General features: G+C 37.9%; 1 protein-coding gene across 1 annotated transcript; it reads left to right on the top strand.

Moving 5' to 3' along the window:
- The first annotated feature begins 24,064 nt into the window (after positions 1-24,064).
- Positions 24,065-129,322, top strand: udt (protein undicht). The gene is made up of 11 exons (XM_067150940.2): positions 24,065-24,195; positions 24,589-24,825; positions 35,873-36,030; positions 36,167-36,314; positions 36,530-36,739; positions 49,015-49,231; positions 61,046-61,200; positions 61,284-61,523; positions 100,340-100,446; positions 116,957-117,098; positions 128,588-129,322. Exons 1-11 carry the CDS (start codon positions 24,108-24,110, stop codon positions 128,761-128,763), a joined length of 1,878 nt encoding a protein of 625 aa, XP_067007041.1. The 5' UTR covers positions 24,065-24,107; the 3' UTR covers positions 128,764-129,322.
- The last annotated feature ends 14,857 nt before the right edge of the window (positions 129,323-144,179 follow it).

Here is a 144,179-nt window from a genome sequence, read left to right as displayed (position 1 = left end):
TTAGAAGGGGAGAGGAAATTGGGTAGAGAAATAGACAAGTCACAAATTGGAAGGGAACTGGAAGTTGGCATTACAATATTGGATGGGGAGATAACAAGGCAGGAGGTAATTACAGTATTAAAAAATGCTAGACCCAAGGCTGCAGGAGGTGTGAATGGTATTTCCAATAGTGTATGGAAAGAGGTAGGGGCAAATGAACCGATGTTGAGATGGATTGTGAAATTCTTTAATAGGTTGCTGGAAACGGGGAAATTTCCTAGAGAATGTAGGAAGGGGGTATTATGCCCTATTTATAAAAATAAAGGAGCTAGTAGTGATCCAAACAACTATCGAGGAATTACACTCCTAGACTCGCTGTCAAAGGTGTACACAGGGGTTTTGGCGAATAGGATAACAAATTGGGCGGAACAGTACGGTAGGATATTTGAGTTCCAAAATGGATTTAGGAAAGGATGTAATACAGTTGATAATGTTTGGATTCTGGACACTTTGATTACAAAGTATGTGAGGATAGCAGGGCGTAAATTATTTATAGCAGCGATTGACTTAGAAAAAGCCTTTGATACGGTCAGTAGGGAGGCGCTATTTTTGAGATTAGGGGAGGTTGGAATGTCGAAAAAATGAGGGTGGCAATTGAAACTATTTATGAGGAAGTGTTTGTGATGATTAAATTACAGGATGGAAGGTTGAGTAAGTGTTTTGAATCGAAAAGTGGGGTGAGACAGGGATGTAAGCTATCCCCGATATTATTTATATTATTTATAAACAATATTTTAGAGGGTCATGGTGGAGACGCATGGCAATGCCCTTGGGTAGGGAAAATGGAGGTTCCGGGGTTGCTATTCGCGGATGACCTATTGATTTTGGCTTTGACGGCAAATGGGTTGCAAAAAGGGTTGGACAAGGTAGTTGAATATACTAGGAAATGGTCTCTCAGAGTAAATGTAAGAAAGACTCAGATAATGGTGTGTAGGAAAAGGGGTGGGAGAAAGAATAAGGAAGTCTGGAGGCTGGAGCAGGAAGAAATTAAACCAGGGGGAAAATTGAGTACCTAGGTGTAATAATTAGTAAGAATGCTTCTTGGAAAAATCAGTGTAAGAAGGCAAAACTTAAAGGAAGGGGAGCGTTTGCGGTAGTAGGAGTATTAGAAAAGAAATTTCCAGACGTTAAGTACAAAATTCAGAAAACGGTGTTTAAATCACTGGTAATGGGCAAAATGCTATTTGGGGTTGAAGTATGGGGAAGGAGGAAGACAGGAGTGAACTAAACCAGGTGGTGGCGAAATTTAGCAAGATCATGATGGACCTACCGAATTGTACAGCTAATGCCGGGGCCAGATTAGTCTGTAAAGAATCGATAGAGGTTGAAATAGCTAAGAGGGTGTTCAAGTACTGGATTAGATTGGAGGAAGGGAAGGGTGGGGCGTTAGTACAAGAAAGGTTTAATTTTCAGAAAGGTATGACGAATGAAGGTTACTGGGTGAATAAGTGCAAAAAATGGTTACAAAAGTTTGGATTGGGGGTATATGGAGAGGTCTGGGGGGATGGTAGGAATAAATGGGTATGGGAAAGGATAAAGGGAAGACTATTAGATATTGAAAGACAGAGCTTAATAGGGGAATGTAGAGAGAGAGTCTCTTTATCAGTATTAAATAAATTGGTGGAAGTAATAAACCCGAAAACGGAGTTTGAGGGTAGAAGGGATAAGAGAGGTTTGTATTGGTGGCTATTGGGTGTTTCGAGGAATAGGGGGTGGGTAGGTAGTGAGAATAGGGATAGATGTGTGTTATGTGGAGAGAAGTGGGAGGACCTGCATATTTTTAATCAATGCCGACCTTTGGCGGAGATAAAGATCAAACTACTAAGTAAGAAGGAGCTGCATATGGTAGGGGAAAGCTATAAGATAAAATCTTGGTTATGTAGAGAGTGGGAGAAAGGAACGAATATAGCGAAATTCTTAAATGTGGCCAGAGCTATATTTATAAAGAAATTGAGGGAGTAACAGGGGTTGTGCAGATAATGTGGTTCGTGCTGAGGGAGAAAGTGGGAAGGCATTCTGCTCAGAGGAATGGATATCCGCCATGAGCAAATGCGGGAAGGGTATCATGGTAATCATGATATCAGAAGAGGGGGCTGTAGTGTTAGGGGAAAGGGGGAGAACACCTTGCCCTGTGGAAAGGTGATCCGCCTGGTGCAAAGGGAAAGCCTGAGAAAATTAGGTAAGAGTTGAGAAAAGGGGAGGTTGAGTAGGTTTGAGGGTAGTGTAAAGCTTAGGTGGAAGTAAAAAAAATAAAAAAAAAAATAAAAAAAAAGAGCGAGTTGACTGAGTGAACTAATGGACTTGGAATGGAGTACTGTCTGTTGGTGTGTAAATGAGGAGTGAAAAAATGGATTGTTTAAGTGTATTTGTGTGAGGAGGGAGTATAAAGAAGGTATATGTGATAGAATTGTGATAGATTAAGTGGGAATGTAGTTAAGGAGAAAATGTTGGCAGTATGGAAATTATGGAAGTAGGTCATAAAAAATTTTAAAAAAATTAAATGGTGCAGATGCCTTGATGAGGGGTGTAAAAGTGAGGGATTCTTGATGTTTATGTATTAAGTTTAATAGGATGAAAGTAATGGGATCTAACAGTTTGATGTAATTGAGGTGTTGTAGACTGAGAAGACGGAGTGAACTAATGGATTTGGAATGGAAATTGCTTGTTTGTGTGTAAGTGAAATGTTAAAAAAGGTCAAATTGTTTTAAGTGCGATATAAAATGATTGTTAGTTGATGTTTAAGTCTGAAGCTTAATAAGGTGAGTCGGTTTGATATATGAAGTGTGGTGCGGTAGGTGGAGAAGACTGAGTGAACTAATGGACTTCGAATGAAAAAAGTTTGTCTGTGTAAAAAGAAAGTGTTAATTGTTTTAGGTGCGTTGATGAGGGATTTTAAATGGTTGTTAGCTGATGTTTAAGTCTTAAGTTTTATAAGGTGAGATGTAGATAGCGGGAGTAGTGCGTGAGAGGTGAGGGTGACGTATCAAGGGAAGAGGGAGGGGTGGGGAACTTGACCCCACTCCAAAGAAGTTAGACTTGAGCATGTCTGCACGGAAATGAAAAGGATAGGGAAGGTAGTGTGCTGACAATGGACAAGAGTATGTGTGACGTACATAGCGGAAGTGTGTTGCAGACCACCTGTTGGGTCTGGTTTCAGCCAGGGTGGCTTGTAACACATGATAAGGAAAGGAACACAGTGTTTGTCAGCGAGGGTCGGTGAGATACGATACCAGTTCTCACGTGGCAAGGCTGGTGGCTGCTGTAGACGGGTTGGTGGGCGTGGGTTCCATGCCAGGGCTGTTGCAGCGACCAGCCTAATTATTTTTTTATTATTATTATTTTTAGGTGGTAGTCAGGGGTTGGGCTTTGGGTAGTTAGTAGTGCGGTATCGTCCTGCATGTGTGCTGGCTATCCGCGTACGTGTGGGATGATACTGAGTAGATGTAGAGGTAGTAAATGTAGTTAAGTAGTTTTAAGAGAGATGTAGTTGCTATTATTGCTTGTTTTCCTTTGTTTCGCTCTGTCTGTCTTTATTGCCTGTAAGCCGATGGTGTACACTAGGGTGGGCAATAAAGATATGTATGTATGTATGTACTAAACCAACAGCGCAAATCATTCGGGCTACAGAACCTTTAATAATATTTGGAGCTGTTAGTCGATTAGGAGAGCCATCGTTTAGGATAACTAGTTTTTTGCGGTAATTTCTTCTACAGTATGTTCCTCCCTTTTGCGCAACTGGATATGTTCCCCCAAATAAGATTGTGGGCATTAAAATACAAGCTATTGTCGTGTTTTTGAAATGTGCGAAAAGAAGATGTCTCATTGAGTATAATAGCTTTTACTCACTGTGTGCAGTATATTGTAATCACATACGAATTTTTAATTTGAACTGCGATGGATTGAGTTCCTGGTATAATAAAATTTAAGAAAATTTCCTAAAAATAGATGTCTTGTTTTATTAGAATGCAAGTTTCTCCGCATATGTTTGCATCATGCCGTATCGAAGAAAAACTATTCATATGAAAATGATGATTCAGCCAAGTTTCACTCAGTGAATGTGAATGGGGAGCGAAAGAATTTAAAAAATCACTAATACATTTTTCTTGTTCAGAAAACCCCAACAGTTCCATTGCAATAACCGCGTGTTTTACTTTGAGATAGCGGCATTAACCAATAAAATATGAACCTCGTCATTTAAGGACTTTAAGAGGTGTTTCCATTGAACGTCTTGACCCATTTGATCCATTGATCATTCAAATTTCTTAGAAACGATTTGACATTTGTCATTTGAATGAACATTTTACTATAATTTATCGCCTCCGCAGAGAAGGTGGATACTGAAGTTTATGCACCCTGGTATGAGGTTTGTCTCTGTTGACTGGGCCTCCATAAGGTAGATGCAGCCTCGTTGGTACTATCATTTATCAATCTTACTACTGGAGTTCCAGTATTTTCTTTAACTACCTTCGGATTACTTAAAATATTACGATTCGTTGTCCTGTCATAACCTGGTTTGATGGGTGGGTTGGGGGTTTACAAACCATCATACTATATTCCGCTTTCGGGGAGAGGTTTCTTCTGATTGTTGTGAATTTCAATTTGCTAACGGGGGAAGTGTTGAGGCATCATGAGTGGATCGGTCACGGTCCCTAACAAATGTATATTTCTAAATATGATTTGTTTTCAATACTCAAAATTTGTTCGATTCCTTTTTGTTGTTTTTGATTTCTATCTCGTTCAGCTCCCTCTGGATGATTTCCCGCACAATTGGCGCATTTAAGGAGTTGTTTATTACATTCTTCTGTAATGTGATTGAGGGAACATTTACCACACCTAGGTTCCCTTGAGCGACAGTTGGTAGGTGTATGGCTATACTGCGGACAGCGTTTACATAATAATGGTGAAATAATAAATTCTTGGACCCATAAAATGACATTAAAGATGGAAACATTTTTGGGAGATGTTGGCTTTCAAAGATGACATTCACAGCACCTGAAGGGATATATTCAGTTTAGCCATCTTTCGATGATTATCTGTGGAGTGGTTGGGCTATCACCAGAGTCCTGCAGAGAGGCCCAGCCCATGTGCTGCTTCGGCAGTAGGCTGCAATGGGCTTTGAAAGGCTCGAACATAAGAAGACCGTGACGTCATCGCACGGGCCGGTCTGGGCAGCGCTCTGTCATTCGTACGCGGTGAGCCAAGGACAGCGCTGTGGTAGTACTATGGACTGACTGCTTCAATGTGTATCGTGTACTGCGTGTCAGCGGAGTGCGTTGCATTACGGTCGAGTGGAGCCGATCAAATTTGCTGTGGTTTTCAGTTTGACTTCTCCGTCTATCCTATCCTGTTATCGAAAATGAATGTGGACTGTAGTACTAAACGAAAAGAAACTATGGAAGAAAACGTGAAGTAAAAAGAAAGAAGAAACAAACGAACTAAAAACCGCACAATACAAGACTTCTGAACCGGATCCAAAACTTAAAAGTCGTATTTGGTTGGTTTTCAAGCCTTCAGTTGACGGTGATGGGCATGACGTTAATTTTGTGTGCTGTACGATCTGCAGTGAACTTTATGTACACACCAAGAGTTACCCGCGGATTCTCACGTTGATTTCGTAATTTTATAAAATTAAACGTTCCTCGGTACTGTACTAAGACATTATATGAAAATCCCTAAAGTATAAAACCTCAATGACCGGGCGAGTTGGCCGTGCGGTTAGAGGCGCGCGGCTGCGAGCTTGAATCCGGAAGATAGTGGTTTCGAATCCCACTGTCGGCAGCCCTGAAGATGGTTTTCCGTGGTTTCCCATTTTCACACCTTGCGAATGCTGGGGCTGTACCTTAATTAATGCCACAGCCACTTCCTTCCAACTCCTTGGCCTTTCCTATCCCATCGTCGCCACAAAACCTACCTGTGTCGGTGCGACGTAAAGCCACTAGCAAGACACTCACTGAAAAATTGAGTTTCATTTACCCCAGAATCTCTTTGTAAACCAAGTGTGTGGTATTGCCTTTTGTGGCTGAGATGACCGTGCGACATAGAACTGTACACGTGAGAAATTTCATCTCTCAAGTAAAAAAATGTTTCTTTATTTTGAAAGGAGATTACAAATACATATTTCTGCATCTGTAACATCTTCAGGTTTTGAGATATAAGTATCCGCATAAAAAGAATTCAACCCCTTTATCAGCCCTTCCTCTACCACCACCTTCGTGGATTTTTCGGAAACAAAAAAAAAACAGTGTCATGTTCCTTCATTTTTAAAGAACATTCCAAGTATTAAGTTCCATGTCTGTAATATGTAAAGTTTTTGACATATACCGGTACTCATTTTAAAAATTCACCTGCTTTTTCAATTCTTTTCATTCCCTTAAATTGTTTTCTCGAAAACAAAAACGCGTGTATATTGATAAAGGAGCTGCAAAATACCAGTTATCACGACTGTAACATATTCAATTCTTTCTATATTTGTATCCTCACGAAAAGATATCAACACCTATTTCAACGCCCCCCCTCCATCTCTGAAGTGAATTGTATTTTTGAAGGTGATTTCAAATACCCGTTTTCACGTCTGCAACATCTTTAGGTTTTATGGATATTAGTATCTTCATACAAATAATTCAACTAATATATCAGTCATTTCATACCCCCTTGGGGGGATTTTTCAAAACCAAAATAATACGTATGTCTTTCTTTTTAAAGGAGACCCTAAATATCAATTTTTACGTCTGCAACAACTTCAGTTTTTGAGATATCAGTACCCTAATAAAATTAATTCAACCCCATTTTCAGTCCATTTTACCTCCCCCGCAACGTTAACCGGTTTTCAAATACAAAAGAATACCAGTTTTTATTTCTAAAATATTAAAAACATAAATTTTCACATCTGTAACGTGTTAAGTGTTTGAGATGTACTGTAGATATGCTCATCTTCATTCACCCCAGCCCCCATTTCAGTCCTCCCCTCCCCCACTCAAAAGTCTTTTCTGAAAACAAAGTAATACATGTCTCTTGATTTTTGAAAGTGATTAAAAATACCACTTCACGTCTATAACATGTTAAGATTTCGAGGTATATTGTGCACAGGGATTATGTGTACAAATTTTGGTTGGCACGTATGCCCAAATATACACGCATAATCTCGCTGCTGTAGAATCCTGGAGCTGGCATTGCAATGGTTACGGCAGTTCATTTCCATATCCGATTCCGAGAGCAGGGATAATGTGGCGCCAATATATCCATAACGGTCGGTTTTAGGGCCTTAAAACATGGTTTTCGGGCTCGTGGGGCTTACCGAGATTTGTTCTTTGGGTCAAGGAACTTAAAATGGGCTTAGTCTCGTCCTTGCACGACAAATTCGATATTTTACCTATATTAGCCTATTATTTTTATATCTCCCCCGTCGCCCCCACCACAAATTGTTTTAAAAATAAAATACAGCCCATGTCTCTCAGGGATAATGTATATATACATTAGTAAAAGAATTTTTAGAATCGGTCCAGTAGTTTCTGAGATTACCCTCCAGATATACACAAACTAACACAATTCGCGCGCTCTATTTGTTATATTAGTATAGATTAAAGGAGTCAGACTGATTTTGTCTTTTTATGATTAGTAAAAAACTTACGATGAACGAGGTGTGTTTGAATGACGAGTGTTCTAATGTTTCCGTGTCATCAGACTCCACGACTATGCTACAACCTGCCAAAGTAATGAAGTTTTCTTCTTGGACTGACGTTCATGATGGCTCCTATTTCAACAGATGAGCTGGAAAGATATTTAAAGCAAAATTGTGGAATGGAAGAAGAGAGATATAGCGTCCTATTGGAGAACAAATGTACAAAACTATTCAAAATTTCACCAGATTGCTAAGAATGTGAGATGTATGCAAGCATCAAGTTCAGCTTCAGAGTGAGATTTCAGCTCAGCGAGTTTCATTCTCTTCTACAACCAGACAAATGTTGATGCTCTTCTTTTCATTCACAGTAATTCCATTCCACCGCCATTAAAAATGACCATTAATCTACGCACACTAAGTAAAAGAAATTATTATTATTATTATTATTATTATTATTATTATTATTATTATTATTATTATTATTATTATTATTATTATTATTATTATTATTATTATTATTATTATTATTATTATTATTATTATTATTATTATTATTATTATTATTATTATTATTATTGTTCCGAGGTATCTGTGGAACAGCAGAGGTGAAAGAAAGTGCGGGCTGGAATGGGTCTAACTCCAAGTCCGAAAGATGAATTTAAAAGTTAAATAAAGGTTATATTTTCAATAGACAACAAGACTTAACAAAAGTTTACATAGAATTTGAAAACTTAACAAGTCAACAACAAGCCAAAATCAGGTACAAAGAAAACACACTATTTAGGGGGTTACTACAAGATCTGGGCTTCGATCCCCAAGTATAATTCCTGAGCACTCGGCTCACAATCACAAAATTCCAAAGGGCAGAAAACACTTAATTACATGGAGCATTAGCTCCCGACTATACATCTCAAGCCTCGCTAAGGCAATTTTACCACAACACCATAAAGAGCTGACCCGCTCTCGACCTTTCAAGCCTATTTAAGGGGCCATAAACTAACTTTACACTAACTGCCCTCAAGGCACACTTACAGTGAAACAGGGGTATCTTGTACCCAACCTACAGGGCCTTCGCATGAAGAAAAATAAAAAAACAATAGGTTAAGTTACTGGCCCAAGGTACGGAGAGGACAGGAGGCGTGAACTTGCACTCCTAAATACACATTTTAAAACCTAAGTGGCGCTAGGCCGATCACACAGGGGCTAATCCCAATCTATGGAGGTGACTAGTATACAAGATAAATTTAACACATCAAGAAGGAAGAGAAAAACGGTTATGAAAACATAGTCACCTCAAATTCAAAATGAAGAGGAGCTCGAGTGGGTGAAGCACTCTCTATCCCCGAATTAAAGTTCAAGAAAACTTACGTTTACCAGGAAAAGGGTTTACATGTTTAATAGGTTACATATTAAAGGTTTCGAACCTTCCCTGAGAGTTAGACTGCTGAGCTAGCAAGAAATAAAGATGCTAAAAGGCCATTACCTTGTTGAAGATCTGCTGTCTGTAGAACGAGGCGCTTCCCGCCCCCTGCTACATATTCACACATTGAGTTAGATGTTATACTAGTGGCCCGCAGACATGAAAATCAGCAGTTATTATACCCTCGTGAAAAATTCGAGACCTTTCAAGAATGAGTAGACAAACCCCCTCAACTTTATTGGATAGCTTAGAGCTACATATCCATATCGAAGAAGACATACATGATTGGCCGAGAATTAATTAAAGAAATTCGGGATTGGCTAAATTCGAAACAGGGGGATAGAAAGGATTAATGTTGCCAACCCACAAAACACAGAAAAAATTTTAGTAAAGACAAAACAAAATTTCTTCAATATGGTACATTCCTTTACACCAGAGTGCGTTATCATAGTTTTTGGTAGAGACATCTGTTAGAGAATGTCCACACTTCTTGATCCATGAAAAACAAAAGCAAATCAAAAACACTCAGTGACATCTTCTGATAAACCGTAGAATTATTTCAGTTGTAAAGTTTAGAGCTTCTCCTGTAGAGGAGTTTCAATTGGCGCAAGATTTGAACTTGCGTCGTAGAGGTGTACCGCCCGGTACAATTATTATTATTATTATTATTATTATTATTATTATTATTATTATTATTATTATTATTATTATTATTATTATTATTATTATTATTATTATTATTATTATTATTATTATTATTATTATTATTATTATTATTATTATTACAGTGCGGGAGAAACCTCTACCGTTTAATTTCCAAATGCGCATTAGCCTACTTTAAAATATGTTATTAGCATACGGGAATTCGTATAGTTAATGATCCGAATAAGTAGTGTGACGTTTCGTTGTGCACGGCGCACATGTTATTGTGGAGAAGTACTCAAGGTTATTCTACTGAGCCCGCACAGTGCGGTGGACTGCGGTGGGCTGTATGAGCCCAGTGCCGTGGCCAGTACGCTGACGTGTCAGAAGAGAACCGCACTGAACATAGAGTTAATAAATGATGCACTAGAGGTAGCATTGGCGCTGCAGTCGCGTGCTAAGTTGAACAAGTGCGTTGATTGGCAAACGCTGGATTGTTTGGCACTGTCATTACTGGAGCTTCCCGATAAATTGAAGTTGATACTTCGCTGAAGAAAATAGCCAGTCTCCTGTGGTGGCAGTCTTATGGCTGCATAGGGAGGTTCATAAAGGGCAGTGACGTATCATTTCACAGGTATGTTTCCTTGAACCTCATTTCCGTGCAAATAAAATAATACTTTGTGCGCCACTTCTTGTCATGTGAATTGGCTTACTTGAGCTGTCTTCGCGACTGATTCCCCTGTCGGCGCGAATGAGGTCGTTTGAATCTTTCCTTGAAAACTGAAATTAATGTTTTAGGAAATATAAGGGATGACATTTTCCTTTCACTGAATGGCCATGCCTTTGAAAGCGAATGTCCAGAAAAATCATGTCATATTACCGAGCAAGTAGCTGCAGGCTTCAGGTCACATAGCTGTCAGCTTGCATTAAAGATATAGTATGTTTGAACCCCACTGTTGGCAGCAAATATCGGGCTGTAACATAATTAAAGCCACAGTCGTTTCCTTCCCACTCCTAGGCCTTTCCTGTCCCATAGTCGCCTAGACCTATGTGTTTCGGTGCGATGTAAAGCAAATTGGTACAAAAAAGAAAATAAGAAAAGATATGCTTGATGGCCTGGAATAGTGCTCCGTTTTTTTCACTTTCTGTGTGTATTTATAGTAGGCCTATTAAAAGCTACTGAATATATTTTCTACATATATAGTTTGTTCCATTCCCTTCGTACAATACGTGTAGCAGTCCCCAGTCATACCTTACCAGATTTTAAAATTTAGAGACTAGATGTGCAAGACCGTGTGAACATCTGAGTGCTTTATTTTCGTCAATATTATTCCCTTAAATGTCATATAGGACTATATACAAGCATAATAAATAATTATTGACCGAGCAAGTTGGCCGTGCGGTTAGGGCCACGCTACTCTAAGCTTAATTTCGGGAAATAGTGGGTTCAAACCCCACTGTCGGCATCCCCGAAGATGGTTTTCCGTGGTTTCCTATTTTCACACCAGGAAAATGCTGGGGACGTACATTAATTAAGTCCACGGTCGCTTCCTGCCCACTCCTAGTCCTTTCCTATCCCATCCTCGCAATAAGGCCTAGCTGTGTCGGTGCGATGTAAAGCAAATTGTAAAAAAATATTGTTTTTTCAGTTCTCTTCAATCATATAATTTACCACTCTCCCTTTCCATTAACGACAATAATTTTACAAGTTAAAATCTTAAAGCAAATCATGCATTTCAGGAACAGCTAAATAAAAACTCCATAATAGGCTGAAAGCACAACCGAGTGTCATATTTCCACATGTAGTCGCGTTTAGAAAACATCGACAACAATAACAACAATAATAATAATAATAATAATAATAATAATAATAATAATAATAATAATAATAATAATAATAATAATGGCTTTACGTCCTACTAACTACGTACTTGATTTTCGGAGAAGCTGAAGTGCCGGAATTTTTTCCAACGGGACTTCATTCACGTGCCGGTAAAGCTGGCTACAAGAGGCTGACATATTTGAGCACCTTAAATTGTCACCTGTCTGAGCCAGGCTCAAAAAGCCAAAGTCGTAACTGTCTACTTTACCGCAAAATATCTCCATCGCATTTAGGCCTAAAAACTCACTCACCCGCTTCGTACGTGAGAGGACATTTTAGGTCGTTTGGGCAGAATTATAGCAAAGTCCTGGTCATTTGCACAAAAGATAGCGAAATATACGTGCCCTCCTTCTAAGCGTATGTTGTTAAAAGACTTAATATGAACGGTAAATAAATTTTGTAATACTTAACTGCACCTGAACACTGTCCTCTTTTACCACGCACTTCTCCTGTATTTATGCTTTTAGGGCTTACTTTTTTACTGGAGAGAAGCATCGCAAGTATACTGTAGTATCTGAGAATGTTTAGATGTAAGAATTTTAAACCTTATCTATATTCACGCAGTTTTAATAGTCACCTATTTACATTGATGAGTACAGCGCAGTGAGCTTTTTGAAAAACAAGTGCGATTTCAACATGCTCCGCTAGCTACAGTGATTCTCTCGTAGACGGTGGCACCAGTGCTACCTCTAGTGTATTACTAACTCTACGGTACTGAACGGGCTGGGCTGCCGGAGCCCGTGGGTTTGAAGTGCTGCGCGGTGGGTCTGGCTGCAGGACTCTGGCTATCACAACAGGGAGATTGTAAATGAGTAAGGATCCCTGATTCTGAAAGAATAGAATATACACCCCCACCACCACCACGTACTACTCCTACTCTATGAATATTCGAGGGCGGAATAAACGCTTTCATGTTTTTATCCACAAGGATTTGATGAGTAAGAAGTGCGTTTGCAGCCTTACTAGACAGAAAGGTAATCTGTCTCTTGTTTCTACCCTTTCTATGGATGGCCTTTACATCACCATAGAAGAACCGGCCCAGAGTCATAGAATGAAGTTGTCCTATTTTTTGGTAGAGTCGTTCGATTCTACCTTTACAATGTAGGGACCAAATGAGTATAGAATATTTATGTAATGGAACTTGTTGACTTTGATCCGTGTTACGTACGTGATATTGTGTAATCTCGGTCTGAGAATCAACAAATACGCTATAGAAAATACGTACACTTTGCGAGATATCGCAAGACATTGATTGCCCGCGCGCTTGGCGCGACGACCTTAATGCTTGAGTGTAGTAGTAATACCGATCAGCTTATGCAGTGTAAAATTTTGTTCTTGGATTTTGCGTTAAGAAGTAGATTTTCGTGAAAATTTGATTTATCCGGTGACAAAGGTTTTGGGTGTTACCATCACACAAACACTGAACCGTATTTGGTAAGGTTTGCCCTGTTTTTGTCTGCAAAATCTTTGAACATGTTCAACTATAGAAACCTTTGTTCCGCTTTCCTCGAGACATAGCATTGTAAGTAAATACCAATATTGTACAATATTAGTGTACACGTCACGTTAGGTTTAACAATAGTTGTCAAGTTTTCTTATCTTAGATTAATTGCATGAAGAAAATTAAAACCAAATACATAAAATATAAATTCTTCTTTCGGGTGCGAGCTGTTCCGCACATGTGGATTTGGCCCTATTTTACGGCCAAATGTCCTATCTTACGCCTACCCTATATTGAGGGATGTAATCGCTAGACCTCGGATTTTAGGGAAAAGCCTATTTTGTTCTTGAAGGCAGAACGTAAAATGGAGCAGTATTTGCACGTTTCATGTATTTATAATGTTAGAAACGGTGGTTCTATAGTACCTGCACCAGTGCCTGCACCGATATTATTCCAGTAGCTTTTAGAAAGTAGGTGCAGGCCGGAAGATGGACATCACAGCACAAGGTTAAGATCAACACTTCAATTTATTAAAAATGTTTGACTAATTTGCTTTACTTCATACTTCTCCCTTTCTTTAAAGCATTATGAATGCACACACCCATTAATACAATCATGTTACATAATAATTTACCATGGGTTAACACATAAACGCACAGCATGCGATAGAGGGACCATGACTCATAAAATGAAATTTCTCAAATCCAGTAACTCGTCCAGAGGGAGGGTTCACCGATATTTACAACATGGGAAGGAGTACCAGAAAATTCTAAAAGATTGTAATATGCGAAAATAGTTTCCAAACCTAGCATACACTTACGATGGAGTACATGACATTCATAGAAATACCGCAAGAAGCGGAAAGTTTCCAAGTCCACAAGAGGGCATTCCAAGAGAGAATTTTTTTCACAAGGCCCTGGTACATTACGAATGCCCTAAGAGTAATGATTTACTCAGTCTCTCAGCCGACTCAAGCGGCTTAAAAAGAGAATACGAGAGTTAACGTCGTTGCCTACGCAATATTACAAGGCCTTGAAATGTACTCATGGAAACGGGTGGCATCCCAGTTCACAATTGAGCCGCTAGGGTCGCGTACTTGCTCCCTTGTGTTCGTATGGCTGTATATGTCAATAAGTAAATTACATCCTAAATAAAAAGAACTGAATGTTTTTTCGAGTATTTACAGTACTTTATTTATAGAACGGTTCTGCATTGGCTTGCATATGTCACTGAAGTTTCAAAACTTTCCTTTTGAGAGGCTTCTTATCAAGTTTCAAAACTCTCTTCTACTTGAGTGGTTCGGTGCAATGTTGTCTTATAGATGTCTCAGAAATTTTCATAGTAGAAAAAGATGTGGTTTGTCGTCTTTACACTTTCTGCACTTAATTTCACTGATGAACATGTCTTTAAAAAAATGTGCACCTTTTCGTAACTCTCTTCGGTGCAAGTACTGCGTAGCGGAGGTGACAAATTCCGTTGTTCACTGCAGAAGTGCCACAGGCGATGATTTTTGGTATCTGAGGGCTCCTCGATCTTGAAAACGAATAAGACACAGTGTTAGACTTTGAGTAGCTGGAGAAGAGATTTGTTCTAAGCAGCCTTTACAGTCTGTTTGTTCTTTTGCCACACGAACCATAATGTCATTTTATTCCGCTTGGCGTCTCAGGTAGCTGAAGAAGAGCTTGATGCCATCGCTTGTTAGGTTCCTCGTCAATGCATAATGCAAATGTATACTTATGAGGTATTTTACGCCGGCCACAGTGGATTGGGTAGTCAAGATCTATGCCTGATATATTTCCCTCATGGAACTTTTTACTATATCTGAATGCATTTGAATTTTCTTATTATACGACAGGAAATCATTAATTAACAAACTGAGGCGTTCATCTTCAGTACTAAAAGATGCTCGCTCATGGAACTTTTTACTATATCTGAATGCATTTGAATTTTCTTATTATATGACAGGAAATCATTAATTAACGAACTGAGGCGTTCATCTTCAGTACTAAAAGATGCTCGTTTGTTCTCATTTGTGCAATATGTCCCATGTGAGGTATTGCAGACTTTATGTGCATCGAACAATTTCATAAAATGCTCCATAAATCAAATGGTTTATTTCAACCTGTATTTACTGCTCTCGGGACAAACCACCTCCATACTTTTCAAACCAGAGATTGTTTCAGGGAAAAATACAATATTTTTAGCTGTTGCTGCATTATTTTCTCCTAATTTTGTTGGGCAAATTACTATTCTGGTTGGTTTCCTAATTTAAGATTTCTGAGTTTGAAGAGGCCTCTCAAATGATTGCCGGTCACTGTAGCATTGTTTACAAAAAAACTCCAGTGACAAATTTTGGAATCGCCCGATTGTTATGACGTAACTCGGATCAAAACTTAGGAACAGAGGCCTAATTTCATCAGCTTGAAGTCTTATCTCATGCGTAGGTAATACTTCCTCTGTATAATGTTTCGAACATTGAACATTCACTGGACGTTTGTGAAACGAAATTCCACTACCTTTAATTTCTCGTGAATAAACTCTAACTCTAACTGGGAATGCTTAACATCAGACGAATACATAACACATTCACAGCCAACTCAGTTAATAAACACCTTTAAAGGTGCGAACCCGATAGACAGGGGGCAAGAAAGCGATCCTAGCTGCCCGACATTGAACTTCAGTGTGACAACTTCGATAGCGGTTTACGGGCTCTATTTCCAGGCCTTGTATTATAACGTAGGCAACGGTTAACGTTAACCATTCAACTTTAAAAGGCCCAGGAGGCATTTCAATTTTCAGTACAAATTCAATGGGGCCAGTAAGCCTTTAGTGGCCAATAACAACAACCAGCCCATACATCTTGTGAGTAGATATCAGAGTAACATCGAAATTTGATAATGAATGTACATTAATGCTTAAAAATACAAGGTTTTAAAGAGCCCTTTAAAAAACCAGAAAACGCCCTTAAATTAGTTTACATAAAAGTAACCTTAATCCTCCCATGATCCCTTATTCACTCTATCAGACTTAGCATCTTACCTCCATGTCCCTTAGTCATGAGATCGTGCCTCGAGAGGGATCCAGTCCACACAATAAGGCGTAAAGTGTCAAGTCCAAGTATCACGTCGATAAGACGCAGAATACCCTTGCCAAAGCCAGGACAAGAGATATACGCCGAGCTCCGAAACTCTCATTGGTAGCCAAGGAGAGGCGCGGAGTGTTGCCAAGGGACATAGAGATAAGTGGCACGGCTGCCAGCCTTAGCTAAAGGAAGTACTCCAGAGCGGGTAGTCAGGTCTCTTTTACCCTGGAGCCATAACTTGGGAGAAAGGAGAATATCATTTATTATTAATCAGCTAAATGATATAAACCTAAAAAACGTCAAGACCTTATAAATGGACTTAGTTTAAGTGTAGTGGTACACAGCAGCATGCAAGCATGTATATAAGATAGCACAAAAAAGAAAGGGGGAGGGAAATTCACGGTACAGTGCCTAAGAGTGCCTTACTTGACGTTAGAACCTATATTTGCCTATATTGCTACAATTTCTATTTAATCCCTAAATCGGTTAACATGCTTTTAATATGTGTTTTTGGGTATTTAGCCCGAAGTCTGGTTTGATTCTCCACATGTCCACCTACAGCTGTCATAGATAGCCTTGGTGTGAGTGAAGAGGCGTACTAGGGAAATGAGGAGTAAGGTAGTTTACCGTTTCTTTCCTCACTGAGCTAGAAATTGCTACTATATATCAGTCTTACCGAGCCCACTGAAATGCATACACAAACCTACCCTAAGGGCAATATTTTCACACCATTCATACCAGGGACTTGCTGCATAAGGAACGGTGTTACTAGAATCGCTCATTCCTCGGTTACTTTCATATTGTAAAAGCCATGGATGAGACTGAGACAGGTCAAAGAAATTAACAAATTTATTCTAGCCCATATCAGACATAGTGCACTGTAAACATTACACCCCGCCAGCAAAGGCGTGCTTTTATTATATTTCAAGAAAATACAATATTTTCTGACTCCTTTTCAGCATCTTAAACAAAATCTTATAATCGGAAAGCTGTAAACCACACAGCCCTGAAATCCTTAAGAAACTCTCGCAGCGAACACTTCTGTAGTCTGTCACGAGGCTAGAGACAGTATCCTGGAATAAAAACTCCATTTCATTTTGTGAGAACATTTCGGTAATCATCTTGTTTCTGTGTGTGGATTATGCCGAATGTATCCGATTCCAAGTCGTCCTTAATTAAAAAGTTACACGAGTTTCCCCGTTTCACATCGGATAATAAAATTATAGGCTATACTGTGACATTTGCAACAAAGAGGTGAGTGAAACTAGTTTTATATTTCCCCCTAACGAGTTATTAATAATTTAGCAAAATAAACATTAAATCTGAGAGCCTTTTTTAGACAGGTAAATCACATTTTAGCACCTAAAATTCCGAAGTCTAAGTAATCATTATTGCACGTTTCTTTGATGGTTGGAAGTGTAGTGTATTGTCTGAATATGAAGAGAAAGTTTTGGAACAATCACAAACACCCAGTCCCCGAACCAGAAGAATTAATTAGACGCGATTAAAATCTCCGATCCCGCCGGGAATAGAATCTGTGACCTTCTGAAGAGAAGGCCTCAACGCTGACCATTCAGCCAAGCATTCGGACGAAACGAAATCATTTTTGAGTTTCATTATTTCTATCAGTTTAACATTTAACTTTAGTAGTAGAACAGCGCAAACATAATTATCTGGTTTATTATTACTATCAATTTTAACATGAAACGTGTGTAGTTTCAATCTTACCACCTGACTTTTAAGGTCGAACCGCCAGTAGCACCACTGTCAATTTGACTCGCAGTTTAGTGCGGGAGAATGCGGAAGTGTCCAGTATTGTCTATAGTGTATTTGGAATCAATATTTTGATCGTTCATTATGAAGTCTGCATTATTGGAATTATTTCCATTATCGGGAGGTCTCCCTAAATTTCCTCTTCCATTATCTATAGAAATGTGATTACCGTACACTAAACGATAGCCGAACCAACTACAAAATTACAAACACAAACACAAAACACTCTACTTATCTACAGACGTAAAAACCAAATGCCGCTGAATCAGTGACCAGGTAGACGTGTGTGCACTGCACAACAGCCGAACACCGAATGATGCTCACATCATCATCTGAAAACTTAGGAACTTGTCGTGATGAGGATGAAATGTTGATGAAGACGCCACATACACCCAGCCCCCGTACCAGTTTACAGCGGTTAAAATTCCCGACCCCGCCGGGAATCGAACCCGGGAACACTGAACGATGGCCAGCTCGCTAACCATATAGCCACAGAGCCAGGCGTGATGACAAAATTATACCTGAAAGGGAAACTCATTGTGTCCTATTTCACCACCACACACATCAGGTGTAAACGTAGCAGTTAAGCTGCAATAATGTTGTTTGTAAGGCCGGTCTCCACTGATTAACATTTAACACCAACATGTTAAACTTAACATGTTACAATTGACATGTATATTGTGATTGTGTCTTCCACTTGACTTTGCATATTAACTCAGAATGTTGAGGTCAACACATTTAATATGTTGGCGTGTTTTCCGCTCCAAGTGGAAAACATGTCTAGTGAATCCGTTGTTCGTGAGATTTTGGCACAGCTTCGGCAGTAGAGAAATTATATGGGTTAGCTAAGCCGGCACTGCAGTTGGGGATATTTCATGCTTTCGTACAGCGTTGCCAACTTTAGGACTTTAGTACTGGATCTAGTACTTCTTGTACATGTTTAGTACGTTAGTTCTTTCTATGGAAATCTAGTACCTTTTACGGATGTAGAGTAGAAGATCTTCCACTGTAGCAGATAAACAAGAAAGAAATTGATAAGAAATTTAAAAGCCAAGTGCCTATCTTTTCATGCTGAATTCTGCGAAGTGCGAACAGTTTTTTAAGAGGATGGTTTTTGTGACCCTATTCTAAGAAATCTGTCCATGTCGAAACAAGAAAATTGCAATAGAGGTGGCAGTTTCTTCAGTATAATCCCATTAGCTATATATTTCCCTAATGTAGTTACAGAAAGTGTTTATGATGTTAGACACGAAATAGTGGCTGGCTAAATCCACAGAAATATAGAAGCTCTTCAGTTTGTCGAACATACAAGCTCAATATAAATATTACACTATAATATACCTGTAAAAATACACACCATTAAACAATATTTATATTGAGCTTGTGTTTCATTTAACTGAGTCGACACTGGAAGGTTCCTTCTTAAGAAAGAGGTCCACAGAATCGCTGAAAGAAAACTAAGGCTTTATGACTTTTGGAATTTGCTTCTGAAATGAAAAATCCTACACGACTACCTCTTTCCAAATGTGACGAATTTTGTTAAGGCAGTGCTCTGTTTAAAACATTTTCTGCTGCAACAGAAAGGTTTTTCTCTGCTGTTACTAAAAATAAGACCAAACTGAGAAACAAACTCGAATCCTGTATGTTGAATGGGCTCCTTCTAACAAAGAAAAACCTACAACCTGTTTTCCAGTCAGTGACCAGGTCAGGGAAAAATGAATGAAGACCCCATCTTGCGGTGAGGATAGGAATTGTGCCACCTGTCCAGGCCTGTCGCACTCCTCTGTGGCAATTATTAATGACTGACAGATGAAATAAAATGATAGTTGAGAGTTTTCCAGGAATTAAAGATGACAGGGAAACCGGAGAAATACCTGTCCCGCCTCGGCTTTTTCCAGCACAAATCTCACATGGAGTGACCGGGATTTGAACTACGGAACCCAGCAGTGAGAAGCCGACGCAGTGCGACCTGAGCTACGGAGGCTACTACTTCTAACAAAGGAGTAACTAAAACATTCGCCTGCCCAAAATTTTAGCATTTCAAAACAGTTCATTGCTTTGGCAATGTCTTGCAAGGATTAAGAGAAGAGTAAAATGTGAAATGCATGTGGATATATTCTAAAAGACAGCCAACTTTTGGATAGTGTGTAAAGACAAATGGCGCGTGTGCATGTGTGCTTGTGTTTGTGCGTGGGTGGGGGATGAATGTTGAACTGAAATGCGTGAGAATATTCGTAGTGTTCATATTCTAAACATAAATAAATAACTATCAACTGGTTGTCGGATCGATTCCAGAAGGCATATTATAAACGTCATTAGGTTACGGTTTAATCATGCCCTTACGGCCCAATATAAATTTTGGTTCCATTTGACGCAGGAGCCAAACTGTTTGTGTGGTTCTAGTGATGGAGATGCGAATCACCTACTCTTTCAGTGTCCTATATATGTGGCTCCTCGTGGGAAGCTTATTAGTAGTGCAACGCGACTTAAGCAGGTTCTTCCAACCAGTGTTTCTTGTTTGCCATGTAATCCTTCTGCTGATATAATTAAAGTTCTAAATACGTTTTTGGATGAAGCAAATATTGTGTTATAAAATCCTCTGTGGTGTCTATTGGATCGTATTCAAGTACTTCTGATTCCATTGGGGTGGTTCATCATATTTTTGGAGTGACCAGTGTCAGTGACATAGTGGAAAATAGTGGTGTGAGTCCCTTCATAATGAAGACTTTTAATGGATTGCAGTGTTCATTTGTATCAGTGTTATTCAACAATTAAGGGATTGGAGTTTAGGTGAAGTTACTCTGATAAAAAGCCCCAAAATTATCACAAACAACAACAGCAACAACAACAACAACAGCAACAAAAACAAAAACAACTGGTTGTAGCTTGGAACAGGATCTGTTAGGATGGTGGTAATTGAAACATTGGTGCTAGTCTGATTATTACAAATTTCTCATATAATAAATGTGTATTTTTGCTAAATGTGATTTGTTTTTTATACTGCCTTTATGAATAATCCTACTCCATTGTAAAAATTATTGTTGTTATTAGTGGAATACTGTGTAGGAGGGATACTGACTGGAGGGTGATTGGGGATTTAAATGAGACTATGGAGTGGATATGTGGGAAACTGGAAGTGAAATTTCTAGATCCTAATGGGTGGGTAGGGGATAGGGATCTGCGCTCAGATGGCCTTCACTTAATCCGCAGTGGTACGTATAAGTCAGGAAATTTGTTTGGAAAGGTAATTGGGAGTTACATTCAGGGAAACGGGGCGGGCTAGTGAGCGGTGATAAGGGAACAGGAAACAGGGAACAGAGAACTGGAAATCAAGTAGGGATGACATAAAATTGTTAGTGTTGAACTGTAGAAGTATTGTAAAGAAAGGAATAGTATTAAGTAATTTAATATATATATATATATATATTTACCAGATATTGTAATAGGGGTTGAATCATGGTTGAGACATGATATAATAGATGCAGAAATTTTCTCACGGAACTGGAGTTTGTTTCGTAGAGATAGGATAGGAATTGCGGGAGGAGGAGTATTCATTCTGGTGAAAGAAGAATTTGTAAGCTACGAAAAAGATGAAGATGAGACACGTGAAATTCTAGGTGTAAGACTTATTTCTAAAGATAATAGGCAACTTGATATATTTGGAGTGTACAGACCGGGAAAGGGTAGCATTGACACGGATTCAGAATTATAAGATAATCAGCTATGTAGGAAACAACATGCAAAAAAATGTGATTGTAGCGGGAGATCTGAATTTACCAAATGTCAATTGGGAAGGAAATGCGAACGACATGAAGCATGACCAACAAATGGCAAATAAGTTAATATGGGAAGGACAACTGATTCAAAAATCGATGGAACCAACCGGAGGGAAAAATATACTGGATATTGTGCTGATAATACCAGATGTGCTCTATAGAGAAACTGAAGCAATAGATTGTATTAGTGATCATGAAGCTGTTTTTGTCTTAGTTAAAAATAAATGTGATAGAAAGGAAGGTCTGAAAAGTGGGATAAAGAGGATAAATAGTTGATAAAGAAGGCATGAGGAAGTTTCTAAAAAGTAATTATGGTCGGTGGAAAACGGTAAATAAAAATGTGAACAGACTCTGGGATGGGTTTAAAGCAATTGTTGAGGAATGTGAAAAGAGGTTTGTACCTTTAAGGGTGGTAAGGAATGGAAAAGACCCACCTTGTTATAATAGAGAAATAAAGAGACTAAGAAGGAGGTGCAGACTGGAAAGAAATAAAGTTAGAAATGGCTGTGGAAGAAACGAGAATATGAAGGAACTTACTAGAAAATTGAATCTAGCAAAGAAGGCAGCTAAGAATAACATGATGGCAAGCATAATTGGCTGTCATACAAATTTTGGTGAAAAATGGAAGGGTATGTATAGGTACTTTACGGCAGAAACAGGTTCCAAGGAGGACATTCCAGGAATTATTAATGAGCAAGGGGAGTGTGTATGTGAGGATCTTCAAAAGGCAGAAGTATTCAGTCAGCAGTACCGGTATGTAAAGATTGTTGGTTACAAGGATAATGTTCAGATAGAGGAGGAGACCAAGGCTAAATAAATATTAAAATTTACATATGATAAAAATGACATTTACCATAAGACATAAAAGTTGAATCCTAGAAAAGCAGCTGGAAATGATAAGATTTCTGGAGATATACTAAAGACAATGGGTTGGGATATAGTACCATATCTGAAGTACTTGTACTTATTTGATTTTTGTTTGGTCGGAGGAGCTATACCAGATGAATGGAGAGTTGCTATAGTAGCCCCTGTGTATAAAGGAAAGGGTGATAGATATAAAGCTGAAAATTACAGGCCAGTATGTTTGACATGCGTTGTATGTAAGCTTTGGGAAGGCATTCTTTCTGATTATATTAGACATGTTTGTGAAATTAACAACTGGTTCGATTGAAGGCAGTTCGGTTTTAGGAAAGGTTATTCCACTGAATTTCAGCTTGTAGGATTCCAGCAAGATATAGCAGATATCTTGGATTCTGGAGGTCAAATGGACTGTATCGCGATTGACCTGTCTAAAGCATTTGATAGGGTGAGTCATGGGAGGCTACTGGCAAAAATGAGTGCAATTGGACTAGACAAATCTTTGTATTAAGTTATCAGATTCTTATTCGTTGTTAGCGAAGAAACTATGAATATAATATGCCTCAGTTTTTCAGTTCCATTTTCTTCAATCTTTATTGCACTTAGGTATTGTAGGTATATAACATAAATGAGGTTAAGATTGTTTCTGTAACGAACCTCAAGGTTGAGTATAAGCCCCTGCTGTATGTAATATTTGTGTGACGTTACATGGTATAATTAACACTCGTCATAAAATTTAGTCATTTTATTCTGAAACCTACATTTAAGTACGGTACTCTAAGCAACTGGCATCCCTGGAGACACTACACGGGTAATTACATTCCGTTTGTTATTGCACATCATGTTAACAACCTCTTCCCTATGCTTTATTAAAACTTTAAATTTATAAAGGTGAATGTTTTTTCCCCCACTTCGAATGTCCTGAATCTTCCGAAAAAATACTGCTCGACCTAGTCATCATATCACCTACAGTATTTCCGTACTGGTCGCCCGCATCAAAGAGTGACAGTGCCGATAATCATATGCTCGTGCTACCTGTGACAGAATCACCGATAAAAGTCACAGATATTTTTGTGTCACAGATACGCCTGTCACCGATATTTTGAAATATCGGTTAAGCTTATATCTAGGCGTGGAATGAATTTAGTAGACGAAAAGTTTTTGAGTTTCGTTTATAAAAGTAGGAAAGATCACAATTTGAAGATAAAGTTGGAATTCAAGAGGACAAATTGGGGCAAATATTCATTTATAGGAAGGGGAGTTAGGGATTTGAATAACTTACCAAGGGAGATATTCAATAAATTTCCAGTGTCTTTGAAATCAATTAGGAAAAGGCTAGTAAAGCAACATATAGGGAATCTGCCACCTGGGCGACTGCCCTAAATGCAGATCAGTATTGATTGATTGATTGATTCAAATTAGTACTCTTTCCCATAATCTAGTACCTTTTTAGGGGAGAATTTCGTTCGAAACTTTTTTGCCCGATGGTAACCCTGCTTCCGTATAATTCGAATGACAGTCATGGGTGGAGCTTTTTGTTGTTGTTGCTTGTAGATGTTATGTTTGCAATTTTTTAATGTGTACAGTTACGATGACTTCAAGAAACAACGTGCTCTTCATCTTCATTCTTTTTGTTACTCTCTGCTGTGTAGAATTGGTCTTTTGTAAGTAGAATATATTGCTACTCAGGAGAAGAATTTCGTGTATCACTAGAAGGTTATCTAATGACAATTTTTGGAGTAAAACTTTTCCTTACTATTCACTTTCCTCAGATTTTTGTTTTCTTGATAAATTAGAATGTGTTTTGTAGATGATCATCTGATAATACTAAGAATTGGTAGGCCTATTAGTTGGTTTTCATGTAACCATCGTATATTCGTCGGAGGAAAAGTTTTCCTTGAATTCTGAGCCGTTAACCTCGCAGTGTTTAAAATCATTTATATTTCTTCTTTATATTTGGTAAGAGGTGAATGGTTGAAATCCACTTGTAGTCCTAAATTGTTTAAGTTTCTCTCAGCCACCCATGTTCAGTTATAAATCTGTCTTTTAATTTTCAGCTGATGTAGAATCATCATGCACCATTCCAACGAAAATACGAGGTTCGTGGTTCTCCTGGGAAAATGGCCGGAATACATTAACAGAAATAGATGCTACAAGAATGTCGAGTAAAGGTTATTGTGTAGCGATGAAAGAAGAACTTTATGTTAACTACACATTTGTATTTAAACAAGAACAGTGCTACAATTGTGTGAAGTTTTTAGTGAGGACGGTTAATGTATTAGAAAAAATTGAATGTAAGTATTGTCCTTTAATAATCTATGATAATTATTTGACTTGACTACCCTCTGTTTTAGTTTGCAGTTATTGCAAAGATCCCCCCTTGCCCCCTCCCCAACAGTCTGTCAGCATATTGGTGGGCAGTGTTTTATCATGACTGGTGACATTTAACTTTGTGTGCTCAAAATTTTCTGTTGGTTATTCAGTGTCTAGAGGGGATAAATACCGCTCCTTTCAATGTGGCTGATGATTAGGCTACTCTTGTTGTAATTATATATCTTCCCTAATTATAGGATTGTCTGTATAAATTCATTAACCAAGCTCAATTGCTGCAGTCGCTTAAGTGCGGCCAGTATCCAGTATCCGGGAGATAGTGGGTTCGAACTCCACTGTCGACAGCCCTGAAGATGGTTTTCCGTAGTTTTGTATTTTCACACCAGGCAAATGCTGGGGCGTACCTTAATTAAGGCCACGGCCACTTCCTTCCCAGTCCTAGCCCTTTACTGTCCCATCGTTGCCATAAGACCTATCTGTGTCAGTGCGATGTAAAGCAAAAAGAAAAGAAAAAAAGAGCAAAAATTTTAAAAAAAGAAAAGAAAGAAATTCAGTATACACAACATTAGTTTCATAGCATCATAAGGACTTTATATATTACAAATCTTACGTGGAATACTTTGGAGGGGAAAGATGTGTTCACTGCGGCAGCCAAGAACCTACCCGCTGGCCCCCAGAAGTACTCTTACTTTTATAACCTGATACAATTTATCACGTGCCATTGTTCATTGCTTAACTACACAGCAGCATTTCCATTGGGTGAGAGACAGTCGGATATGACGCCACTCCCAGGAAGAAGTAAAATGAATTCCGTTACCAACCCGCGCACAATAAATACACAACTGCTCGATCGTAGTCCAATGGCTTTGTCACTAGTCGGACCTAACCAATCCAAACCAGTAGCTTTGTCACTAGCTACTATCACCATGCTAACAGCCGTAGCTGTGTTGAAACACCGGATCCCGTGAGATCTCCTAGGTTAAGCAACATTGGACGTGGTCAAGATTTGGATGGGTTGCCACACGCTGTTGGTAGGGGGGTAAGGGAATGGAGGTGCAGAAAGGAACTGACCGCCCTACAGTACCGGTACGTAAACTGGGGTCATACACATCTGCCAGGTTCGGACCTGCCTTTGGTCAGAATACACCCTTACCTTACCTTACCTTTACTATCACCATCCGAAATGCTAGAGGTCTAAAGCTGCTTTGCAGCCCTGGGGCCTATTCCACAAAAGTATGGTCTTGTACATTTCAAGTTACTAGTGTGGGTTCTTGTAATGTATGGAGTTGTACATTTCTGTTCCACAAAAGATTGATAGTCTCTTGTATATTACTAGTGAATTGTTACAAGTTTTACAAGTGACAACATATCAGTAAACATACGTCATAGAATGAATCAGCTGTTTATCTCATATTCGATTCGTTGAAGTAGGTTATGCTTGCCTCATTTATCTTAATATCGTATTTTAAGTTAAGTATGTAGCAAAGATTCAAAGAACTCTAATATTTCTGTGAAGTTCTCAGTGCTGCAATGTTATTTTTCAGTTTATTTCTTTGATGATAGGAAATTACTCCATTATTATCACCCATTCTGTTCTTCCACGATTCTCGCAATGTTCCACGATAGTCTGACATACCCGCCTTGGTCTGTCATTTGGAATCAGATGCCGCTAATAACTACATTCGGCCGCCAAACTTAATTGTTACAAAATTGCACACTCTGCATGAATTGTTAAAATGGTGTCAAGGAAAGGAAGTTATTCACTTTGAAGGAAATAGAAAGAAGGAAAGATATTCATTTCGGTGCATTCAGCGAGAGTCTGAAAAAGCAAGACAAAATAAAGAGTTGGATAAAAATATTTGATTTGGAAAAGCTCATGGAGCTTTTGAGGGGAAAAGTTGGATTAATGATTGGAATTACTTGGAATTAATGATTCCAGGAATATCCTTCTTGGAACATGTTTGTTCAGTATTTTCAGGTCAACGAACAATTTGAGGAAATTTTATATAATTTATTTCAGCCACCACAGAATGTATTGACCTACAGACCGAAGATTTTGCCATCCCGTGCATATGTACAATACCATGGTACTGACCACCATTTCCTAGTCAAAGCAGTGTTAGTAGTTTAGCAGAGAGTGATTTATTTCAGTTATTAAGATGTTTCAACCTATGCCCAATATCCATCAAAAGTTCTTCCACTTGTATTGTGCTTAACCTAAAACGCTCATTGTATTCAAATAGTGTTAAACTGGAAGTTTATTGTTTCCCTATACAGACGGTAGTTTTCATTTTCATTACCATCACTATCACTACTGCTAGACCACATATTTATCAAAATGTATCTGGGCCGATGACCTCGATGTTAGGCCCCTTTAAACAACAAGCAACAAGCAAAATGTATCTGAAATAAGTATATTTAAATAGCACTAGTACATTTATATATTATTGTCCTTTCACTGATAGAGAATACTTCCCAATTCACTAGTAAGTTACAAGTACTAGTACTTTTGTGGAACATACCTATAAAGGCCTGTTTTCACATGTAGGACTGTGCTGCGACTGTGCTTCGACCGTGCTGTGTCGTCCGCAATCGCCAAACAGTATAAACCATTCCATTTGCATTGAACAGCAGTTGAGTATTTTCACATGTAGGACTGTGTCCCTACCGTGTTGGTACCGTGCTGTCATGGATCGCCAAGCAGAGCGAACGGCCCACACAGTCGTCGCCTGGTCTCAGCACAGTACCACATGTGAAAATTAGAAACGGTCGCCCTAGTGTCGCCAAGCCGGACTTCCGTCTTATTTCGGTGGTAATCGGAAGCACTCGGTCGTACGTGATCCAATGACCAACGAGCACAGAATAACATAGAGTGCGCAATGCGCTGTCTGAGTACTGTGTTCGTTGGTTTAGATACATTGTGTGATAGTTTGCAGTAGTAGGTGTGGCGCAGTTGTCTTCCTTAAAGATGGACGAACAAGTGATAAGTTTAGTTCAATAACATGAATGCCTTTATACTTATTCTTCTTTTGTTGTAAAACAATGTACGCTGCGCAGGCAATAACTACGTCTTCTTCGTTCGGATCCATGTCTCCAACCTGTGAGCACAAATGCAATGAACAAGGACCACATGACCACAGCACAGTCGCAGCACAGTCCTACATGTGAAAAGACGGAGTAGGCGACACCGCTGTAGCACGGTCGAAGCACAGCTGAAGCACAGTCCTACATGTGAAAACAGGCCTTAAAAATTCACTGATAATTTTTAAGTATGGAGTAGTAAAGTACAACTGTAGAAAATTATTTTGTGGAACAGAAACTCTGGTATTCATACTAGTTACTAGAGAATTTACTTGTAATGTACAAGACCATACTTTTGTGGAATAGGCCCCTGGGGGCTTGCGCCCCCAGGCCCCCTTTGCTTGATCCAGACCAATGGCTTTGTCACTAGCTAGACCTAACGAATCCAGACCAATGGCTTTGTCACTAGCTAGACCTAACGAATCCAGACCAATGGCTTTGTCACTAACCAGACCTAACGAATCCAGACCGATGGCTTTGTCACTAGCCAGACCTAACCAAGAGATTCGTAAATTCAAAAGTACCGCTGCTGCTTAGGACTAGTTCTTTAGATGAACAGTTGGCAGCCCTGTCCACCGCATGATCACGACCATCGCAAGAAGTGAGCGAGAGACAAACAAATTACAGACTATGAATCTCATTGTTGAATCCGTATGGACAGTTGTACAAAACTATTGTAATCCTACTAGTCAATACTAACTATTTTTACGTCCAATTAAGACGAAAGTTCACACACTTTCGTCTTGATATAAATATGTTTATGTGTGAACTTTCATCTTTGTTGGAGGTAAAAAATATGTAGTATTGACTAGGAGGATTAAAATCATTTTGTAAGAAAGAAACAAATGACAGTGCAATCGCGCCTAGATGCGTGTGCTGAAAAATTGTTGTAGGTGCTGAACTTTTGCTGGATTGCCACTAGGACAAGGTATACTTCATTTTTCAGTACACAACTTACCATCACTGTTTAACAGGTTATAAAAAAAAATCTGTGAAATAAATCTTATCAGCATGGCCCATCAAAAAAACCACTGTTGTCAACAGGTTAGGCCTTGATCCATTGCAAAACATTGTTACACAGTGGTTTGATTAAAATTTGCTTAGGTTGCATTGAATAGTGACACGAAAGTTTTTTACTGTCAGTGAGAAAATTACTAAAGAGTGACTGGTTAGGTTACTGTTAGTTACAAGTTAATCTCGCATAAGGAATTACTATATATGATAAAGTACACGACTCGTCCTCGCAATTGCACTCCAGTGAGGTCGGGTTTGCATGGTGTGTTTAAAAAAAAAAAAAAATTGTTCGTGGCGTTGACCTCTAGAGATCTTTTGCCATTACTTGCACCATATGATGTGAACCTGTGTGTAATTGGAATTGCGGAAGTGTAGAGTGTTGAATGTGAGGAAAGGAACGTTAAGGACAACACAAACACCCAGTCCTCATGCAAGGGATATTAATCATTTACAACTAAAAACCCCTGACCCAGCCAGGAATCGAACCTGGGGCTGCCGGTTGACAGGCAGACGTGTTGCCCCCTACACCGCAGGTCCGGACTCTCATGGGGTGTTGGTACCCTCTCAAAGCTGGGAGCTGTAGGGTGGGTAGCAGTATAATTTTACTATCTGCTATGCAGACTTAATAACATTATAAGAGAAGGTTGAATTCTTTTTAGAGGAGGGATGTATTCATTACGATAGCTAGGCACACACCAGCTTATCCCCAGAGGTACATTTACTTTTATGATATAATCAAATAAATATAGCATACGCCATTCTCCATTACTTGATTAGCTATTAGCAATTGTCATTGACTGACATAATCGGTCGGATATGACATCATTCCCAGCAATCAAGAGAAATACATTCTGTTACGAACCCGTGCAAAATGAAAAGCCAACTAAATACAACCTGTAAAGGAAACAATGTAGAATACTGTACCCGACCACCTACAATGAACCATATCATATGGTTTAACACAGGACAACAATATTTACTTAGTACACGCTAGGGGCCCAACAGCCACTTTGCGGCCCTTACCTGGGAGCTTACACCCCCAGGCTCTCTTTGCTTGACCTTAGTCCAATGGTTTTGTCACTAGCTAGACCTAAACAATCCAGACAAATGGTCTTGTCACTAGGTGCATCTAACAATGTAGACTAATCATCTTGTCCCTAGTTCGTAAGTTGCATCCGGGAGATAGTAGGTTCGAATCCCACTATCGGCAGCCCTGAAGATGGTTTTCCGTGGTTTCCCATTTTCACACCAGGCAAATGCTGGGGCTGTACCTTAATTAAGGCCACGGCCGCTTCCTTCCAACTCCTAGGCCTTTCCCATCCCATCGTCGCCATAAGACCTATCTGTGTCGGTGCGACGTAAAGCCCCTAGCAAAAAAAAATGTAAGTTGCACTGCGCTATCTCGTCGTCTGCAAGAAATGAGCAAATGACTGTCCTACTGCACTTAGATCCTGTGCTGCAAGCAGTTACTGCCGGGAATAATGTTGCATAGCATAAGGTGAAACTTTGCCTGGGTAGCGAGGAAACAGGCAGCGATGGATGACAGGGATGTGAATGAGAGAGTGGAACTGTCACAGTCTCCATTCCTCTTCCCATGTAAAGTAACTTATGATTTGTGAAAAAAAAGTAAAAATTAGTTCTGGTGACAAGATTTTTCTAACATTATAAGTAAGTGGTAATTAATGAAATCTTACTCAGAATGCATTTCAGAGGAGAGATGTGTTTATAGCGATGTCCAGGGACCCACCATCCTGCCCCAAGAAATACATTTACTTTTACAACCTAATGAAGAGTCATTTTCATAAAGTGGCACGTGATCTCATTCCTGTCAATTATGATATTCATAATCCGTCACCTACCCCAGCACAATAAAAGCGCAAGGAAACCTGCGGCTCTAACCTGGGGGCTTATGCCTCCAGACACCCTTTGCTTGTCCCTATATCACAGGTCTTGTCCAGATCCTATCCTCCACGAACCTACTACGCTGGCGTAGCAGGGGGAGAGGTGATAATCCCAGGTGGCGGATAAGGGGGTCCTAGCCGGCTTGCAGGTGGGCTTGAGCGAAATAACTCTCAGACCAAACGCACATCCCCCTGTGGGTAGAGGATGCAGGCAAAGAATACACCCACGGTATCCCCTGCCTGTCGTAAGGGGCGACCAAGGGATGATCGAATTAGAACCACGAGACTACTTGTAATTAGTACCACCACGCGGGGAACACCATGGGTTGCCTTTACTTGCGCGTCGTACCACAATGTTAGGTACACAATTGGTTTGTAATTAGTAGCGACAGTGTGTGAATCAGGGCGAGTTTTACAGTACCTGTGATTAGTACCACTATATGAGCGACACCATGGGTGAGTGACACCATGCGTCTGCCTTGCCTATGATTAGTACCCACTATGTGAGGAACACCACGGGATAGTATGAGTCACTGTGATTAGTACACCTGTGTGAGGAACCCCATAGGTTTGCGTTGCCTGTAAATGGTGCCGCAATGTGAGAAACGCCATAGGTCTGCGTATTACATTACCTGTGAGTAGTACCATAATGTGTGGAATACCGTGAGTCTACACTAATTTGTTTAGTACTGCAACATGACAAATACCATGGTTCTACTTTCCTAGCGATAAGTACCACTATGAGGGGCTGATGACCTGGATTTTGGACCCCTTTAGACTACAAGCATCATCGATTCAGGATTGTGCTTTAGAAGTAGTTCCTTGGTCACTATTGTTTAACGCTAGTTTCTGGGAATGTGGGGCATTGCGGGTCGGATCCACTGATTGTTTTAAATTCATATCCATCCATTCATTCTGTGTCATCACGTTTTGAATTCTGGTCAGTGGACTTTTAAATTGTCATTACATTTCATCTCATTTTGTACCATTAGGGGCCGAAGACCTAGATGTTAGGTCCCTTTAAACAACAAGCATCATCATCAGATCCTATCCTAACCGTCCGTGCGGCAAGAACCATTCCAGACCAGTGTTGTAACAATAATCACCACCACCATCCATCGAAGCACCACTCACTCGATAGTTCCTAAGTAGAGAGGTTGGCAGCATTGAGCACTGCTTGACAACATCCTTTCTGAGAAGGCCGTGAGCGTGTAAACAAACGACAGTCGTTCCGTGCGTGTGAAAGTGTTGTCTCCAGAGCTAAAGTATTGATTGAAAAGAAAATCACCAGAATTAGCTTTCTTGGTAATGTGTACTCTGTAGGATATCAGGAGAAATAGTGGGGGCAAATGACATCAGGGATTCAACATTGTCAATATCCCACTTTGCTAATAAAAAATAGCAACATGTTGCTATCATCACATAATTCCTTTATTACCAAACTATCCTGCTGCCATCAGCCTATGTAGATAATTGAAAATGTGTTAAATAACAATTTATATGAAATATAATTAATTCAGTTTATTTTTATGCATATTGCTACCAACTGTGGTTGGATGTGGTTAACACTTTTAAAAATCGGTGTGTATTTCCATTATTGGTTTGTGCTGTCCTGGCTAATGACAAAAAAATTGGTCTAATGCATTTGGGGTGTTTAGCAAGAAGCCTCTCAAGGGGGGGGGGGTTCGATTTCTTTTCATCCATTGGCCTATGCGCCCATCCCGGGTAGTGAAAAATAATGGGGGTGTATATCCTTCATTGGTTCGTGCACGTACTGGCTAGTGAAAAAACTATTGGTCTAATGTGTCAGGAGTGCATAGCAAGAAGCCTCTCGAAAGGAACGAGTCCCCCGCATAGTGGGGTCTCTGTTACGTTTCAGGCATTGGTGGCATTGATGCATCTGACATTTCAGCTGTTTTCTTAGGATCTATTAGCAAGCGGAAGTTGGCTGTTATGTCTAACTGTGTTCAGTTATGGGAACGACACCATGTTGCTAAAATGCACCCAATGGTGGTCTATGTTGAGGACAGGGTTGGGGGTAATGGTGGAAGATTTATCTCTCTGTAGTTATAAATTTTCTTCTGGGGGCAGGATGATGGACTTCCGACATTAGCGATGAACATACCTCTCCTCAGATGATACGGATTTTGGAATTATGAATTTACTCATTCAGGACAAATATTTCAAGTTTCCTATGGGAATCAATATCTAGGCTGTATAATCTGATGGCCTAGCAGGCATCAATTTTTGTAAATGAGACAAAGTCTCTCATAGTGTATTAGCACTGCCGGTGGCTCCAAGTAGCCTACGCAGTGGCCTCTACTGTATGCACTAGCCATATGTCTTGGTAGGTGTGCTAGTTATCAATTGATGAACCCAAATTCTCAACTGGCACAAAACGCTAGCAACCAAGAAAGTGTTACCTGGAAAATTTACAATGTCTGTACCGGTATTATATTGGAATTTATATCTCTCCTCTACAAGCATTTTAAGGTAACATTTATATATTTAATCTCATGACGTTAATGTGTTATATGCCTTAGGATTCTATCATACGTGTTTGCTTGCCTTTAAATGACAAGAAATTTGATTTTTGTCTGTATTGACAATAGTAGGTACAGTATTGATGTTTATTAGAAGAGGAGTCCACTTGCCTTTAAATGTTAAGGAGTAGAATAATCACAAGTCTTCAGTGAATAGTGCAATGTACATGCAAGATTTGCCGCCGTTCCTCCACTTACCACCCTTAAGTTCTTCAGTTTCAGCTGGTACCAAATTTGACATGCGACAAGTAGCAGTTTGCCTCGTAAAGTCATTGGCAGCAAGCAGAGGAGCAAGGACATGTTTGTTTGGTTCAGACAAGTGTAATGTTGTTTTCATTTTGACAAATTTGGTTCCCTATGGGAATCAACACCTATATCAACTGAAGAACTTGACGGTTAAAAATGGCTCGCATGGTCAGACGGGATTAAGAGGAGAAATTCCGATTTATATGAAAGGTCTTATAACTATAGCAGTGTAAATAAGGATTTAAGGAAAGGAGAAGTTTCAAGTACAGAGCAGAGAGCATTTTAAATTTTAGTATATAGTGACTAAATAGTTTTTTTTTAACGATTTCAAGATTTATGTATAATTTTTTTTTAATGACTCTATTGTACAAATGTATCAAGTCCAAGGATTTTGTTTGATGTTTTTGCTCCACTGAAGAAGAGAGCAGTAGCTCTCAAAACGTACAGTAGATAATTATTATAATAGAATGTAAAGTATTGACAAGGCGTAAAAGTGTTTCATAGAAATTGACTTTGATGGGTATGAAGCTCACAGTGGAATGGAGTGGTGTAGAGCAAGTCCACCTCATTATATAGTGCAGGCTGTGGTCCACCATGGTGGGGGTCTCTGATTGGTTATTCTCTGGCCAATGGTAATGCAGGCTATGGTGCACTGCTCACCTATTGGTCCGCCATGCAGGAGGGGCGCTCACTAATTGGTTGTTCTTCAGCCAGTGATTGAAGCCCTAAGGAACCCAACGCTGGGTCGAACTACCGTTGTGGAGACAGGCAACTGATCACCCATTGCTTTTTCTAGCCTGCTGCTGCCATCGTGTCCTCCAGGATTTAAAGCTTTCAGGACAGGAAACCAGGCTTTGTTGACCTATTCAGATTCCTCCTTACAGTTGAAGCTGTTGATGTGCTTCAGGATTTTAATGGCTTCCTTTTGTAGCCGGCATGATAAGATACGTAGTTGACAGTACTTTGGTGTTGCTGTTCTGTATGTTGTGACCTGCTAACAGGGAGCGTTCAGCAACTGATGACCTTTCTGTTTATCCCAGCTGGCTATGTCTGTTGTGCTCCTTCAGCCAGGTGGTCAGGCTGCATTTCGTAGTTCCTGTGTACACCTGGCCACAGGAGCACAGGAGTTTTAAGAAACCTGCTGCGGAGAGAAGATGGCGCTTGTCTTTAGCTGACCATAGCAGTGCCTATATTTTCTTAGTTGGCCTATAAACTTGCTATTCTATCAGGTTTGTTCCCTATTTGCCATATTGGAAAGACATTTGATAGAATAGGGAGGCTACTAGAGTCCCATGGGGGTAAACAATCATATATATGCCAACAAAGAATATCTAGGAACAGCTGAAGGCAAGCGCCATCCTCTCTCCACAGCAGGTGTCTACAAGATCCCATTCAGCTGCGGCCAGGTGTGCATAGGAAGTATGAAACGCAGCACCGCCATCCTACTGAAGGAGCACAACAGGCACAGCTGGCTGGGACAAGTATATAGGTCATCAATTGCTGCTAACAGGCCTTGACATACAGTATAGCAACACCAGAGTACTGTCAACTACTGTGTATTATTACGTCCAGTTACAAAGGGAAATCCTGAAGCACACCAACAGCTTCAACTGTAAGGAGGAAACTGAATGGGTCAACAAAGCCTGGTTTCCATTCCTGAAAGCTTTAAATGGTGGAGGACACAATGGCCTCAGCAGGCCAGAAAAAGCAGCGGGTGATCAGTTGCTTGTCTCCGCGAAGGCAGGTCGGGCTCCTTTATGCTTCAATTATTGGCCGAAGTACAGCTAATCAGCGACCGCCCCTCCAGTATGGCAGACCAATAGACGAGTAACACACCGTAGCCAGCACTATCATTGGCCAAAGAACAGCCAATCAGCAACTGCCTCCACCAAGGCGGACCGCAGCCTTCACTATATAATGAGGTGGAATTGTGAGCTTCGCAGTCATCGACGTCAGTTGTAACCCTTGAAAATGTTATACGCAGTCTTTAGTGATATGTCGGCAGCATCATATGCTCCTGGACTAAGGCCTACAAACCCGGAAAATGCAAACATGATTTAAAGTAATTACTGTTATCCATTGAAGCTGTTATAGCAATATTTTGAAAGCTACAGTAACAGGTACTGCCCACAAATTATGTGAATAAATGAGAAAGAAATCTACTTTATAGGTTGTAACCCTTTGCTTGTGCTAATACATATGGGGTAATGAACTCTCTGTTCCAGCTAGCTGCGTTAATTTGCCTGCAACAGATGAACCAACAGTAGAAAGAGTATGTCGTGGTCTACGGGCGGAGCAGCAACTCGTCACTCTTTTTTCGGAAAACCCTGTTCCAGTCAACTGTCGGTCCAGTTTGGAAGGAGTTTGGCAGTTTGCTTATCAGGTAACATGAATTTCGAAGTGCTTCATCCACTATTTGTCACACGAGTTTTGTAGTCACCATTAATTCAGAGACCCTTTGTACCTGCTTAACTATAAGATTTATTATAATTCCATTCCTTATATGTATTTTATTGCAGAATCGTTTTCGTTTTACTGGAGAATGTAACCACCCAGATGCTCAGATAAGATCTTGTCAGACTGCTGGTACACAATTCTTGATTACAAATCAGAAGTTTAACATTACCTACAAAAAATGTGCAGGCATGACTGGAACATTTGATGGAGGTTTGTAGACAATAGCATAAATTTTTTCATTGAGAAGATATTCTTCATCCTTTCTGTTGGAAATTTTCATTGACTAAAATAATGATACAATGAAATCGTCTTCCTTTGGCATTTCTGCTAATCTATAAACAAGTATATTTTTAACTTACAAGTAACATTTAGGTACTATATTCTTTCTTAGGATATGCATTATGTTGTTTTCATTTGTTTTTCAGTCGTTGAATTCAGCTGTCTTGGGGACTGGTTTGTTGATAAGAATCACTTCTTTGCCGTAGTTAACACGAAAGAGTCACGTAAAGATGAAAAATACCGTTGTTTCTTGAGGAATAGAGATGACGATTTGTATATTGGTGTATCAATAACTGCTGAATGTAACACACTAAAAACAGTGGAAAAGAGTCCTGAGAGAATGCGTGTTAATCCAGGTAAGCGTCAATAATTCTGTCATTAATTTGGTTGGGGGGAAAAGAACTCCTGGCTTATTGAAAACTTGTAATATCCTTGCCATGTACATACCCGCCAACTTTCCTAATTTAGGCGGGAGACTCCCGATTTTCGACAGTTTTTCCCGCCTCCCGATTATTCTATTTTGTTTTCAAATCCTGCCATTTCAGCTTTGTACGCCAGTGGCCGGAAGTCTTTCGCACATTGGCCACATTCAAATGCAATATCGTCGTTTATTAATACGAGAAATGCGCACGAATGTGCGATGTTTGAAACCTGTATATCACAACGTGTATATCGATTGTCAGTCTCTCGTTCTCGTGTGCTATGTTCGTGTTCATTCACATCAGTCTAGTCTATTCTAGAGACTAGTCGCTTGATTTGGAGTTTTTATGTAATTTAGCGACAGAGTTTCAAAGATAGTGACTAGTGAATTTTCTAGAGATTTTAGGAGGTATTTGAAGACAACTCTGGCGAATTTTAATTTATTATTCGATAAAAATAGCATTGCGCTTCGCATAATCGCGCGGGCACGTGATGCAATATATTAATTCATGCATTTGCTAAGTAATGGCTGATTCACACATGTGAAGCATGAGTTCATACTATTTTCGGAAGGCTTATCAGAGTTTGATCATCTCACTCACATACTTACTGTGCAGGAATAGAGATGTGTAATTTTTAGCCTTGTAGCCTTGTATAGCAACAGTCGGGTTTGGAGACAATAAGTGTTATATACGATGGTACTTCTGTATTGCACAAGACACATAGAATAAGCAGTTTTAACCAGTTGTATCTCCCGCGTGTGACTGTGGAGCTGCACGACAAACCATACATCATATTGTCAGAGAGTGTGAAACGCGGGCATACACAGGCAGCAAAGTGGATTTCCTGATGGCAACTCCAGAAGCAATACAGTGGATCAGTGATCTTGACGTTCAGTTGTAGGGAGCCTTTTCTTGTTCATTGTTTTCTTGTTATGTAAATATGTATATAATTTATATCTAAACTCAATTTGATTGTACGGGCCATACGCTAAATAAATAAATAAATCCTGATTTTCAGATTAAAATCTCCCGATTTTTGGTTTTGTAAAGTTGGCAGGTATGCATATAATACATAAGGCTGGATATGGAAAGTATAGAGAAGTGTAGTAAGAGTATGAAAGACACATGGTAGATTAGTAGTTGAGAACGCTGAAATTTCAGTCCAGATTGAACTTACCAAGCGTCAAAGTGCCTACACTGTGACAACTTTTGTACTCTTATGTTGTCAAAACATTCTTTTGTACCTTGTGATCTATTTATGCAGGTTAAGCAGATCTGCTCCATCCTTGAAGACCTCTCCTCCTATCTGCAGAAACTTCCTAAGGCCCTCAGTGTGATGGGCTACCAAATTGGACCTGTATACTGTCATGTTTTCTATGCCATCCATGTCTAATCTACTCCTACCAACTACTTCTCATCATATGATTCATCTGTCCCACAGTAGTCTTAGACATCTCAAAATGAGCATTATTTTCCATCAGGGGCTCTGTATCACCACCCTCTCCCCCTCTTCCTCCTCCTAACCAAGAACCTTATGCGGAGCTGCTGTTCTGTAAATTTTAGCTCTTCCTATTTCAAAGGTATTTTAATATCCCAACAACTCTACCAACCTCCACCATCCCATGGTTACTTGAATTTTGATGGATATAAAGAAATAAAACAACATAGATTCATCAATGAGGTAAAGAAGCCGGAGAGATGGTAGAGCACTAAAAATGAGTGTAACTGCAAGTAAGATTGTTCAAATTACTTTGATTATTTGCCCTTCAAGTAGATAACGATGTGTAAATTTATTAAATATTAAACTTCCTATAATATAAGCTACTAGAATGGTAATTATGACCGTATTTATGGAAATAATCCCTGCGAATAATGAGGCACAAAATTGGGGTGCAGGTTTTATTTGCATCAGGTTGGCAACACGCTCCTTGCTCACCTAGTTTTTATTTTAGGTGTACAGTTTTGCTTCGTGTAACCGCAGATGGAATAAAACTGTCCCCATATGTCATTCAGACTTTTAATTCTAAACTGCCTTCACATTTAAAAAAATAGTGTTTTACAGTGTAAGTTAAATTTAAAATTGCTCTGCGTCACGATAGAACGTGTCTTCCGGAACGTGCAGGGGTAGCTTTCCTCACTTACACTCACTTCGGTGTGCCTATAATTTGTTTCATAGTTTCATAGTTCATCTGTAATTGGGACATCCTGTAGGTGATAAATGAATATATTCTATTCTAAGTTTGAGTGAAATCGTAATTCTTTCGTATTCGGTGTTTTAAGAAACGCCACAATATCACGTAGTAGGCAGTGTGCGGTGAAGCAGAATCCACGAACACTGGCGATGCCAACAGTTGGTGAAAAAGTGTGGCTTATAATTATAATTAAATCATACGCTCCGAACAATATTGTCAATGCCAATGAAACTGCACTTTTTTTAAACTGCCGAGTCCAGACGGACTTATGGTTTTAACTTTTTCCGGTCCAACGTCGAGGTGACCTCGACATCATGGTTTATTGTAACTGGTCCAACGTCGAGGTCACCTCGACATTATGTTTCGTTCTGTTTAAGAATTTATTTATTGAAGTTCTTTGACCTGATTGAGGTCGATTGATATCCCTGTTGTTTCTAGAGCAATTTTTGTGCACAAAGGAAGCCGTTCTTTTATCTCCATGGAAATAATACGATATATATGTAGCCGTGTATCGTCGTGGTTATCCGCGGCGTGTCAGCTGTGTTTTGTTTACATTGAGTAGTGTGCACATATGTTGTACTAGGCGTGTTTATCTGTGAATGCGAATTGTCTCAGTTGAATTTGTTAACAAAAGCAGCAAATAAGAATGAAGGAGAAATATGTATGCTCGTTTATTTAGACAGCAATGAAGATTATTATTTATTTGAATTAGACAAAGAGTTTAGAGAACTGTCAAATAAAGATGAAGGTGTAGTGAACTCCAGCATTCCAAGTGAAATTTCAGCGACAGGACCTGTGCGTAAAAAAGCACAGAATGATCCGGGACCATCATATGCTGCTTCTGAAGATTCAGAAGAAGAAGTTCCAGTGTCTGCTACAAAAACAAGAGGACGCACGAAGGTAATGGGCCGGTGTGGAGGAGGGGATACGGCACACGGCAATGATGACGCTTCTCAGATCAGTGTTGATCATTTGAGTAACAGTGATGCTGAAAATACTTTCGCACATACAGATGGAATGCAAACGACAATAGTGTTTACCAGAATATAACATTTCATGATAGTGAGCCTCCTAGACTAAGTTATTCATCAGGTCAGGAAACTAAGAGTACCGCAGGTTCCTCTTAACTGCATCACTCCACTTCAATTTTTTATGTTATTTTTCACTCCTGCCCTGATGACTTTTGTGTAAACCTTAAGTAACTCACTAGACTCATATTTATGTGATATAATAATCATAATAATATTATAATTATAGTCACTAATAAAATAACTGAGTTTAATCTGACTAGGTAAAAATGTGCAAAATTAATTTGGACCAGACTGTTATAACATGTGACAGAAAATTGGACTGCAAAGGGTTGAAGGATATAGGGTCAATGTACTGTACTGTGTTACAATGCAGATGAAAGCGAAAGACTTCCTCCCTTCGTCATAGGAAAGTGCGATAAGCCACAATGTTTTAAGGGCATTGGGTACTTTCTGTGCAAGTGAAAGGCATCTAAAATGCATAATCCATACAGTACAGTAATCCAATGAATGAAGTACTTACACAATGGAGTCAGCATAGACTTTTCCTCGTCTTTGAATTTTTTCTTTAGTTGCGTGAGGTTATGTTTGCCAGTGAGTTATCCAAGTTCATTATTTGAATACTCTAAATGCACCTTGTTCGATACATTTTGGAAATAGTTTTTCCCATGACATTGTAAAAGTTTAAGCTGTGAATCAATGTTAATTGCATGCAGTGACTTAAGAATATTTTGTGACGCAACAAGAGTTGGCATTTCTGAATTACGAGTTGGCGGTTAATTCGAAATCACGTAATAACGTGGTTTTACTGTATCGCAAAACTAACATCCAAGTCAGTGTGTCTGTTTCAAGTGTTTACATTGCACGAAAAGAATTAAGTTATTCACCACTGGTTGTGTTACTGTCTGAATAAAAAGAGATCGTTTGTGAGAAGTGTTTTAGACATGGAGTGTAAAAACTTTGTAATTTAGATAGGATTCTAGTGATGCATGAGACAATGAATCTTTCTATCTACAGGAATCAAGCTTATTTCAAGTTCGGATTAATAAAATATCGGTCAGGCCTATTTGCTAGTTTTCATGGCATTTTATAGCAGTGATAATCTATTTTTATCATCTCAGGCAAAGTAGCTATATCCGTAAATTTACATGTTCATATTTGCATAACGATCACATGGACCTCGTGGAGTGATATGAAGAGTTTGTTTATGACTATGTTACTCTAGCAATGGAAAACATTTTAGTTCATTTATTTTTTTTTCAAAATGAGCCTTCCTAAAATGAGGATGCGGGGATTATTCGCATAAATACGGTAATAGAATAAAAAGTATATGATCATGGAAAAAAATTAGTTCTATTAAAGGAGAGGCACTATTTTGTAAGTTTAAATTCGATCAGGTTGCCATGTTCTAATAAAAGGATAAACTTTGTATGTAGAGCTTAAATCTACTGCACTATTCTGCCATATTAGAAGTTAGTTAATATAGTCAATTCGGAGTATGAATGTTCAGCCGGAGGTTGAGATTGATATAATTCTAGTGAACTTACTATATTTATAGGGAATAATACAGTTCGATTTGAAATCATACTTTTTCAAATAATGAAAATGAGGAAAATAATTCCAATAAATGAAATAGTTGACCCTAGTCTTGAAACAATATTTCAAGAGGTATAACTATCCGGGTAGTCGGAATAGCGACGTGGTATACCTGCCAGTCCTAAGAAGTGTTGGGGAAAGAATGTCAAGTTTATCCCTACAAATATAGTTGTAAATTGAAGTTTTAATCATTTAGGGTTCAATGTTAACCCTGTAAATAAAGGATATCATTGCATAAATCTGGCTATAATTGCAAATACTGCCCCCATAGATAGTACATAGTGGAAGTGAGCAACAACATAATATGTATCACCTCACCGCAGTGAAGCCTGCAATATGAAAGAACAGTGACTGTTCAGCAATGTAATGAGTCCTGTATTCTGTGTAAGAATCACTTCCTCATCTTTATCCATATGTACCAGCACCACTTTAGATACCTCCAATAACATAATTGCCACCCCAACTCTGTCACGTGCCCAATTTTGCAATGCTGCTTTTAACCAGTGGTTTTCCTGCTTTCATTACTTTTCTCTGCCTCTTTAACTGTTCTGAAAGACTCTGAATTTACACTCCAATCCACACTCATGTTCAGAGCGAACCTATCATCTCCGAACTGCTTGTAAATTTATGGCGTAACTCTATACTGGACACTCCTTGTTTGTTGACTGATGAATACTATGCCATTATCATTTACTTCAGTACTCCTTTCACATCTTACATCCCCCTAAAGCAACAGTCTTTTTTAACAAGCTTGAAATGCCTTTTAATTCTCAGAATTAGACCTCTATTGTAACACAAATCTTAAAGAACCCCCTTTGGTTGCTTTATCATCAGCCTACTCTTGTTATACAGGTGTAGTAGTTGTATGGTTTGAGAGTTGAAAATATCACTGCCTTCTGGATAAATTAAAGACAATTGACTGTCAAACTCATCACTGCCTCCTGAATACTATTTTGAATTAGTTCTGAAGGAGAATAATAGCTAGAGAAACAAGTGTCAAGAAACAGCGGTTTCGAAACCAAGGATTAGCAAAGAGCAAAGAGTTTTACCATGGTTTCATAATGTGTGATATTTACCGAGAATGGTGCACCTGGGCATCACTCTCACTAGGCCACTGATATATCGATTATCACTATTGTTCTCCACAACCGCCAGTAGGAATACATGTAACGTTCCAAACATTTTGAGTAATTCTGCTCATCAGTAGGAGGGCACGTAAACATATCCCAATTAATAATTTGTAAAATGAGATCTTTCCTTGCGGCAGGACTTCAAAATCCTACCGCTTTTTCAAAGAAATAGTTAAATCAAGAAAGCATAAGTTCAAGGAAATTTTTACGTTAATTATACAAACTTGCAGCATGGACTTACCATATTTTCTTGCATAATTATCACCCTTGCATAATTTACGCATCCCAGTATTTTTCTCCAAAGTGGAAAAAAAGAAATGTTCGCGTATTTGACGCACCCACTTCTTTGAGCATCCAGCACGCAGCTCCGGATGCATTTTGAAATAAATGTCAATTACAAAGGTAGCAGCCTTCCTATTGCAAAACCGGGCATTCCAAATACCGGGCCACGTGCTCTTATCAGCCAGTAGGAAATACCATTGCACTAGTTCAGGGAGAGAATCAGCCCAGAGGTGACTAGTGACGCTCTATTGCAGTCTGGTACAGACTTATTTTATGAGTGTTTCGGGTACGGGGCATGCATTTTCTATGACCTCAGAATTGTTTGTTAGTCCACAGTGAGCAAGTATTTGAGTAATACTGCATCATATAAACTCGCGGTGATCAGTTTTGCTGAAACATACGGGAATAGGGCAGTGGGTCACAAATATTCAGTGTCCGAATGCAACATGCGCTACCGCGGTAACAGAGAAGTGCACTTAGCGACCAACAAGTCTTGCAAAGCATTTTCTGGCAGCAAGTTTCCGAAAGTAGGGGAGGATCTGCTTAAATATTATTTTGTTATGCAACAAAATTTTAAAGGATGAGAAATAGCTGCTGCACATGGAATCAGTGTCTCAGATTTGAAGGTTAACCGAGGCTTGATGATTAATTTTATGAAGAGAAGGTCTTCGACAAAGAACAACATTATGCCACGAAATGCCGAATGATTTCAACCAAAAAGTAATTGATTTTCGTCACTTTGTGATTGAGAAGCATAAAGTGAAGGAATATTTGCTCTTCCAAATAGGAACTACAGGTCAGACGCCAGTCAGTTTCCATATACCATAAAGTGGAACAGTCGATAAGAAAGGGATATCGAGTGTTATCGTACTCACTACCAGAAGCGAAAAAGAATGATGGGCTGCAATGCTTGCTGTATAGAGATGGGAGTTACATATCGTAACATGATACTGTATCCTATACCATCGGTGTAAGCTGTTCCAGAAATATTATGTTCCTCCGGAGACCCTAATACAAAAGTAACTGTCTGAGCGAAACCAAGGGGAGGGTAGGAGGTTCTGATTTACTAATTGATATTAGGAAGTATTGCAGTGTAACAGTTGAGAGGCAGTACTGATATTCCTACCCTGTTAGTTGCTGGCCAGATACAGATATTCTGTAGTTATTCAAAGTGCTTTTGTATTAGGCTTACAGGTGGTGACACATAGAGAAACGTAGTTCCTCGAAATGGTTATGCGTGGTCTTCCCACTTTGCATCTTGTGTTTCATGCCCTATTGTGGACAGAGAGCTAAAGACTCGCTGTGATTGATGTGGACAAAAACTCAATTACAGGGAAACAGTTTCTTAGGAATGTGTTGTAAGAAGGTACAAAATAATAATAATAATAATAATAATAATAATAGTAATAATGATAATGATAATTTTAAATATTCAACTGGTTAATGTAGTTCTCATTAATTTGCATGGTACTCAAGTTTCAGCTCCTGAAAAGCTATCGTAAGTGCCATCACGTGTATCTGTCCTTCCTGAAACTTCGTCATCGACTGCAACCTGCAAGGCAGTGCAGCAACAGCTGTTATAATAATTTTCACCAGTACAAAGGAAAAAGAGGAATATACAGAATAAGATGCTGGGAAAGCCAAGTACACAGTTGTTTACAGCATATTCCCAACCTTCATCCTATGACGGAAGACAAAGATTTTGGAGACTTTTATACTGGATTTCTAGAGCGAGTTGGCTACACAGTTTGCGTCATGTAGCTGTTAGCTTGTATTCGGGAGATGGTGGGTTCTAACCTCACTGTTGACAGCTCTAAAGATGGTTTCCGCTGGTTTCCCATGTATACACCAAGAAAATGCTGGGACTGTTCCTCAATTGAGAACGTGGTCGCTTGCGTCGTAGTCCTGTCCTACCCTATCCCATCATCAGTACGACGTGAAAAGGACAAAAAAGGAAAAGAGTTCTGGATTAAACTCTACTTACGTCTTGGCTGATAGAAGGACTGTTTCCTCATCTCTTATTACGGGGGCAGCATCTGAAGTATATATGACACTCATTCATCAACATATTTTACAATTTTGGGTCCGAGTACATGTATCTGTTTAAATAAAGATCCTTGGGCATCTAGGAATACATAGAGATACCTAGCAATAACAGCGATTTTTACAAATGAAGGTTTTAAAGTATTCGTTTTCAGAGTGTATATGGCCCATTATAAACATTTTCTACGAATAGTCAAGAATGTGAGTAACGAGCTGGCGAAAGGGAGAGTGGGAGAGAAGAATGCGAGATGAAGAAATAGTATTGCTATTTATAAGTACTTACTAAGGTGCGGTTAGGGGCTGCAAGAGGCAGCAGGTATAGTGAATGTTCCTCCCAAAAGTTGACCTGCAACTTGTATTATATTACTTTTATATCATAATACTCCAACCTAATACTACACTGCAACGCCATTTCAATGGATACACAGGAACATGATATTGGAAAGTACCTGTTTGTCCCATCCCTATTGCTGTAACAGGTGATGGCAGAAAGCTTGCACCTTATGTTGTTCTAAAACTAAAAACAATGCCTAAAGTAACATTTCCGCAAGGGATTCGCATTCGTATCCAAGAAGAAGGGTGTATGGACACGTCACTCGTACAAGATTGGGTATGAATGATTTGGGGAAATATAGCAGAGGTCCCTCCTTCAATGCCCGGCCCTTCTCGTGTTGGACAGGTTTTTTTTTTTTTTTTTTTTTTGCCGGTATGTCATCATTATATGAATTGTACTTTTATTATATGTTTTTTCACGAGAGTTTAATCCTGATGTAAACAAGGTATGTCCACGTCTCCACCAAAGAAAGAGTTGTGATTCGCTGAGCGTGTAGTATCGACTTCCGCCCCGTCAACGTCTCGTATTCGGACGTACAGTGCTGCGCATATGACCAAAAATAGACGAGGAACAGTTTTTGAGCTGTGTGAAACTAAACGGAGAGGTTTGAACGGAGATCTACTGCGGAAGATTAGGGCGTACGTTATATATATTTATTTATTTATTTTATTTATTTATATTAAAGAAAGCTATCGTAGGCTAGAGCACAAGATTACACACGTAGGAAGGTTTATCTTAGGACAGCTGTTTGAAATGTCCACCCGGTAGACTGTAACCTAGTATAATACTTTTGAGTTGAAATGTATATCTCTTATCTTCTAGAGTTCCTATCCTGATAGAGCATATAGCATGATTGGACATGTCAGACAGAACTGTTAATAATTCTGTAACAACGTCTATCGAAAAGAAACAACTCAAAGAGACAAGAAACACAGGCAGTTGCGGTCTTAACAAAGTAAGAAGTCCATACATACTGTATATGCTTACCTTTCTTAGTCATCCTGCAGGGGCTTAATTCCTTCCATATCACACGATGTATCCCTCCATTCTCAAGATGTCACTGTCTGATGAGTCGCTGCTACTCTGGCCGCTATCAGTGATGATAAATCTCTCGATAACTTCATCTGTTAGGCCGTCTAGCTCCCACATTTGGTCTTCTTCTTTCGTTGCATTTCTAATGCAGTCCTTCCAGTTATCTGCTGTCACATTTTCAAGGGCTGTGCAAAGTAGAGCTTGTTCGCCTTGTAGCTTGAAGGTCGTGTTGTTTCTCACAACGTAACATGACTCCATATCTGTTCAATGGGATTGAGAGTGCAATGGTAGGGTGTAAGTCGTACAACACAGTGGCCCGTTTTCTGTGCTCTTTCGTCGCAAATGTATTTTTCATACGGGTCTCGCACGGATCTCACCTGTTCAAGGAGTTCTGCTTTGACCATATCAGCCTTGTATTCTATTTGGTGACTGTCGAGCCAAGCAATGATTGGGCTTTCCGCATTGCCATTGTAGGGATTCATTCCACTTTCACAGAATGGTAAGATGCATTGTCCATTACAGTCACGCTCTCGGGTTCGAGTATCAGTAGGATGCAGATTAGATGTAAGGCTTTTCAGGCGTACATCTGATCTGTTTTTGACATGCTCTATTGGGAAAAATATCTAATTCCCTCCATGGGAACTTGGAATTCCATTTCAGTAGGATGAACGAAACCCATGAAAAAAGGACGTCACCTGTCAATTCTTCACGATACTCTCGTGTCATTTTAGATTCAAACCTGAGAGCTCCACCTTCCACAAAACCAGAGTCACTACCTATATGAACAATGATAAGCCTTCTACTTTTCCCAGTCGGCTGTTTCAGGCCAGTTGAAAGTCCAGAAACAAAGGCCTGTTTCTTGGATTTAACAGTGAAATCAACCCATACTTTCGAAGTTACATGTCCTTCGTTAAGTCAGGTTTCATCCAAGTAATAAATTTTGCGACCTTCTGCATGATATCTCCTAATTTCACGCAAATACTTCTGTCTCCACAATACAATATCCTCCCTATCCATTAACACAGGTTTACGTCTACGTCCTCTTTTAACAAACTGGAACCCTATATCCTTTAAAAGTCTGTACAATGTAGTTAAACTGAAGGTGGGTAACGTTTTATCTTTATTCACACTGTCTAATACTTTGCGTAAAATAGGTGGTTCATTCTTAAAAAAGAATTCATGAATTTTCTTTCTAATACCACTTTTGACGATATCGTCGTATTTCTTGACTCTTTGAGGTCGTTTACATTCCTTTCCTGCCGTTGTTAATTTCTCTGTCTTTCTAAACTGTGTCCGCATGTTGTGAACTGATCTAGCCGACACACCACACAACTCTGCACTTAATTTCTCCACCTCTTTTACGGCTAAACCTGGATTCTGTTCACTTATTTTATTACTTCTGAGCGGTTTTCTTCTTTTGTGCTTCACTACACTTGATGGTCCTACCTCTTGCTCCATTTCTCTCACTATGAATACTGACACTGACTGCTGCTGCAAGATGCAACACCTTATCTCCGTGCTGTACAGCTTGGGACTTTTCCTCACTACGAGAAGACTTCCTATATTTCACCACGCCTTGTGCCTTCATTTATTATTTAATCACTGTTTTATTTTTTTAAAACCATATATATATATATACATACACCAGTATATATGACAACCATATTTTAATTTGATTATGTACTCTTTCAGTCTCTGTAAATATTATAAACTATAAAATTAATGCGATGTACTACTTTTCTTCGAGCTTGCATACTGTCGAGTGAGTGCGATGGTTGCTTCTCCAATCAACTACGTATATGTCCACGTGCAAAGCCAAGGTGCTCCGCTTATTTGTTTACTTCAGGATTAAACTCTTGTGAAAAATCTTATAGTACTGTACATGCTTATTTCACTTCAGTTCATAATATTGTAAGCTTGTGATGGGAAGAATATTTTCCAGTGTCAGTACTTCAAACCCACGTGTCCAACTTACCTGATATACCCTCTTTGGCTTTTCAGAAGAAATCTCACACCAGAATTTTATGCCAAATAGCTAGTAAACCAAATTAAAATAATGACTTATTCCACCTTTTCAATACAAATGAAATAGCGTTTATTTAATAAACATTTAATGAGACTAGTTTCAACCTATTTAAAGGTCATCTTAGCCATATCGCGTGTAGTACAAGGTATTTGCAACACAGCGGTTTTAAAGAAGGTCTTAAAACACATCTCTCCTCAACAACCATTTTAATGTAACTTTCATGTATTCTTTTCTCACTGAGTAATGTGTTACTTGCAGGTCCCTATCCTCCTTGTGAATTCTTTCAAATGTGCTACTTGTGAAAAACTGACAATATTAATTAAAAATTGCTGTATTAATAAAGAATCTCTGATATGTTGAACTGACATTCAGTAGTATCATTTTATATCAATACGTTTTGAGTATCATTGGTCCAAAATATCAAGAATTATCTCTTATATATGTTATTATTCTCTGTTAAATTCTTGTTATGTAATATAAGTCCATTTTTTATAAGTGCTTCTAATATTGTTAAATTTTCTTTTCTTATTTATTCTTTGGCTACAGTGAAGGCTGAGGTTGTAGAACCTGGTTGCCGATTACCACAGAACTTTTCTGGAGACTGGATTAATACTGCCAACATTGATGCTGATATCTTCATTAATGAGACCCATATTATAGAAACATGGTATCCTGATGAAGGTCGTTTCCGCAAAACCATATATGTCTGCCGAGAACAGCGTGATACCCGCTATATGATGGCTCGACTTACTGTGGATGGATGGTGAGTTGGTAATGTTCACTATGTATTTTACCAGAAAGAAAAGTTATGTGTGATGATGGATACAGTAAACAAACTTCCAAGTGAATTAGTCAGAAAGGAGAAAAATTACGGAGATTTAACTGAACAATGATAAACTGTCGTGGAAACATTCATAATGCCAATATTAAAGGGAACAAGGTTGATCAGGATTATTTATCATTAACAATGAATGACAACAATTCACTACAGTTTTTATTGTAGATCAGTGGTAGTGCACTGGCCTACTTTCCAAGATTGCGGTTCAGACCTAACAAAAATTATAGGATGTTTGGAGTGAAAAGAAAATTCTTTCGCCATTCCATGATGTCGACATGTAAAAGATCAATTGTAATTGAGAGAGTTCCCATTTGTCATTACATTTATTTTCTTTGTGCCTTATCACGAAAAAAAACAATTAGTCGAGCACAAGTTTCGACCCTCTTTACGGGACATCTTCAGCTTGGACTATGAACTATATCTAAAAAAAATCATTAGACAAATTTAAAATATAAAGTGGAAAAATTTTAAAAAGTTCCTAAAACATTCGTGTGTCACTTTTTTTTCTTCTCCTCCTCTTCATGGTAAAATACTATATTGTGGTATTTTAATGCCTTAAATTATGATTTGTGGTTAAAAATCTTCAATAAGCCATCTGGTTGTGTTTTTGATGTAGATATTAAAAAGAGATTTTTTTAACCTGTTTGGGGAAACTCCTCTCGACTGCAATTTGAGTGCAATACAGAAGTATGCTCTTGAGTCTGCCAATGTGGCTTGTTAATTTATGTTATTGGGAGTCTAAAAAGGTAAGGAGAAAATAATTATTTTAGTGTGAAGTTGTTATCTTTTAAATATCTTCTAATAATATGTTTGTTTTTTGTCATTTCATTTATATTAAAGTTAGGATTTTATTTTGATCTATTTCTATGTAGATTGTTTCTAAAATGTTCATTAGGACGCCATTTTTTACTGTACGTAAAATTGTTAGATCTTGTTTTGTAGTCAAGGTATGTTGAAAATTGCTCATATGTACTCTGTTATATTTTTGGCATTTGTGTGTTCTTGGTAATACATTAGAAAATTTCTTCCAGTTTGTTCGATATATGTTGTTTTACATTGAGAACATTTGAGCTTGTAGATCCCTGAGTTTGTATATCTATTGTTATAATGTGTAATGCTGTGATGATTGTATCTTACAGTAATTGACTGCTAGTGTTATTTGTACGGAGTGCTATTTTAAAATTGTGTTTCTTCTTCAAATATTAGTTATTTGGAAAATATTGTCGTTATTAAAGGTAAAGGTGGCCAAATTGTTTTATAAGTTGTTTGAGGTTTATTTTTTATTTTGTTAATTATTTTATCGATGTAATCATTAGTGTATCCATTACTAGTTGCTATTTTGTAAACCGGGCGAGTTGGCTGTGCGGTTAGGAGCACGCAGCTGTGAGCTTGCATCCGGGAGATAGTGGGTTCGAATCCCACTGTCGGCAGCCATGAAGATGCTTTTCCGTGATTTCCCATTTTCACACCCGGCAAATGGTGGGGCTGTACTTAATTAAGGCCATGGCCGTTTCCTTCCCATTCCTAGGGTTTTCCTATCCCATCCTCGCCATAAGACCTATCTGTGTCGGTGCAACTTAAAGCAAATAGCAAAAAGTAGCTATTTTGTAAATAATGTTCATATCTTTACTTGGATCTTCTTGTGGCAAAGGGATATTGTAGGCTGTAATATTAATCATACTGTACAATGTGGCTTTTTTTTAAATCTCTGTGTGGTATGATGTTAAGGCTTTGGGTCAGTTTCCTGTTGATTTTATAAGATAAGTATTCATTTTTTCCTGTCACTGTAAGGTGTAGCTAATTTAGTTTAAGATTGTTTTCAGCTTCCAATGTAAATTTTATATGCAAGTCATTTAATTGAACTAAAATTGTGGAACTGTTATTAATTTTGTGTTCTGCTGTGCAGTTAGGGGCGCGCAGCTGTGAGTTTGCATCCGGGTGATAGTGGGTTCGAACCCTCACTCCTAGCCCTTTCCTGTCCCGTTGTCGCCATAAGACCTATCTGTATCGGTGCGACGTAAAGCCAGTTGCAGAAAGAAAACATCGTAATTTGAGATTTTTGGTAGCATTACAGAATTTTATATGCGAGGACACCCGAACAATGTTACAAAGTGTGGTGGGGCACTATCTTACTGCCACCACAGTTCATCAAAGTTCTGTCTCCACTGAAGTTATGGGATGTCTTTTCCCCTCAGAAACGTTAGGTAGGTTTTCCCCATGATGCCACTTTCAAGGAAGAATGGGACAATCAGTCTTTCGTACATCACACCGTCACTCTCATGGGTTGGAAATCATATTCAATGGCACAGGGAACTCTTCTGGCAACGTTTATATCGAGCAGACTTCGTGAACGATATGTATTCACATTAAGGAGCTTAATAGGTGTATCAGACTTAACCAAACTGATAAATCAGCTGTTGTTGATCATGCTTTAACACCTGGTCATGATATCATGCTCCAAGGAGTGGATGTGCTTGCCCATATAGAACAATATCGCCCCAGAATCATTACTATTATTAAAAGGGACTTTATTGTGGCAAAGTTAGGGTTCCTCGTCCTTTCTTACACTTAACCACACCGGACGAGTTGACCATGTGGTCGGGAGCGTGCAGCTGTCAGCTCGCATCTGGGAGATAGTGGGTTCGAACCCCATTGTCGGCAGCCCTGAAGATGGTTTTCCGTGGTTTCCCATTTTCACACCAGGCAAATGCTGGGACTGTACTTTAATTAAGGCCACGGCCACTTCCCATTCCTAGGCCTCTGCTGTCCAATTGCCGCCATAAGACCTATCTGTGTCGGTGCAACATAAAGCAAAAGAAAAAAAAAAAAGCCTCTCACGACAGGCAGCGGATACTGTGGATGTTTTTCTACCCCCCTCCCCCATGAGAGGAAGAGTATTCAGATTTAAAGACAGATATAAAAGAAAAGAAAAGTGTATGACAAATAAAAGCTGTCTATTGCTGTCCATGAGACTACCGACAGTGAGCTTGCTGCAGTTCTCTCACAGAATAATATCTACAATCTTTCTGCATGTCTTGTGCAGTCTGCCCAACCGGAAGTTGTAATTCTTCAGATTGCCTTGATCGTGCGTCTGTCAACATCTGCTCTCTAGCACTGTGAGCACTGGTAGCCTATGCTGTTGGGCAAAGGGCCGAAGTCTAGAACAGAAGAAGAATTCTGAAAAATTCTTTCTTAGTCCACTTCAGTCTGCCTGGTGGCCATGATCGTTAAGGCATTGAAGTATAAATGGTTTGACACTGTAGTCAGCCAGTTCGAGTCCCGTTGGACGAAAAATATTCACCATCAGAATGTTGGCCGGCAGGTTTGGAGAGGTGGTGGTATACAATTTCTAATCACTAGATTGCATGCCAAAAGCCCGGATTAAATTCCAAACTTCTCCGCAGTGCTCATATGGAGTGAGGGCACATGACACTGTTTATAGTGATTCGTCCATTGGATGGGGACGTTAAGCCTTGAGCAGAACCTTTGGTGCTATTTGACAGAAGTAGACTATGTGCCAGCACCAGGTTTCACCCTCTCCCATCCTACCAGCATATATCATGTCATTCATTTCATCTCATTAACTACTCTGATGAGATTGGCGTCAGGAAAGGCATCTGATCATAAAAACCTGCTGTGACAGATTGGTCACACCTCATACCCGACCCCATAGAGAAATGGGACAAGGGTTGGACAAACAGACATACAAACTTTTGGAGTCCACTTCTAGGTCAAAAAAATGAATCTATGTTTCAGCTTTCTAGGTCTTTTAGATCTGGAGATATAGTGATCAGTGAATGGTATTTGGCTTTTATATACAGTGTGTCCGGCTTGAATAATGTATAATAAAATAAAAGTGAAATATCTTGAGCAGTAATAGAGACAATCATTGGTGGTTTGGTTTGGAAATGTTCTTTCTAAACAGCGTTGCTGTTAACTGTCAGATTTCTGGAGCTCTCATATTCGGTTGTTGCCTCACTTGTTTACAAATGAAACACTCTTGTCTGTTATTTAGTTCCTTCTTTATTAGTGCTTCTTGGCAAATTCTTTGTTGTACAATTGTACCAAAATTTAGTAAACACATAATTCACTGTAGAGTGCGGTTTATTTACTTCTCGTCCAATTTGTATAAGGGAATAGCATTTAAGTGCTAGGTTAACGATAATTTGTTGTAAATCATTGCTTAACTCTTTGCCCTTACCCATCGTGTACACAAGGGCACTTGTTGTCTGTACATGTGCCATAGGCCATGCAGTCTGGCGGTATGTGCACAATGTTTATTTACCTTCAGAATTTCCTGGTCATTACCTCGCATGTACAAACAAGACTGTTGCAAGCAAATAGGCCACTACACAACATATTGCCCTCCCATTCATTTACAATTATATACCCAGGCTTTTAGTCACTAACATCCCATAATTAATACCTTGTGCAATAACGTATCCACATCTCATGCATTGATTATATGTATATAGACATTATACAATCATTGTATATCTGCTACGCGGGATGTACAAATATGAATGTTATGAACTGTAGGTAGGGTCGCATTTTCATATGCGCTTAGATCGCCCATCACGCAACTACTCGAAAGACCTGTACCTGGCTGTGGAGGCCACATGCCATTATTGTTGTTTTTATAATAACAATAATATATTTACATAACAAAAATTGTCCAAATACAGTACCCGTATTTTATTATTTTGTTTTCCCCCTATTTTTTATATTGCCCGCATTTATCGTTTTCCCGCATCCGTCGTCATTTTCCCCCTCGCCCGTGAAAAATGATGCATTGAGGTTTTACTGTATAATTTATATATCATACTGAAGATGTCTTGTGAGGGACGAAAAATGTACTTGACTAATTAAGTGGGTTTTTCTTGATCAAGGCAAAAAAGAAAAAAAAATTGAAAGGTGCGAACTCTCTTAATTGTGCTTGAGTATTGTTAGTATGAATTTTTGACAATGAAGTTCTCAAACATAAAAGATTTCTTGTGTATTATTTGATGTTAACCTGACAACATTAAAAAAAATTCGCCCATACTTTGCCCAACAAAATTCATTTCTTTGCTGTCTGGCAGAGTAAAATGGAATGTTGAAATTGACATGTAGACAGCCTAAATGGCATCAAATTAAAATGTCTACACAATGGTAGCTGGGGCCATACCACCATTATTATTATTATTATTATCATTATTATTATTATTATTATTATCATTATTATTATTATTATTATTATTATTATTATTATTATTATTATTATTATTATTATTTGCCCAGTGAACACATCCCTTTTCTTTTAAAAGAAGGAAGCCATACTTTTCAATGTCAACTTGGTTAATGTCACTTAAAAAATTTCAGTCTGTTGAAAACAATATTCAAAACATTTCATACCTGTCAGCAGGCCAAACACAGGTGCTGAAGGTAACAGTCGATAGCAGCTGTGATAAGTGCAGAAAAAATTCCACGAGTTATTAAAGTGACCGTGGAAGACTACTACATTCATTATTTGAATATTTTTTTCTAAAACAGCACATGTTAAAAAACAGAGTTTCGAGATATTTACTTGTGTATTAGACCCCTTTGGTTTTTCGAGACGAAGAAAATAAATTAAAAAATCCCACATACAAGACCCCCCAATGTAATTTGTCATAGAAGAACAACGATTCTGCTTCGAAGTGGGTACAAGCCTTATACAGCTCTGATGACATCACACAAATATGTAAATAGTTTCATCCGTACGACCCACGCAATGAAAACACACGTTGGAGTCATACAGGTACATCTGTGTTTCGTAGTTAAGAAATGTCTGCCTCCGTACCGTAGGCCTACTGCAGCTCTGATGACGTTGCACAAGTAGGTGAATACTGTAGTTTCGTGTCCGACCCGCGCATTGCAAGCTCGCATCAGTCATGTATATATGTCTGCGTTTTGTAGTTGAGAATGTCCGCCAGTGTAATGGTTAGCACAATCAGCTGGCATTCTCGGGAGCCTGAGTTTGATTCCCGGTACTGTATTGCCAGAGATTTACGAATGCCAGAAAGGCTCATTTGCGGTAAAAATGTTACATGCAACTTCCTTCCACTGGGGGCCTGTCTAAAAAATAGCTTCACACCTCGGGATGAGGAAATGAGTTTACTTTATTTAAGAAATATTCACGGTTGTTGCTAGGCCTATTAATATAGGCAGAGGAGATCATTAACAAAGTGATTGTTTAATATGTTGTAACTCAGACCAATATAGGTTTTTTTGGGAGAGAAGTAGGTTTAAAACATGTTAAAAACAACCTAACCTACTGTTCTATCACAATTTTTTTAGTATTTTTATAGTAATTAAGGACTGTCTGGTTTTCAATGAAGGAAATTGAAATATATTCCACAATAACTGGGTCAGTGTATGATAAGTTTTGAAGTAAAGAAAACGCAGGAACTTGTTTTGTGCAATTTCAATATCATTCACTTGTTGCTTTGTATACGGGCTCCAAATTATTACAGAATATCCCAATATCCTCCTTATTAAGGTAACATGTAATTTATTCAGTACTGAGGGCTGGGTAAAAGGTCACGACGTAAAGCCACTAGCAAAAAAAAAAAAGTCTCAAATTTCTTATAAAAACTCCTAGCATTCAGTGTGCATTCTTTGTTATTGTATTGATATGATCGTTGCGCGTTAGCTTACCTTAAAAAATTATACCAGAATAGTAGAACATTTCAAATACTTGTGATGTGAACAAACAGAAAATGGAAGACTGGATATGGAGATAAATAGAACAGTACCCCTGAAAAGAGCCTTTTACCACCAGGTACGGAGATCAATATGGAATAAAGATGTACCAATAAAGGCCAAAATAGTATTATAAAACCAAACTCCACGGGTCAGCAGTCCCGAAGGGTCATGCCCTACCAAGTGACCGCTGCTCAGCCCGAAGGCCTGCAGGTGTCATGCGGTCAGTACGCGATAAATCCTCTCAGCCATTATTCATGGGTTTCTAGACCGGGGTTGCTATCTCAGGTAGGCTGTGTGCACCTCGAACTACCCTGACCTGGTCGGAAATCGAACCTGTGGCCTCTGGGAGAGAGGCAGGCACGCTACCCCTACACCGCGGGGTCGGTTAAAGAAGTAATATACAAAGGATATTACTTACCTATTACTTACGTGGACACTGACTTAGTTAAGAATATAGTACAGGCAGCTGAAATGAAATGCCAAGACAAGCAATGGAAAGACAGATGAGAGGGAAGAGAGGACGTGGGAGACCAAGATTACGATGGATGAAATCTGTGAAGAACAGCATAGGACAACGGAATCTGGACTGGAACACAGTTTTAGATGAGGATTGTTGGAAAAACAGGATGAAGTGGAAAGGAACCATACTTGCCTCCACCTGGTGTTAGCTGGAAATAGGGAATTGATAATGATGGTGATGATGATGATGATGACTGGTTTTCAGTGTTTTGACGTAGATTAAGGTTATTTGCTATCATGATGTTCCAGATAATAGGAAATTACTTTTAATTTTTCACACAGTAATTTATTCAAATCCACTAATTTACATTATTTGACCTAAAATTATTTTACTAGTCATTCTCTTCTGTATTTGTGGACCAGTTGAAAATCTCACTGTAAAAATGACTTATGTTTTGCTGGAATGTACAGCATTATCTGTCTTTCTCTTGGTCAGTGGGCAGTCATCCTTCTGGTTATGTCAACTGTGTAGGAAGATTGCATAGTATAAATTTAATTCCGTATTAACCATGATTAATGTAGATATATAATCTTTATAGGTGTAATGTTACAATGTATCAAATAGGAGGATTATTTTACATGTAAATTGATGTAATTATGTAGGAAGAGTTACAGTATTTGAATTACTGGTTCCAAGTTTGAAAATTTGTACCACCATATGATCTATGAAGGATCGAGCTTCAACAGTGTAATAGTTTGTCTCTTGCGTATGTGAAATGAGTAAAATAAGGAATCAAGAAATATCTCAAAGTACTCTATGACCACTTGATTCCACTGGAAGACAGTTTTTCTTGAGTGACAATGGCCACCAAGTTTTGAAATTGATAATAACTATTCTTCAATCTTAACTGTAAATTTCTTGTCTTTTTTGGTAGATTTCAGTATATTTTTTAAGAATGTAAATCTTTTCACTTCGTCTTACAATTCTTTTTCGCCAACAAAAATTATCTGTCATTAGGTAAATAAAATCCTCACTTTGGAGAATATTAACTTTGAGTTTCAAATCTTCCCATAAATACCAAAACTAAGAAAAATCATATTACAATAAGGTTACAATTTTGCCCGCTGCGAGAGTCTGGGAAAACATGAAGGTGCTTAACTGTATCAGGAATTTCTCGATTAATGAAGTCTAGAATAAACGATACAACTTCATTTGGATCTTTCTGCCCTTGGCCTTCATGATAAGTGTAAAATGTTGTCTTGTCAGAACCTATTGATGTCAGATTGAACACATTAGCTGTCATTTCACATAGAACGTATCTTGTAGAGGAATTTGTGGCAGGTGTAAATCCTGTATGAAGTTAGATGTTCTTGCTGCAACTGTATTATCATTAATGCATTTTTATTTAATATCTTTCATTTTGGAACGAAGTTTATTTGCCCTCCTCTTGTGAACCAGGAGTTCTGCTACTTGTAATCCTTTTTCCTCTTTCATTTAAAGATGTACTTCTAATTCTTACAAAGCGTTCGCATTGAGTGCATGTATCCCCTTGTGGATGCCCAAAGGACAGATTGAATCTTTAAAGATACTTCTATACAGGCTATAAGAATTTTATCTCAGGGTGCTTCTTTTCAAATTCTCTCTCTGCAGCTTTAGTCTTTGAAAACATTTTCCATGACATCTTTCAAACAATAGATTTATTTGGTTACATTTCATAAGAAAGACCAATCAGATACTGAGTTTCAAAAGTTTTAATTTTAAAGTATTAGAAACGGTTTAACAACTTGGAAAGAACAATACTATTAAATCAGGCTCAGTGAGCTGCAACATAATAAACTTAGATTACTAGGAAGAAGAAAAAAATTAACAGTTAACTCAAATATTTCAAAGACGGCCGTCATTTAAGTTAAATCAATAAAAATAATCTGGTATTTTAAGTATGGCTAATGTTAAATTACTGACATTCAATCTCAACTACTTTCCTCCAAAAAATTTAGCAGGTACACTACAAGGATTTAGATATACTTAAGAAGGATCAAGTTTCATACCAGGAGCTTTCACAAGCGTCAAAGATTTCAAAAGAATTCAATCATGAGCCAGAAATAGGCTAAGAAAACAACATCCAAAGTAGGATGAAAAATAATCAGAGATTAAGGGAAATGGTTTTTAAAACATTGGAAAAGAATCAAAGTACAACCAAATTATAGCACATAATACAGAATTCATCCCCAAAAGAAAAATCGTCCCCCAACATGAAGTCATTCAATAATCAACAATCATCAAATTAATAAAAATCACCATGGTTACCGGTGCAGGCAAAATTACAAGGCACAATCCCAGAAATCCCACAATAATGGAATTTGTGAATGAACAAAAGAGAATCAAGAATAACTAATCTCCAATAAATAAGATAAAATTAAGAGAAAGGATAATAAAAAAAATTAAAAAAATCCATAAGGGAGCGAAAACTAGAAATAAACGCTTGAGGGAACTCTTTCAGGCGTTACATAAATCTCTGCTGCTTTTCATCAGCCACATAACAGTATCAGCACGTTACTCCCGAGAACATTACTTTAAACATTAAATAATAACAATAACCGAAATTTGGGAGTAAGCGTTTTGAAAATTACAAATGAGAAACCCATGCTTCAGTAGGAGAATTACCAATAGACCGAAATGTTCTTTTCTTTCTTTTTAAAGTTTACATTAATTTGAAGAATCAGACGATTTCCAAAGGACCACTTAAAGTTCAGAAAACTTTCGGAGAGGTATTTTTACGTGAACTCACAGAGCCTTTGATGATGAAAACATTGATGTGGAAAAGGTAACTTACAGTTCCGATGTAGATTTCGATGTTGGAGTCACACGTTGTTACATACAAAAAATTATCCGCTGCAGTCGTACTTAATCCACTAGAAGGAAACAAAAAATATCAAGTGGAAACCAATGTTTCCTTGAGGATGAACAACATCCTCTCACCAACTTGATTAGCCGTAATCCATGGTTACACTGAGGGCTGGTTCGTATCCCACTGTCGGCAGCCCTGAAGATGGTTTTCCGTGGTTTTCCATTTTCACACCAGGCAAATGCTGGGGCTGTACCTTAATTAAGGCCACGGCTGCTTCCTTCCAACTCCTAGCCCTTTCCTGTCCATCGTCGCCGTAAGACCTATCTGTGTCGGTGCGACGTAAAGCAAATTGCAAAAAAAAAAAAACACTGAGGGCTAGCCTAGAGCCACAATAAAACATGCTTGCACTCGCCATTATAGCTTCCAAACGACTCATAGTTTCTTCAAGTCAGACAGAGAGATCCGTTACTTAACAATCCTCGCTAGCTCTGATTGGCTAGAGGTTGCGCTCGCCTGCGCAGAAGGCAGATACCAGTTCAGCGGTGTCTGGCACATAATAACGAGAAACACAATAGACAGCTCCCGTATTAAAATAAGAATGAGCGTATTAGGCAAGTTAGAAATAATAAGTTAGGAGTATGACCTCCAGTAACTTAGAAATAGTAGTAGAAAACTAGTTTGAAACATAGACATGATGTGACACTAATTTCCACAGCAATTGCCAGTCCTAAAACGTAAATAGAGAAGGCTAAAGAATTACCTCGGTAACAACGGGAAACAGCATCTCCATTATTGCATAATGAAATCACATATTTCTGTAGATCCTGCTCTAGTTGCAGAAATTTGGCCATTTTTTGGCTGCAAAATGCTGTGCGAGACTTATTGGTCACTTGAAGTGACATTTTCTGTTTTCGTTAGTAGTACAGATTGCACACGGACACTGAATACTTCCGGCCTGCTGCCCTATCGCATGTGTTTTGGTGTCTGTACCAGACTGGAATAGAGCGCCACTAGTCAGGTCCGCGCTGATTCACTCACTGAACTTTAGTAGTGCAGTGGCAAGTGGTATTTCCTAATGGGTGGTAACAGGAAGTTGTGCTGTTTTTGGAATGTCAAGTTTTTTTTTTTTTTTTTTTGCTTTACGTCGCACTGACACAGATATGTCTTGTGGCGACGATGGGATAGGAAAGGCCTAGGAAGTGGAAGGAAGGGGCCGTGACCTTAATTAAGGTACAGCCCTGGCATTTGCCTGGTGTGAAAATGGGAAACCACAGAAAACCATCTTCAGGGCTGCCGACAGTGGGGCTCGAACCCACTATCTCCTGATTACTGGATCAAGTTTTTTAATAGGAAGGCTGCTACTTGACATCTTTATTTTGAAATGCATCTGAAACAGTGTGATAAATCAGTAAGAAAGTGGTTGTATCAAATATGCAAACTTTTTCCTTCCCCACTTTGAACCTAAAGAATTGGAGGGCGTAATTATGCAGGGGTGTTACTTATGCGAGAAAAGATGGTATTATTATTACCACCTTGTTGGAGTACTTGTTTACCTCAAAACATGTTGTGAAGTCATTATTGTTAATTATTATCATTCTGTAATGGACAATAACATTTAAGAATGCAAATCATTGTTAAGTTTAAGAACTATTCAAAATGGCTCTGGAGAAAAATGTATTCATGGTTATTTGCCTTAAATTTTTAGCCAGAAGGATTATGTGTGCTTCGACTTTGTACCTCAGCATCACAATATAATTCGCTATCGTCGAGGTGTTGCTGTAATAAAAGACAATTTTCATACAGTGTGTTCATGGGTACAATTTAAGACTAAGGCAGCATGGAGCTACAGTTTATTTCTGGGTGAGTAGTGTTGAGAATGAAAGGAAGTTTTGTAACTGCAATGTATCTGATATTGGACTGATCATTGCTCTCTTTCTCTACAGCCAAAAATCCTGTGCCAGTTCGTTGTCCAGTTGCTGGCAAATTTAATTTTACTCAGCGAGGTGAAGTACCGTTTGAAACTCGCATCCTGGGTGGTGTGACATTGTCTCCACGTCCCTTCACCTATTGTAAGGAGAATATCTCGGACTTCTCCGTCTGTGATACGGACCAGAAAGAGGTGGCCATTGATGAAACATACTGCTTGAGCGTGGACCACTTGGGTCGGCCTGTAGACATCTACAGTAAGATAATATGTTGTATTTTTAATAGATAGTTTTTTTCCTCTTCCACATAAAAGTAATTGAAAAAGTATGCAGCAAAATCTCAATTTTGTAAATATTATATATACATGAATAATCCCCGCCATTGAATAACCCCCCACCCTAATTTTAGGACAGGACTTTTTGAAAAAAGAATTGGTTGTATGTGCCTTTGTTAAATACAGAGTCTTTTTTTAGCTCGTTCCGCAGCACCACTCAGAGCACGGCACGGCTGGTGCAATGACACTCCGTCGCTAGCCTGTATAATGCGCGCTTTTCCTCCCCACTACTCACGGCAATTCACACTTATAGAAATCCATTTCTAGTGAAACTATTAGTCTAAAACCTACCTGGCATTACATTTGATGTTCAAAATGTTGTCCTTCAGCTGTTAAACACGCCTGACACCTCGTAAATAGGTCAGAGATGCCAACTATTACGATTCAATCGTAATAATTACGAATTATCCATCATAATTACGCCTTTACGAATCACACACCACAAATTACGATTTTTTGTTGATTTTTAAGTCTATGTGTATGAAGTGTTCAAAAGGATACACAAGGAATGCCATTACAGCTTGAATTCTCAGAATGTTATTTTCGGATTTCTCACTAATTATTTACACCCCTTTCCTGTTCCTCGTTAAAGAATATTTCGAGTTTTCACGCGCTGAACGCAGTGTGTGCTTCCAGTACCGGAAAAATAGGCACCTGTGAAGTGGTATATCTTGCGGAGTTGTTGTCTTTGTTCGTCACATGATCAGATTTCCATGCAAATATGCGAGTTCTTTTGTTTTTGTATTTCTCTTACATGATCCTTGGTCTTTGTTTTGGCGGCAAAGTGGTGACTAACTCCGTTTCATTGTGAATACTGTGTGCGTGACTGTTGAAGAAGTATTTATTGCTATTTCGGTTGCCAAATTTACATATTTTGCTCTTACAGGATATATGCTAATCGTTGTGTTACGAAATGCGAAAAGTTTGAAATAATAAAGCGATTTCTTGTGCCGGAAAATACGTGTGATGGCGTTACCATGACTAGTGACGCTAATAATAAACAAAAAATGGTTCACTACTCGAAAGAATGGCCCTGTTTACTGCGTTCCTCAAAGTCTCATTTCACACTGTTTTGTAGTGTGTGTAGCCGCGATTTTTCAGATGCGCATAATAAGGAAGAACAAGATGGTTGAATTGTATGTTGTTCATTGATTGTTCAATGATATGTAAGTTAATAATAATAATAATAATAATAATTTTTTTTATCTTGGCAAAGTTAGGGATGTACTTCCTTTCTTACACTTAACCAGTCTTAATCTAGAACACTTAATAATAACTATTGATGACAATTATATGCTAATATTAACAATAATAACAGTAATGGTATTAACAAAAATAATCACACTTTAAAAAAGTCATATCTATATAATACACATCGTACGTAGAGTACATTAAAAATACATGACTAATGAGTACTATAACTACTACTTAAGAGAAAGTTTAGAAAATATATACATTTCTGCAGATCTCGGGGGAAAAATTCTACGGCCGCCGCCGTAACCCCCTCCCCCCCTCAATCCCCGTGTCCTAACGGCTGCATTACGAATTGCCTTTCTGGAAAGTTGGCATCTCTGATAGGTTGGCAGACACTCTGTGAATCTCAGCCCATGTGATGTTCGAAATAACTTGTGTATTGTTCTCTTGTGTGAGGGTTGTTCACATACACTTTTCTCTTCAGCATCCACCACAGGTAATAATCACAGGCATTTAAATCAAGAGATCTAGGGGGATAATTAACTATACGATCTTCGAAAGCTTCCCGTATTATCTCCATAGACAGATTAGCAGTGTGTGCCATCACATTATCTTGCATGAAGTTACCATTACTCCTTTCTTATTCCATCAGCTCCTGAAAGAATGGTCTGAGAATGAGGTCTATATCTCGATGAACATTTATTGTTACGCAGAAAAATATAGTCCCTATAATTCTGCGAGCACTTACCGTACACCAAATTCCTATCTTTACGTCATGAAATGGACGGACATGCAGCTGGTGGGAATTTTCTGCACACCAGTAGTGATTGTTTAGACTATTTACGTAGACACTTAAGTGTAGCCATGCTTCATCACTACAAAACAAAAGTTTCGGGTCAACATACTCATCGTGAACTGACTGAAGCAACCAGTCACATTACTGTACCCTAGCGAAACTATCAGGTCCTCTTAAATATTGGGCAGTGTTGGGTTTTTACGGTTTTGCTTTTAACAGTTTTGTGGGCAGAAGATAATGACACATTAGCTTGTACAGTGAGACGTGACAGGGATTTTGTTGGAGTTCTTTCCAAGAAGGCTCCTATTTCATCAAGCTTTTCCTGTGTTGAAACGGTTCATCTGCTGTGTGGTTTCTTGTTAAGAATGGACCCGGTGGTGCGGAACTTCTTTACTAATTTATGTACCGTATTCCTATGGGGAGTGAGGATGCCAGGAAATTTGCGAATGAATTGAAAGCGGCACTCTGTATTAAAAAATGATTTGCATAGGACAACACAATTAATAACACGCTGTTCTACTATATACATCACTCATTAAACACAAGATTTCTTTAATATTCCTACAGAAACGACTCTATTTTAGAGCAGACATGTTGAACACGCTACCAATACCACAAATGTTAAACTAAACTGTTGCTGTGAAGCAATGGTTATCGCTACTGTACTGCATTAGATCATTTCAACCAGTCATGAAACAATACATCTCTCAGCAAATGAGTCACCCGGCCGCGCTATCGCCTTCCATGCATGTTCCCCTGACACACGGAGCGAACCAAATAAAAGACCCTGTATTAACATTGAAAACCATAAATACTACAATACAAAAATTGTAAAATTGTGCAGCAATTCATCACCTTATATCCCCGGCTAAATGATCAGTCCAGGGGCTTTCCTTTCAGATGGTCCTGGGTTCAATTCCCGGCCGGGTCGGGGATTTTAGTTGCATATGGTTAATTCCTCTCGTTCGGGGACTGGGTATTTGTGTTTGTCCCAATACTGTCATGTTCATACACAGCACATCACACATGCAGCCACCACAGAAACATGAAATATCTAATACAGCCCTCCACATAGGGTTGACTTCAGGGAAGGTATCTGGCCATAAAACAAGGCCAAATCCACATGTATGACATACAGTAGAAGTCTGTTATAGCGAGAATGCACAACAGCAAAAAATTTACTCTCTGTATCGGATTGTCATTAATCCGATTTTTTGTAAAAGTCGGGAAAACCCCCATACACATTAAAATCAGTACAAAACGGCGGTAGAATAACACCTACGGTATCCCCTGCCTGTCGTAAGAGGCGACTAAAAGGGGCACCATGGGCTCTGAACTTTGGAGCGTGGGTTGGCGACCACGGGGCCCTTAACCGAGTCCTGGTATTGCTTCCACTTACTTGTGCCGGGATCCTCACTCTCATCTATCCTATCCGACCTCTTTTGATCAACTCTTGTTCTTTTCCTACCCCTACGCTATTAGGTTTGCGAGGGCTAGGGAGTCATTTTCACACACTTCGTGGCCCTTGTCTTCCTATGGCCGATATCTTCATTTTTCGAAGTGTCGGATCCCTTCCATTTTTTTCCACTCCACAAATTCATCATTCATCAATCCATATTTCATTAATCATCCTTCCAGATCACATCTGGAATGGTAAACCCTGACTACGGTCAGAAACATTGATCATTGATCAGATAATCAGCCAAATATGATCAGTCTTCTCACAAATAAATCCACCGGTTTGGACATACAAAATCAGCAGGTCCAAACAAAGACACCACTCAGATACAGATGACATGCAGACACATCAGGTTAAGCAAAGACTGAAATTCAATAAACCAGGACAATTTTCATTTTTTTAAACATTAAATATCAATTCAATTATGGAAGTTGGCAAGTTAAAACATTTAACAGATGTATTGGACCAACATAAGATAGTAATAACAGCTCTTCAAGAATTGCACAATACAGATCAGGACCCATTAGAATCAGGAGGATATCGCCTTTACAAAGGTCCTCCAGGGAAAAGAGTGATGAAAAATGTTCCTCAATTTGGAGTAGGATTCTTGGTCCATAACAGCATATGTTTCAATTGAAGCATTTTCTTCGACCTCCCCAAGAATGGCACTCCTAACAGTTAAAGTAGAGAATAAAACATACACATTGATAAATGTCCATGCCCCAACGAATGACAAAAATAACAAAGAAAAGAAACAGAAAAATTTTGGGAAGAATTGGACCAGTTGATATCAGGTATCTCTGATATACATATTTAAATTTTACTTGGTGACTTTAATACTAAAATAGGAAAAGAAAAACGATTGCGTACATTAGTGAGTAAATAGCCAGCGCATAAATTTACAAATAAAAATGGTCAAAGATTAATTGATCTTTGTATAGATCATGGATTAATTTTGGAATCTACAAGGTTTAAAAGAAGACCACACAAACTAATGACTTTGAAATGCCCTAATATTAAATTGGGGGAGTTCCAGATTGACCATGTGGCCATGGACAAGAATTATCACAAAGAAATTTATAATGTGAAAGTACTCTGTGGGGTAGACATAGATTCAGATCACTATATATTCCAAGATTAAAATAAAATTAACGCCAAAAAAGAAGAACAAAATATCCAAATCCAATAGGAGGAAGAAGTATGAACCTAGTTATTAAATTAATAATAAACTGTATTTTGAAAGGCCTAAAACTCCTCTAAGCGACAATTTGGGAACGGTAATTGAAAAATTAAAAACCATAGCTGAAAAAATTGCTCCCGTTAAAAAACGAAAGAAACATGCTTGGTGGAATGTGGGGTGTGACACAGTGATTCAAAACAGGCTCAAAGCATGGTTGAATGATCAACAAAAGAGAACAGGAAAGTCCCATGAAGAACTAAATAATGCTAGAAAACAAACAGCCAAAGAAATCAGAAGGGTTAAGAGAAATTATCACAAAGAATCATTAAACGCCATAGATGAAGCATTCATACAACATAAGACGAGGAATTTTTATAAAACGTTTCGATAATACCAATCAAACTATACTCCACCAACACTTATGATGAGAAATACAAATGGTAAACTGGCACATAGTAACCAAGAGAATGCAGAAATTTTAGCTCATTATTTTCAAGAATTACTTAATAGCGAAGAACCAGCACAATACCTAGAGTATGACCTTCATTCAAAAAATAAAACACCATTAGAAAAGGTTATACGACCAGATTACAATGAAGTGTTGAAAGCCATCGATTCACTTAAAAATTACAAAGCTTCAGGGGAGAATCAACTAACTGCAGAAATATAGAAGAATGCCAATACACAAACCATTCAGAATTTACATAAATACCTCATAGACTTTTGGAATACTGAAAAAATGCCCAAAGAGTGGAATATGGTGATAATACACCCTTTACATAAAAAAGGTGATAGATCAGATCCCAGCAATTATCGGGGGATATCATTGCTGGATATCACTTACAAAATTTTTACAAAGTTATTATACATGAGAATTCAAGAACAACTTGACTGTGAACTTGGAGAATACCAAGGAGACTTTCGTCCAGGGAGAAGTTGTCCAGATCAAATTATCAGTTTAAAGTAGATTATGAAGCATCATAGGGTTAGAAACAAAAAGTTAGTTATCACTTTTCTTGATTTTAAAAAAGGCATATGATAGTATCCATCGTGAGTCAGTATTGAATATCCTAAAAGAATTTGGTTTACATCCAAAACTTATTCGCCTTATTGGAATTACCCTTAAGAACACTAAATCTAAAGTCAGATTTAGAAATGAACTCTCAAAGCCATTTGACATTAATAATGGACTCTCACCATTATTGTTTAATTGTGTGTTGGAAAAAATCATGCGGGAATGGAATAAGATGTGTCAACCTAACATCAAGATTGGCAGAAAAATAAGACTCAATTGTTTAGCATTCGCTGATGATCTTGCACATGATATGGAAGAAGCTAAATTGCAAATAGAAGATAACATAGGAAGAAAAGTTGTATTGCAGATTTCATATGAAAAAACAGAAATAATGCCAACCTTCCCTGTTACAGCACCAACCATTACCTTAGCCAATACCAAACAAATTAAATATCTTTAAATATCTTGGTGAAATTATAACTTGGAACACCAATAAAAAATCATCAATGGAAAGCAGAACATGTAAGTTAAAAAAAGCACAACGAATTACATGGCCAACATACAAGAAAAAAAATCTCTTTCAATAAATGCTAAACTTCAACATTACTGTTCCGTCATTAAACCTGAAGCGACTTATGCTTGTGAAACACTATTTAAATTGAACACCAAAGCAACAACTGATACACTGCAAAAGGTTGACAGAAGGATATTCAGAACAATCATTAATAAAAAACTTAAGGTGGATGGACAATGGAGATTATTGCCTAATGCAGTGGTTTATAGGGAAAGTGAATCTGTAATAGACGTGATGAGAAAAAGAAGAATTGCCTTTTTCTGTCATCTTTCTAGATTAAATGATAATAGGATAATAAAACAACTATTTAATTACTTTTGGAAAAGTAAAACAAAAAATAATTGGTTTAAAGAAGTTCAGAATGATTTAGAAGAGCTGAATATTACAATGAAGCAAATTGAAAATAGAGAAGAAAAAAGGATTCTCAAGAACAAACAAATAAGATTGTCATTCAAATCTGTACAACACAAACAATATGTCATATCTGATGAAGAAAGGGCCGCCAGGTCAGCCAGAATGAAGAGGTTTTGGGAAAGGAAGAAGATGATGCAAGCTAAATAACATAAATGTATTTGGGTTTGATTTAAGTGCTCCAATGTGGGCATAAACTATGTAAATAAATAAATAAATAAATAAATAAAACTTTTTCGCGGATAATATCCTCACTACGGCTTACTTGTTAAGTTTTCAAAATCCGATGCTGCTTGAAAGAGTGTGTTTAATTTCATTCTGAAAAAATTGTATTACCGTATTTCTCCAAATCCAAGATGACCCACTTTTTCCGTCAAAAAAAATTTAATCAGGCCAAACAAAGTGCTTTGTAACATCATATGAATGGCTTTCTTATACAGTACACATTTTAAAACTATTTGTAGACGCCGAATATTGCTTTAGTTATGCCGTATTTTTTTGCGGTTGTATTCTTTATTTCAGCAGGCTTAATAACCATTAACTTGAACTTGGCATCATACGATCGAAGAGAACCCGTTGAAAATGTGCCGGCAATACCTATTCTACACGTCTCTACAATACGACAATACATCAAAAAAAATATTCTTGCTTACTTTAAAACTGTTACTTTCACTCAGCATCAGATATAACTGGCTACCGCTACACACACGTCTCGCTTCCCGCGTTCGGCCCACTTCAGCGGCTAGCAATGTATAGGCCTAATCGCGAACTTAAGTCAACGAATGAGTTTCTTGCACCGCGGTATGGTAATTCCGCCCTTGCATTTTTTGTGCACATACCTCACAATTTCATCTTAGACTTCTTTAAAGCATCCTTGTTGCGTGCCACTGAATCCATTTTTTGTACAGTACACATTTTTAAGCTACCTTTGTCTTTACGGTAACACCGAATATTGGCTTTAGTTAGGCCTATGTCATATTTTCTTGCGGCTGCACAATTGTTATACATTTCTGAGTGTTTAATAGCCATTAACTTAAAATTGGCATCATAACATCGAGAACCCGTTGAAAATTTGCCGACAATACCTGTTCCACATATCTTTACAATACGACGATCCATCACAAAAATATTCCTGCTATCTATAAAAATTTTACTAAGCGTCAGGTACAGTAGACACGTTATAACTCTGCTACTGAGTAGCCGTGGCCTTCCTAAGAATTCGAAGGCTGACATGTTTTGATGCCTTTCTGCAGATTTGAGAAATGTTTTCGTAGGGGATAATAGAATGTCATTCTCTCTTCACTAATTCCCGAGACTAGTGACGTTACATATAGACACTGTACAACCATTCGCCGCAGCTAGCTATGTATGATAGAGGCGGTCGTTCACTGTCAACGAGTTGTGTGTGTGTGTGTGTGTGTGTGTGCGCGCGCGCGCGCAGGGGGGTGAAAAGAAACAGCGTGGTTACGGAGGTATTTGCCAGTAGTGTTCATTACTGTCAGGCCGCGAATGCAAAACAACCTTTGATTATTCACATGAGATTCATCGGAAAAAAAAATCATGGATTCGGAGAAATACGGTATCATTCCAGAGGCTTCTGTGGCACAGTTTTCTTCCTCGAGAGGCATCACCTAACCGTACATGTATCATGAAAACATATTTCAAACGCATGTAGAGAAATGATAACCTACTCGCTAAAAATTTACGTGAGAATAGCCTTTCCGAAATTTAACTAGACGCGAGAAGATATAAACAATCCTCTGAAATCAGTGATGTGCTCTGCCATATCTTGAGGTGTATCACATTCTTACTTAATTTCAAAATATAACTTTAACATTAAGAGATTGTTTACTTCAGCATTTATTTTTAACGAGATAACAACTGCTTCGGCCACGTTATTTGTGCATTTATTACGAAAATGTGTTATCCTCTTCCATTTCAAATTTTCTTTAGAGAACAGCAGTCCACGGGTATTACTAGTCGACTCTAACATCGCCTTCGAATGTTGATGAGAGAGCTCGCAAATGCACAAAGCGAGAAAACTATACAGTACTGGAGATGATCGATCGCATTTTGTGGCAAACGTTGCAGTTTTCTTATTCAAACAGCGTCACCTAACCTAACTTAACTTTACTATACGTATGATGAAAACATACTTCAAGCGCCAGTAGAGAAATTATAATCTTCTTGCTATAAATTTACGCAATAATAGCCTTTCCGTAACTTAGCGGACACGAGAAAATATGAACTAACCTTTGTAATCAATGACGCACTTTGCCATATCTTGAGGTGTATCCCGTTCCTAATTGCACTATTTAGCATTAAAATTAAATGATTGTTTATTCAGCCTTTATCTTTAACGAGTTAACAACTGTTATCAGACGCGTATTTTTATGCATTTATTATGAAAACATGTTCTCTTTCATTTTCATTTTTCTTACGGAACAGCAGTTGACAGGTATCACGAATCGACTCCGATATTGCCTTCGAATACCAATATGAATGGGAATCAACATCTATATCATTGCCTTCGAATGTCGATGAGAGAGCTCACTAATGGACAAAGCAAGAAAACAATAACGAAGATGATCGATCACATGCAGTATAATGACTGGTTGCATAAATATCGGTGTAAACGTTTCCACCTTTTCAATACTAAAATATATTCACAAAATTATAAATTACACGGTACTAGTTTCGACCCATCTAGGGGTCATCATCAGCCGTATTGGAGCAAATAGAGAAAAAATTGCTGAACAAAAGCGCATATACGCCCTCAAGAAGAAAATTAAAGACAACGAACTCATCGTAACCAAAGCTGACAAAGGCAATGCAACAGTTATCATGGATAAAAAAGTATATATTGAAAAAACAAAAAACTTTTTCACAGACAGCTCATTTTCCATAATCAAAAAAGACCCCACCCAAAAAATTCAAAAACTACTTAAACTCTTAAAAACACTTCATTTTTATTTACCGAACAGGAAAAATCCAAACTCATACATATGAACCCAGGACTCCCCACTGCTAAAGCTCTTCCCAAAATTCTCAAAACCGGAATTCCCATCCGGCCAATTATCAACTATAGACCGAGCCCCTTATACAAAATATCACAATTCATCCAATGTTTCTTAAGAAAAAATTATCAATTCTTATCCAAAAAGTCTATTAAAAACACATCTGAGCTTAGCAGAAATATACCTGGACTTCCTCGAATACACCAAAATTGACAACGAATTCGAAAACATTCTCTTTTGGGCCAGATATGTCGACGATGTCTTTGTAATCATGAATGAGAAATCAATTAACGCACCCACCACCCTCTTAAGACTCAACAATATTGATCCTCATATCAAATTCACACTAGAATCCGAATCAAATCAAAAAATCAACTTTCTAGATTTAACCATCACTAGAAACTCAGATTCTTTCAGTTATAAAATTTTCAGAAAACCCACTCAAACAGCCTCCACCATTAGCCAAGATTCAGTGCACCCCCAGTCCCACAAACGAGCCACATACAACAGCCTAGTTCACCGAGCCTTCAGCATACCTATGTCCAATAAAGATCTAAAAAACGAACTCAACACAATCCGCGGAATCGCAAAATTCAACGGCTTCAGCAATCATTTTATAGAAAGGATAATCAATAAACACAAACATCGCCCAAAAACTACCCTCAAAAAAGAAATAACCAAACCTCTAACATTTTCCACCTTCACGTTCAACAATGATATCTACAAGTTAACCAACATCTTTAAGAAACAAGGCGTTAAAATAGCCTTCAAAACCAACAATAAGAACATGAACGTTTTATACAATACTTCACACATCAACAAGACCAGCAGTTTTTTAAAATCAGGAGTTTATAGGATCAAATGTACCACCTGTAAAAATACCTACATCGGGCAAACCGAGAGAAACTTCATTATCAGATACCACGAGCACACTAACGCAATAAAATACAACAGGTTTTCAGCCATCGGCCAACACATGCAAGATTATAACCATAATTTCACCAATATTGAACAGTTTAGTATTAAAAACTTCATTTTTTGTCCGTATTGACTCAAGATTTTACAATGCTTAGTAAAGCTAAAGGTTCCACCTATTCAATACGTTATCGTAATGGTCTATTTAGAACATCACATATTTATTTAACTAATCATAAAATACATCTTTGGGACCGGTTTCGGCAATCCACTATGCCATCATCAGCCATTGGGTTTTTTATAGCAAGGAACATTCAGAAATTAAAAAATATGCAATAGCAAGTCCTATTCTTACATGAAAAACATTAAAAATATAGCCAAATAGCATAGGCCCATTGTACTATACAAATAACATGTCTTTTTTGAAAAATACAATATTATTTAGTGCATCTAAAATTATTTTTTATATATAATTGGCAAAGTCTATGATTTGGTATACCTTATGTACAATAGAATCATGTAAAATTGATAAAAGAATCTACTTTTGCCATTTAAACCACAGTTTTTAAAACAACAAGTCCTATTTTACATGGAAATATTAAAACTTGGCTAGTTAGTATTAACCCTTTTTTTATGTTATACAAGTAACATGTCTTGTTAAGTATTATATGGTGCGTCTAGAATTGTTTTTTAGGTGCTTAAAAAGACTATGCTTTGATATAGTTGATACACAGGAAATTTTCTATAAAATTGATGAATGTTTCTATAAAAACCTCTGTCATTTTTTAAACACAGTTTCTTAGTTCCTCATAATATGCGACTTGTACTGTTTTAGATAATAAATACAGGTTCTTCTTCCTTAAAACTTATTGACACGACAGTCTGTTTGATTATGTAAGGAGTAGCAGAATCTGATGTGTTTTTTCTTGTTTGAGTATTTGAACCTTGCTTCTAGTATTTTTCAATGTAAATAACTGTGTGGCTGAGGCCGAAACTATGGTTAAGATCTTGAATATTATTTTATGTGCCAGATGGAAATGGGCCGTAAATAGTGTTAATCTCGAACCAGTACGGACCTAAAAAGGAAATAGTGAAATGAGTATGAGTTATTGAAAACGATACGCGGTACTATAGAAAAGAATTGAAGATATGAAACTCACCTCAGGTTGAATGTAACAGCGTGCAGAGAGAGTGAGGAACAACTGCTGAATGTCTAACGCCAACCAGCCGGCTCAGCTGTAAGGAAGGGGACGCAGGAGAGGTTGCGTTCGCGTGTGCCTGTGTGTCAGGGGGGCGTGGGCTTTGCCGGGGATAGTAGGCTAGCGCGCTACGTAATGTTTTATATACGGATTGATTTTTAGGAATTTTTAAACTGTTAATCAATGAAATAAGCATGTCAAATAAAATTGTAGGTTTTTCCGAAATATCATTTAGATTGTAATTGGGATTGTAATATTGATCTAAAGTAATGTAACATTGCTCTGTTAGGTCTAGGAGTGGGCCTTTATTTATTGTTTCGATGATGTCCAAGTCCTTGTTGATACCGTAAAAATTGTGTTTGTATTCCTGTATGTGCTGACCTATTGCCGAAAATTTTCTATATTTTATGGCATTGACATGTTCATTGTATCTGATATTAAATGATCTCCCAGTCTGTCCAAGGTAAACACTGGTACAGTCGTTGCAATGAAACCTATATACACCTGATCTATCGAATGGGTTTTGTATATTAACCGATTTGGAGTTGTAAAAAATATCTAAATTTCTATTATTGGTTTTGAAGGCAATATCGACATTTCTTTTTTTAAAAATATTGGTTAAACGGAAAATGTCAGAGTTAAAAGTAAAAGTAGCATATGTTTTTGTTTTGGGTGTTTCTTTTTGTAATTTAGTATTGGGTTGATGTTTAAATTTATTTATTATGCGTTCTATAAAACATTTGTTGTAGCCATTATAAGATGCGATTTTGCGTATAGTGTTAAGTTCTTTTTTACGTTCTATATTGGACATGGGTACATTAAATGCTCTCTGTATTAAATTATTGTATGTAGCTCTTTTATGACTAGGAGGATATTCAGAATCGTGTTTGATGGTCGTGGCTGTATGTGTCGGTTTTCTGTATATTTTGTATTCAAAAGAGGATGGGCGCCTGGTAATGGTTAGATCTAAAAAATTTAGGGTTTTATTGCTTTCAGATTCTATTATGAATTTTATATCATTATCGATGTTGTTGAGATGTATTAAGGTGGAAGGGGCGTCGGTAGTGCGTTGATCCATTATTATAAATGTATCATCTATAAATCTGGCCCAGAAGGCTATATTATTGAATGTCTTATTATTTTTTTTTTTTTTTTTTTTTTGCTAGGGGCTTTACGTCGCACCGACACAGATAGGTCTTATGGCGACGATGGGATAGGAAAGGCCTAGGAGTTGGAAGGAAGCGGCCGTGGCCTTAATTAAGGTACAGCCCCAGCATTTGCCTGGTGTGAAAATGGGAAACCACGGAAAACCATTTTCAGGGCTGCCGATAGTGGGATTCGAACCTACTATCTCCCGGATTATGATTTTAGTGTGTTCCAGAAAATCTATATAAATGTTAGCTAAGATACCTGATGCCGGCGAACCCATTGCTAGTCCGTCCTGTTTATAAATTACTTTGTTGAAAATGAAATAATTATTGTTAGTTAGGAACTTCAAGATTAGTATGAAATCGTCTATTTCAAGTTGACTAAGTTTGCTGTGAGTGCGCAAATTTTTTAAAACGATTGGTATAACTTTTTCAGGTTTGATGTTGGCATACATATTGGTGATATCGAATGAATGCATGATATGATGTGCCTGTAATTTGAAATTTTCTAGTTGCCGAACTGTTTGCTTCACAGCACCACAACTGCACGCCGCCGAATTAAGTATTCCCCATTTATGGATGGAGTCGGCACATCTGCCATGGCCAGTGTGAATCCTGTTGATAGTTGTCCTGGTCTTCTGTGGAAGATCAAAAACCACTGGTGTGTTTCTCAGCCGTAGTAGATTGTGATATTCTGATGGAGCACTGGATATCCATATTTAGCTATTTAGCTATATTTTTAATGTTTTTCATTTAAGAATAGGACTTGCTATTGCATATTTTTTAATTTCTGAATGTTCCTTGCTATAAAAAACCCAATGGCTGATGATGGCATAGTGGATTGCCGAAACCGGTCCCAAAGATGTATTTTATGATAAGTTAAATAAATATGTGATGTTCTAAGTAGACCATTACGATAACGTATTGAATAGGTGGAACCTTTAGCTTTACTAAGCATTGTAAAATATTGAACAAGACATGGACATCCTCGTATTAGCAAACAAGGGCCCTTTACTCAACATAATGGAAAATTACTACATACACCTAGACCAATACTTTAATGCCAGTCACAATCTCAATGAAATCTCAGAGAAACCCAACATACTCTTCGATCTATTTATCACTTTCCTCAGAAACAATAATGCAGCCAACCTAAACTCAATCCTAAATTTAATCAAAGGTACTTTTCCAAGACAATTACACTTTCTCCCGCACCCTTCAGCCCCACCTTAAGCCCTCTTCCTAAGCCATATATAATTTTATATGTCATTTCAATACAAGAACTTACTGATTTCCATGATTATAATTTTTACAACACCCCATTTATACTTTTTTCTTTGTTAAAAACCTCTTAGTATGTATATTCCTTGTATTATTAACTATTACCATAATAACATCTCATTTCACTTGTTATTCTTTAAAATAACATTTTCTTAGGATTTCGCCAAAAGTGATCTTTGCTCCAATACGGCTGATGATGACCCCTAGATGGGTCGAAACTAGTACCGTGTAATTTATAATTTTGTGAATATATTTTAGTATTGAAAAGGTGGAAACGTTTACGTTGTTATTATTATTACTCATATATTATTCTCAGTTCAATACGGACCAAAAACATGAAATTCATAACCATTAATAAATATCGGTAACGGAAAAATTGTGCACGCTTAATCGCTCGTAATAATGGATACGTCAGTGATGGGGTTCTTACTGTAACCGAAGGATAATACACAGTTTAATATAGGAATTTTGAAGGGACGAACAAAAATTGTCGTTATAACAGGGTTCTCATTATATTGCAAGTGATAAATATCATTATTGATCCGTATTGAAGATACTATATGTAGGATGCTAAATAGTTTATTATGTCACCTATTCAATACATTAGAATTTTTAAATATTTAGGAATTTATCTTTATTTCCATATGAGACATGTTTCGCCCTTCATTGAAGGCATCATCAGTCATAGTGCTACCTCAGGGCATAAATCAGGTACCTGATTTGTAATTAAATCGTAAATACTAAGATATAATATTGACATATTACAGTAGGGATAGTCAATGAGAAAAACAATGTTCATTGATGATATAGATACCAGTATAACTCCGCCATTGTCCGGTCCCAAGTCCGGAATGAGAAAGGAGGAGGGTTTGCTGGTCTGGCACCCAGCTGTAAAATTGCCAACGCCGAGTGTTGGGCGGCGGGAAATAACCTGACTCCCTAAGGGGGCCAACGGCTTCGGGCGAATGAGCCCCTTTGGGTGGGGTGATGGTCCCCACAGTGGAGGAAGTGCCACTGGAATCCATTATGCAGCGTCTGTTCTCCAGGTTAGGGGCGGCTGCACAAGGCGTCTGTACTCCAGAGGAGCGGCCTCATTATCACCTCACTGGATCACATCCAGAGTTGTAATTCGGGACCTAGTCCCACACAGGTGACACCTTGACAGTCAACCATGGAAGGTCTTTTAAGGAATACTCCACCGGCTGAACCAAGAGTTCAGAGAAGGCAGCATTCGGATACGGTGGGCTGCCACCTGAAAGATACCGTGAAGTCGGAGGCACGGAAATACCCCAGTACTACATACACGAATGAGACAAAATCAAGAATCAAACCAAAGCAGATAACATACTTCTCTACACACAACATAAACTCACTCATGCAAACCGGTAAACTAAAAGTGATCACCGACATAATGGACCAACACAAAATTCTTATCATGGGATTACAGGAAATTAGAAACACTGACCAGGATGCCTTGGAATCTCAAGGGTACAGACTCTATAAAGGTATACCCGGGAAGAGAGTGATGAAGAATGTCCCACAATTTGGAACAGGATTTTTGGTCAGCCTTAAAATAATAAACTCAGTTCAAGAATTCAGATCACAGTCTCCACGACTCTCAACGCTCACCTTAAAGGCATCTAATAAAATCTATACTATAATAAATGCCCATGCTCCCACTAATGATAAAAACAACTCCTCAAAAGACCAGGAGGAAACAGGAGAATTTTGGGACCTATTGGACCAGACCATAGATAACATCCCCAAACACCATATAAAATTATTAATAGGCGACTTCAACGCTCAACTAGGCAGAGAAAGAAAATACCGTGACATCATCGGAAAATGGCCAGCACACAAGAAAACAAATAAAAATGGAGAGAGACTAGTTGACCTGTGTAGAAACCATAATTTAATCTCAAAATCTACATGTTTTAAGAGGAAACCTCAAAAACTCAAAACATGGAAACACCCTGACTACACTAAAGGAGAATGGCAACTGGACCACGTCTGCATGGACAAATACCACCACAAAGAGATCTATAACGTCAAAGTCCTCCGAGGAATAGACACAGGTTCAGATCACTACGTAGTTAAAATTAAAATTAAACTCACTCCCCAGAGGAGACAACAAAAGCAAGCCCTTAAAACTAAAAGAAAAATAGATCCTACCCAGCTAATCAACAACAAAAATTACCAGAAAGCAACTGAAAAAATAAAAATCACAGACAAACTTGAAGACTTAGTACACAACCTTAAACAAATTGCAGAAGACCTAGCTCCAATTAAACCACGTAAAAAACACCAATGGTGGAACAGTGAATGTGATGAAACAGTGGAGAAAAGACATCAGGCATGGCTATTACATCAGTCCCAAAAGACAGAAATATCCTATCAAAAGCTAGTAAAACAGAGAAAAGAAACTACCCAAGTCTTAAGAAGAATAAAAAGACAACATCATAAGGACACCCTGCAGTTAACTGAAGAACAGTTCAGTAAAACTAAATCAAGGGACTACTACAAAACCTTCAGAAAGCAGCTCCAAAAATATGAACCCCCGACCCTACTGATGAAGGATGAAGATGGTAAGCTGGCCCATAACAATAAAGACAATGCAGAAATTCTGGCTAAACATTTCAACAAGCTTTTAAATTGTGAGGAACCTACAGAACTCCTTCATTTGGACACCAACACCCCGATAAAAACATCACCAGAAAACATCAATCCCCCCACAATAAAGGAAGTCTACCAAGCTCTGAATAAATTAAAAAACTACAAAGCGCCAGGAGAAGATCAGACCTTTGCGGAAATCTGGAAATATGCAGGAACCTCAGCAAAAGTTGCCCTCCATCAACAACTTGTCTCTATCTGGATTAAAGAAGAACTACCAGAACACTGGACAACAGCCCTCATTCATCCTCTGCACAAAAAAGGGGACAAAACCGACCCTAATAACTACAGGGGAATCTCTCTCCTAGACATAACATACAAAATATTTTCAATAATCATCCTTAATAGGATAAGTTTACAACTTGAGAAAGAACTAGGAGAATATCAAGGAGGTTTCAGACCCTGGAGGAGCTGTCCTGATCAGATCATGAGTCTTAAGTTGATAATGGACTATAACAGGAGAAGAAGCAGAGATATGGTGATAACATTTGTAGATTTCAAGAAAGCTTATGATTGCATCCATAGAGAATCTCTGTTTAAAATTTTAAGGCACCTTGGACTACACCCCAAATTAATAAACATGATAAAATTGACTCTCACCAATACCAAGTCAAAAGTGAAGTTTAGGGGGGAAACATCAGAGACATTTGAAATTAAAACTGGACTACGGCAGGGAGATGGGCTCTCACCACTATTATTTAACTGTGCTCTAGAAATGGTAATGAGGGAATGGTTTAGAAAATGTCCCCCCAAAATAAAGATTGGCCGAAAAATCAAAACAAATTGCCTGGGTTTTGCTGACGATTTAGCATTACTAGCAGTGGACATAAAAGAAGCAAAAACCCAGATATCAGAACTTCAAAACATTGCAAATAAAATTGGCCTCAAAATATCATTTGAAAAAACAGAAATTATGCCCCAAAAACCAACACAGCTAAAAGAAGTCACCATAAATGGTAATAAAATCAAAATAGTAACTCAGTTTAAATATCTTGGAGAAGTAATAACACATAACTTAAATGAAAAAATCTCAATCCAAGTAAGAACAAATAGATTAGCTAAAGCACAAAAATTAACATGGGATATCTACAAAAAGAAATGTCTATCAATAAATACAAAAATAAAACACTACAACACAGTTATAAAACCAGAAGCTACATATGCAGCAGAAACACTCTTTTACCTGAATAAACAATCAAAGACTGACAGACTTCAGAAAATTGAAAGGAGGATTGGAAGAACCTGTATCAACAAAAAATATCAGAAAGATGGACAGTGGCGGTTAATACCTAACAAAGTCGTGTACAAAGAGCTAGAACCCATTACAGATACTATGCGTAAGAGGAGACTGGGATTCTTTGGACATATCATGAGGATGCAGGACTCGAGACTTCTGAAACAACTAGTACAACACAATCTCGTCTCAAAAAATACCACAACAGGATGTAAATGGATCAGAGAAGTAAGAGAGGATCTGAAGGAAATAGGCCTTACAACAGAAGACACCAAAAATAAGATAAAATTGAATACAAAACTCAAGAATACAAACCTCCGCTTTACCCTTACACAAAACAAACCAACAACACGCACATTTTCAACTGAGGAAAGGGCACGAAGATCGGAGCGTCTGAAGAAGTACTGGGAGGACCGCAAAGCCCGAACAATCCCTTCAAAGAGACCTGAACGACGGACTGACTAAAGTGATCCTATGTGGTCATAAAAGAAGAAGAAGAAGAAGATACCAGTATATCAGCCGTTGGCTGTAAATTACCAGTTGTGAAGGATAACAGCGTCAAATGTCAGGGTATGTCCTACAAAGGATAACTTAACATATTAACAATGGGGCAGTGTAAGGGAAAGTGACTTGCACTAATAGGTAAGACCACAGGGTATTTGACAGTGTCCAGCAGCAGTGGTCTGTATGAGGTATTGACGTTTCACTATCAAAAATGTTGATAAATTATACTAAAATTTCAATGAGAAACAATGTTCATTAATATATGGAGTTAAAAGGGGGTTATATTAACTTTTTTATAGATACAGTAGTCAGAAATATTGCATGTCATAAATAATAGTGTAATACCAAAGGAATGGAAGGAATCTATAATAATACCAATTTATAAAGGAAAGGGTGATAAAAGAAAACCAGAGAACTACAGACCAATCAGCCTGACCAGTATAGTTTGTAAAATTCTAGAGAGTTTAATATTGAAGTACATCAGAGGGATATGTGATGATAAAAATTGGTTCATGAGGAGCCAGTATGGATTTAGAAAGAAATTTTCTTGTGAGGCACAACTGGTGGGATTTCAGCAGGACATATCAGATCAGTTGGATTCAGGAGGTCAGTTAGATTGCATAGCCATAGATCTTTCCAAAGCCTTTGATAGAGTGGAACAAGGAATATTATTAAAGAAATTGGAGGGAATAGGATTGGACGTAAGGGTTACACGTTGGATAAAAGCATTTCTAAATTCAAGGGTTCAGAAAGTCAAAGTAGGAAATAATGTATCTCAGGAAGAGAAAGTTTGGAAGGGAATTGCACAGGGTAGTATAATCGGTCCGTTACTTTTCTTAATATACGCAAATGATTTAGGGAACAATATAACATCAAAAATAAGATTGTATGCAGATGACATAATTGTTTATAGAGAAATAAACAACATTGAGGATTGTTCAGAATTACAAAGGGACCTTGAAAGTATCCAACAATGGGTTGAAGAAAATAATATGAAGGTTAATGGAGGCAAATCAACTGTTACAACTTTTACAAACAGGAGCTTTAAAACTGAATTTGAATATACTTTGGATGAGGTAGTTATCCCAAAAGATGGCAAGTGCAAATACTTAGGTGTGAGATTTGAAAGTAATTTGCACTGGAAGGGTCATATTGATGACATTGTTGGGAAAGCATACAGATCATTACATGTCATAATGAGGCTACTTAAAGGATGCAACAAAGAATTAAAAGAAAAAAGTTACTTGAGTATGGTTCGTCCATTATTGGAATATGCAAACAGTGTTTGGGATCCTCACCAAGAATACCTAATAAAAGAATTAGATAGTGTGCATAGGAAAGCAGCAAGATTTGTAACAGGGGATTTCAGGAGAAAGAGTAGTGTATCGGAAATGTTAAAGGAACTTGGGTGGGAAACTTTAAGTAAGAGAAGGGAGAAAACTAGACTTACAGGATTATATAGAGCCTACACAGGAGAAGAAGCATGGGGAGATATCCGTGAGAGGCTTCAGTTGGAAAATAATTATATCGGCAGGACTGACCACAAATATAAAATTAGAAGGAATTTTAGCAGAAGCGATTGGGGTAAATTTTCATTCATTGGGAAGGGTGTGAAGGAGTGGAACAGTTTACCAGGGGTAGTGTTTGATCCTTTTCCAAAATCTGTACAGATATTCAAGAAGAGAATAAACAGCAACAGAGAAAATAAGTGAAGTGTTAGAGGGCATTCGACCAGTGCAGATTATTGTAAATAAAAAAATGTGTGTGAATAAATTAATTCCATCCCCTGGTCTAAGGAGTTTGGACAGCCAAAGTAGGGGACTGCCTGTAGGGGTGAAGTACAGTGGGGACTTCGAGGGCCCTGGGACCGCTACGGTAGCTGTGAAGGCCCTTCAGGAACTCTGAAAAGTGGTGGCAAAAGGGGCTCTGGTTAAGACGCAGCAGGTCGTTTTGCTACTTAGGATCCAGAACGGGTAAAAAAAAAAAAAAAGTAAATAAATAAATGCAATGTAAATATTAATGTTATACCAGTTGTATAGTATCATTTGAAGTAATTCCACATACTGTATATCAGTTGACTATATTTGTAAGTAGTACAGGAGATATTATAAGTAGAATTTTGTAAACAATATAAATTTATTAAGGATGAGCTGTGTGTTTAATAGAAAACATTGTTAGCGTAAATTGTATAATATTGTATTATAGGAAAAATTTTCTTCTCTTGTTAATTTAATATTTAGTGCTTGACAATAATGTATTTTAGTGTACCATTTGCCACCGAGGTAGACACCTCATTTGCAAATAAAGAGATTTTGATTTTGATAAAACCACAGGTCAGTTTAGCAGTGTCCAGCAGTGGTGGTCTTAAGAATCATTGACGCTACTCTAGTAGAAAATCTTAGGAAATTATAAAGCTTTTATATATTTACATGGAAGCAGTTCGGGGAGAAAGGATACAAAATGTCTGGCACCAATGTGCATCACATTATTTCTGCCGTTGGTTGATGATTGCAGTAATGACAAGGCAACGACACAGTAGTATGCAGTGTGGTTTGACCTCAGTTCATAATTATTGGAATGCTAGGAAAAATATTCCAACGTTTTTTAAGATTGCCAAATGAGGTTCTATTAGGAGATAGTCATACTGAAAGTTGTCTGGTTGAAGTCCCGGGTTCGTGAATATAGCTCCATAAGTAACGGTAAATTTGGCTGGCGTGGAAGGAAACTTGTTTGGGTGTCGTAATGTTTAGGCAAAATTTTGGTGTAGTTGAAACGAAAGGTCGTTAAGTACATGGTGCATTGTGAGTGGCAACAATGATGGCAGTTATTTGTTGATAATTGTATTTTCAGGAACATGTTGCGGGGTTAGAATCTTTCTCTTAATGAGTTTTGTTAACTTCTTAATAACTATGAATGCTATGTGAAAAATACTGGCATGAGAATGGTTGACGAGACTTTAAACGGAGCTATTATCGTAATGAAAACGTGAAGAACATCAGGACGAAGTTTTTGTTTTTGTGATGCTGGCCTAGTGAAATAGAATGGAGTTGTATTTGGCGTAATCTGCAGTGGACGGATTAAATGTGAAAGTACACTACAATAGAGTCGGAGCACCATGGCTAGGACGAGACATCTTCATTTCTGATTGTGAAGTGGATCTGTAGTGGCACGCCATGTTGGCGCCGGTGCGTGCTGGATTCTAGTGTGTTGTTAAAAGCTGTGGTGGATGCAGTGGAAGTCATCTGTAATTGAAATATTGTTATTAAATTGGTGTTTAAACAAAAAATCTAGGTAAGGAAAGAAGAGTAAATGTTAGTGTTACATACCCGATGTGCCGCTGAGAAGCTACTTGTTCGTGAGTGTTGACTGACTATGAAGGAAGCTCAGCCGGTATTCCGCGCGTGTGTTTGTGCCATGGCTGACTTTACAGAAGGCCGCGGCGAGCAAAAATTGGCAACCCCGCAGTGAATGGCTAGTCTGCTCTGTGTAGCCCACTGAGTTACGCGAGAGGTGTGTCTCGCGCTCGTGTTCTCTTCAAAATACTGTAACTAAATTAAATGATACCGTTGCTTATCTGTGTATAGTGGTTGGTTACAATGCCAAAGACTTGTGTTGTGCCGAATTGTAAGTCTAATTATCGTTCATCGATAAAAACTGAAGGATTTGTGACAGTGTTTGGGTTTCCTAAAAATCCACAATTGAAAGCCATATGGGAACGTGCCATTGGGTACCTACCAAATATTCGTTTGTGTGTATTAAACACTTTCTTCCTGAAGACGTAAGCTATGTTGAAAAATACAAGGATGGTGATGGCAACAATTGGGAATTCACACAGAAGAAGCCTGTATTGTTACCTTGTGCGGTTCCAAAGCTATTTCCGAACTTACCATCGTATTTCAGTAAGTGCTCCTCCAAGATAAGGAAATCCCCAGGTGAAAGAAGTGAAGAAGAAGAAAAACGGACAAAGCCTGCAGAGGAATGTAAGATGACCGTAGCTGAGGAAGCGAACAAAATTAAGACTTTCAAGTCCTTTGTTTCTAATATACAAAACAAATTGGCAGAGCATAAAATTGAGTAGTCTATAAGTACTAGTGGAAACTATTGTATTTTGTATAAATTAGATGTGTCAAACATAGGGGTACCTAAAATAAGGTCAAGTATTAGGGTAAACAACGATTTTACGGTCGGAATTCATATCAATGGTGGCGTCATTTCTAAAGAAAATGTTCTTCAGTCTGGCTCTGTAATATTTCGAAATTCATTATTAAGTAAGTGGAGCCAGTTGTTCCAAGCAATAGAATTTTGCCACAACTTTTCCTTACTGGAAAGTTCTGTTAGTTCACTAGTTGTGCAGATTAATAGTTTAATAGATAACCTAAAATCTAAACTTGAAAACCAGGAAGATGAAACTTCAGAGATTCTGTTAAAAAATTAACGTTTCTGCATGATCAGTTTACACTTCTATTTTTAACTTCTAGTTTTAATGAAACCTAGATACAACATCACTACAACTCTAAATGCATTCCTCATTTACATGCAGTCTACAAAGTATTATAACGCAATTAGATTTAACCATATTTTATCCCTACCTCATCCCCGAGTTTTACAAAAATCTTCAACTTCCTTTGCTGTATATCTGAAAGCTGATGAAGAGAACAGAAACTTTTAAAGTTACATTGTCAACGATTTATCAAGTTTAGAAAGGGTTGTAAATTTACAGAGCGATGAAATATATGTCAAAAAAATTTTAGATTTCAAAAATAGGCATTTATTTGGTGTAGCTACAAATAGATCTATCAATTTACTAAGACAGTTCTCGCCTTTCTTGTAGTTCTGCTTTTGGAAATTTGAAAGAGGTTGTTAAATTAGTTCCAGTGAAACAGTTAATAGCTTTCCAACTAGCTGATACTGCAAAATGCATTATCAGGCAAATACAGGATTGTGGCCTAAATATTTTGTCCATCATAGCCGATAATAATGCTGTAAATCGTGCTATGTTCAAAGAACTAACCAAATATTCTGATAGTAATTACTGGTTCCATATTGATGGAAACCCCCTAAAAATCTTTCTTTTATATGACAGTGTCCATGTATTGAAAAATATATGAAATAACTTTCTGAATGTAAGTGGCATTAATAAGTCATTTATTATACCTGAATGGGAAGGTTTAGACTCATTTTAAAATGTTTCAAGTTCAGTTGATTGTAATCCTGATTTTAAAGAGGTAACTCAAGCATCATTCAGTGACATAAGAGAGATCTATAAAAAGGAGTCCGATTTACTGATCAAGTCTGCACCAGAGTTAACATTTAAAAGTGTTTATCCAAATTCACTTCAACTTCAAAATGTTTCTTTGGTTACAAACGTGTTTCACAAATCTACAATTTCTGCCCTAAACAAGTACAGTAGAAGTCCGTTATAGCAAGAATTCACAACAGTGAAACATTTACTTGCTATAGCGGATTGTCGTTATATCTGATTTTTTGTAAAAGTCGGGAAAACCCCCATACACATTAAAGTCATTATGAAATGGCAATCAGTTTTTTTCCAAAACGTACGTTTTCGTGGATAATGTCCACACTACGGCTTACTTGTTTGTTGTTTTTCGAAATCCGATACTACGTGAAAGTGTGCGTTTAATTTCTTTCTGAAAAAAATATATTACCGTATTTCTCCAAATCCAAGAGAGCCCCCACTTTTTCCTTCAAAAATTTTTAATCAGGCTTAAAAAGTGCTTTATAAAATCATATGAATGTCTTTCTTATACAGTATGCATTTTTAGATTATTTGTAGACGCTGAACATTGGCTTTAGTTATGCCGTATTTTTTTGCAGCTGTACAATTATGCTTTACTTCAGTGGGTTTAATAACCATTAACTTAAAATTGGCATCATAATATCAAAGGGAACTCGTTGAAAACTTGCCGGCAATACACGTTCCATGCGTCTCTACAATATGACGATCCATCAGGAAAATATTCTTGCTTACTATAAAACTGTTACTTTCACTCACCGTCAGATATAACTGGCTGCCACTACACACACATCTTGCTTGCCGGATTCAGCCAACTTCAGCGGCTAGCGATGTATAGGCCTTAATCGCGGACTTTGAAGCGAACAATTTTATTGAACCGTGGTATGGCGATTCCGCCGTTGCATTTTTGTGCACATACCTCACAATTTCAACTTCGACTTCTTTAAAGCGTCCTCGTTGCGGGCCACTGAATGCATTTTTCTGTGCAGTACGCATTTTAAAGCTATCTTTGTCTTCACGGTTGGCTTTAATTAGGCCTATGCCATATTTTGTTGCGGCTGCACAATTATCATACATTTCCGAGTGTTTAATAACCATTAACTTAAAATTGGCATCATAACATCGACAAGAACCTGTTGAAAATTTGCCGGCAATACCTGTTCAACGTATCTTTAATATACGACGATCCATCACGAAAATACTCCTACTGTCTATAATACTTAATTTTACTAAGTGTCAGGTACAGCAGACGCATCATAACTCTGCTACTGAGTAGCCGTGGCCTTTCTAAGAATTCGAAAGCTTGCATGTTTTGATGCCATTCTGTAGATTTGAGAAACATTTTTGTAGAGGATAATATAATGTCATTCTCTCTTCACTATTTCCCGAGATCCAGTGACGTTACACATAGGCACTCTACAACCGGTCGCCGCGGCTAGCGGTGTACAATATAGAGTTCTGCAGAGAGGCCCAGCCCGTGAGCTGCTTCGGCAGTAGACTGCAATGGGCTTTGAAAGGCTCGAACATACGAAGCCCGTGACGTCATTGCACGGGCCGGTCTGGGCAGCGCTCTGTCATTCATACGCGGTGAGCCAAGGACAGCGCTGTGGTAGTTCTATGGGCTGACTGCTTTAGTGTGTACAGTGTACTACATGTCAGCAGAGTGCGTTGCATTATGGTCGAGTGGAGCCGATCAAATTTGCTGTGGTTTTCAGTTTGACTTCTCCGTCTATCCTGTTATCGGAATTGAATGTGGACTGTAGTTCCAAAAGAAACCATGGCAAAACATCGTGAAGTAAAAAAAGAAGCAACACACGAACTATAAACCGCACAATACAAGACTTCTGAACCGGATCCTAAACTTAAAAGTCGTATTTGGTTGGTATTCAAGCCTGCAGTTGACGGTGATGGGAAAGACGTTAATTTTGTGTGTTGTACGATCTACGGTGAACTTTATGTACACACTAGCAGTTACCCACGCCTTCTCACGTGGATTTCGTAATTTGATAAAAGTAATCTTTCCTCGGTACCGTACTAAGACATTATCTGAAAATCCCTAAAGTATAAAACCTCACTGAAAAATTGAGTTTCATTTACCCCCGAAACTCTTTGTAAACCAAGTTTGTAGTATTGCCTTTTGGGGCTGAGATGACCATGCGACATAGAACTGTACACGTGAGAACGTCTTCTCTCAAGTAAAAGAAAAAAGTTTATTTTTAAAGGAGATTACAAATACATATTTCCACATCTGTAACATCTTCAGATTTTGAGATATAAGTTGTGTTGTTTGAGTCATCAGTCCATAGACTAGATAGAGTGGCATGGAGATGCCACCCTATCCTGCGCTAACATTTTCATTTCTGCGTAACTACTGCATCCGACATCTGCTCTAATCTGCTTGTCATATTCATACCTTGGTCTACCCCTACTGTTCTTACCACCTACACCTACACTTCCTTCAAAAACCAAACCAACTGAACAAGTCCTGGGTGTCTTAAGATGTGTCCTATCATTCTATATCTTCTTCTCATCAAATTTAGCCATCTACATGTTATAAATCTCATTTTTGGTCTGTATTGAAAATTTACAGCTCAAAAACAATAAAGGTGTTTTTTAATCCACCTATTCAATACTTTTATTTTCACTTATAGTGGTTACATAAAGAGACTATCAGTTAAATGGGACATGTTTCGCCCTCGATTTAGGGCATCTTCAGCTTAAAAACAATCTTCAAGAGAACATCTAATGTTAAAAATAAGAGTTTTGTCTGTACATTGCTCAGAATTTGAAAAGAATGGTATTTCTGCATCGGTCATGTCCACAGTAACCAGGAAATGCACTTTTTACTTTTCCGTAATTTCTGTCTGTCTGTCTGTCTGTCTGTCTGTCTGTCTGTCTGTCTGTCTGTCTGTACACGCATCACTAGAAAACGGCCAAAGAGACTTTAATGAAAATCGGTATGCAAAGTCGCATACGGTGAGGGGAAGGCCTAAAATTTAATTTCCAAATATTTATGTTTTAAGTAGTCCTATCTTCATAAAAATTGGTATGCAAAGTTTAGGAATACATCGCTAGAATCTAGCCTATGAATAATTTTATTCACGCTGAGTGAAATGGTAGTTTAGGGGAAGGCCTAAAATTTAATTTTTAAATACGTTGTTAGTGGTCCTATTTCATTGAAACTTGGTATGCAAAGTCAGAGAATGAGCCACTACAATTTAAGCTATAAGTAATTTTATTTACGCTGAGTGAAATTGTAGTTTAGGGGAAGGCCTAAATGTAATTCTCAAATATTTATATTATTGTCGTATCGATAAATACTACATAACCAAAGTTATAGAGAATTAAATTTCCGACCATTTATGTCTTAGACGTTTTTGCCGTACCGGCTATGATAACAGATATTTATGAATCTGTAATTTTGTTGCTAAGCCCATATCAATGCCGAGCCACGAGAAAATGGGTTAACAGAATTTAATGAAAATAGTATATAGAGTAGGGGAACAAGAAACTACAGTCTAAGCTATAAACAATTTTATTCATCTTGGATGAAATTGTAGTTTAGGGGAAGGCGCCTAAAATGTAATTTTTAAATACCAATGTTATTGGTCCAATCAAAAAGTACTATATAAAAAGTTATAGAGAATACAATTTCCGATCATTTATCTTTTATTCAGTTTTACTGTACCGACTATGATAAGAGTGGTCTTTCAGAGTGGGAAAACGAAATGTGAAGGCCTATAATATCGAAAGTGCATAACATTGATCAACAATAACATTACATTGACGATTGTTTATTGTGATGTTCTTTGTCTCTTATGCTGCCTCTCAACTCCGATGGAGGGATTACTGCTTCATACCGAGTATAACAGCCTGACTGAATATTGGCGGAAAATAGCCGGGGAGTTAGAAAACTTTCTTCTTTATCACGCCATTCCTCTGGTTCATACATTTTCTGATACAGCTGGTACGTAACACACTGGATCATCATAGTATTTCAGCTATTCGATCCCTACTCTGACGCGCTGTTTTGAATGAGCAGTGTGCATACTTAAGGCAGAGCCTCACTTGGTGGTGGTGGTGGTGGTGGTGGTGGTGGTAGTAGTAGTATGGCCTGGTCTAGAATAACAACTTAGGCCTTTTCCAAATTATAGCACCACAATATTCACTAATTAACTCAAAATTCAACTCTGAAAAGAGCCGTTTCTTTCTCTTCACTTTCATTAAATTCTACATTCAATTTTTCCAAACTAGCAGTGAAGAGGGGGTTTCTCTTCTGGCTTGGAGGAAAAATTTGCCTTCAAGTCAGATTTTTCCGCCGCCAGTGTAGTAAATTGATATTTTCCGACTCATCGGGTACTCCTAGGAAACAGAATAGTAATTGGGCATAGTTTTTGCCCTGGGAGTCTCCACTATTCGACCCCCTCCGCACTGAAGAGTGTTCACGGATCACGGCTGTCTACGGTTTGGTCATTCCAGGTCTGGAACTTTGGACTGTTAGATAGGCAGCGTAGTCCTGTTCGTTAAAAGTGAGAAAATGTGTGGTGTTTCATTTTAACGAGTATTTTGTAATATGAAAGCATTCCTATTGATGTCACTGTATGTTCATTTCATTTGGGAAAGCCACTAAGACAGTCTTTCTGAGGATGTGAAAAGGCATTATAATGAAAACATCCCAAGCTCATTGTGACTGATGGTAGGAAATTGGGTCTACCATCACAGTGAAAATTCCCTCGGTCTTCATATGAGAAAAGACGTTTGGTGACTTCCCCGTCGCATTTCTAGTGTAACGTTAAGAGCTATGCAATTTAATACAATCTTGCTCACATCGTGTACACTACCTAGCCTAGAATTCTGTATATGATGTAGAATTCCGTAGCGAAGCACGGGTACATCAGCTAGTCTAATGTTAAATGTGGAAGCTAAAAGTTTTGCTAGTTACTAAAATTCGGGACATAAAAAAGTGAAAAATATATATTATACAAACATGTTAATGGAAACACTGTCAATGATTAAACTATAATCTTGTCAGAGACTAAAACTTCTTCCATTAAAATTATAATTAAAATAGTTCATTTAAAATTGTTAGTGGAATACCAAAGTGATAAAAACAAAGCCAACCACATGAGGCTGTGAACACAAGCACAAACATGAATGTCATAAATACAACATGTTCAAGGTTGCTGATGAATTTGTGAGCATAAGGTGAAACAGAAGCATGAGTTGAATTATTGTAGAAGTGGCCCTTAGCACCGGTAGGCAATATTATTGTCTGACAATTCATCAGCGGCCTTGAACATGTTGTATCTACGACATTCGACATTCATGTTTGTGCTTGTGTTCACGCCCTCATGTCATTGGCATTATGTTATTATCAGTTTGATATTCCACTAACAATTTTAAATGAACTATTTTAATTAGAATTTTAATAGAAGAAGTTTTAGTCTCCGACAAGATTATAGTTTAATCATTGACAATGTTTCCGTTAACATGTTTGTATAATGTATCATTTTTCACTTTTTTATGTCCCGAATTTTAGTAACTAGCTAAACTTTTAGCTTCCATATTTAACATTAGATGTACACTTGAAGATTGTTTTTTGGCTGAAGATGCCCTAAATTGAGGGCAAAACATGTCCCATTTAACTGATAGTTTTTATGTAACCACTATGAGTGAAAATAAAAGTATTGAATAGGGGGATTAAAAAACACATTGTTTTTGAAATTTAGCCAAATCGATCTCCTCTTGCCAATTCTATTCAGTATCCCTTCATTTGTGATTCGATCTATCCATCTCACCTTCAGCATTCTTCTGTAACACCACATTTCAAAAGCTTCTTTCTTTCTGAGCTAGTTATCGTCCATGTTTCACTTCCATACAATGCCACTTTCCACACGAAAGTCTTCAAAATCATCTTTCTAATTCCTATATCAATGTTTGAAGTGAGCAAATTTCTTTTCTTAAGAAAGCTCTTCCTTGCTTGAGCTAATCTACATTTTATGTCCTCCTTACTTCTGCCATCGTTAGTTATTTTACTACCCATGTAACAATATTCATCTCCTTCCTTTAAGACTTCATTTCCTAATTTAATATTTCCTGCATCACCTGCCTTCGTTCGACTGCACTCCATTACTTTTGTTTTGGACTTATTTATTTTCATCTTGTACTCCTTACCCAAGACTTCGTCCATACCATTCAGCAGCTTCTCGAGATCTTCTGCAGTCTCAGATAAAATAACAATATCATCAGCAAATCTCAAGGTTTTGATTTCCTCTCCTTGGATTGTGATTCCGTTTCCAAATTTCTCTTTGATTTCGTTTACTGCCTGTTCTATGTAAACATTGAAAAGGAGGCGGGACAAACTGCAGTCTTGCCTCACTCCTTTCCAGATTGCTGCTTTCTTTTCAAAGCCCTTGATTTTTATTACTGCAGACTGATTTTTATACAGATTGTAGATACCGGTAATTCTTTGTTCTCGGTATCTGATCCCAATCACCTTCAGAATCTTAAATAGCTTGGTCCCGTCAACATTATCGAATGCCTTTTCTAGATCTACGAATGCCATGTATGTGGGCTTGTCCTTCTTGATTCGATTCTCTAATATCAGACGTAAAGCCAGGATTGCTTCATGTGTTCCTACATTTCTTTTGAAGCCAAGTTGATCTACTCCCAACCCAGCTTCAACTTGTTTTACCATTCTTCTGTAAACGATACGTGTTCAAATTTTGCAGGCATGAGCCTTTTCACACCTGTCAGCACTGGCTTTCTTGGGAATAGGTATAACAACATTCTGCTGGAAATCGGATGGGGCTTCTCTGTCTCATACATCTTACACACTAAATGGAATAACCGCCCATGCTGGTTTCTCCTAAGGCAGTCAGTAATTCAGAGGGAATGTCATCAATTCCAGGTGCCTTGTTCCTATTTAGGTCGCTCACAGCTCTGTCAAACTCTGACCTCAAAATTGGGTCTCCCATTTCATCAACATCAACAGCCTCTTCTTGTTCCAGAACCAAATTATCTACATCTTCACCTTGATACAACTGTTGTAAATGTTCCTGCCGTCTTTCTGCTTTGTTTTCTTTCCCTAGAAGTGGCTTTCCATCTGAGCTCTTAATATTCATACACCTAGATTTCCTTTCTCCAAAGGTTTCCTTGAGTTTCCTGTATGCAGCATCTACCTTTCCCAGGACCATACAACCTTCGACATCCTTGCACTTCTCCTTCAGCCAGTCTTCCTTAGCTACCTTGCACTTTCTGTCCACTTCATTCTTTAATCGCTTGTATTCTTTTCTGCCTTCTTCATTTCTAGTATTCTTGTATTTTCGTCATTCATCAATCAGGTCTAATATCTCCTGAATTATCCACTGATTCTTAATTGATCTTTTCTTCCTTCCTAACATTTCTTCAGCAGCCCTGTTGACTTCATTTTTCATGACTATCCACTCTTCCTCTGTTGTGTTTCCTTCAGCTTTTTCATTTAGTCCTTTTGCAACATGTTCCTTGAAACAATCCCTCACACTTTCAACTTGTCTAGATCCCATCTTTTTGCATTCTTTCCATTTTTCAATTTCTTCAGCTTCAGATGGCATTTCATGACCAACAAGTTGTGGTCCGAGTCCACGTCTGCTCCTGGGAAAGTTTTGCAATCTATCACCTTGTTTCTGAATCTCTGCCTAATCATAATGAAGTCTATTTGATACTTTCCAGTGTCTCTATCCGCATTTAAAAAAATTCAACCCCTTTATCAGCCCTTCCTCCACTCCCACCTACATGGATTTTCCAAAAACAAAAAGAGAGACATGTTTCTTTATTTTTAAAGAACATTCCATGTACCAAGTTCTATGTCTGTAACATGTAAAGTTTTTGACATACACTGTAGATGTACCTGTACTTATTTTAAAAATTCACCTCCTTTTTCAGTTCTTTTCAGTATCTTAAGTGGTTTTCCGAAAACAAAAAATACATGTTTATTGATAAAGCAGCTGCCAAATACCAATTATCACGACTGTAACATCTCAGTTCTTGAGATATTTGTATCCTCATGAAAAGAATTCAACTCCTGTTTCAACCCCCCCTTCCCCCCTCCGAAGTTAATTTTACCTCCCAAAAATGAGTGTATTTTAATTTTAAAGGTGATTTCAAATACCCATTTTCACGTCTGTAACGTTTTTCATTTTTTTAAGATATAAGTATCCTCATACAAATAAATCAACTAATATTTCAGTCCTTTCATCCACCCTTAAGTGGATTTTCCAAAACCAAAAGAATACATATTTCTTTCTTTTTAAAGGAGACTCTAAATACCAATTTTTACGTCTGTAATAACTTCAGTTTTGGAGATATCAGTACCCTAATAAAATTAATTCAACCCCCTTTTCAGTCCCTTTTACCCCCACGTTAAGTGGTTTATCAAAGTTTTTTAAATGTTTAAAAATATCAATTTTCACATCTGTAACATGTTAAGTGTTCGAGATATACTGTAGATATGCTCATCTTAAAAATTCACGCCAACCCACATTTCAGTTCTTTTTACTCCTCCTCTTCCTCAGATGTCTTCTGAACACAAAGTAATACATGTGTCTTTATTTTTAAAAGAGATTATATATACCACTTCACGTCTTTGAGATATATTGTAGATATGCTCAGGGATTATGTGTACAAATTTTGGTTGGCAGCTATGCCCAAACGTACACGCATAATCTCGCTGCTGTAGAATCCTGGAGCTGGCGTTGCCATGGTTATGGCAGTTCATTTAATTATCCGATTCCGAGAGCAGGGGTAGTGTGGTGCCAATATCTCCATAACGGTCGGTTTTAGGGCCTTAAAACATGGTTTTCGGGCCCATAGGGCTTACCGAGATTTGTTCTTTGGGTCAAGGGGCTTAAAATGAGCTTAGTCTTGTCCTTGCACGACAAATTCGATATTTTGCCTATATTAGCTGATTATTTTTATATCTCCCCTGTCGCCCCCCACCTCAAATTGTTTTGAAAATAAAATACAGCCCATGTCCCTCGGGGATAATCTATATTTACATTAGTAAAAGGATTTTTAGAATCGGTCCAGTAGTTTCTGAGGATACCCTCCAGATATACAAAAAACTAATAAAATTCGCACTCTCTTTATTAAATTAATATAGATTAAAGGAGTCAGACTGATTTTGTCTTTTTATGATTAGATAAAAAACTTACAATAAACGAGGTCTGCTTGAATGACGAGCATTCTAATGTTTCCGTGTCATCAGACTCCACGACTATGCCACAACTTGCCAAAGTAATGAAGTTTTCTTCGTGGACTGACGTTCATGATGCTCCTATTCCAACATATGAGCTGGAATTACATTTAATGCAAAATTGTGGAATGGAAGAAGATATAGCGTCCTATTGGAGAACAAATGGACAAAACTCCAAAATTTCACCAGATCGCTAAGAAAGTAATATGTATGAAAGCATCATGTTCAGCTTCAGAGAGAAACTTCAGTTCAACGGGCTTCATTCTCAACGCTCAGCGGTCTCTTCTGCAACCAGACAATGCTCATGCTCTTCTTTTCATTCACAGTAATTCCATTCCACCATATTAACAATGACCAATAAACTACGCACACTAAGTAACAGCTATGTTCAGGTTTGTTTCTGTTGTTGGCATATTGCATGTCATTTGTGTTCGTATTTTATTTTGAGGTAAACGCGAATGAAGTCCTATGAATATGGTTCGTGTTATTTAGATTCATTTTCAGTTAACTTGATGTCAATTGCAGATGAATATTAGTTTATAATAAAGTTTCTGTTTGTTTTCTATTATTATTATTATTATTATTATTATTATTATTATTATTACAGTGCAGGACAAATCTCTACCGTTAAATTTCAAAATGTGATTAGCCTACTTTAAAATATGTTATTAGCGTACGGGAATTCGTAGAGTGAATGATCTGAACAGTAGTGTGACGTGAACATTTCGTTGTGCACAGCGCACATGTTATTGTGGAGAAGTACTCAAGGTTATTCTACTGAGCCTGCCCAGGCAGTGGACTGTGGTGGGCTGTATAAGACCAGTGCTGTTGGCCAGTACGCTGCTGCGTCAGAAGAGATCAGCACTGCACGGGCTGGGCTGCCAGAGCCCGTGGGTTTGAAGTACTGGACGGTGGGCCTGACTGCAGGACTCTGGTACAATAAAGAGGGGGTCGTTTTGTTGTCAGTGAGCTTTGTGTGCACGCGTGGGGGGGGTGAAAAGGAACAGCGTGGTTACTGTGGTAGCTGCCAGTGGTGTTCATTACTGTCAGGCCGTGAATGCAAAACGACCCTTGATTTTTCACACAAGATTCTGAGGGAAAAAACGTCGTCTTGGATTCGGAGAAATACAGTATCACTCTAAAGGCTTCTGTGGCAAACATTTCAGTTTTCTTCTTCAAACGGCATCACCTAACCTAACCTAACCGTATATGTATCATGAAAACCTATTTGAAACACATTTAGAGAAATGATAACCTCCTCGCTAAAAATTGACATGGGAATAGCTTTCCGAAATTTAACTGGACGCGAGAAAATATAAACTATCCTCTGAAATCAGTGATGTACCCTGCCGTATCTTGAGGTGTATCACATTCTTACTTAATTTCAGTATAAGGTATACCATTCAAGTTAAGAGATCGTTTACTTCAGCCTTTATTTTTAAAGAGTTAACAACTGCTATCGGCCACGTTATTTACGCATTTATTACGAAAACGTGTTATCCTCTTCCATTTTGAATTTTCTTTAGAGAACAGCATTGGACTGGTATTGCTAATCGACTCCAATATCGCCTTCAAATGTTGACGAGAGAGCTCCCAAATGCACATAATATGTTAACTATACTGTACCGAAGATGATCGATTGCATTTTGTGGCAAACGTTTCAGTTTTGTTAATCAAATAGCATCACCTATCCTAATTTAACTGTACTATATGCATGATGAAAACATACTTCAAGCACCAGTAGAGAAATTATAACCTTCTCGCTATAAATTTACATGATAATAGCCTTACTGTAATTTAACGGACACAGGAAAATATAAAGTAATCTCGTAACCAGTGACGCACTCTGTCATATCTTGAGGTGCAAGCCTATCCCATTCTTACTTAATAGCGGTATTTAGCATTAAAATTAAGCGATTGTTTATTCAACGTTTATCTTTAAGAGATAACAACGGTTATCGGACATGCTATTTACGCATTTATTACGAAAACATGTTCTCTTTCATTTTCATTTTCCTTGCAGAAGAGCAGCTGACGGGTATTACTAATCGACTCCGACATTGCCTTCGAATTACATAAAATCAGCTTCATGGTCCGTATCGCACTTCAATAGATTCACAATTAAGTATTTATTTATTTTCCACCTAGTCGATACAATGATTGCTTAAGGCAATTTTTAATGGTCAAAAGTGGTACATGTTTCGTATATTATCAACATCTTCAGCCACATAACACTGTTTAGATGAAAAATATATAAATTGACAAAGTAATGCTTTAGAGTAAGTGTCCTTAAAATTGATTACTATTAACAATGGATCACCACATTAGGATTATTCTAACCAAAAATGCAGTACCTTTATAATAATACAGTAAAAGTCTGATATAGTGAGTACGGCATATAACAAGAACCCCATTATAACGATAATTTTTGACCGCCCGTTCAAAATTCCTATATTAAAATGTGTATTATCCTTTGGTTACAGTGAGATCCCTATCACTGACTTAATTTTAAGGACACTTCCTCTAAAGCATTACTTTGTCAATTTATATATTTTTCATCTAAACATTGTTATGTGGCTGAAGATGTTGATAATATACGAAACATGTACCACTTTTGACCATTAAAAATTGCCTTAAGCAATCATTGTATCGACTAGGTGGAAAATAAATAAATACTTAATTGTGAATGAATTGCCTTCCAATGTCGACGAGAGAGCTCGCTAGTGGGCATAGCGAGACAACGATACCGAAGATGATCGATTGCATGCAATATAATGACTGGGTGCATAAATATCGGCAACGGAAAAATCGAGCGTGCATAATCGCTCGTAATAACGGATGCATTAAAAATTAAATAATTGAAGTTCAACCAATTCAATACATAAAAGAAAGAAATGTAGTAATTACATTCTTATTTAAATGGGACCGGTTTCGACCCTAGTCCAGGTCATCGTCAGCCGTAAAAACAAGTAGGCGAAATCACACAATGTTTATGAATATTGGAGAAATGGGTCAGTTTCACACTCTGTCAGGCACAAAGTCACAACACTATCAAATAATATATGAAGATTATAAATAAACTTGAAGTCGCAGACGAATAGATTTGTAGAAGCAAACCGCCAGTTCCCGGTGATCAGCGCGGCACATTCAAGGTCATGCGCTGATTTGCGTCGTATATTTTTTATATACGTACTTAACTTCCCGCAACCGAGACAAATATTGGACCTTCAAGACATTCTCCACTCTACTTTGGCGTTCGAGACCGCAGCGCATGACCTTGAATGTGCCGTGCTGATCACCGGGAACTGGCGGTTTGCTTCTACAAATCTATTCGTCTGCGACTTCAAGTTTATTTATAATCTTCATATATTATTTGATAGTGTTGTGACTTTGTGCCTGACAGAGTGTGAAACTGACCCATTTCTCCAATATTCATAAACATTGTGTGATTTCGCCTACTTGTTTTTACGGCTGACGATGACCTGGACTAGGGTCGAAACCGGTCCCATTTAAATAAGAATGTAATTACTACATTTCTTTCTTTTATGTATTGAATTGGTTGAACTTCAATTATTTAATTTTTAATGTTAATAATTTCAATACGGAACAATGAAATTTTTATCTTTAAATAACGGATGCGTCAGTGTAACCGAAGGATAAACACATTTTAATATAGGAATTTTGAATGGACGGTCACAAATTATCATTATAACGGGGTTCTTGTTATATGCCGTACTCGCTATATCAGACTTTTACTGTATTATTATAAAGGTACTGCATTTTTGGTTAGAATAATCCTAATGTGGTGATCCATTGTTAATATTAAGCGGCCTTTCGCCCATGTTGTTAAGCGTAATAGTAATAGGACATACCCTAACATTTGACACTGTTATCCTTCACAACTGGTAATTTACAGTCAACGGCTGATATATTGGTATCTATATCATCAATGAACATAGTTTTTCTCATTGACTATCCCTACTGTAATATGTCAATTTTATATCTTAGTATTTACAATTTAATTACAAATCAGGTACCGGATTTATGCCTCGAGGTAGTACTATGACAGATGATGCCTGCAGTGAAGGGCGAAACATGTCCCATATGGAAATAAAGATAAATTCCTAAGTGTTTAAAAATTCTAATGTATTGAATAGGTGACATAGTAAACTATCTAGCATCCTTCTCATTATATACCGTACTTGCTAAAGCGGACTTCTACTGTAGTACCTAGAAGGGTGTGGAAAAAGTGTTAGAAGAAAAATAATTCCTCGCATCGTAAGCTTCATTAGTAGTGTACTTTCCAACGGTATTTCAAAATATACCGGCGTCCGGTCTGCATTACCATTTTGTGCAAGTATAGATGAATTTTTCTGTTGCAGAGGGATAACAAATATATGGAAATTCACTATAATTTCTTCATAATTGGCAGGGAGACATTTTGCATGTTTGTTTTATCACGAAAACTGGAATTATTTTGTTAAAAAATAAGTATGAGACATCCACGGTTAACCTTACACCTCGTAATTTACCTTTCAGCTGACAGATTTCACTTGTGGCTATATATCCAAATTGTCTTGTTTCAGTCACATACCCGCATAACCTGTTTTTGATTTCTGGAAACTTCACTTTTTGTCCGTGAAATGCCTGCTGGTTGGTTACGGTTTGTCTGTTCAAGACTGGCTTTATTTTTTCTCCAGTCACGTATCATTCCACAACTAACGTCCTCGTCACATTTTCCTTCCGCAGCATGATTACCAATTTGCTCTGCCTCTTCAATATTGTGGAGATTTTTTGAGCAGTGAACGACCTATAATGGGAACTCACCCCAGCCATTCTGAACATGATGCACTACTTAAACTGACGCTGCCCAAATGGCGCTATGTGTATGCTGCTCATTTCTCTGTTGTGGTGTTAACAAATTTGCCAACAGAACAGGCAGAAAAATACCAACTTTCAGATTTCTGTACGTCAGGAGCACTGTACCAACCTTAGCGCAACTAATACCCGCACCCCAACTTTTTGCTGCCATATTTTCAAATATATATGTGGGGATTATTCCCGTAAATAGTTCGATGGAAATGAAGTTCATTTTAATCCTTGCAGATTTTCTCACATGAAGATGAAAGTCTTTTATAAGTCGAAATGGAAAATAGTTTGTATATCATATGCATCATAAACTCAAGCTATTTTTGCTCTTATATTAATCAATGTGACTATTCTTCTATTTCTGTAAATATACTTGGTTCAGTCTAGATATCTTCTTGTTCAGATATGTTAGTCTTGTTTTTGTGTACTGGAGTTATCAGTCTGTCATTATAGCACTGTCTGGCTCCATGGCTAAATGGTTTGCATGCTCACCTTGGTCCAAGGGTTGCCAGGCTTGATTCTCCTTCCAGTCAAAGGTTTTAATCTTTATTGGTTGATTCTTATGGCTTGGGGCTGAGTGTTTATGGGTCTTCAACAATAGAATTCGTCTTCAGGAAGGATCCAATTCTCACACATGTGCAGGTTGCCTGCAAGGCAGCTAATCAAAAGATCTGCACCAAGCCTCTCCAAAGGCCATATGCCATTTTCATATTATAGCAATGACCTGTATCAGTTACCAGTCCATGTAGTACTTTTTATCTTCAGTATATTATGTATTCATTTTCAGGTGATCCTGACTACAAAATGAAGTGTATTGGATTTTGGAAGGAAAATCTAAAATCATACCTTATTACTTATGATGAACTGGATGCCTTCAGCAAGTATCGGTGCTGGGTGAGTGGTTTATTGGCAAGAGCCTTTTCAAAATACTTCATACAGAATAGCTATATTAGTAGTATCTGGATGATGCACCCACTAGTTTTTAGAAAAATATGTTCGTTTGTAATGCCATTTACTAATAACACTACTTCAGAGTACTTATATTTATACTCGTACATCTATGTTTGTTTCATTGGTTATGAGATAGCATTCAGTAAGATGACCTGAAATAAATTGTTCTTTCTTCTGAAATAATTTTACCCTCAGCTAAAGAACAATTTAATAAATGACTTAAATTAACATTAGACTTGGTAGTAAGGTTACAAACAATGTTAAATACCTTTTTTTTTTTTTTTTTTTTTTTTTTTTTTTTTTAAGGCAAAGAATGGATAAAAGTATTTAAAGACCTCAGTGCATACCAAACCATGTATTTCATTGCTACTTACATGCACAGTTGGGAATATGTACCATCGTATATTGGTCATAAAAATGGAGATCTGGACTATGTTTAGAACTGGCAGCCCATGACAATCTATTTCGTATTACAGAGAATTATTGAAAGGGTGATAAAAAGAATGCTCAGGAAGAATGTCAACTCAGTCCTAACTGGAATGCATACCTGCCAACCCTTCCGATTTACCCGGAAACTTTCCAGTTTTTAACTCGTCTTCCGATTTTCCGATTTATTTTTACTTCTTCCTATTTTTGACCAATATAACTTCTAGTACGGCCAATACTCTTCCCCTACGATAAATTCTTATGTGTTTGTGTAATTTACGAAACCTCATTTTCAAGAGTATTTATTTGATGCTTTATTTCGTGAGTATTTCGTCCTGCGCCTTCGTGTATCGTGTTTCCCTCTCACCACAGCAGCGTGTCCGCTTTATACAGCTGGGGATTCGGGGCGGCAATTGTCCTAGCAAGACAGGCTGGCGCGCGCTAGCGACTCAGTTAATCGGGATGAAAGAATGAGTTAATTATTGTTGTTCGCGCGCTGTTAACATCGTTTCTGTGCGTAGTTTCGTCGGAGTTTTGGGCCCCTTTTTTTCTTGCATTTGTATGCTTTCCCCCACTGTCAAAGTCATATGTTAATAATGTATGGGACATATAGAATTGTTTTGTATGTGGTAGTTTCGCGTATTTAAGTGCATCATTTTAATGAGTTGAATGTTTTTAAGGGGGTTGTGTCGGTGACAGTTTCAGGTAGTTTATTTTCTCGTTAAGGCCAAAAATATAACAAACGTTATCTCCAAGTGTTGAGAGATACCTATAAATTTCCGTTCATTTTACCGTCTGATAAAGAAACTACCATATTCTTTCGCGTAATTAACGCCCTTGCATAATTTACGCATCCCAATATTTTTGGGTCCAAAGTGGACAAAAAACAAATGTTCACGTATTTGACGCTCCACAACTTCGAACATCCATCACGCAGCTCCGGATGCGTTTCGAAATAAAGATGTCAACTACTCAAGTAGCAAGCTTCCTATTGCGAAAGCAGGCATTCCAGATACAGGGCAACGTGCTGTTATTAGCCGGCACTAGTTTTACGAGTGTTTTGGGTACGTGACATTCTGTGATCACAAAATTGTCAGTCCACAGTATTCGAGTAATACTGCATCATACTAACTCGCGGTGATCAGTTACGCCGAAACATACGGGAAGAGGGCAGCGAGTATTCAATGCCCAAATGAAAAGTGCGCTACCGCGGTAACAGAAGTGTACGTCAAGCGGCCAACGTCTCGCAAAGCATTTCGCGGACCAAAAAGCGGCAAGTTTCCGCAAGTAGAGAAGGATCTGCTTAAATATATGATTTTGTGACGCAATGTTGGATAAGCAATTTCTCACGAAATGCAGTATTTTAAAGAATGTGAAATAACCGCTGCACATGGAATCAGTGTCTCGGATTTGAAGGTTAGCCGAGTCTTGATTAATTTTATGAAGAGAAATGGACTTCCTCTTCGGCGAAGATCATCATCATGCCAAAAAATGGCGAATGATTTAAACCATTTTCATCGTTTTGTGATTGAGAAGCGTAAAGTGAGGAATATTTGATCTCCCTTATAGGAACCGCAGATCAGACGCCAATCAGTTTCCATATGCCACCAAGTCGAACAATCAATAAGAAAGGATCATACAGTGTTATCGTACGCGCTACCGGGAGCAAAAAACAACGATGTACTGGAATGCTTGCTATAACAGCTGATCTCAGAAAGCTTACACCTTACATTGATCTAAAACGAAAAACAATGTCCAAAGCAAAATTTCCGCGAGTGATCCACGTTCGTATTCAAGAAGAAGAAGAAGGATGGATGGACACGTCACTCGTACAAGATTGGATACGAACGGTTTTGCCGGTATGTCATTGTTATGGCATTACATGAATTGTACTTTTATTAGTTCATGTTTTCACTCCAGGTCGTATTGTCAGCTCATAATGGGAAGAATATTTTCCAGTCGGTACTTCAATCCCACGTGTCTAACTTACCTGATGTACCCTATTTGAATTTTCAGGAAAAATCTCACTCCGGAATTTTACGCCAAATGACGATAACCGCAAACGAGTTGAACCAGTTGTGTTTTTATATTATTTTTGAAGTATCTTTTAAATGTAAATGAATTGTAAATATCTTAATTGCGTGAATAATTTACGCATCCGAAGTTTTCGCCTGTATTTTTCGTCAAAAAGTGCGTTAATTATGCGAGAAAATACGATATTATGCATTTTGTTGCGTGTGTCGGTGTGACATAAATATTATTATTCGTTTAAGTGTCATAAATGATAATGATAAGGTACATTTTCTTGTAACCATTTTTATGTTTTGGTAGTTTAAGATTTGAAATTTAACGGTCAATTCGCATTGTAACTGTAGATATGTATGCCTTTTATCTTCACCTTTTTTCACCTACACCTTGGTGGAATATATGTGATGAAATCCAGGAATAAAAAAATCTTCCTATTTTTGGTTTCTAAAAGTTGGCAGGTATGGGAGTGGTTTTGTATCTTGCCTGGGAAGTTTTGTTGATTCATCAGTTGTAGCAGATGGCTGTGTGAAAGATGTGAAACTTAGGAGGAACTGCTGTGTTGTATTTCTAGACGTTTCTAAAGTATTTGATCAATTCCCCCATGAGTTGTATCACAGTACTAGTTTCGACCTTTTTCTCAGGTCATCTTCAGCTGATTGAAGAACCAAATGATAATAACAATGTACAATTCTAAAACACCACTTAATCTAATCATGAATGACACATAATTCATTAAAACAATGTTGTATAGTGTTAAAATTTGCTTCTGGTGTTGTTCTCATAGTTTAAAATGTTCATTAAAGAGTGCGTGTGTGCACACATGGGGGGGGGGGGGGGAGCATTACTGCAGTTGAGTGACGAGGGACAGTGAATGAAGACCGCTGTAAGTGTACAGAATGTTCATCACGTTCAGAATTGAGACCGTGTTGCACATGCGCTAACTGTGAACTGTGCGGCTATGATAGTTCTACAGTAAGTTTAATCGTGAACTGCACTATGATCCAAGTGACAGTTGCAGAAATGTGTGTAGTGTAAATTTTTAGCATATCATTGTCAGAGTGGATAAGTAGTGTGGTGTGAGAGAACAGAGAGAGAGCACGAACTAGCGTAATTGTGTGCCTGTGTCGTCATATAAGCATTCGCTAGTTAATAAATTTTAGTAAACGCTGCCATTTGTGTGTTTACTTACCTACCTGCCACACGTTACAATATGATTAAAATAAATGTAAAAAAGAAGTAATGGGAAGCAGTTCAGTGAAGTCATATGATAAAAAAGAGATGAGATTTTGTATTTTTTAAAATGGAAGTAGATGTGTACAGTTATTTGGATAGTAAAATAACCAATTTTTAACACTAGAATCATGACAGTAAGGGGATGGAGGAACATTAGGGATGCTCTGAATTACGGCAAATGAAATTCTTTGAAAATGCAAAACTAACATTTAATGGTGTTGGTGACGAATAAATGAAAAAAAACAATAATTATAACATAAGGACCGTTATCCGGAGTGCTTGACTCTTCGGCAAAAGAAATATTTCAAATCACGAGATAATTTTGAGCTAATCTCAGATGAGTACATTCCCATTAGTAAACTAGTAAAATATTGTAACTATGAATGCATTAACAAACCCTAAATATTACTCTCCCACTGACACCGGGAACAAAGCCATACATATACAAGAATAATAATTGAAGCTACTTGAGTGGTTAGTGCCTACCTACTATTAACAAGAACAAAATAAGAGTACATAATACACTTCATTCAAACAAGCAAAATCCTCAGGCCATGGAACTACAAACCTAGGATCCTTACACGCTGGCGAGGTCAAAACTCGCTCACAAAATCAACACATCATATCACTAGAACAATATACAACACAAACATAATGCAACAAAACAAAATCAAAACACTAGCTTGGGGGTACATCTCTGTCTGAATAAATGAAACCTGGGCAACTTCACGTTGATTTGTCGGAGATTCAAAGCACTGATCGTCTGCTGTAATGGCAGGTTGCTGAAAAATAAACCTTAAATACTTTGTTTAAGAAGAAGGGTGTCTACCATGTACGACTCGTTCATTAATTTCCCGGTCTTACGGCTCAAATATCTCCTGGTATAAAACTTTAAAAGATTTAAATTTCCCTGTGGAATGCAAAATTGGTAATGGTGTGTTCCTTTTCTTCCCCTAACTCTGTCCCTCCCTAAGAGAGCCATTCATTTGACGCTGACAGCCGTAGCTTGAAACACAACACTCGATCCTGTCTTCACAGCACTGGCCCAGTTTCTTCACTCCAAAAATCCTTTTAAAAATCAACTGCCTGAAGTCCTCATACGATACTTTTATCATTTCATTTTATTGAGAACATATTTTCTTACATCCCTATTCACACAAATGTCACTGCCAATACATCTGGCAGGATATAAATAACATCTCATAATCACATAGTTAAAAGGGGTCTATCTCGCTATCCAATTCATGCTGACCAAGTCTTGAAAGATATGGTCCAGGTTTCATAACCTGAGCCCTCACAAGGAAAATAAATCTCTTAAACCAAAAAAATAATTTAAAAAACTGTCATTATTTTCAGAAAACGGTTTCTCTAAATACAGGGGACAAGAGGAAATGAAAATAAGATGTGCTTCCTTTTGAAGGCACTTATCTAAGTGGTGGCTTTGTTAGAATCCCGCTGTCATCACAGTACACCACACGGCATCAACCAAATAACTTTTGCTACAAAACTCATACAAATTACATTACAAACTGAGTGGCTTTCTAATCCAACCTACAGGTTTTCTAAACGCATGCATAAATGAAACTGTAATTACATGCAGTGACAATGCCATCTTGCCCAATTCACTGTTCTTTCAACTAAGGCACTCTCAAAAATTTAGTTCCTAACCTTGAACATTCCATCAAGTATATTCTAAAAATTAAACTTCAAGATGAACATTATCTAGTAATTAAAAAAAAAATTAATCCCACTTATGATTTCTACATAACTGAACTAAATTAACTCACTCAAATCGCTTCCTATGCTAGTCTCCCTTAATAGGGTAAATATTACATCCTATCTAATAAATAAATTACTTATTTACAAGCTACACATTCGTAACTACTTATTATGGGATAACGTTCTTATCATCTCATTACTGCATTGTGCTTTCAGTTGGAGCCTCGGGAAGGCCCATGCTGAGAAGATTTAGCACTCCATTCCAACGGTGTTTGTCTTTGGTATATTAGGGATCCAGAGCTGAGCTGCCGTCTGCTGGTCCATGGTTCGCTCCTGGTTCTCCACTGATGAAACTGTGGCAGCAACACAGAAAGTTAGCCAAACGTTTAAGTAACTTCACACTGCCACCTCACAGTGATATGGAGACTATCATCCCACATTGAATTTTTCCGCAGTTATCTGTGTTTCAGTGCAGTTTTACTGTTAGAAAACTGTTTTCTTATCTTTCACTAATTAACTAGCCCACACTAGGACTCCTTTGTTTTATATCATTGGCTCTGTTTCCACCACCCGCGGTGCTCAGACTGAGAATAATAATCTCATCTTTACATGTCTAAGGAAATTTATACAATTCGGACAATATCACACAAATATGTTGCAAACTGGTTCTAAATAATTTTATGTAGCCAAGCACGCTATTTCTGAATATTGTTTCCATTTAGGACCACACAAAGAAACTAACTCTTTGCAACTGGCTGACGTGTCTCCCCCTAGACTGAACTTGGATGCGGGCTTGTCTTTCTGTTTTATTAACCCCGGGGCAAAATGGCTGACTGGGGATTGTTTCCACTGATATCACGAATATCAGTGAGGCAATGCGTTCAAGAGCTAGCTAGGGTCATCATAATCATCATCAGGATTTTCTTCCAGCAAGCTGGCTAGGAGCTTTGTGAATGATATGCCTCCACTGAATTCTGTCCTGGTATAGTTTTTCCCTCTCTCCTGCATCCCATGTTACTCCACTCCTCTTGAGATCTTCATTAACCTGGTCTGTCCATCTCTTTCTAGGCCGTCCAATAGGTCTTCTTCTGGATACCTCTATCTCCAGATACTGGCGTGGAGTTTGAATTGGGTGCTTTCGCTTCACATGACCTAACCACTTCAGTCTCGCAGCACCTATCCTTTCCTCCATGGTCAAGTTCACCTGCAGGTCTCTCCATACATATTCATTCTTGACTCTGTCTCTCCTGGTTTATTGTAGAGCTGACCTAAGGAACTTCATTTCACATGCTTGCATTTGACTCACTTCCTCTTATTTATGGCACGGGTCTCCAGACTGTACGTCATGATTGGCAGGAGATAGGTTTTATACATTGTCTGTTTAGCTCTTAGAGGAACTCCGTTGTCCCAGATTAGGTTTCTTGCTTGGTGGAAGAAGCTGGATCCTTTTGCTACTCTTTTTAATAACTAGTTTGGCACTTCCATCACGTGATATGACACTACCCAGATAATTGAAACTTTTCACACTTTCAACCTTCTTTCCCTCCAGTATGATGTTACAAGGTGTGGGCATCCTATTCATCTGCATTGCCACTGACTTGTGCTTACTCACAGTCAACTTGAATTCTTTAAATTTTGTATTCCAGTAATCCAGTCTCATCTGAACTTCCATTTCAGTCCTTCCCCAAATGGCGATGTCATCGGCAAAAACAAAAGCATTGAGATCTTAATTTTCTACTTCCTTGATTTCTTTCATAATTGTGTCCATAAGTGTTATGAAGAGTAACGAGGAAAGCGAACTGCTTTGCTGAACACCTCTCTTTGTCTTAAACCATTTTGATCTTCCACCTCCCACTTGTACACTGCTCTCACAACCTTCATACAGTATCTGAACTTATTTTATTCATGAATCAGAAAAATTGTTTCCTCAAGCATGCCTATATTTTATCCATTTGTACACTGTCATAATGCCTATTCCAAATCCAGGAATGCTGCTATCAAGTCCTTTCCTTTCTCCCAGTGTTTCTCCATTAATTGACAGAGGGAGGAAATGAGGTATGTTGTTCCTCTCTTACTTCTGAATCCTTGCTCTTGTTCCTGAAATTGGATTTCTAGGATTTTCCTCAATCTCTTTTCTATGATCTTTTCCATTATCTTAGGGGAATGTGATAGTAGTGTGATTGCTCGGTAGTTGGTGCACTTCTTTTTACTTCCTTTCTTGAAAAATGGTATTATAATTCCCTTTTTCCATTCATCCAGTACTTATTCTCTTTCCATATCACCCTCCAGCATCCTATCTAACCATTGTATTCCATGGATTCCAGCTGCCTTAATCATATCCGCTGTCAGCTCATCTACTCCTGCCGCCTTCCCACCTTTCATCTGGTTTAAAGCATTTTCAGTGTCTGCCCAAGAAATTGGATACAGTTCTTCCTCTACTTAAATGACTTCATTGTCCCTTTCTTGTTCATTTTCCCCATTCAGTAAGCTTTCAGAATAATAATTCATCTCTTCCCTGATGCTTCCATGTTCCTGGTATATCCCCATCTTCTGTTTCGATTGCTTTTATATCTTTTCTATCAGACCTCTTTTCAACAAGCCATATAACAGTTTTTGATTCCCTTTGCTATCTTCCTGTATTTTCTGGGTGAATATTTCCCTACTCTTCTCCTTTCATTATTCTCTTTGTATGTAATTTCTTCTGTCGGTATTCCTGCTCCAGTGTTTTCACCTTGTGTTCATCTTTTGGTACCAGCCCTTGGTTCTGATTTCTCTTCTCAACCTCTATGTTCTTCTTTGCTATTTATGTTCTCTAATTGTATCTTTTACTCTATCATTCCACCAACTGGTTTCTTTCTCTTTCACCTTACCTTTTGTTTTGGCGCATATTTGCACAGCTCTACTAACTATTGATGCTCTAAACAGGTTCCATTCTTCATCCACACTACCAGTCTCAGTTCTTAGCAATTTTTTTGCTATTAGATTTTGGAAACTTTTTTGTTTTCTTCTTCTTTCAACTTCCATTCCTTAGTTTTTGGCATTCTTTGTACAGCGGTCACACCTTTAATCTTATAATTTAGATCCACTACTAGTAATCTGTGGTCACCATCTAGTCACTCACTTGGTATAACTTTTGTGTCCCTCACTTTTCCCCCAATTAATTTGTCTGTTAAGAAATAGTCGATAACAGTCTTAGATTTGCCATCCCAGCCATGTCTCACAATCTTATGGCTATCTCGTTTTTTGAAAAAGGTATTCTTTACTAAAAGATTATTCCTTATGCACAAATTTAGAATTTCTTCACCCTCAGCATTTCTTTTTCCATATCCAAAAGTTCCCATCACTTCTTCGTATCCACTTCTGCCAATACCAGTCTGAGCATTCAAATCCCCAATTATCATTACGTTATCTTCTCTTACTTGGTCCTCCAGTTCTCAAGGAATTTAATGTTTTCATCCTCACTGCACTTTGCTGAGGTGCGTGCACTTGGAGTATAGTGAAACTATTCTTTGCTATGTTCACTCTGGTCTTAATTATCCTTTCACATCTGTAATAGGGTCAATGTCTTTGTGAAACATAAAGCCCACTCCATTCTATGCCTATTTATTGTGACCATGCCAGCATAATTTATATCCATCTCTCAGCAGTTTTGAGTTCTTTCCCTCCATTTGGTCTCACTCATTCCAAGGATATGGATCTTCCTCCTTTCCATCATGTCTGCAACCTCTTCACTCTTTCCTGTCAAGGTTATTACATTTAATGTTCCCAGTCTCAACTTTTCTTTTCGTTGGGTTCTTGTTTTTTGTCCTTTATTGACGTTTATTCTTGCATTCCTTGGATTATCTACAGGCGCTGTAAGGAGCCGTCATTCGTTCCAGGGGTACAAGAAATGTGTACATTCGGTATTTTAGCTATTTTCAATCGGAGGCTCGTTCTTTCAGTGAAAGCAATAACATCTATTACTCTTCTGAGGATTTTCTTTCAGGGTTTACTCCCTTAGCCTTTGAAGATCCCTCTTCATCACAAGGCAGTGGTTTCCTCTTCTAATTATCTCCAGGGAGGATGGGTTGCCTTGTCTGCCATCTCTGCCATTCTGAAGGTCTCCTTTTCTGCCAGAGATGCCGTTAAGTTCTTTGCACGTTTATAGCCCGTGGGACTGGGTCCCTGCCTGAACTTAGCCATCCTTTCACACCGGGCTACTGATGTGGAGGATGCCCACCCCTGCTGCGTGGATGTGCCAGACAAGAATTATAAGAAATAAATTGACAAGAGGGGTCCTAACTCTACTTAAAGACATCAGGTCGATTGCAGAAACAGTGTTTAGACAATGTCTATGGTTAAACAATGCCTAAGTCTGGCTGCCGCATTGCAGAGACGTTATTTACCACGTAGACACTGTCTAAAACCAATATTAAACCGGTCATATTTAAACACTGTCGAGAGAACTGTTTAACCTGAAATGAGGAGTAAATCACAATCTGAGGTTATGTACCATGAAACATGTAATTTGTATTATCATGTTGAGACGATTCCGGGAAGAAAAGTTAGTCCGATGGCCTCTCTGTGGATTGTCTGCTGCTAAATCACTGCAATTCATTTGACATGTACGGGTAGATGGATCTTAAAATAAGGTTTTGCTTTTCAAGAGTCTTGTTTCTTGAGACTGACAAAGGGACAGTCCTGTAACTGTCAACTTGAATACAATTCTTGGCAACCGATATATTTTATTATATACCTGGGGTAATTTCCATGGAGTTATAGGTCACTTCGACTACATATCAGAATTGTGTGTCCTGATCGTCAGAGGGCTGTCACATACATCAACCGGGAGGGATTCACTTATATTTGCTGCCAAGTAAACACACATAATAGTGAAAACTAAAGGATAGGGTGTATGTGGTTTTTATATATATAATTGTATAAGTATTCAGCAACTAGCAGATAGGAAAAGGCAAGTGGTGGTGGTGATTATTGTTTAAAGAGGAGGATTGGGAAAGAATAGCTGTGGTCATAATAACAGCCTGGTGTAAAAAATAAAATTATGGTACGGAAAACAATCTTGATGATGATGATGATGATGATGATGATGATGATGATGCTTGTTGTTTAGAGAGGCTTAACATTTAAGATCATCAGTCCAAAACAATTTTCACCGGGCGAGTTGGCCGTGCACGTAGAGGCGCGCGGCTGTGAGCTTGCATCCGGGAGATAGTAGGTTCGAATCCCACTATCGGCAGCCCTGAAAATGGTTTTCCGTGGTTTCCCATTTTCACACCAGGCAAATGCTGGGGCTGTACCTTAATTAAGGCCACGGCCGCTTCCTTCCAACTCCTAGGCCTTTCCTATCCCATCGTCGCCATAAGACCTATCTGTGTCGGTGCGACGTAAAGCCCCTAGCAAAAAAAAAAAAAAAAAAAAAAAAAAAAATCTTCAGGGCTGTCAATGATGCGTTTTAAACCTACAGTCTCCAGAATGCAAGCTACATCTATATGACCCATACAACACACTCAGTTACACATTACTATTGCTTCATCTTCCCTTCGTCAAAGCTACCGCATTTATGAGTAGATTACACTCATTGTAACAATACTATAATCAAAGCGATACTCTTATCTGTGGGCAAGTCATGCTCATGCTTGGCCATATTTGAGTAATGTGTAGGAAGACAAACAGCTGACTGGCGTTCGGCACGCGCACCGATGAATTTCATTGGTTGCGACAAGCAAAGAGTTGCTTGAAAGATACTTCTATCTCCATTTTCAAACCAATATTGAAACTTTAAATGATGTCTAGTTAAACATCGACTCAACATTGTTTATGAAATGTAAGATCGTGCTCGATTTAGACATTGTTTTAGGTAGACGTTGTCTAAGGCTTAAAACTATTCATCGTTTCTGCAATCGGCACATCATATTATAGCAAGAAGATCACCAACATAATTTTCTTTTATATGTATTTTAACATTATAATTATTACTATAACATTGTCTTTGTCTCGTATACATATGTTTTAGTTATCACATCGGTTTTTTATTTTGGCTGAAGATGGCTACTAAGTAGCTGAAACTAGTCCCAAGACTGATGTAATATTATCTACTTGATATATTGTATTGAATTGTATTTCTTATAATTGCACTTCAATATGGAACAAAAATGAAATTTATAGCTATAATAAAGATAAGAATTACTTGAGTGGAGTGTAGGGAAGGTGACCCTATCTCTCTTGAGCCGGGTTAATGGTAATCTTATGATTTTTGATCGTACATACATTACATACATACATACATACATTATCATTATAGACTGTTATGCCTTTCAGCGTTCAGTCTGCAAGCCTCTGAGAATTTACTAAACGACGCCACAATCCTCGATTTGCAACTAGTGTTGTGGCCTCATTTAGTTCTATACCTCTTATCTTTAAATCGTTAGAAACCGAGTCTAACCATCGTCGTCTTGGTCTCCCTCTACTTCTCTTACCCTCCATAACAGAGTCCATTATTCTCCTAGGTAACCTATCCTCCTCCATTCGCCTCATATGACCCCACCACCGAAGCCGGTTTATGCGTACAGCTTCATCCATCGAGTTCATTCCTGAATTAGCCTTTATCTCCTCATTCCGAGTACCCTCCTGCCATTGTTTCCACCTGTTTGTACCAACAATCATTCTTGCTACTTTAATGTCTGTTACTTCTAACTTATGAATAAGATATTCAGAGTCCACCCAGCTTTCGCTCCCGTAAAGCAAAGTTGGTCTGAAACAGACCGATGTAAAGATAGTTTCGTCTGGGAGCTGACTTCCTTCTTACAGAATACTGCTGATCGCAACTGCGAGCTCACTGCATTAGCTTTACTACACCTTGATTCAATCTCACTATATTACCATCCTGGAAGAACACACAACCTAAATAGGCCTACTTGAAATTATCGACCTGTTCTAGCTTTGCATCACCAATCTGACATTCAATTCTGTTGAATTTCTTACCTACTGACATCAATTTAGTCTTTGAGAGGCTAATTTTCATGCCATACTCATTGCACCTATTTTCAAGTTCCAAGATATTAGACTGCAGGCTTTCGGCACAATCTGCCATTAAGACCAAGTCATCAGCATAGGCCAAACTGCTTACTACATTTCCACCTAACTGAATCCCTCCCTGCCATTTTATACCTTTCAGCAGATGATCCATGTAAACTACGAACAGCAAAGGTGAAAGATTACAGCCTTGTCTAATCCCTGTAAGTACCCTGAACCAAGAACTCATTCTACCATCAATTCTCACTGAAGCCCAATTGTAAACATAAATGCCTTTGATTGATTTTAATAATCTAACCTTTAATTCCATAGTCCCCCAGTATACTGAACATCTTTTCCCTCGGTACCCTGTCGTATGCTTTCTCTAGATCTATGAAACATAAACACAACTGCCTATTCCTCTCGTAGCATTTTTCAATTACCTGGCGCATACTGAAAATCTGAACCTGACAGCCTCTCTGTGGTCTGAAACCACACTGGTTTTCATCCAACTTCCTCTCAACGACTGATCGCACCCTGCCTTCCAAGATGCCAGTAAATACTTTGCCTGGTATACTAATCAATGAGATACCTCGATAGTTGTTGCAATCCTTCCTGTTCCCTTCCTTATAGATAGGTGCAATTACTGCTTTTGTCCAATCTGAAGGTACCTTACCAACACTCCACGCTAATTTTACTACTCTATGAAGCCATTTCATCCCTGCCTTCCCTCTATACTTCACCATTTCAGGTCTAATTTCATCTATTCCTGCTTCGTTATGACAATGGAGTTTATTTACTATCCTTTCCACTTCCTCAAGCATAATTTCACCAACATCATTTTCCTCCTCCCCATGAGCTTGGCTGTTTGCAACACCACCAGGATGATTTCCTTTTACATTGAGAAGATGTTCAAAATATTCCCTCCACCTCTCCAGTGATATCCTGGGATCTGTTATGAGTTCACCTGAATTACTCAAAACACTGTTCATTTCCTTTTTCCCTCCCTTCCTAAGATTCTTTATTACTGTCCAGAAAGGTTTCCCTGCTGCTTGACCTAGCCTTTCCAGGTTATTACAGAAATCTTCCCACGACTTCTTTTTGGATTTTACAACTATTTGTTTCGCTCTGTTTCTTTCATCTACGTACCAATCCCTGTCTGTCTCGGCCCTTGTTTGGAGCCATTTCTGATAAGCCTTCTTTTTACGTTTACAAACTGCTCTCACTTCATCATTCCTCCAAGATGTTCGCCTTTTCCCATCTTTACACACAGTTGTTCCTAGGCATTCCCTTGCTGTTTCTCCTACAGCATCCCTGTATGTCACCCATTCACTTTCTATATCCTGAACCTGCTTACTGTCTACTGTTCGAAACTTCTCACTAATCATATCCATGTACTTCTGTCTAATTTCCTCATCCTGGAGATTTTCTACCCTTATTCGTTTGCAGACAGATTTCACTTTCTCTACCCTAGGCCTAGAGATGCATAGTTCACTACAGATCAGATAGTGGACTGTATCATCGAAAAATCTGCGAAAAACTCGTACATTCCTAACAGATTTCCTGAATTCAAAGTCTGTTAAGATATAGTCTATTATGGATCTGGTACCCCTAGCCTCCCATGTGTAGCGGTGAATAGCCTTATGCTTGAAGAATGTATTCGTAACAGCTAAACCCATACTAGCACAGAAGTCCAGCAAACGATTCCCATTCCCATTAGCTTCCATATCTTCCCCACATTTACCAATCACCCTTTCGTATCCTTCAGTTCTATTCCCAACTCTTGCATTGAAATCGCCCATTAGCACTATTCTATCCTTGCTGTTGACCCTGACCATGATGTCACTCAATGCTTCATAAAACTTGTCAACTCCATCCTCATCTGCACCCTCACATGGTGAATACACGGACACAATTCTTGTCCTAATTCCTCCCACTAACAAATCTACCCACATCATTCGCTCATTTACGTGCCTAACAGAAACTATGTTGCGTGCAATGGTATTCCTGATAAAGAGCCCTACCCCAGACTCTGCCCTTCCCTTTTTAACACCCGTCAAGTACACTTTATAATACCCCATCTCTTCCTCATTATCTCCTCTTATCCGAATATCACTTACTCCTAGCACATCCAGATGCATCCTCTTTGCTGACTCAGCCAGTTCTACCTTCTTTCTTCCATAAGCCCCATTAATATTGATAGCTCCCCATCGAATTCCATTTCGTTCGCCAAGTTGTTTCCAAGGAGTCCCTCGCCTGTCAAATGGGAGTGGGACTCCATTACTACTCCCATAGGTCCGAGGCTTGCTTAAAGTGTTCTGAGCTCGGTAAATTCATGAAGCAGGATGCTGCCCTACTCGCACATAGTCCAAGTGAGGATCTCTCCTCTAACGGGTTATGGACCACCGGTGAATTGTATAGTCCTAGCCGCCTGAGCACAAGGAGGGCCACGACTCAGAATATGTCCGAGATGCCCACTCCCATTCCATAGCAAGTGGTATCCCGACTCTCAGGACCACTTACTAGGCCACTCAGCCGTTGCCCATGGTTCACGAACTAGGACGTGACTACAGTAACCCACAAACATCGTATGCAGAAACAAATTTGATCATCTGTATTTTCCAGTACTTGGCCTCAGCATTATCCGTGCTTTCGAGGCAGGCAGGGGAACTCAGGCCATCTGGTCCTCATATGGCGCGATGATGCTTCCTTTATGTTATAGTATCACAACTGCGTAGTTTACGTCAGTAAGGAATATGTACCACATCTCTTCTAGTCAATATATATTACTTCTAAATTCTGAGAATGCATATTGTGGCACTTGCTTTTTCTAATTACAATGTAGCTCAAGGTGCTAATTTAATTTAACTTAAATTTTCTGTTGGGCTTGTTTTGGAAAAACTCTGTGCAGGATGTTAGCTCCCTGCGATTTTCACCCCCACAGTGCTGTTATCTTCTGTTTCTCTCTTATGGTTTTCTTCATCCCATTTGCTCGTACCGTGGAAATTTCCATGCCGTCTGGCTTCACGTGTCTTGCTGCCATAACAGCGTGTGCCAACTACAAATTATGTTAAATTAAATATTAAGTATATGTGCCTGGTTCACTAGTTCATGGCTCTGATATGGCACAATATCGCTATCACTGATAGGTCAAATCTGACCCAGCTGTGGTTCCAGGTATGTGTAGATTTTTCCCTTAATGATTTGTCCCCTGAAATATGAAATTATGTGTGGATGTTTATTACAATTATTGATGAAAAATAAACGTTCAGGATCCCGAGTAAAATAAAAGGAACTGTATAAACGAAAGAATTAGCAAACATTCCAGTAATGACCCAGCCGCAGTTCTATTGTTGAAGTAAAGTAAACCTTATATATATATATATATATATATATATGATCTAGTAGCATGTTTTTCAATGAATTTGGCTGACCTGAAAGAAGTTTTCATGGGTAAGTGACGTAGATTCCAGTAAAACTGAATTTAAAAGTATAGAGTTTTTAACTCTTGTTATTTATGTAGGAGATGTTGTAAGATATAATTATACATATTTCATTATTGTGATGTTCAGCCAAATTGTTGATAATTTTAATTCATCCCTGGATTTTTCCTGTATTGCACTTTTTTTTTGATGTATTGGAGTTCAGTGCTCAGATATTTCCCATTATATGTTTTAAATGAGATAAATGTGATTATATAGAACATACTTAAGCAGTAAGTGAAATTACAAAATGGTAATGGAAAGGAACATCCATGTCTCTCTCTGTATGACTTAGTGAAATTATAGTATTGGGCTACTTGCAGTTTATTATGTAAGAACACTCAGGAATTTACAATGACAGGTCAATATCGGAAGAGGGAACAACAGAAAAGAAGGCAAGGACAAACATGGAAACACAGAAGGGCAAGGACGATCCCCCACATCTTCATAGACTGCCTTCTTCAAGTGGCTTGGTTCTTCCTTTCCATTACTTACATCTTACTTTGTATAAATAATTTCAGAATTAAATTTATTTAATTTTTAACTGTTGTCAGGTTTATCAACGTGCTGATCTAAATCGTGTTTTAATGTCTCAAGCCTTGGGTGCTTTCTGTGATCTAAAGCAAGATGTGACTAGCTGGAACCATTCGGAAGGTGCCGCTGTTGCTCTTGAGATGACAGAGTATGAAAGAGAACGTAAGTATGATCTAAGTAGCAGTATACTGTCTAGTTTCATCATAGTAATAATACAGAATGAAAATAAAACGTGCAGTAGATAATAGAGATGGACTTAGGTGAAGTAAATTTAAACCATAAAAGAGCCATACCTAATGATTTGTGCTTGAGGTTAATAACTAAAATGTATATGGAGAAATATAGTTAATCATTACATACATTTGTATGTTTTAAAGTAGAGGTTTCATTTGTTCCACGAACCTACTACGCTGGCGTAGCAGGGGGAGAGGTGATACTCCCACGTGGCGCATCCCAGGTGGCGGATAGGGGGGTCCTAACCGGCTTGCCGGCGGACTTGAGGGAAATAAAATACCTCTCGCGGACCAAACACACAACCCCCTGTGGATGAGGGTCGCAGACGAAGAATACACCCATGGTATCCCCTGCCTGTTGTAAGAGGCGACCAAGGGATGATTGTCTTGCAACCATGAAACTACTTGTGATTAGTACCACCACGCGGAGAACATCGTGGGTCGCTTTTACTTGTGCGTAGTACCACTATATTATGTACTAAATAGGTTTGCGATTAGTAGCAAACAGGAGCACCGTGCGGTCGGCTTTTGCAGTACCTGTGATTAGTACCACTATATGAGCGGGACCCTGGGATGATAGCTACCAGGGTTCTGCCTTGCCTATGAATAGTACCCACTATATGAAGAACACCACGGGATAGGGGAAGGTCCCTGTGGTTAGTACTCTTATGTGCTGAACACCATAGGGTTGCGTTGCCTGTAAATGGCGCCGCAATGTGAGAAAAACCCTAGGTCTGTAGTATATGTCAAATTTCATAACCTGCGAGTAGTACCATAATCTGTGGAATACCGCGAGTCTCTGCTACTTTTGATTAGTACCGCAGCATGACAAATACCATGGTTCTACATTCCTAGCGATAAGTACCGTTATGAGGGGCCGATAACTTGGATTTTGGACCGCCTTTAGACTGCAAGCATCATCGATTCAATGTTATGCTATGGCAGCAGTCCCTTGGTCAGTAATATTGTTTTACGTCAGAATCTGTGAATGTAAGGCATTGCGGGTCGCATCCACTGATGGTTTTAAATTCATCTCCATTCATTCTTCGTCCTCACGTTTTGAATTCTGGTCAGTGGAGAATTTTGGACTTTTAATTTGTCATTCCATTTCGTCTCATTTCGTACCATTAGGGTCCGATGACCTTGATGTTAGGCCCCTTTAAACAGCAAGCATCATCATCATCATAGTTTCATTTGTTTTAAATTCATCCAACCATAATGGCTCTTCTGTTAATTGAGAGATGTAATCATCAGCATTTTTCAATACAATACTATTGGGGAATATTAGATCACTAAAACCTTAAACACGTTAAAAAGAGTAGTACTTGTTAGATGTTTATTTTAGTGATCTAATATTCACTGATTGTAATGTGTTGAAAAAATGGGCAATTACATCTCTTAATTAACTGAATAGTTGACATCAATATGGAATCAAATATGAAATATATTTTATGTGACATAATGGCTCTTTAGGTCATCTGTTCCCAAGATAGCAAATTCAATCTTAGCTGATCATTTGAAGATGTTTAAATGCAACAACTCTGTCATTGGCTATCGGCTTGTTAAAGAACTCCTGTGGTATAAAATTCCTCGTGTCTTAAAATGTATATCATTTGAAGAGACTTTGAACAAGTAATAATTTTAGCATATAATAAAATCGAAAGGAAATAATTCTTGTTCTGCCTTATTCAGTAATAATCAGATTCTTAAAATCTTCAACTTATTATTAGTTAACATGTACAAATAGCACATTTTTTGTACACATTTTGCCATTATTAGAAGACTTCTTTAGCCATTGCAGATTGAAAAACATAATTGTTACATGATTAAGAAAAATATGTTTATAAACAAGATGTGACTAGCTGGAATCATTTGGAAGGTGCCTCTGTTGCTCTGGAGATGACAAAGTATGAAAGAAAATCTTAAGTATGATCTAAGTAGCAGTATATTGTCTAGTTTAATTATAGTAATCCTGTATGGATGAAAATAAAATTTATTGTGCAAGTAGGTAATGGAACCAGGACTGTTTCCTTTCAAGGTTGTTATATGATATTGGCATCAATATGGAAGAGCAGATATAACAAATTTATGAACTGCAGAAATAAATTTAAGTTCAGATTTAATGGTGGCCATGAATTAAATCAGCATTGGTGGTGTGGGTTACTGTAGCCACATCCTACTTTGTGAACCATTGAGTGGTCTAGTAAGTGGTCCTGAGAGTTGGGATACCAGTTGCTATGGAATGGGATTGGGCATCTTGGACATATTCTGAGTCATGACCCTCCTTGTGTGCATTCAGCTAGGTCTAGACAATCCGCCAGAGGTCCCTAACCCGTTAGAAGAGAGATCCTCACGGGGACTATGTGTAAGTAGGAGTAGCATCCTGTTTCACAGAATTTTCACTGAGCACGTTCAGAACATTTTAAACAGATCTCGGACCTATGGGAGTAATCGAGTCCCCTCCCATTTGACAGGTGAGGGACTCCTTGGAAACAGCTTGGCAAACGAAATGGAATTGGATGGGGAGCTATCACTATTAATGGAGCTTATGAAAGAAAGAAAGTAGAACTGGTTGAGTCAGCAAAGAGGATTCATCTAAATGTGTTAGGAGTTAATGATTTTCAGGTAAGGGGAGATAACGAGGAAAAGATAGGAGATTGTAAAGTGTACTTGACAGGTGTTAAAAAGGGAAGGGCAGAGTGTGTAGTAGGACTGTTCATCAAGAATATTATAGCATGCACCGTAGTTTCTGTTAGACACGTAAATGAGCGAATGATGTGGGTAAATTTGGCAGTTGGAGGAATTAGGATGAGAATTGTCTCAAGTGTATTCCGAATGTGATGGTGCAAATGAGGTTGAAATTGACAAGTTTTATGAAGCACTGAGTGATATTGTAGTCAGGGTCAACAGCAAGGATAGAGTAGTGCAATGGACGATTTCAATGCAAGAGTTGGAAATAGAACTGAAGGATGCAAAAAGGTGATTGGTAAATGTGGGGAAGATATGGAAGCTAATTGGATTGGGAAGCATTTGCTGGACTTCTGTGCTGGTATGGGATTATCAGTTACAAATATATTCTTCAAGCATAAGGCTATTCACTGCTACACATGGGAGCGTATGCAAACCAGATCCATAATAGACTATAACTTTGAATTCAGGAAATCTGTCAGGAATATGCAGGTTTTCAGGATTTATTGAGGATACGGACCAATATCTGATCTGTAGTGAACTATCTCTAGACCTAGGATATAGAAAGTGAAATCTGTCTGCAGACGAATAAGGGTAGAAAATCTCTAGGATGAGGAAGTTAGATGTACATGGATATAATTAGTAAAATGAAATGAAATGTCGTATGGCTTTTAGTGCCGGGATATCCCAGAACGGGTTCGGCTCGCCAGATGCAGGTCTTTCTATTTGACTCCAGTAGGCGACCTGCGTGTCGTGATGAGGATGAAATGATGATGAAGACAACACATACACCCAGCCCCCGTGCCATTGGAAGTAACCAATTAAGGTTAAAATCCCCGACCCGGCCGGGAATCGAACCCGGGACCCTCTGAACCGAAGGCCAGTACGCTGACCGTTCAGCCAACGAGTCGGACGATATAATTAGTGAAAAGTACCAAACAATGGACGGTAAGCAGGTTCAGTATATAGAAAGAGAATGGGTGGCATACAGGGATGTTGTAGTAGAAACAGCAAGGGAATGCATAGGAACAACTGTGTGTAAAGATGGGAAAAGGGTAACTTCTTGGTGGAATGATAAAACAAGGGCAGTTTGTAAACGTAAAAAGAAGGCGTATCAGAAATGGTTCCATACGAGGACTGGCGCAGGAGGGAATTGTACTTAGATGAACGGAAAAAAAAGAAATAAATTAAGTATTGAATCCAAGAAGAAGTTGTAGGAAGATTTTGGTAATAACCTGGAAAAGCTAGGTCAGGCAGCAGGGAAACTTTTCTGGACAGTAATGGGAGGAGGAAAAAGGAATTAATAGTATTTTGGGTAAATCAGGTGATCTCATAATAGATCCCAGGGAACCACTGGACAGGTGGAAGGAATATTTTGAAAATCTTCTCAATGTAAAAGGAAATCTTCCTGGTGATGTCGCAAACAGCCGATCGCATGGGTAGGAGAAGATTGTTGTTGGTGAAATTGCACTTGGTGAACTGGAAAGGATGGTAAATGAACTCCATTGTCATAAAGCACGAGGTATAGATGAAATTAGATCTGGAGTGGTGAAATATAATGGGAAGGCAGGGATGAAATGGCTTCATAGAATAAGGTTAGCAAGGAATATTAGTAAGGTATCTTCTTATTGGATGTGTGATATTTAGATGACGTGCCAAGTTTGGAATAATCAACATTTACACAATAACGCTGTAACGTGTGGCACCAATTAAGCTAAATATATTGACACAATGACCAACTGGGTGACAATCACACCTCAAGTAGAAGTAAGGAACACAGTACACAGAGATTATCCAAGTCTAAATGACACTCACTGTGCGAACACACTGACACCCAGAAAAAACAATAAATTACCACATTGTCACCACACAGAAGCAGTAAATGGAATAAGTTAATACAAGTAGAAGGCAAGACAACTTACCTCAATGGTGTAGATCTTTTTAAAATTAACATAGTAAACTTAAGATATTAGTGCATGACCTTTATCAAGAATTTAACAAGAATTTAATAACAACGAAATATGAACATTACACCAAGTTAATAAATCAGAGAATTAATCAAGGGATGATCTGAAATTAATAGTCCAAGAAAGAAGATGGAGCAAGTAGTTAATCAATTAAATTCACGAGCATAAATGGAGAGAAACAAATCCAATCCTTAGTACAGTGTTAACCCAGAACAGGGTAAATAAGTTATCAGGGACAGAATATCTAGCAATTCCCCTAAATATAATAATTCATATGGAAACTCACCAATACAAGGTGCAGAACTGGGGTCAGTATCAAATCAATTAACACGAAGAACAAAATCAATAGGATAAAACACGAGGGCAACATTAGATAATATACCCCACCAAGGAAGTAGAAGAAATGCTCTCAACAGTAAGTGGAACAAGGTAGACCAAGGTCAAATAACGGAAAAATCTCTCCAGAATCCAAAAATCTTTCTAATTAAATCCCAGGAGCATAACTAATGAATAGCACCACAAATCCAATGAAGTGGTGAAGTAAGGTACAATCCGTAAATATCACCATCAACACCTTAAGAACCCTCAGCTGCTTTTTAAACAATTAATCAACAATTTACCACCACAGGGTAGATTATGATAAAATGTTAATCTACAGAATGGTTAGGCATATTTAAGTCATCGCCCAAACTTACTTTTTTTTAAAAAAAGAATTTAAAATGGCCATAAACATCCTGTTTAACATGATATTACACACCTTATCTAACACATTAGGTAGAATAAGGTAGATCATTATGAAAAGAGATGTTGAGAAGGCTCAACGGACGCAGAATTACTTGGTACAATACAAGTTTGATAGCCTCCATAAGAGAAGGTCTGAATTAACCTTACTGACAATCAGAAAATTAAAACAAGGAACCAGAAGAAAATGGGTTGTAGGAAAAGGGTCAGTAATGAACTAATGATAAAATCAGCTCCCAATACTAACGAGAATGGCAGGTCAGAGTGGATAATGCCAGATCAGAATTTATAAAGTTACGAGATCAAATCACGTTATTAAACACAACCAGTAGGTAGAAAAGGTGAATGAAACCACACTTACAAAATTTCCCTCCCCCCCCCAAAGGGATGGGAACCAGGGTAAACCCAGGAAAATTATAAGAGCCTACATGGCATGTCTATCTCTTACAAGGACAGGGGCAAAACTGACAAGATGGGTTCCCCAACACAGGTCAAGGCCTTGGCCTTCTCGCTAGTAATAGGAAGCGAGGGGAGGGGGAAGGATACACAATGAGTGCAGCATAACACAGAACTACACAGACAAGGATCTGTATAGATCTGCTAACATCCTAAGGAGGACATGGTTCGAGGAAGTTCTAACTTAAGGTATCATCCTTACAGATAAAAGAAGTAATTGCACCTTTCTGTAAGCAAGGGAACAGGAAGAATTGCAACAACTATCAAGGTATCTCTTTGATTAGTATACCAGACAAGGTGGACACTGGGATTTTGGAAGGAAGGGTGCGATCAGTGTGGTTGAGAGGAAGTGGGGTGAAAACCAGTGTGGTATCAGACCACAGAAGGGGCTGTCAGGATCAGATTTTCAGTATGCTCCAGGTAATTGAAAAATGCTACGAGAGGAATACCATGGAACCTAGATAATTTGAAATCGGTTAATTCAAAATCCCGTCTAATTTGAAGAAGCTCTCATTCCCGGAAACATGAGGACTGTTTTGCATATTATTTAAATTAATTCATAATGTGGATAATTTGTAATTCAAAAGAACAGTTCAACATTAAAAACTTCCTATCTGATCCGTATTGAAAGGAGATAACATACAATAGAGGGAAATTTGATTGATCCACTTCTTTTTTTTTTTTGTTAACATAATCACAACATTTTTTATTCAGTACCGGTTTCGGTGTCTATGGACACCATCATCAGCTGAAACAGGTCGTGTGTACAAAGATATACAAGTATGTAGTACATATAATAGTGACATTAATAGGATGAAGTAAAAATACGATGCTTAAAAAATATGAGCAAGTTATGTGCTTGTTGGTCAAAGTATAAAATGAATGTGAAGATATTAACAAATGTTTAAAGACTTGATCACGTTGGAATGGTGAAAAAGTCTCAAGCGTAGCACTGCTAAACACTAGGTGAAAATAAAACATAGACATCCAAAATCTGACGTAGGATGCAGTCCTTCCACAGAGTATTGATAATATAGTAACGTAAGTAAGTTTGATGGTAGCTTACAACATCAACTTATAAAAAGAAGCCGTCATTTATGAGGTACTCAAAGAAGTGGATTATATTGCAGGCAAAGAGAAAGTGGATATATGGCCAGAAAGTTCCAGGTCCAATTCGGAACCTGAAGTATGAAAACAAAGTTAAGAGTTAAAATGAGATATTGGAAATAGGGCAAAACACTATAAAGTTAAGTAGTAGACTCACCTCAAATGGCCTGATATATGTGTGGAGGGTGGCAAGGAGCAAGTGCTAGAGTTTGCTAGAAGCATAGAACATCGTTAAGGGAGGAAAAGGGGTGGGTCAGGAAGGGGGAGAGGAGGGGTGATGGAGGGGGCGGAGTTAGGTGGGCGTGGTAGGGAAAGATCACGTGATAACGTGGAGAACTGAAATAAGAGAATCAAATAAAATTCTGGGCTTTTCGGAAATGTTGTTCAAGTTAAGATGTATGTAACAAGCTTCCGTGATATCTAGTAGGGGGCCTTTGCTCAACGTGTCTGATATTGTTAAATCTTGATCTAATCCATTAAATTTGTGTTTTTAATTTTGTATGAGCTGACCAACTGCGGAAAAAGAACGACGTCGGTCCCATTACCGAAATTCAGGCTTTTAATTCAAAACTGCCATTACATTTTTTAAAAATAGTATTTTACAGAGTAATTTATCTGCGTCATGATAAAACACGTCTTTTGGAACATGCAGGGGTAGTTTTCTTCACTTTCACTCACTTCGGTGTGTACTGTATACAGTGTGCTTCATATTTGCTAAGTTCGAGTGAAATCATAATTCTGTTGTATTCAGCATTTTAAGGAACGCCACAATATCACATTGCAGGCAGTGTGCGGGGAAGCAAAAACAGAATCCACGAACACTTATGATTACACGTTATAATTCTCATGTTAGGTCCGTATTGAAATGTATGTAAATACAAAGTATGTTACAAGTGTTATTTTTTTTAATATCCACCTATTCAGTACAAAGAGATCTTTTTTAGAAATTAAATATTATTATAAAATATCAAGGGACATGTTTCACCCATATTAAGGGCATCATCAGCCTCAAACTCAAACCTGTATGGTGAAAAATCAGGATCCTGATTGTTCTTACAAGTCATAAAAAGAGGATATCATTGTAGGTGTTTGTCTAAAAATAAAAATTATTAGAATTTCCTTGGTTAAAATCATAGTATCAAGCTGCATGTCATCAGTTCACACGATCATACTTTCTGGAGTGTTTAGTCAATGCGCCCAAAAACCTGTTGGGAGTAGAACAATAAACAGCTCAATCTTTATAATGAAACAGAAATGTGTTTCCTTGAATCTTGTTGCCTGTAGTCTTATTTCACTGTCTGAAGGAGTGAAAGTCGAATGTGTTATGATAAGATAACAGTCTTCTTTAAGTAGTTGTGGGAGCATAACACATTCGACTTTCACTCCTTCTGCCAGTTCAATAAGATTATAGGCAGCTGAACAGCCACTTAAGAAGATTCAAAGAAACACATTTCTGTTTCATTATAAAGATTGAGCTGTTTATTGCTCTACTCCCAACAGGTTTTTGGGCACATTGACTCATCGCTCCAGAAAGTATGATCGTGTGAACTTATGACATGCAGCTTGATACTATGATTTTAACCAAGGACATTCTAATAATTTTTATGTTTAGACAAACACCTACATTGATATCCTCTTTTTATGACTTACAAGAACAATCAGGATCCTGATTTTTCACAATACAGGTTTGAGTTTTAGGCTGATGATGTCCGTAATATGGGCGAAACATGTCCCTTAACATTTTATAATAATATTTAATTTTTAAAAAAGATCTCTTTGTATTGAATAGGTGGATATTAAAAAAATAACACTTGTAACATACTTTGTATTTAACACTTATGATGCTGATAGTTAGCAAAAGAACTCATATAACCAATTCGTACACATCGAACAGTATTGTCTATGTCGATGAAACTGCATTGTTTTTTTAATGCTGAGCCCAAATGGACTTATGGTTTTAAAGGAGAGAAGTTCCACCCGGGAAATCGTAAAAGGGTGGGCTCGTTGTACTGAGTTGCAATGCACACAGAAGCGAGAAACTTCCTCCCCTCATCATAGGAAAGTTCTGTAAGCCACGATGTGATCAGGGCATCAGGTACTTTTCATGCAAGTGCAGGGCATCTAAAATGCATTACAGTACAGTGATCCAGTGAATAAAGCACTTGCACAGGGGAGCCAGCATAGATTTCTCCTATTCTTTTATTCATACTTTTTTGTTGGGAGAGGTTATGTTTGCCATTGAGTTATCCAAGTGCATTATTTGAGTACTGTAAATGCAAGATAAGGCAAGAGAGAGAGATAAACAGGATGGAGAAAATCTTTCGCACATCTATAATATATGAATTGCACAATTGTCAGGTTACATAATCCAACATATTGAGTAATTCCACCTAAAAAAAAAACAAGCCCTGTTTAACCAGACATATACGTATTCAAGCTTCCAACTTGAGATGACATCGACCTAATTCAAGATTTAATTCCGATTTTAGAACGCTGTGATCATCATAATAATTTTATTTTTGAGTATCCATACTCCTTGGGACTTTCACCACTTAGTAATTAGTCTTAAGACCATTTTTAACAACATGAACTGTTTTAAAATTGTGTTTACATGTGACAGATTGAGTCATCTTGACTCTTTAACATTTTAAGGATATGTCATTGTTTTTAGTGTTAAGAATATCATGATTTTATCATAATATTTTAGGCTGAATATGTCTCACAAGGAAGAGATGAAACATATCCCCTTTTTTTAATAAAGTAAAAAAGGAATATTATTATACTGAATTGTAAAGGTGGAATCATTTGTCAATTAAAGGCATTTATGTGGACAATTGGGTTGCAGTGCGAATTGATGGTAGGAATGAATTCTTAGCCAAGGGTGTAAACTTTCACCTTTGTTGTTCATAGTTTACATGGATCATATGCTGAAAGGTATTAAGTGGCAGAGAAGAATTCAGCTAGCTGAAAATATACTAAGCAGTTTGGCCTGTGCTGACAACTTGGTTTTCATGGCAGATTGTGCTGAAAGCCAGCAGTCAAGTTCAGGATATGTTTTCTCCCCAGATGGTTGTATAGTGAGACTGAATCAAGGTGCAGTAAAGCTAATGCAGTGAGCACACAGTTGCGATCAACAGTATTCTGTAAGAAGGAAGTCAGCTCCTGGATGAAACTAGTTTGCTATACAGAAGTAAAAGCTGGATGGACTCAGGACATCTCATTCATAAGTTAAAAGTAACAGACAAGAAAGTAGCAAGAATGATTGCTGGTACAAACTGGTGGGAACAATGACTGGAGGGTAAATGGAATGAGGAGATAAAGGCTACGTTAGGAATGAACTCAGTGGATGAAGCTGTATGCATAAACTGGCTTTGATGATTGGGTCACGATAGGCAAATGGAGGAGGATAGATTACCTAGGAGTATAATGGTCTCTGTTATGGAGGGTAAGGGAAGTAGAGGGAGACCAAGATGACGATGGTTAGACTCAGTTTCTGACAATTTAAAAATAAGAGCTATAGAACTAAACGAGGCCACAGAACTATGTATAAATAGAGGATTGTGGCGGCGTTCTGTAAATTCACAGAGGCTTGCAGACTGATTGCTGAAGGGCGTATCTGTCTCTAATAGTTTGCAGGAGTTTGAGTAGTCCTATATACTTGCAATTATCAAAAGCAAAGACTGTATATTAAACTTAGAAAAAGGTCTGTAAACTGATTTGTGTAGTAATTGTGTGCAATTATTCCAGTACAATTTTTCTAACCTGAAAAATTTGCCATGTTTATATGCCAGAAGACTACATAATCTTATTATAGAAAGGTAAGATCAGATGGGAAAACCCTGTATAAATTTAACCGTTGGGGTAGTATATATTTTATTGAGGTATGGTAGCTCACTAAGATGGCTTCATTTAAAATTTTGGCCATTTCTTGAAAAGTCGCATCCTTGTGTCAACACTCAAGGTCCTGTGGCTGTGGTCAAAAAATTAATGGTCACTTTACACTGTAAGTTTGTTTGCTTTTAGAATGTGTCTTCCTCTCGTTTATCCCTATTACCGTATTTGCTAAAAGTTAATGTTTCTCCATCTCCATTTGTTAATTTTTTTCTCTTGTATTTTGAGGGAATGGTTGCCTAGTTGTACTTACCATTAACCTGAATCCGCCCAGCGTGCCATATATGGCACGGCAAACTACACAGTCTTCTTGGACTCTTAGTATTGTAACCGTGCGCACTATATCCAACGCTAAAAGTTACAATTTTATTCTCAAAAAATTCAATCTTGGGCGGATCCAGGTTAAAACAATAATCACCACTATTGCCATCTGACTTGTATTAGAGGAACTTCAGACTATTGAGACAGCCAGTTAGTGGTGGTCATGGCAGCAGCAGCCAGTGGTGGTTTCCTCTTCATTTCATTAACTTTCCATGGTTAATACACTTTGTTTGCTTTTCTTTTACAGGAGATCAGTGTCCAATGCATTTTGATGATGGAACTAATCCTTGGCATCAGACAGAAAACTACATCAAAGTGTTTACATTTGGCTACGGAGCTGCAGCCACAGCAGTACATAGTATAATCACTCTCACTCTCGCTGTTCTGTTAAGCATATGTATGAAGACTAAGTTGTTTTCATAACACAGTAATTTAAAAACATCATATGTGACATTTTAAGAGTTTGATCAAACTTTTACCAATCAGGACATCAGAGAGTGAAGTTTAAGTTTATATGAAATAATTTTATAAATCATAACATTGAGTGACTGTTCATGAATTTTACTATTTGAGAAAACTGAGGGAAATAAATGAGAAGATGAGAGGTGAAGATACAAGCAATAGAAGTATTAGAAGCCAAGATTTTACTTCTGGCAATAGCCCGGGTACTGTTAGATTCACTGTGACCCAAGTGGTTGGAAAATAATAAAATACCTAGATAGAATATTCAGGCACAAGAAGACACATAGTTTTTACATGAGAAGTGAACTATAATTGAATGATAATATCTGGAGCTGGATGAAGGAAATGGATGATGATGATGATGTTAGAGAAGGAGAAGAAGAATATCTTAATCAAGCTCTGAGAAGTGGGGTGTTATGTTCCAGGGAGGCATACAGAACAGCTCAACATCATTACCACTGGATTAGAAATCAAGAGCTTGTTTTAATGCAACATTACTAAGTGGATTTTTTTGTTTTGTTACCTCAGTAATTAGCTTTTTATGTTAAGTCAGGATAGAATCAAATCAATTGTTCAAAGAGAAGTGAAATGTGATTCTTAAATATTGAACTTGTTAAGTCATTGATATCACAACAAGCAGTGGCTTGATTCTTGGATGTGTTATTTGAAGTTGTAATTTATGTTGTAGAAGGTTTAAACATGGTATTCTTCAAATGCCCTATTGACTCTGGTAGCAAATAGCATATTGGTTTTTCTTTGAATGACCACATATATACATACATACATACATACATACATACATACATACATACATACATACATACATACATACATACATACATACATAACATGTAAAACTGCAGAATGTGCACAAACACCGTTTTTTCTTGCTTAAAAAACATGTTCAAATGAGGTCTGAATCTAATTGCTTTTACTACTCAGGAATCAGTATGCCTTAATAAAATATGACATAAGTACTTACCTTTCATTCAAGTTTAATGTAATGGTCTTATGGTCAAATTCATCTGAGGTTGAAGAATAATTTTCAATTTACAGATGAATTGTGAATGTAATTTCTTTAAATTCTCAGAAATCAGTATGCCTTATAAACAGGTTAGTTGTACTTTCAGTATTTTTTAAATGAAGAAAAAAGGATCACTTGAAAATACTAAAATTCAAGTTTAGATGTATGTGATGATGTAATACTAGAAATAACATAGCTGCAATTGTACTCAAAAATTACACTTTTATGAGGCTTGTGACACATACATTCGTGTCTTTTAAAGCAATTTTGAGAAAATTACTATCGTACTTGACATCTCTACACTTTTTCTGAAGGTTTTTTGTTTTACCTTCTACCCACTACTCTTCATTGAAGATGATGTTACTGCATTGAACTTAATACCATACTAACAATAACAAAAACAAACTCAATATCTGGTATATATTCCTTCGGCCATAATTACAGCCTCCATTCTCGGTAAGGTCTCAGTTAAGGTCCTGACATCTCTCTGTTCGATATTGATCCATTCCTCTTTGAGTGCCATCCTCAGATCACCTAACGTCTCCAGAATTGGATTAAGACTTCAGATTCGTTTACCTAACTTATCCCAGAGATGTTCTATGGGATTTAGATCTGTTGGATGTTGGCCAGTCGAATCAACAATCTCGTAAGGCATTGAGATACTCTGATATGTAATGCACAACTTGTAGACAAGCATTGTCATGCTTGAATACAAATTTGTCTCCAATAAATGGAGTAGGAAGGGCATGATGTGATTGGCAAGAATCTCGATGTAGCGGCGAGTGTTGGGGCCAATATTCTCAGTGAAAGTCAGTTCTCTTCAGGTTTCTATGAAGACACCACCCTACATTATCAAGGCAGCCTCTGTCAAATGGCAACCTTGCATAGAACGTACACTCTGCATGCCATTCTCCAGATCATCCTCGGACTCTTTTTCTCCCATGTGGAGATTTCAGAGAGAACCTGGATTCATCACAGAACTACACTTTGCTACTCTACTGCATGCCGCAATGGACGTCCTGATGAGTGGACTGAAGACAGGCAGCTTAGTGCTGTCTAGTCAAATCTGGTCGTGTAGTACATCATCATGATTGAATATTATTGAAGATTTTGTTCTTTAAGGTATCATTGAACCGTCCTCTCACCCATGTTAACACAACGCACGTGCTGCGATCAGTTCTGAGCTTCAACTGCAGAACCCGGCTGACAAGAAAATGGTCATCTCAAGCTGAAATTTTCCTTTTCTTGCCAGATCCAGACTATTTGGAGAAATTGTGCATTTCTCGAAACTGTTTCACTGCCTCTTGCACTGTGGTGTTGGCAGCGGTGTAAGGGAGGCTGCATACACTTAACAATGAAATGGCACACTAGTCATTATTAGCCACGGGGGACTAAAACACAAGTAAATATGGTACTTGGTGATGATAAGAGTAGATATTCATATATATATATGAATTTACATCAGCTATATTCTGTTGTATTGATAAAATTATTGGCACCCAAAATTAAGGGAAATTGTCACTTTACACTTCAGTTCATTAGTGTGTTGTTGTTGTTTTTTTTTTTTTTTTTTTTTTTTTTCAGTATTGTATGTTTGTTTCTGACTGTGATTAATGCACACTTAAATGTAAATGTTAGAATGGTCCACTGTACTTTCAACAGAATATTTTTGTTGTTATATGAATCTGTGGGAATCATTAAGAAGTTTGGTCAATGCCCAGGTTGCTTCTTGGACTTCACCTTGGAAAGCAACAAAGTTGTGTGATTTCAAACAATGCAAGACAAAACCTGAATCCTCTATTTGACTCAGCATTAGTTAAGGGGTTTGCATCTGTGCCGACTAGTACGGATTTTCCATAATTATTGTGGATTTCAGGACGTCATTTTGGAATTATAACCAAAGATAAATTTATTATGGAAAAACAATATCGCCTTCTTCTGTCCTAGCTTTTAGTCCCGCATTGATGCAGGGTCTGCTTTTAAATATGCTATCCTCCACTTCCTGCTGTCAAGAGTGTCACCTTCAGTGATGCTTACAAGACTCAGGTCTTCCTTGATGCAACCGAACCATGACTTCTTGGAATGACCTGGGGATCGAGAACCTCCAGGATCAAATTGGAGGGGGCTGTATGTATCATTAAGTCTGCAGGGTTTCAGACAACATGATCATACCATATAAGTCGTGCTTCTTGCATCTTCTCTGGGATAGATGCCACTCCCAATTGCCTTCGGAAGTCTTCATTTCTGACATGGTCCAATCTTGTAATACCCAGTGACCAACATAACATTTTCATTTCCATACCATGTAGAACCTGCTCGCGCTTTTTAGTTGTAGGCCAGCATTCCGACCCATAGAATGCAATTGGTTGGATCATGGATTTGTAGACTTTTCCTTTCAGATGGGTGGGAATTTTCTTGTCAAATAGCACATCGTTGACCTGATACCTCTTCAGCTGTGTAGCATTGCCTTTCTGTCTGAGGTGATGAGTGATCCAAGGTATTTAAATTGGTTGGCTTTAACTAGGACTTGCCTGTTGATGCAAATGGTACCAGCAGTCTGCAAGCCACATTGCACACACTCAGTGATGTTAAGGCTCAAACCATATTTCCCTAAACATTTTTTTCAAGTTTGCAGCATATAAGATGGTCTATGGGTATGGCATCCAGATGTCAGCTGTGACTGTATCCATACATAGGATAAATAAGAGAAGTGACAGTGCTGAACCCTGATGAATCCCAACATTGATAGGAAATGAGGGTAAGATCCCTAACCGACAGCGAACCACACTGGTGATGTGTGATAGAAAAGTTGGGTCCATCAGACATAGGCTTCTGGAATATTATGGGATTGGAGGGCTTTCTAAGTAAGCTTATGTGGTATCTGATCAAAAGCCTTAGCATTAGTCCAAAATGGCTAAGTGTAGAGATTTGTTTCTCTCACTATGTTTCTCCACCAGGAGACGGGCTGTATGAGTAGCGTCAGTTGTACTGATCTGTTTGACAAAGCTGTATTGGTTTGTAGAAATTTGTACATTGTTGCATAGGGGACAATCAAGAATACATTTAAAAAAATCGTTGTCTGACATAATAAATGTATTATCATGGAACGAAAAGAATTAAGTAAATTAAAATGAGAGAAAATGTGTGACCACTGTTTTGTTTTACTTCTGGCAGCTGTACTGTGAAACAGTCGCTTAGGTCTGCTACAGTCGCTGGTGTTAAACCAGAAATCGGGTTATTCCATGGTGTTAAATCATTGGCATGTGACTTCTCGTGTGAAACTGCAAACAAGATAAGTGAATTCGACACTCCATGAGTTTAGCCCGCCTGATAGCCGTGATCGTTAAGACATCAAGTCTCTATGGTCTGACACCATGATTAGCTGGTTCGAGTTCTGTAGGTGTAAAAAAAAAATTCACCTTCACATGCAGAGGCAAAATGGAAAGCTGGCCTATTTCATCATTCATTGTTAATAATGATGACACAAAGGCCTTGAAAGTAAAATTTTTTAATACATAATTTCTTTTAGAGCACAGTTTTCTGTAATTGGTTGCTACAGAAAAACCGCAGCACACAAAAAGACCTGAAAGAAAATGAGTATTATGATCTGATGTTTTTATAATTATATTACGAGAGTTTTACGTTGTAGCTACATTCTAAAAATAATACTGCTTGAGGATGAATTTCTTAACCATGCAGAATCTGTAGATATTTTGCAGAGAATATTTCATATTCATCAGTTGTATGTTTTCTTGAAAGATGCACAAATTTGTTGTTGGAAAGTGAACATTTTGCCTCTGCATACTTCATGCTTTTTCGAATCTACTGTATGCGACATCTACAATCTCGCCAATTATGAACTATAGAAAAAGCATGTGTAAACTACATACACAAGGTTTCCACTATTACATGAAGCAATAATATGGCCATTTCTTGAGAAACTAAAAATTTGTAATAATTCCTAAGTGATATTTTTACCTCAGAATACATATAGATTTGGGGAAAATTGCTGATCTTAGAATTGGAGGTGGTCAAGTATAATGTAAAATACCTAAAGTTGTATTTGCTGTACTAAGCATGCCTCACCGTAACTCTCCTACAGAAAGAGTTTCAGGAGAATTCAGACCTACTTTAAGCACAACACTGGAATCACTTCTGGTCCAGAAAATTAAGATGTTAAAAAAGTATATTTCTAGAAGAAATTTGTGGGGGAAGAAAAAGAAAGCAGCTTTTGGGTGCACGATATTCAACAAAGATTTTTTTATCATTAAACAAGAAGAGCTATAATTGTATATAATACCTATGTTTATCTGACTTTTTCCAAGTGGGTGGGAGTGGAGCATACAATGGGATTGCTGATAAGCGATAACCCACTCCATAGGTTGACATTTCCAGTATCCAGTATCTTTTATTTGCGAGGTAATGAATTACTTGGCATTTATTTTTAAATATTGAAATGGCTTTGGCTGATAACCAAACAGCTTTTTCTCTACAGTCGTACACGAGACAAATGAGATTCTTCCATGTGAATGATAATTTACATTTATCATGTTCTTTTGTGCTACATTCTTTATCCCAATTAAATGTGAGATTAAATATTTAATATATCATTTTAATTGTATGATACTGTTGTGAAGAAATTAATAAATTGTCGGTGTTAAAATTCAAGGCCTTACATTCTCAGTCCTTAGGTCAAAATTTGTTAGTCAGGATTAATCAATATCAACACCTAAGATCAAATATTGAAGATGACCCACCATAGCAAAGGCAAAATATTGCAGTTATCTAGTACAGCTTAATCCATTAAAAAAATATATATATATTACTGAGAATGTTGACTTTCAATATTAGCAAATGATTGTAATTTATTTTTAATGGATATCAGTTTGATATTTTTCTCTCTTGTTTGGTGTTTTTATGTGCTGTGTTTTTTTAGTCCCAAGCACTCATTTAATGAGTTCTTTTGTCTCAATGTTTTAAAATATTTAAATCTTATATACTAAAGAAGCATGAACAATATAATATATATGTGGTATATTTTCATAAACAAAATGCTATGCTATTATAGCCTTTTAATCCTGTGATTTATTCTTTATAGTAAGGTTGAGAGATGGTTTGAGAACTCAGTTAAAGTATCAGATCTCTGGTAGATATTATTCTGAAAACAAATTAACGGTGTATGGAAAAATTAAAATACTTATCTTTACTGAGAAATTACTAATATTGCCTTTTTCTGCATGAGGCATATGGAAAGTGATGACCAACTTCCTTGGTTCTTAGAACACACTTTGTGCGAGTTGTCATATCATCCCTTCACCTTTCACATTGTATATATCTCTAAATGGAATTTTATTGTGTAAAACATGAGATGATGTGTTCTTTCACTGCATAATATGTTCCATGTGATTTACACTTATGTAATGTGCAGAATTTTTATCGCTCAGATGTGCGTTGTGTTGATTTTTATATCATTAACTGAATATGTTATGGCTGCTACATCCTCATGGATTATTATGCATTTTTACTTTTTCTTTTTTGGCTTTTGTTTTTATAATAATCTCTTACTTTCTTGTATATTTGATTAGAACTACACACATCATGACGTGCATGGCTCAGCTGCTTTTTCATTGAAGCTGTTGAGGATTTTACTTTCCTGATACACATAGAAGAATGTTACCCCCAGACCTTTGCCAATCATAAACTGTGCTACCAACTTGATGACTCTGCTATTTTGAGAAACTGTTAAAAATGAAATCTTCAAAAGACCTGTTGATTGAAAATTGACTGAAGAGTACATTCTTCTCAGAAGTTTTGGTATGAATTGGTATTGAACTTATATTAAAGTGACCATATTTTCTGAAGACGAAAATGGGACACCAATACCGAGAGCTTTGTAACCCAAACCTTCCTACAACATTCTGTACACTTTTTAATATATTTTTTTAATAATGCAAATAGAAAAACATTTGGGACTATGCAGCAGTAATTTTTGTGTTGCTATGTTTGGTTGATTTCAGGTGTTCAATATCGCTCTTCCCTCCACGAAACACAGAAAATTTGTTGTTGCAAATGAGGCAACGAATATCAAAATCGGTCGGAAACGAATATCAAAATTGGTCCGCATTTTCTGTTTGAACGTGTACTTACGATAGAAATGAAGTATTTATTGGAGTAGGATTGCCATATTGTACATTTTTTACTTGAAAATACGTCTTCTGTAATTTGAGGGTTCTTTACACCTTTTCCCTACAAAGTGTAATACTACGTAGATTTTACACTCTTTAATCTAACTGGCTTGTCTCTGAATTTTGGAGCAATGACTTACTGCCTTATGTTAAAAACGAAAGGTATATGGTTTGTGATCCACACACAATGCAACATTCCAGAGTTTTTGGATAATGACCAATTTCATCGATCGCTTAGTGTATATTTGATGTCGGGGCCAACGGACTTTAAGAAGAATTGTAGGAGAAAAAAATATTTCTCAGAAACGAGTAGCAGCCGACGACAATGATGTCAGCAATGCTTTATATACTGTAACATATAGGTTTTTTGATGCTAAATATCTAAAATAAGATAATCTGATAACTACTACATCCCTTTGAAGTCCACACACATCTTCCTTATTTCTGTGAAAATCTTCCTTTCTTCTGCCAAACAAATCTGACAACCCTAACTGGCAATTCAATTTTATTAAATTCACTAAAAATTCTAAGTCCTAAGATGCTTACCTTTCTTGCAATACAGCAATAAACACACACAAGTTTTGGCATGTTGAATCTTCTGTAACATTACCTCTGCAACACAACAGACTCCAACTGTCACTGCTGAGGGAATAAACCAAAACCAAAGTGAAGAGAGAGGACAAGTCCATGCAGTGGTGTTGCCATGTTTGTCATTCTTATAACGCACAATGCATATTAGCAACATTCCCTCGTAACAGCGATGGACATAAAAAATTACCTTAATATAAACATATTTGAGTGTGTATATATTATGTTAAAGAAAACAGAGATTAAATTCCCTTTTCTAATAAAACAGTACTGGTACAAATAGGCATCCCAACAAAACCTTATTGGGATGCCAGGAAGATAGGTTGAAAAAATGATTTGTGCTGTTCAAAATGGGATGTCTGGTCACATTACTATATGATGAAGTATGGTTGATACCTTTAGCTGGTAATCCTAAAATATTTTTATGTTCTGAGAAACACGTGTGAATTGTGTAATTTTGTATATTTCTATAAAACTAAATATATTACCTTTTTTTAATTCCACCTTTGGGAACAACAACAGAAATTAGTTCAACATTCCTTCAGTGTATCGGTCTGCAGAAAGACCTGAATGTCAGAGTTATGCCATGATAAAAAGTTGTTTATAATACCACCACCTTCTGAAGCAGGTCTTTTTAAGATTTAAGCACTTGTATATGCCAGTTCTGAGAGGATTTCATCCCTCAGTCTTATACATGGAGAGGGAGTACCTAAATAATTGTGCTTCACATTTGCAAGCTCTTTTAGTAACCTTTGAGGTTTAATGTGTTGTCTGTCTGTGTCTGCAAATTGGCTGCACTGATTATAGTTACAAGAGTAAGGCCTTACACATTATGTAATATAATCTTTCCAAACCCTACCTATAATGAAAGAAGAAAGAAAGAAAGGTCTGTTAGGCCGTGATATATTTTAGAGAAGATAACAGGATTGCATTGAGGAATGAGAGTACTTGTATGAGTGCAGTTCTGATTATACTGTATGTTCTTGATTAAGATTTTATAGTAGAAATGTAACTTGAAAGCTTTTCAGTATGTCAGAAACTTTAATTATAACACATATAACACTATAACATACCTGTAAAAAAAAAAAAGAAAGAAAAAAAACACTATTAAACAAAGAATGACATATTTCGTTCTACAAGAACATCCTCAGATTCTATCAAATCACTTGAAATCATGTGCATATATGTACAATATTGTTTATATCATGTAAACTTGGCAATGATTGTGAGTTGGTGATCATATGAACATGTAATAACAAATGATGATTGCAGTAGTACTCAACTGTCACATTATCAAGTTACAGAAATGTTTCTGTACTTATATAAGATGCTAATCAATTGTCTGTTACCTTCAGGAACTGTGTTTGGACTGCAGTCAGTCTCCTTGCTCAGGCCTGGTAGCTAAGTAGGGGTGTGAGGGGAAAATTCCATAGGCAGTGTACTCTGTTCCATGGAGAAGGGAGGGGAAGTAGGGGAGTGAGGGAATTGTGGACAATGACTGTTCATAGGATAGGGGAGGGAAATGTTCCTTCTTCATGTTATATTTTTGTGTATTATTATGCAAGTTAAATTAAATAACTTTAAATCATGCACATATATGTACTTAGTAACTTGCATTTACTTCCTAATACAAAAAACATTAGGACATGAAGAAGCAACATTCCCCTCCCCTCTCCAATGAACAAAGTCATTGTCCACAACACTCCCCTATCTTGCCTACCCTCTTCACCGAAATGTGTTCTTTGCCTATGGAATTCTCCCCTCACCCTCCTACTTAACTACCAAGACTGGACAAGGACACTGACCGAAGTCCAAGCACAGTAGCTGAAGGTAACAGATTATTGACTAGCAGCTTAGATAATAAGTACAGAAACGTTTCTTTAAGTTAATAAGGTGACAGTTGAGTTCTACTACAATAATTATTTGTTATAACTTCATCATATTATCACCAGCTCTCAATCACTAACAATATTGTACATGTATGTGCATAATTTAAAATGATTTGATAGAATCTGAGGATGTTCTTGTAGAACGAAACATGTCATTTTTTGTTTACTAGTGTGTTTTGTTTTTGTATTTTTTACAGGTATGCAACAGTGTTATATGTGTTATAATGGACTGAAAAGCCTTAAAGTTGCACTAAGTCGACACTGGAAAGATGCCAAAACAAGTATCATTTGACATGTGATTGAATCACAATAAAATGTTATTGTATTGAATAGGTGGACCTTGAAAGAATTTTAATTTACTGCAATCGCACTTCAATACGGAACACAGTGAAATTCATAACTATATGTCTTTTCACGAGAGTTTAATCCTGATGTAAACATGGTATGTCCACGCCTCCGCCAAAGAAAGAGTTCTGATTCGCTGAGCGTGTAGTACCGACCTCCACCTCGACAACGTCTAGTGTTCGGACGTACAGGGCTGCGCATCGCATACGATAACAGTGCGAAAATCTGAACTTCTGAATAAACGACTAAACCTGGATTCTGTTAACTTAGTTTATTAAACACATTCACAATGCACTGCCTATGGTCACTCTGAACAGTTTTCCTCTTTTGTGCTTCACTACATGCGATGGTCCTGCCTCTTGCTCCATTTCTCTCACTATGAATACTCCCTGACTGCTGCTGCAAGATGCAACACCTTATCTCCACGCTGTACAGCTTGGGACTTTCCCTCACTACAAGAAGACTTCCTGTATTACACCACGCCTTGTGCCTTCATTTCTCGTTATTTAATCACTATTTTATATTTAAAAACATATATTTACTGGTATATATGACAACCATATTTTAATTTGATTACGTACTCTTCTAAACTCTCTAAATGTAATAAACTAAAATAAAATAAAGTTAATGCCACGTACTTCTTTCCTTCGAGCTCGCATACAGTCGAGTGAGTGCGACGGTTGCTTCTCCAATCAACTACGTCTATGCCACGTGCAAAGGCAACGTGCTCCGCCTATTTGTTTACATCAGGATTAAACTCTCGTGAAAAGACATATATAAGTGGAAAGTATGGCTTTCTTTTTACAAATTTTAGTAGAAAAGCATAGTTGTTGCAGGTTATAGTGGGTTTTGGAGTTGACTAGCATATTTTAACTTTTGTCCATTTGTATGACATGTATGTAGAGTGGCCATATTGTGTTGTGAATTAAACATAAGGAACCTTACAAACACTGCCCCTTCCCCATTCGATTCTTTATGTATGTAATGTGTAGCATTTTTATCACTCAAAGGAGTTTTGTATGTTAATTTTTATTTCATTAACTGAATATGTTGTGGCTGCTACATCTTGTGGATTATTGTTATGTACCATAAATTTACTGAAGAGCTGTGCTCGTCATTATGCAAGTTTGTATCGTCTCTTGATACCTTAATGGTATCCAATGTGGACCTTGCTGTTGCACAAAGTATGAACCGTCCAATTAAGATATTTTTAGATATATTTTACCAATTATGAAATTTTATAGTTTACATTCCATTGATATGTTAAATTGTATTGTTTTATTCTTTACATGGAAACTCATTATATAAGCAAGTGATATTTTATTAAAAAATGTTTTAATATCATTGTGCTGTTCTGCTTCTCTATGTACAGTTTTAATATCCAACTGTATACCCTGCCTTCACCCTATGAACTTTCTTTTTAGAAAATTGTTACAAATAGAGCAAAAAGAAACAACTGGACATCAAGGTAATGGAAACACATATTGTCAAGAAGAAAAGAACATAAAAATTAGTTAGGCATTTTAGCTGGTAATAATGTACCCTTTAAAAGCATAAATGACATTGGGATAAGTTTTTAACTTAAAAAAGAAAAATATTTGAATCTTCATATGAAAAATTTGAGTCAGAAATAATTTTTTATTGCCAGTAAAGATTTTAATAGGTAATGAAGTAACCTTTAAGAATTGTAAAGCTTTTAAGAAACAACAAGAATAAAATCTGGTGAGAAAAGCAATTAGTTGATAACTCTGAGGTTTGGCATTTATTCTACCTTGTTTCAGGATGGTGGTGATCTCTCCCTGTTTCAAGAGTTGGTGAATGTAGGTAATGAACTGAGTTAGCCATAAAGTATAAATTTAGTACCACCCTAACAGAAATACTTTATCCTCATTGTACAAACATGTTGAATCTGAAGCAACTTAAGATAAAAGTTTGTCTGTCATGCAAGGTCTCTCAGCGGATCATGACCAACATGGTGAATGGCCCTTTACAAAGTTCTCTCAGAATAAGTACACTGAAGGCTTCGGATAGAGAAGAATGACAGAGTATGGTTCATCAGCTAGATGGCTGAATTATGATAGCCATGACGCCTCAGCCATAAGGCAAAACGAATAAGGACAATGAACAGAAATAACATGAAGCTAACATTGTTGAGTTTGTCTGCAGTCTGGAAACTGGTCTGATGCAGCTCTCTTTGCCACCCTATTCTGTGCTAACCTTTTCATTTCTTCGTAACTACTAGATCTAATCTATATTGCTCTCACTACAGTCCACCTTAACTTTTTCTCTGATCAAGAATGTCACTTTGTTTATCATCTCAATAAATAAAATTCTCTGTAATGGAATCTTCCAGGCCATATATTAGACTATTATATTTCTCTTCCTACATGAGCCTCTGTGGCTCAGACGGCAGCGCGTCGGCCTCTCACCGCTGGATACCGTGGTTCAAATCCCGGTCACTCCATGTGAGATTTGTGCTGGACAAAGCGGAGGCGGGACAGGTTTTTCTCCGGGTACTCCGGTTTTCCCTGTCATCTTTCATTCCAGCAACACACTCCATCCTCATTTCATAGCATTTATCAGTCATTAATATCACCTTGGGAGTGGCGACCCCATTGTAATAATAGCCTATATCTGGTTCATTCATCACGTCCCTGACCCGGTCAAAGACTGGAAAACAGGTTGTAGGTATTCATTTTCATTTCTCTTCCTGTCCTCCGCATCTTGTGATAGCTTCTTCATTTCAAGTCTCATGACACTTTCTTCTAAGTCCAATACTCGATTCTTAATTTTCTCCAGGTTGGCCTTATTTTGATTCAGGTTCACTTTTATATCACTTAACTCTGCTTGTATAAAACTCTTCATGTCCTTAATCTCCTTGCTCTGGTCTAATAACATTTCCCCGGTCTTGTCCATTTGACATGCCTCTTTCATTACCTCCTTTCGCTTTTCAATGTCCTCCCAAGATAGTCCAGGGCCAGGGTTCATTTCACCACCACCAATCACTAGCAGTGCCATAACTACCACTGCTGTCAACACCACTTGTGCTATAATAAGGGGACTGTTGACATTTTGGATGTATTTTAATTTTATCATGCAATGCCACCTCCCTACAGTGCATCTGTATTGTTCAAAAGATACTCCCATTCTTGTATATCACATGCATACACAATTAACTCGCTATCAGCACGTCACATCTGTACACCTCGCTGGTTGGATTGCAACTGATATAACAGGTGTAGAAGTATAAGAGGCCACGGAACTACTTGCAAATACAGGATTATGGAGGTGCACAGTTAATTCGCAGAGACTTGTTATGCTATCAGGCATAACAGTCTGTAATGAACATGTAAGTATTGTATGTACGCATGCCAATGTTGATGGTAAAATGTTAATGATGAACTTACCATTGTTTAGATCAACTTGGCAACTTTAAGAATTTTACATGTCTAACTAATTTCATATATTCAAATACAGTATATAAAATGTTAACGCAATTATACATTCAACATAAAATGTTGAACCAGGAAGATTAAAAACTTGAACAGTGCTATTAATAACAAATTATGGAGATTCTCCTCATCTCTTCTTTCTGCTGCAAGTTATGTTGCAAGTTTCACCAAGACGACAAGTTCTCTCAGTTTTGATTACCGAGTTGACGGGGTGACAGTGACTCACGGGGATCACTGTAAATTTTTTTTTTTTTTTTTTTTGCTAGGGGCTTTACGTCGCACCGACACAGATAGGTCTAATGGCGACGATGGGATAGGAAAGGCCTAGGAGTTGGAAGGAAGCGGCCGCGGCCGTGGCCTTAATTAAGGTACAGCCCCAGCATTTGCCTGGTGTGAAAATGGGAAACCACGGAAAACCATTTTCAGGGCTGCCGATAGTGGGATTCGAACCTACTATCTCCCGGATGCAAGCTCACAGCCGCGCGCCTCTACGCGCACGGCCAACTCGCCCGGTGATCACTGTAAATACTTAGGTGTTAATATAAGGAAAGACCTTCATTGGGATAATTGCACAAAAGGGATTGTACATAAAGGTTACAGATCTCTTCATTTGGTTATGAGGGTAGTTAGGAGTGGTAGTAAGGATGTAAAGGAGAGGGTGAATAAGTCACAGGTAAGACCCCAATCAGAGTAAGGTTCTAGTGATTGGGATTACTTAATTCAAGAACTTGAAAATATCCAAAGAAAAGGAGCACAATTTGTTCTGGGTGATGTCCGACAAAAGAGTAGTGTTACAACAATGTTGCAAACTTTGGGGTGGGAAGATTTAGATGTAAGGAGATAAACATTAGTAGACAACAATAAGCTTGAGTGGATTTTTTAAAAGTAGAAAAGATCTTAAATATGAAGTTAAAGTTGGAATTCAAGGACAAACTGGGGGAAGAGAGAGAGAGAGAGTGTGTGTGTGTGTGTGTGTGTGTGTAAGGAGAGAAATTAGGGACTGGAATTTACCAAGGGAGATGTTTGATAGATTTCCAACTGCTTTGATAGTAGGTAAATAAACATGGGCACCAGCCCTAAATACAGAACAGTGGTGAGTGTTTTGCTTGTTTCTTTGACTTTATGACTTATTTGTTCCTTTCCATCCACTACTTATAAAAATCTACAGAGTTTTACTTCGACAAATCAGCAATATGGTACCAAGGAAGTCTGATGCTATCCTTCATTCCCACGAACCTACTACGCTGGCGTAGCAGGGGGAGAGGTGATACTCCCACGTGGCGCGTCCCAGGTGGCGGATAGGGGGGTCCTAACCGGCTTGCTGGCGGACTTAAGGGAAATAAAATACCTCTCGCGGACCAAACACACAACCCCCTGTGGGTGGGGGACGCAGACGAAGAATATACCCATGGTATCCCCTGCCTGTCGTAAGAGGCGACTAAAAGGGGTGACCAAGGGATGACTGGATTAGAACCATAAAACTACTTGTGATTTGTACCACCACGCGGGGAACACCATGGGTCGCTATTACTTGCGCGTAGAACCACTATGTTAGATACAAAATAGGTTTGTGATTAGTAGCAATCAGGAGCACCGTGCGGTCAGGCTTTTACGGTACCTGTGATTAGTAGCACTATATGAACGACACCACGGTTCTGGCTTGCCTATGATTAGTACCCACTATATAAGGAACACCACGGGATAGTGCGAGTCCCTGTGGTTAGTACACTTACGTGATGGAAACCATGGGTTTGCGTTGCCTGTAAATGGCGCCGCCGTGTGTGAAAAACCATAGGTCTGTATTACCTGTGCGAATTTCATTACCTGTGACTAGTACCATAATATGTGGAATACCGCGAGTCTACTATACTTTTGATTAGTACCGCACCATTTC

The sequence above is a fragment of the Anabrus simplex genome, chromosome 1, assembly GCF_040414725.1.
Source record: "Anabrus simplex isolate iqAnaSimp1 chromosome 1, ASM4041472v1, whole genome shotgun sequence".
In the NCBI taxonomy this organism is placed as follows: domain Eukaryota; kingdom Metazoa; phylum Arthropoda; class Insecta; order Orthoptera; family Tettigoniidae; genus Anabrus; species Anabrus simplex.
The sequence above is the reverse complement of the archived record's forward strand: the minus strand, read 5'-3'. Positions and strand labels throughout refer to the sequence as shown.

Excerpts from the sequence above, each read along its gene's own strand:
- udt (XM_067150940.2), top strand. The coding sequence starts at position 24,108 with ATGTGTACAGTTACGATGACTTCAAGAAACAACGTGCTCTTCATCTTC. Across the intron at positions 24,196-24,588 it reads CTGTGTAGAATTGGTCTTTT|CTGATGTAGAATCATCATGC; the intron begins GTAAGTAGAATA and ends TTTAATTTTCAG. Across the intron at positions 117,099-128,587 it reads GACAGAGTATGAAAGAGAAC|GAGATCAGTGTCCAATGCAT; the intron begins GTAAGTATGATC and ends TTTCTTTTACAG.